This window comes from Gorilla gorilla, chromosome 16, assembly GCF_029281585.2.
Source record: "Gorilla gorilla gorilla isolate KB3781 chromosome 16, NHGRI_mGorGor1-v2.1_pri, whole genome shotgun sequence".
NCBI lineage: Eukaryota > Metazoa > Chordata > Mammalia > Primates > Hominidae > Gorilla > Gorilla gorilla.
Window position 1 is genome coordinate 58887293 of NC_073240.2, and position 144179 is coordinate 59031471.

Genomic DNA, 144179 nt, shown 5'->3' on the forward strand with positions numbered 1-144179 from the left:
ATAGACTTTACTACTAAGGAAGCGTGTGCTGATCAGCCAACAGGGTAATCATGGTTGTTCTGCACAACGTAAGTTAATAAATGGTCATCTTGTTTGTTAGTCAGTATCTGGTGAATATTGTATCACGATTCAGTTCTCCAGGACTCAGTCACATTTGGGCAATACAATAAAATTAAGCTTCCAGATCTGGGAAGCTGAAAACATCCTGGGTCTCAGTTGATTCCACTCAAAGGACAATCATATCTCCTTTTATAAGAGAGTTAATCAGTCTTACCTTAACATCTTTTTAGGGGCAAGAAGTTCCATAAATTCTATGTACTAAGAGTTCATTTAATTCAATTGCTTGCAAATTAAATGACAATATTATATTTTACAAGCAGTAGCGGCACCAAGAGGTGGCTTGTAGGGCTTTAGAAATCTCCCAATTTCCATCACCTGCTTCAAGCCTCCCCAAATGTAATTATAATGGACCAATTTTGGAGGTGTGTAACTCACATTTTTCAAATCTTATTTAAAGTATCTTCACAAAACAGTTCTATGGGTCCTCATCATGCACTCAACACAACTCCAAGAAGTCCCCAAGCTCTTCTTCCAACCAGACTTTTGACCCTGAGGCCCCACTGTTCATGAGTGAAATCAATAGCAGAACAAGGAGGGACAGCACATTCTAGAAGAAAGAAGACAGGACTAGAAATTAGGGGCCGGGTGTGGTGACTCAGGCCTGTAATCCCAGCACTTTGGAAGGCCAAGGCGGGTGGATCACGAAGTCAGGAGTTCGCAACCAGCCTGGCCAACGTGGTGAAACCCTGTCTATACTAAAAATACAAAAATTAGGTGGGCAATGGTGGCATACACTTGTAATCTTAGCTACTCAGGAGGCTGAGGCAGGAGAATTGCTTGAACTCGGGAGGTGGAGGCTGCAGTGAGCCGAGATTGTGCCACTGCACTCCAGCGTGGGCGACAGAGCAAGATTCTGTCTCAAAAACAAAAACAAAAGAATAAAAGAAATTAGGATACTTGATCCTAGCATTCTAGTCTTGGTCCCCCATGAGCTGACTCCAGGGAAGTCACTGAGCCTCTCCTGCCTTATTTATGATAAAAGAGTTGGGTTATGTGTATATTACCATTTTTTCCAAATCTAAAATTCTGATCTTGCGAATCTCTCTGCAAGAGAGTAGATAATGTTATATTAATTTCTTTGCAAATGCATTTGCTAAACAAAGGGATGAGTACTTATTAACCAGCGAGTCCTCATCTCTGTTCTAATTTCACCCTGGGCTATTTGATAAAATAGAAGTTCTACACATTTACCAAATTTACCAACACTGTAACTGTTTTCTTAATTGGATTGAATTCATCTTGAGAGCCAGGGCTGCTTTTCATTTATCTTCCTGTATTCAGGACCTAGCACAGTGCTAAGCATCCATACACTCAAAAAATGTTTGCTGAACTGACTGAGTCCATAAGAATTTTTAAAAATATAATATAGACAATATAGGAAGTCCATTCAGTCAACATGTTTTAAGATAGTGGATTAAACCACTTTCAAGGTGTCACTTTGTCTCTTTCATGTACCAAACATAATAAATATTTTAAAATTATAGATAAAATGCTCATTTGAAAGGTGTTGTTAACTTCCATTTAGCTTCAAATAGATTGCAATGCTTTTCTTCCTGTCCTTTAGTAGCATACCAAATTTCAAGAGTCTCTTTGATATCATGGATCAAACAAAAACAAAAGTGACCTTGCTTCATTTAGTTAACTCACTTTCCCTTAAATAAATTCTCCCTGAACAAATGTTTGGGTAAACAAATAGTCTTCATCTTTGTACCCAAAAGATCAATGAACTCAGATCATAGAGGACATAAAAGTCACAGAGTCAAGGAACCCCTTGGCAAGCACACATCCAGTCATGACTATGTTCAATTCAGATTGCTCAGTCAAAATGGAGCTGACTTAAATTTTTTTCCTACTGCTTATACAATTATTAATTGATTAGCTACTTTTATCATTTTAACTGTTAAAACCACTCAGGTTTGTGGGAATTTGATCAATTATTCTGAGATTCATCTACAAAAGATCTACCTGAATAAACATGGTCAAGTCTCCAAAGTCTTTGCATTAAGCCAGAGGTATTTCAAAGTGTTTTTGAGCGTGTATTTCCATCAAGAAATGTGGCATTTAAAAACACACCTTTCATTCACTACCAAGAACAAAGGTTTTCGTACCAATGGCATATTCTGCAGTGACTTCGTAGATAATGGTATATTTGAAATGACATAATTTTGTTTTTAATTTTCTACAGGTCATTGTAGTATATTTTCAACAGCTTGCAAATTAATTTTTAAATTATAATATAACCCTTGCTGGTTTTTGGGAGATGAGGGAAACTTTCCTTGCCTATGTGCTTCAGTGTCTCCTGGAAGTCTATGGAGAGCCACAGGATATTGGCACCAGAAAAGACATGGCATCTTTCCCGAGGATGAAGTAAAGTTCACCTAACTGAGACCAGTGATCATTGCTGTTTCTCTCCATTGTATTACAAATACGATGGCAGGAGAAGAGGGTTATATTGAAAGGAGCCATAACAATTGATTCTTGCATCCTCTTTGCTCAGTGGAACAGTTGGAATGGAAATTTGTTGAGTCGCCTCTGGAAGGAGAGATTTATGATCTGGCACCTTCATAGACATGAATGGCAATATAACCAATTGAAAGAGTGATAGTTGCTAGGACCAGAAGGAATCCCCAGATTCTCAGAACTATAAGGGGAGTACATGGGACTAATATTCAGCGAGCAGTAGGCTTTGAGGCTTTCCACTGGCAAAGCTCGAAAAGCAAGCAATGGACTCCCGTCCCGAATGCTAAGAAATTTAGGGTAACTTCAATGCCTTTCTCAGGATATTGTGTTCAGCACCCCTGCTAGTGGGGGAATGGAAGTGGAAAAGTGCAGGGACTTACACAGAATGGAAGTCCTAGATGTTTTAGTCCACTGTTAATGTGTGGGAAATGTGATTCCTCAACCCAATTCCCAGGTAACCTGGTAAATAATTTAGGCTCCTGAAATACTAACATTGCAGTTGTAACACTAGGCACCTTATGCACAGTTGTTGCCAATTTCCTATCACCAAGGCACAGGCTTTTGTGTTTTTGCAGTTCTGAAGATGAGTTTTGACTGGATCACTCCCAACCTGTGTGATCAGCTGTGTGATTGGGAGACGCATATGGCCAGGCCTGTGGAGTCCACTCAGGCCAAGTGACAAAGACCAAGCTCTTGGCCTCAGCTTTACCCTCACAGAGAGCTGCAATTCTACCTAAGTTACCTTTCCCCAGTTTTAGTGTATTCATTCTATGTAATAGCACAATCATAAAGAAATTAGAAAAAGTTGAACAACATTTTTTAAAAAATCATAACAAACAAAAAGTTATGTTCAAAATGTCCTTGCAGTTTTGGCAATGGGATTTCCCCATTGTGCTTAACCAATGGCAGAAGGAGTGATAGAACAGGATTCCAGAGGTGCAGGTTTGAATCCTCCCTCTCCACTAACTGCATCATGATTTTCGACAGGTCAGTCTTCTTTCTTGAGCTTCAGTTTCCTCAACTGCATAGTGAGGGTTTGCTTCACAACTTCTCATGTGTTTATTAAAGATTACACACCAGGCCAGGTGTGGTGGCTCATGCCGGTAATCCCAGCACTTTGGGAGGCCGAGGTGGGGGGATCACTTGAGGACAGTTTGAGACCAGCCTGGCCAACATGGAGAAACCCCATTTGTACTAAAAATACAAAAATTAGCTGGGCGTGATGGCACACACCTGTAATCTCAGCTATTCAGGAGGCTGAAGCATGAGAATCTTCTGAACCTGGGAGACGGAGGTTGCAGTGAGCCTAGATCATACCACTGCACTCCATCCTGGGCAACAGAGTGAGACTCTGTCTAAAAAAAAAAAAAAAAAAAAAAAAAAAAATTAGGCACTAAGTATCTAACAGTCTAACAGTCAACATTTGTTTTTAGGCACTCACACTGTAGTAGCAAAGACAGGCAAGAAACAAGAAATTCATATATATATATATAATATGCACTATATCTGTTCTTTTTACTTTATAGGATTGTTTTGAGACACAAATAAAATAGTTGATGCAAATGTTTGATAAACCGTGAAGAGCTATTTTTTTTCAATGAAAGGCCCAGCATTCTGTCCATACTTGACTCTCCATAAATATTTATTAAATTGTGCTTCTGTGATTATCATTTTTTTTGTGAAAATGTTTTGTGTGTTTGGTAAAAGCAATCTTCCAGGTTTTCTTAGTTCATGAAAATGGAGTACATTGAAATGAGGTGATATTTCTAAAGCAGAAGATTTGACATGACCACCTGGATGTGGCTCTGTATTCTCTTATCCTTTCCCAAAGCCTTATCCATCTCTCATCAGCCTCTAAGACACACAATTCCTTTCCTTGCTCCTGCAACCCCTGACCAGAGTATCATAGATTCGGGGGTCTCGGGACACAGAAGGAAGGAAAATATATCATGTCTGTTATGCAAGTTACTGGTAAATTTTGTTTCTTTGCATTACATGTTACCTGTACTAACCCCTTTAGACCATACCAAAAAGTATAAAACATAGTTCTTTTTTTTCTTTTTTTTATTATTATTATACTTTAAGTTTTAGGGTACATGTGCACAATGTGCAGGTTAGTTACATATGTATACATGTGCCATGCTGGTGTGCTGCACCCATTAACTCGTCATTTAGCATTAGGTATATCTCCTAAAGCTATCCCTCCCCCCTCCCCCGGCAAAACATAGTTCTTACTTGGGAAGAGTTTATAATCTATTTGAAGAGAGAAAACATATGCATGCATACACATGTACAAATACACAAGAAGAGAGAAGAAACTGATGTGATTAAGAGCTGTGTGAGTAATTCATACAGTGAGTGGTATATGTATTTGATCGTGGGAGATTTCCCTGTTCAATGGAATTGTGAGGGAAGGGCTCATAAGTGAATTACTAAGTCCAATTCTTCAAAATGTGAGGTGAGTACAATTTGGATGGAAAGAGAGGCGGAAGAAGAGTCTTCCAGATGAGAGGATACAGCACAAGCAAAGGCTTGTAGGCAGAAATGAATAAGGAGTGTTGTAGAAGAATCTATAAGTACCCTTCGGATAAAATGAAGGGTTTCATGCTGGGAATATTGAGATACATATTTGGGCAACTATGAAAGAGCAGATTTATGGCAGAACTTAAATATCAGTCTAGAAAGTTCAGGCATTACCTATTACATAGAGGGGAATCACTGAGTTTTTAAAAAGGGAATATTGGCCGGGCACAGCGACTCATGCTGTAATCCCAGCACTTTGGGAGGCTGAGGCAGGCGAATCACTTGAGGTCAGGAGTTCGAGACCAGCCTGACCAACATGGTAAAACCTCGTCCCTACTAAAAATACAATAATTAGCCAGGTGTGCTGGCGCACACCTGTAATCCCAGCTACTTGGGAGACTGATGCAGGAGAATAGCTTGAATCCAGGAGGCAGAGGTTGCAGTGAGCCAACATTGTGCCATTGCACTCCAGCCTGGGCAACAAGAGCAAAACTCCATCTCTAAATAAATAAATAAAAATAAAAAAGAGAATATTCCAAGTAAATTATGTTTTTAAAAGATTTCTCCCCCAAACAAGGTGACGCAAGGTGGATCATGAGCAGGAAGTTTATTTATTCTGCTGCCTTTTCAATGTTGTTTTTTTTTCTCTTTATTAATAAAAGAAATATAAGACATAATAATTTATGGTACAGTTAACACCTGGGAACCTTTCAGTTTATGGCAACCAGCAGGACCATTTCCTTACAGTCCCCTAAATGTTTCCTCAAATCCCTTCTCCCACTCTCCTCAAGGGTCACTAATATCTTGAGCTTCTTGTTTATTGTTCCTTTGCATTTCTTCATAGATTTGCCATCTATGCTTGGACTCTAAAAATATGTTCAACAATTTTGCATATTTCTTCTTTATGTAAAAGGAGTTCTTCACACATTCTTCTGCAACATGCTTTTTTTTGTTCAATGTTACATTTGTAGGATTCACTTATGTTGTCATGTGTAATTGTAAGCCATTAACTGCTTTATGGCATTTCATTATAAAAATGTACTGTTTATCCATTGAACCATTGATTCACATGTTTTTTTCTAGTTATTTTGTTATTAGAAATAGTGTGGTCGTGAATCATTTTATATATTTCTCTAGGTATACGTATGCAATAATTTTTCTAGGGTGTATTCCTAGGTGTAAAATTGCTGGATCATTATGTACACACACCTGAAAATTTATTAGATAATACCAAATTGGCAAATTGGGTTTGGTTTCATTCAAAAGATATTTTACCAATTTACATTGTCACCAGAAATGTGTTGGTGTTGTGGTAGTTCTACATATTTGCTGACCCTTGATACTGCAATTTCTTTTTTTTTTTTATTTTTTTTTGCTTTTGCCAATCCAGTTGGTATAAAATGTAATCTCATTGGGGATTTAATTTCCATTTGTTTAATTACTAGCGAAGCAGAGAATATTTTTCATGTTTATTGGCTATTTGGGGTTTCTCTTTGTGAAGTGCCTCTTCAGGTTTTTTGCCCATCTTCCCATTGGGTTGCCTACTTTTCCTTTATGTATATATTAGATATAGGCCTTTGTCTGCTATATATGATGCAAATGTCTTCTTTTTTCTCCTTTTTGTTGTCTTTTGATAAATAGGCATTGCTTCATTTTAATGCAGTCAAATATATCAACATTTTCTTCTGTGTTTGTGCATTTTGTGTCTTATTTCAGAAATCCATCTTATGCTAACAACAGATGCTAGGCCTACAGTATTTTGACTTTTTTCTACAGTTTATGAAGGGAGGAGAAATGAGTAATGACATGTATTAAGATGATGGTTGACAACAGTCTAAGAGAAGGAGAGTCTGACGATAGGGAGCCCAGTCACTGTTAATTTTAACCATTCAAACACAAAACACTAAAAAAGTTTCTAGAAATAAATTAGGACAATTTCCAAATATATTTAATTTAGCTTTGATTAAAATTGAGACCAAATTTCCCAAACTTCAGTAGCAGAAATTTGCCATAAGTAATTTTGAGAATATCAAATGCTGGAGTAGCAGGTCACCTTTGTTCATCTACCTAACAGGGAAGACTACTGATAGTTACAAAAATTTAAATTTTTTCTATTCTTATTCTAAATCTTGTCATCAGAAGGTTGGCTTTCTTTTTTTACTAAAAAGGACAAAAACTTTCCTGCAATACTGAGAGGTTTCTTTTAAGTTTCAAGGATGTTGATTTGTAACATTTAGAATATGAATGGTTGTTAAATGAAAAGCATGTATGAAAATGTTTGTTGAAAATTGTATTTACACACAAACTCTGTTAATTATAATGGCAATACAAAGTTATTATTTATTAACCATATGCTGATTAACCTGCTTATCATGACTTCACTCATCTAGTTGCATTTAAACAAAACGAAAATTAGCTGAGCATGGTGGCAGGCACCCCAGCTACTTGGGAGGCTGAGGCAGGAGAATCACTAGAATCCGGGAGGTGGAGGTTGCATTGAGCCGAGATCGTGCCTGGGCGACAGAGTGAGACTCCATCTCAAAAATAAATAAATAAATAAAAATAAAATAGATCATAGAGATTCACTCAGAGTCAGGAAAATAGCTAAAGACATAGCAGCCTCTTGTAAAATGATATTTTGCTAGTAAGCTAAATAGCTGATTCTAAAAGATTGACTGTAAAATATAATCAGATCTAATTTTTATTCTACAGATTTAAAATTGAGGGGTGCACAAAGACACAGCAAACAAATACAAAAGTAGGAGTGACAATATAACAGCACACAAAGTATAGTATACAACAAAAAAGCATTTAGTAGCTCAAAAAGAACAATTTACTTTGATAAAAGATGTAGCTCACAAGGAAGTTGTGAAAATGCCTGCATAAAAAGCTTAGCATTCAATTACGGAAGCAGGATCTCACATATATGTCTTATATATATGGATACAAATACACATATATGTGTGTATATATGTATAAAGGAGTCTGTTACAGTGATTGACCTTACACACTTGTGAGAGCTGGTTTAGCAGTCTCTTATAAGACTATTGTCTTTATGTCTGATGCTGATCTTGATGTCCACAGGGCGGTCAGTCAAGAGAAGATGGATGTAATCTGAAGGGGAACAAGAAGAACCTGGAACCTACCAACACAATCTAGAGTTCATGAGGACAGACTTGTTGTAGGACTTTCTCCTTAGCTCAGCTAAAAACGGGGTCCTTGTCATATGGCCAGGAGAGATTAGGCTCACAGACACTTTGAAGGGTGAGAAAAAAACGGAATTTATTGGGCGAAAAGGAAAAAACTCAGCAAAGGGAAAGAGGTTCCTGTTAACAAGCCCCCATATCACAGATTGAATCCCCAGGTTACCACCCTGGAACAGGAAAGGCCAGGATCCTCCTCCCTGCAAACAGCACAAACTTCCTGAGGCTCCACCTCAGTGTACACTCCTCCCAGTGTGCAGGCCAGTCAGAGGTTCTCCAGGGACCTCTTTATACTTGGCTGTCTTAGACTGACACCTGTCAAAACCTGTATCAGTTCCTGTTGCCTCTGACTTTTATGGTATGCATGTCCTACAGAAACTGGAACACTTGATGTTGATGTTGAACATGTACACACCTAGTGTAGAAGCCAGAGAAACTGAAGGAGGACCCAGGGGAAGGCCTGGGTGTGCCTGCTGTGTGCCTTCTGCCTTACACCATAAAGGTGAGCAAGCAGGTAGGTGATGGCACGTGTGAGCTACAACAGGGCTGCTGTTCAAACCTGTCCTTCATGTCTTGCACAAGAATCTCTCTTGTGGTCCACCCTAACCAGAAATACACAGAAAAGGGAATTCAGGGAATATCACATATTAATTGATTTTAAATAAAACAAAACTATTTTTGACAAATAAAATCAAGACACAGCTCTTCAAAAATAACAATAAAAATTATATGCTTCTGGCAATTGAGACCAAGGAGAAAAAAGAGAAAAACACAAATAGATTATGTTTGAAATGAAAAAGGATGCTTTAAATTATACACTACATCTGTTTTATTAATTCTGAGATTCTAGATTGAGTAGAACAAATTGTGGAAAACCATAAATGACTAAAATGTACCTAAGACCTATAGATGACAGTAACAATAGTAGATATTAAAATATTCTCAAAGATTTACTAGCCAAAGAGGACATTGGCTCATATTTGCACGTACATAGAACCCATTGACTTTTAAGGAACAGATAATTCTTGGGCTATTTAAACTGTTCCATAGGGCAGAGAAATATGGAAATCTACCCAGTTCATTTGTTCATGGCTAGTGTTAATCTGATATCAAAGTCTGATAAGTAAAACACAAACTACCCTTTTATAGTTTTACTTGTGAATATCCAAGCAAAAAAATCAAAAGTAAGTATTGGAAAACTAAATCTAGCAATATATGTATATCACAACCAAGCAGGAGACTTTTCAGGAATGCAAGGCTGGGTCAACAGTAGATCATTTAAAATGTAATATAACTAACTAATGACATAAAGAAAAATGGAAGCTTTTTAAATGAAAACTTCTCATTAAATATTCAAGACATTTGATAAAAATTCAATATTCATTACTGTTTTAAAAAATCTCAGTAATTAACCAAAAAAAAGCATGATAATAGGAAATATGAAACTTACTGAATGACACACAGAGGTATTGCCTTTAAATAAATACATCACATTTGTCCTGAACCTGTCATGGTTTCAAGGGTGGGAAAATTATTCTGGTAGGCTTAGACTAATCAGTGTTTACCCTTACATCTGAGAATGGTCAGTCTTCCACCAAAAGCCTACATTTGCATAAAAATAAAGGCAGATTTTTTTTTTTTGAGATGGAGTCTAGCTTTGTCACCCAGGCTGGAGTGTGCAGTGGTGTGATCTCTGCTCACTGCAAGCTCCACCTCCTGGGTTCACACCATTCTCCTGTCCCAGCCTCCCGAGTAGCTGGGACTACAGGTGTCTGCCACCATGCCTGGCTAATTTTTTTATATTTTTAGTAGAGATGGGGTTTCACCCTATTAGTCAGGATGGTCTTGATCTCCTGATCTCATGATCTGCCCACCTCGGCTTCCCAAAGTGCTGGGATTACAGATGTGAGCCACTGCGCCTGGCCAGAAAGTCAGATATTTAAACGAAAACTTGGTCTATTAGAAAGAAGTTTTAATAGATGCCAAGTAGAAAACTAACAATGTTCACTACAATATCAACTAGAAACCCATTTTAAACTATAAAGAAAGTTCATTATAGTGGGCAGATAGAAGATATACACACAGAAATAGAGTTTTGCTTGTGATGATCAGTTAGAAAATAGAATAAAAAAAGAGATCTCAACCTAACTTCAAAAATAAATACAAATAAATATCAAATGCCCAGAAATAAGCTTAATAAGAATTTGGAAGACACAACAGAGAAAATAATGTATCTTAACTTAAAGGACATAAAGAAGATTTGACTAAATGGACAGATGGACTATATTTCTGGTTACGAAAACTCAATATTATAACTTTATCCATATAGTTGGGATGAGATAGAACTTAAAAAAATGATTCTTAACTTCATCTAGCTAATATATGTTTGAAAATAATGAGGGGAGATCTACCAGAAAGTCATTAAAATATATAGCAAGACGAGGTATTAAAATAACAATTTTACTTCTGGGAAGTTTTTATATATAAGAGATCAAAATATTGCAAAAATATTAGAGCCCCACTTTATACATCAAAATATATTCTAGAAAAATTAATGATTTAAATATAAAAATGAAACTGTAAAAATACTAGAATAAAATACAGGACAAATTTGAATATTCTTGTCATTTTGGGATAGTGCTGGTCTTTCTTAGCACACATAACAAAGTTAGAAACCACACAGAAAAAGGTTTCAGAACTGAGTACATAAAATTTTCTAAATCTCTATATCGCAATCAAATAGCATCATCATAAGTCAAAGGATAAATAACTAACTGGAAAATGACATGCCACATCTGAAAAATAAAAGATTTATATTCATATCTTATAAAGAGCCAAAACAACATAATAAAAACTAAGCATTACATATGAAAAGTAGGCAGAGGACATAAAAATAAAACTTAAAAAATAGCTAATGCATTAAAGATGCTCAACTTCACTGTTAGCCAAAGGAATACATACTAAAACAATATTTTTTAACAGTTAGATTGGGAAAAACATTTAATAGATTTCAATTACCCGATATTAAAGAAAATGAGAAAACAGATATTTTAACACACTTTAAATATGCATACTCTAATTATTCAACTCTAGGAAGTTATGCTAAGAGATATAGATTCTCAAGGATGTTCATTGCAGAGTTTTAATGAACAATAATTGGAAACAACCAATTGCCTATCAAAAGGAGTTTGTTTAATTTATGGCACATTTGTACAAGGGAATATTACATAGTCATTAGAAAGATGAAGTTTACATTGGTATAGAAGGCTAAACAGCAACTTTTAAGTGGGAACAAAATCTAGTAAATGTAGTATAACCCTATTTTTACAGTGAAGAAAAGAATAGATACTTATATATTATTAGATCTACTGAAACAAACTCTTCTTTTGTCTTTCTTTTTTTTCTTTTTGAGACAGTCTCGCTGTGACACCCAGGCTGGAGTGCAACGGTGCGATCGCAATCTTGGCTCACTGCAACCTCTGCCTCCTGGGTTCAAGTGATTCTCCTGCCTCAGCCTCCCGAGTATCTGGGATTACAGGCATGCGCCATCATGCCCGGCTAATTTTTGTATTTTCTGTAGAGACAGGGTTTCACCATGTTGGCCAGGCTGGTCTCGAATGCCTGACCTTGGGTGATCCACCCGCCTTGGTCTCCCAAAGTGCTGGGATTACAGGCGTAAGTCACCATGCCCAGCCTACTGAAACAAATTCTGCAGATATTCCAACCTTTTAATAATGGTTATCTCTGACGACAGGGATTATAAGAAATTTTAACATTTTAATTTAAATACTTCTAATTTTTTTCAGTGTAGTATGATTTTACACTCATGGGAAAAAGGTTATTTCTTCCTCAAGTGGAAAAGAAAAAAGTGAAGGAGATAGTAACAGATAAAATGGTAATTTGGAGTGAAACAACTTTGAGGAATGTTTTTCAGTATTAGAGAGACCTGTGTTTGTTTTGGTCCTGGGGTGGTGGGAGAAAGCCAATGTTGGAAAGAGACTGAGAGTGAAGGGAATGTTGATTAGCCAAGGTTCCAGACGGGCTGCAACAGAACATTAACATGGGGCAAACGGTAGGAATAAGGAAAGGAAAAGAGGATAACATAAATAAAACTAAGGCAATTTTTTTAGGAGTAAGGGCATAAAAGGACTTACAGTCAATGAAACCTATGCTTTCCCAGTGGATTTGGAGAAAAAAGTAATCATCTGAGTGGGAGGGTTGGGACTATGAGCTGGAGGCATAAAAGAGTATGTGGTTGCTGCTGGGCAAAGAATCGGCTCTGAATTATCAAGTATGCTTGTGAGATTCCTGGGCTCCATCCCAGATCTACAGAATCAGTCTCTGAGGGAAGCTGATTTTAGTGCATTCTAAAATCTGGAAACTTGGAAATAAAAGGTTAACTAAGAACATGGGGCCACTGCTGATGCTATATCACAATTATCTGCAATAGCGTTAATCAATACATTTATGATTTTCTTCAGCAACATTTAGCAGCCAGGGAAGAGAAAGTCTGAGAAAAAAAAAAATGGATGGTTAGGCATACCCAGAGTTGGGCTTCGGCAACATGGGTGTAGAAGAAAATCACTGGGTCAATGGAACCTGAGATGCTGGGAAGTGCATCATTAACGTGGGTAATCATGAGGTAATAATTAGGTGGAAAGGAAGGCTTTGAGGGACTGGAATTTAGAATTAGGAGGTGTAGGGGAAGTGAGGTCAGGGTGTGAGAGGTGGTTATACTTATAAACACCAGGCTTCTATCTTGGGATTGCGTGAGTGTAGGCAAAGATGGTTACACAAGGCAAAAGTAGATAAACACAGAATAGAATGTTGGGGAGAAGAGAAGATAGGAAGGGGCAGAGCCAAGGGAACTATTAGCCAGCCCTGGAGAATCAGTATGGCAGTGCATCCAGGAAAGCTCATCAGCTTTAGAACCATTGACAGCAGTCACCATGCTCATTCTTTCCTCTGCATGTTGACAAATGCAGAGTTAGCTCTCAGATGTCCCTATGGTGACAGCAGAAATTTTGGTTCAGTATCTTGCTTACAACTCTATTCTACTGTATGGTGTATTCATTCAGACATCTTAGTCACTTAGACTATTAATTCCTTAATAATAGAGATCTGGTTTTGTTTTTTCATTTTTAAATTCCCACTGCTTAATGCTGTGCCTGACACATGGTACATATTCAATGAAAACTTTTTCTGAATGAATGAAATTTAAAAGTTTCCTCATGCTTCCAGTTAGAACTTTGGAGTCAGGGTATTTTGACAAAGGCTCCCTCCCAGATGGAATAAAGGAGGGATACTATTCATTGCTTACCTTCTTAAGATGCTTTTGAACATTTTGTTAGGTGGCTGGAACATTTTGTTCAGTGAATATTTTGTATGAGTAAGCTATGTTTTATGATGAGCTGTTCGTGGTGATGGAGGTGAGAAGTGTGACTGTCAATTGAAGGTAGTAAAACAGAAATAATAAAGATTCCATCCTCCTCTACCTAAGCATGAAATGTTCCATATCAAACTCTCAGTTCTCTTCAAACTCTCTCCCTAGGGAGCCTCTTTACTCCAGGCTCCAGTTATCACCACTATGAGCACACAGACATTCCTTCCTCATCTGGACCCATATCACTTCCTAACTTACATCGCTCAGAAGCCTCTGAGGCTCAGTTTTGCACAAGCAGAATTAATGATCTTCCACTGCACTTCTGGTCCTCTTCCAGGATTTCCTCTCCCAGGGCTCAGCAGCACCTTCCCCAGCAAGTTAGGAACTCAGGAACCAACTTTTCTCAGTCTCTTTTCCTCATCTCCCACATCTAATCCATGAAATTCTTCCAATTTTAAGATATAAAGAACTCCTGGATCCCTCCATTTCTCCACTGTCAAACTACCACCCAATTCTGGAATTCTGTAATACCCCCAAATGTATCTGCCTATGACCATTCCAAGCCCCCTCCAATCCCCTCTCCACCTCACAGCTCAGAGGATCTTTTCAAAACTCTAATCTGATCATGTTGTATTTCTGCTTAAACCACCTTAATGACTTACGCTTTTAGCCCTAACTACCACTTACAAGGCCTAGTAAGGTCTGACCCTTGCCCACACCTCAGGGCTCATTTTGCATGCTGAACTCCTTCACTCTCTCTGGGGCCAACCACAGTAAATTTCTCTCATTCTTTGAGAGGCATCATGCTGTCCCCTACCCCCTACCCCCAAAGCCCCCAAGGCCTTTGTACATGCACTTTCTTCCCCACTTCATGTAGTTAACCCCATGCTTCTTTCTGATCTCAGTCCACACATGACTTCCTTGGAGAAGCCATCAGAGATCTCTCCAACAAAGTCAAATCCTTTTGTTATATTTGCTTATGGAAATATGGCCCCCATCTTTGCAGCATACATCTCAGTTGTGATTTTGTATTTATGTGTGTGGGATTATTTCACTTACATCTGTCTGCTTCACTAGACTCTAGGCTCTGTGAAGGACAAGAACCCTATGTGCTCTTGCTAAGTGCAGTGCTTGGCATGTAATGAGTGTGCAGTAAATGGTTGTTAGATGAGTGAATGGGAAGACCAGAGAACACTCTTACATGTTATTAGCTGTAGTCACAGTAAGAAAGTCCTGTTTCTCTGGTCCATCCACTGGGACTTGGTAATGGTGTGGTCATAGGTAACTCTTCTAGACAATGGTATTTATGATAACTTCATTAGGAATTAAAGCCAAAATGCTAAGGTTTTGTCCTGGTTCTGCAGTAGTGTGGCCTCAGGCAGGTTATAACTTTTTAAAGTCTAAATTCTAAATGTCACCTACAGATCAGAAGTCTCCTTCTGCCTTTGGCCTCTCACCAGCTGCTTTCTCCATGTCCTCTCCTCCCTCCCTTTTGGCAAAGCTAGGGGAGGGCCTGATGCAGAGCTGGCTTCCCTGTGGGAGGACTGGAAGGAACCACACAGCATGGATACTAATTCCATGAGTCCACGTTGGTAATCAGAAACTAGGCCTGCCTTGGTATTTAGAAACTAATGCTATATTCTATTTCTTCAGATAAGCCAGTTTTGAAAAACAAGGCTTGAATATTTGGCAGGACAAGGAGCTAGTCCCAAACACAGTTTCTTGCCAGCAAGGATGTCAATTTATCAAATTGAAAGGGTATAACCTAGGAGCTTCGGTTAGGTGTACTGGCTCCCTTTCTTGTTTGATTAGAATGACATACACGCTAATTCATCTCTTTCCGGCTCAGTCATCACCATGCAGTAAAGAATTTCAAGCTGCTATTGTTTATTTCCTATGTATTATGTCTAAATATTTCATGGTGAATGAAGAAGAGTGACTATTTTCAAACTGGAATGCTTCTTCAGAAGAAACCCAAACTGGAATGTTTCTTCAGAAGAAACTTCAGAAGTCACCAAAAAGGTGACTCCTCCATCTTTCTGATTCTTGGATCCTAAAGTATCTTCAGCAAGTGAAGCCCAGTTTCATAACCGAAGAGGTGACTCCATCTGTCCTACAGACTTGCAGTGTGAAGCTTGCAATGGTCTCTCTGTATGTTAATTTCTCCATCTCTAGGATGGCCTATCTGATTCTTACTAACCTCAGCGTGGTATCATGAAGCCACTGAAATGATACCAGAAGAAAACAAGAGTGATTAATCTTCTAGGATGATAAATCTATATTTTCTTCAAATTCTTCATTTTGCATAAAAACCTTTTTCAGAAAAGAATGTTAACATTGGATATATCTACACCTGATTTGACAGTTCCAAACTACACCCCAACCACCCACTTCTGAATGAGAAGAAAAAAAAATCAGAAGCCTGCAATTGTGTAACATGCAAATCTTTTCTGGACCAGGGCCCATCACTGTGATTTGGCAACACAACTGGCACATCTTTTTTCTCATCTCTTGAAAAAAACCAACAGAGAAAAAAGTACCTTGAGAGTAAAGGTAATGATTAATCTGTCAGGCACAAAAGGGATTGTTTTGGGGATTTCGGGTTCTAAGTCGCAGATTCAAACAAATAGCAGCGAACAGGGAATGACAGTTCCACCAGAAGACGATTAAGCCACAGCCTCTAATCGGAACGGCATTTGTACACTCAGAGACTCTTACCAGACATCTCCAGGAATCTGTGAGCCATTGTCAAAACGTCCATTTTCATGTGGCTGTGAAAGTAAGGACCACAACAGGTAGGTATTGGTGGAAACAGGAGTCCTCAGAGAAGCCCCAAGATGCAGCCTGAGGGAGCAGAAAAGCGGAAAAGCTTCAAGCAGAGACTGGTCTTGAAGAGCAGCTTAGCGAAAGAAACCCTCTCTGAGTTCTTGGGCACGTTCATCTTGATTGTAAGTATTTCCTGATTTCCTACATTCAGACCCAATAATGCCTCCCTAGCTGCCAGGCTGGTAGTGGAGAGTTTTGTTTGGTTTGTTTTCTTTAAGTTAATTGGGATCAGATTCATCTTTTCCAGGAAGAAACAAGTTACTAGAGGCTGTTTGACTATTTAGTGGTTGTGATATTAAGTTTTCAATGACCTATTGCATTTATCCACAAAAGTTGATGGGAATGGAAGAGAAGGAGTGAGTGAAGTGCCTTCTTTATTTCAGGTATTTACTTATACTCTAAAATGGCTTTGTGATTTAAAAGTCAGTCGTTAGTGCTTTCATTGATCAATTGATTTGTACCCTGCTTGCTTCCTCCAAGCATTGGGGTGACTCAGCCACCTGGAATAAGCATCAATAGTCAATAAATATGGTTGGCAAAAATATACATATGGATGGCAAGAAACATCTCAGTATGACAAGTGCTTGACAAGTATTGTGCTGTCAGATCACTTGATTTTTAAGAAATTAAAAATTGCACTAGGTAGAAATAGAGTACCAGGCAATAGCCCAGCTTTAGTTTTGTATCATTTTTGGTCTCTATTTAAAGCAAAGTAATCTCTAAATATCTTTGGAGATTTACAAGACAATTACAAGAACCTTCTAGATATAAACGAGGGACGACTTCTAAGAACCTCTTGAGGATTGCCCAGAGATTTACTCAGCTATTAACAAGAGACCGGAAAGTTTACTTAAGTGGCCTGGGCTTTCATTTTGCTGCACGTTCTAGCATTCTCTGTATCCTGAAGTTTTACCTGGAGCCAGGCCATTTGTGAATAGAAATGTATTATCATGTGGCAACTATTGATTTCAACTGTTTTTTTTTTAATCCTGCTTAAGGATTTCCTACTCCAGGTATAAATAATTTCATTTTCCTTAAAGTTATAGAGAATAGCCCATAAACTCTGTGCATTAAAAGTTCTTTGCTTTGGGCAAATACATAATAATTTAGAAGAATAAGCTTGGAATGCATCAGCTAAGCCAAGAATGAGAAACAAATGTGAACTCAAAAAATTGAACTAGTGGAATGTGAAGAGAGTCATAAGTTTTCTGGCCTCTGAGAAACACATTAGACCAGATTCGTTAAAGCATTTTCAGGGAGTTACGGACAATTTCTTGCACTCCTCATCTTCCGTTGGCATTCATTCCTGGCTGCTCTGACCACACTCACTGTCATAATGTAGTAAGACATTATGTAGTAAGACATAATGTAGTAAGACATTATGTAAGTAGTTATTTCTAACTAAAATAAAAGAAATAAAAGAGAGAAGATGAAAGTCAGTGATTCTTATGATTCCCAGTCACTGCTTACTGGAAAATCTTTCTTAGTGAGACTGAGACCCCTCTGTCATGTTACTTGACAATCTGGCCCCAAAGAGGAAAGCAGTTGTCAATACAGAATGATTACAGCCTCACAGTGACGAGTGAGTCAGAAAAGTGAAGCAAATTCAGTTACAATTCTTAGTGCTCTGCAGAAAACAGAGGAGGAAATGAACTACACATCTTTTTTTTTTTTTTTGCAACCAAAAAGTTTAAAACCCTCTGTATTTCTTAAGAAGAACCTGTTTCATAATCCCGTGCTTTCTGTGTTGAAAGTGAAATTTGCTTTCAGCAGTTCACTGTTCAACTGGCCTTGTGTCTTCCCCACTATGCAAGGTAGGGGCTAAATAAAGAACATCTTGATATTGTCTGTTGAAAAATTAAACCTTCTATGTTCTGGATAAAGCCAGTCATTTCCTGAAATATTTAATTTCCATTTATACTATACATTTATTTTCTAAATTGAACCCTAATAAAATCTGCAACCTTGATTATCATCTTCAGTTTTGTTGGAGCTTGTGGGGATGTATAAACAAAAAGTTCCTGCACAAACACAATTTTTTTAAACCAAGAAATCTACATGGTTTTGCTGAAAGTTTATCCAAAGTAATTTTCTGCTTTACTAGAGAATGTGCATTTTGCCTTGTATTTTCTAGTAAAAAGCTTTGTTCATTGATAAGGCAAAGGGAAGGGGAACATCGAAAAGATGGCAGAGGATATAAAGGACTCAGTCTTTCAAATATGTGAGATTGTTTTTTTTCCACCAACCTTGGGAGTCTGGTTCTATTTTTTTTTCCCTCCTTTCAAAAACTGCTCTTATGGGGAGCATCTCAAACTAATCCACACCATGGTATAAATTACGGGTCCCCAACACATAGGCCACGGGCTGGTACAGGTGGTCCCTGGTGCTAAAAGTTTGGGAACAGTTGGTGTAAAGGACTGATAAGGCCTACTGGTAGCATTAAGAGAAAAGAAGGTCCATGAAAAATTCTTTGTAAACTACAACTAAAACCAACAACAATTAAGTCATAAGCCAAAAAGCTAGCTCTAATTTGGCCTTTTAGTCATTGGGATAGGTAGGCCTTTCACCTTTACTAGTGTGGGGGGAAAGTTTGCAATGCAAAAGGCTGCTCTCTTCCTTGGGCTGAACTTCACAGAATCTCTAGTCATGTCTAGTCATTTCTCACAGGGACTACGCTCACTCCTACTACTCTATATATTCTCCTCTCTCTTCAAACTTTTCAGGATTCTTTGATACAGAGCTCATCTTATTGAAGATGCTGAAGTGAACAACCCAGCAAGCCCCTGTATTTCCTCCTGAGGTGGAAGGACAGCTTTCCAGGGCTGGACTTTTAAGTAGATAACATACTGTGTAGTCGGACAGATGCTGAATTCTTTTCTCACCCTGTCAAGCTTCCACATTAGAGGTCTAACTTTTGGCATCTCTTAGAATGGAAAAAAATGCAAGTACTTCTGCTAAAAGGAGTACCCTTGATCTTTACCTTCAGTGCCCTGAAGGAAATAGAAAGAAACTATCCTGGAACACTGACTATGGAGGAAATAGGGGAGTGGGCAGTACAGGAAGGAGGAAGGAAGGACAGGGATGGTTGATTGTATGTGAGAAATTTCAGACGCTGCAGTGTTCCCTTCTTCCTGCTCCTACCTTCCACCAGGACTGGGTGAGAAATCATCCCTCCTTGCTGGGGTCACAGAGTTTGTCACTCCATTTTGAGAGGATTCTCAATCAGACATGCAGGTTATAGACACTCTAGGGCTTTAAAATTATTATTACAAAGTTTGTTCAGATCTTGAAGTAGGTCTGTTCTATCTTAGGGAGCTTTTGAGACAAAAGAATCTATGGTCAGGATTTAGAGTGAAATCAGAAAGTTTATAAGCCAAATTAAAGGAAACATCCACTTTGCAGGGCAGAATCCAGGACAATTTTGGTCTAGTACATTATTTGGAATGCCCAGGTACTGGCAGGAGAGCTCTGAGATAAGGGTGGGCAGATATCACTGGCCCTTTTTATTGGTGGAGAAGCTGAGCTCAGGCTGATGTAATCATGCATCCTGAGAATCAGCCCAGAGCCCAGTTGCCCTGCCCTGGGCACACACTCGCCCTTGGACTTCCACTGTGCTCTTCCCTTGAGCAGCACAGTGTTCGCTTGTCCAAATTCTCGTTTCTGTTTGTATGTTTCCTGAAGAGAGAGAAAGGAGAGCGATCAACTGCATTTTTCCAGATGGAGAGACAAGTGTAACACAATTAAGAGACTTATCAGCCCTTGAATGAAAGAGCTGGGCTTGGTATCTTGACTCCAGTCATTCCCTAATACCATCATTTGATGAGAATTAACTCCTTTCATGTGAAAGCCCAAGAGAACTTCACAAAGTTTACGGTTTAAAATACATTAGCAGTGTCAAAAGATGATTTTACAGAACAGATGTGATCGTGGTGGGGATATTTTATAGGAGATCTGCTAGCAGAGTCTTGGGATCTCTTCACCACCTACAAACACATTCAAACCTCAGGTAACACCAGGGTTCTGAGGTGGCTCAGTGATGTCTTCAGCTCTGATAAACACACTGACCAAGCATTGCACTGTGTTTTTCCTCTAGTATTTCTGTTTTCTAGCTTTTCCTCAAGACCACTCTTTTGGTTCAGAGCAAAGGACCTATAGGAAAGTGGGCCTCAAGAGACCCCATAACTTCTCTGTCTTGCTTTCTGGCTCAACAGCCACCTATTCTTTCTCTGTTTCCTCCATGTTTGGTTCTTCTAGCTTGCTATTTTACAAAACCATCCATCTCTCCAAGTCTAGGGTGCCCAGGACTGAGGGTCACACAGAGCTAGAGCTGTCAGTTGGCCAACAGATGCTAGATCAGAAGCCCCTACTGTCAGCAGTGCCCTGGATTCTGTCTGTGGGTGGTTTGTCTGTCCAAGTCGTGCACCGTCCTCAGGCCCTCACTCAGAAACTTTGGAATAAGATGGTCTCTGTTGCCTGACTCTTGCATCATTCAATTGAGAGAACAGACACCCACAGTCTTGCAGCGTTTTATCAAAAGCTCTTTCCACCACAGCAGAACATCAGAGGATGTCTACCGTCAGTTTTACCTGCCTCTTGTTGTTATGTTTTATGTTCAATGCTCAGTCCTTCAAGGATTGGTACTTCTGTACTTGGGAGTTCTGTCCCTTTAAGAACGTCTGAGGTTCTAAATCTGAACATGCAGAAGTGCTAAACACTGGGGATTCTCCTTAGATCCTTGCCTTGAAGCAAGAGTTTAAAGACTCGAGGCTGTCTCCTGTCAAATATGATGACGAGGACAAGAGAGGGCAAAGGAGGTTAACACTAAGCATACTCTATACCCCAGACACTTTGATCCTTAAACTAAATCTAAACTAAATCTAATGAGGTAAAGATACTGCTCTCATTTTATAGATGAGGAAATTAGGACTTAGTATGTTTAAGTCACTTGACCACAAGCAAGTGTGTGGTGGAGCTGAGATTAGAATCAAATCTCTCCAGTTTCTCTTAACCACGCTACAGTTAACATTCTAATATATGCTTTTGAAGTTTTACTACAGTTGCCTGTAAGAATATATATTATAGTTTTATATGTTTAAAAATTTACATATATAGCTTCATAGCTTATACATCTTCTCCAATTTGAGACTTTTTCCCAGAGACACTTTCTGAAATTTATTAATTTGGGAACATGTATGACTGGTTTATGTACCCATCGCCCTCTCACTATTGATTACAATTACCAAGACTGCTACATTGAACATCTTGGTACATGTCTCCTTGTACACATGTTCAAGAGTTTCTCTGGAGTATATACCTAGAAGAGGACCTGGTGGTCCTAGGGTATGTGCATCCTCAACTTTATGTGTATTATAAAATTGCTCTCCAAAGTGATTTCAAAGTTGTACTTCCAGTAGCGACATGAGTTCCCATTTATCACGTACTCAACCATCCTTGATATCATCCAACTTTTATATTTTGCTAATTTGAGAGAGAGAAAAATGGAATTTCACTAGTAATTGTACTCAATTCCAGTGCAGTGATTATCTTTTCATGTATTTACTAAACGTTTAGGTGCCTCTTTTGTAAATTGCCTGATTACAGCCTCTGCACATTTCTCTTTGGGATACTTTACTTTTTCTTAATCGTTATAGGATATTTATATTTATTTTAAATCCATACATTAAGGTATTTTGTGTTTTCTTATTGAGGTTTAATATTTTGCTTTTCATATTTGTGTCTTTAAATAATTAGAATTTATTTGGTGTATGATGTGGGATTGGGGTCTATTATCTATGTCTGGAAGGATAGACAATTGTCCCAAGGCCAGTTTTGACTGTCTATCTTTTCTCCACTGATTGTGATGACATTCCTATCATACACCTGTTCACGCGCATATGTGGTTCTATGCCTAGACTATTCAGTGCCATTGATCTGTTTGTCCAAACTTGCACTACCTCATATACCATTTTTTTGTTGTTGAGAACATTGTTTGTTGTTGTTGTTGTCTTTCTACTTTTATTACCAAGGTTATATTAGACTCATGAAATGAATCAAAATTTTCCCTTTTTTTCTATTTTCTGGAGCACTTTGTAAAATGGGAGTTATCTATTTCTTGAAGATTACTCAGCATGTGCACGAAAAAAGAGAGGGATGGACAGATGACAAGAAAAATTTCTTTAAAAGTTACAGGTCTGGCCAGGCGTGGTGGCTCATGCCTGTAATCTCAGCATTTTGGGAGGCCGAGGCGGGTGGATCAAGAGGTCAGGAGTTCCAGACCAGCCTGGTCAATATGGTGAAAACCCATCTTTACTAAAAATTCAAAAATTAGCTGGGCATGATGGCATGCACCTGTAGTCCCAGCTACTCAGGAGGCTGAGGCAGGAGACTCGCTTCAACCCAGAAGGCGGAGGTTGCAGTGAGCTGAGATTGCGCCACTGCACTCTGGCCTGGGCAATGAAGTGAGACTCCATCTCAAAAAAAAAAAAAAAAAAAAAAAAGATAAAAGAAAAAAACTCTACTATACCTAAGTGACATCCTCTTTTCAGTTTTTAAAAAGAAGTTTGTTTTCCATTTCAGTAATTTCTGCTTTGATCTTCCTTATGTCCTCCTATTGAGTTGACCAGCTTTCTTTATTCTTGCCTTTTCTCCTCTGTGTGCCCTTTCTATTAACGTATTTACCCTTAGGCTGGGCACAATGGCTGATGCCTGTAATCCCTGCACTTTGGGAGGCCGAGGCAGGTGGATCACCTAAGGTCAGGAGTTCAAGACCAGCCTGGCCAACATGGTGAAACCTGGTCTCTACTAAAAACATAAAAATTGGCCAGGCATGGTGGTGTGCACCTGTAATCCCAGCTACTCAGGAGGCTGAGGCAGGAGAATTGTTTGAACCTGGGAGGCGGAGATTGTGCCAAAGCACTCCAGCCTGGGCAACAAAATGAGACTTTGTGTCCAAAAAAAAAAAAAAATTACCCATATATATATATATTTTTTAACTTAAAGTAAATCAATTTTTCTTCTGAACAACACAAAAACTTTAAAAAATTCTAACTCCAATCAACCACTCTATCTTACATGTCATTGTTGTCTAATATTTAAATTTTTCCCTCATTATTATTGTTGTCACTGGTGTTTTAAAATAAATATTTTTGTTTGCTTATTTAAAAATGCATTCCTATCATTTACTGGTTTATTTGCTAATCATTACTGCATACACCCACTACTTTCTCTTGGGTTCTGTCTCCTTCTTCTTGCAGTTCTTCCTTTAGAAAATTTTTCAGGAAGGGTGTGTGACAGATGAACTTTCTCTGTCTTTGTCTGAATGTGTCTATTTCATGCTCAAGATTGAATGATAAATTAGCTGATACATTTTAGGTTGATAATTATTTTTGCTTGGCATTTTTCAGGTGTCTCTGTCATTTTTCCAATGCCTCTGTTATTGCTGTTGACAAGCCTCTTGGTCTCATTTTTGTCCTTAATAATCTGAATTTATCTGGTAACTAATAAGAGTTTCACTTTGCTTTTTTATTTTGAAATTTCACTATAATGTGCCTAGAGGTGAATTTATTTCTAGTTCTTAACTCATTTTTCATCTTCAATTTAAAGGGTTATAATATTTACCAATTCTGGAAAATTTTCCTCTTTATGACCTTGCCTTTCCCCCAGTCTGTTTTCTCCTTTTAGAACTCCTACTATATTGGTATGCATGTTGACTCTGTCATTTTTTTATGCCTCAACCATTTTTTTCATATTTCTTCTCTTATTCTCTTAATCCATGCTGAATTTTGTATAGTTGCTGTTTCAAATCTATCTTTCAGTTCACCAATTCCCTATTCGGTTCTATCTAATCTTCTGTTTAACACGTTCATTGAGTCTTTAGTTTCACTATCTTTTCATTTCTATATGTTTTATTTGGTTCTTTTTTTCTTTTAGTTTCTTTTCTTGTGTGCTTATTTCTTTCATTTCCTTAACTCACCAAAGCCTAATATATTCATAATATTTTAAACCTGTTCTGTCGTCTCGAGTTGCGGGGGAGTGAATCATTCTGCCTATTTTATCTACTGACTCTTATTCATAAAGGATCTTTTCCTTTAGTGTTTTATACATCTGTATTATAAATTCTTCAGGGAGATTTATTTTTCCCTGTGGGAATTCCACGTGGCCTAAGGTGTGGATTTGTTCTTCCAGAGCAGGTTTGCATTTGCTTCTGCTGGGTTCCCCAGGTATACCGCCAGCCAGAAATGATTGCTGTGAAGTGGCAAACTGAAAAGAGAAGCCTGGGGGATGCAGGTGCCTGTTGAAGAGCACTCTCCCAAAAGAACGGCACTCTGTGCCCTTTCTCCCAAACTGGGACGTGTGACCGTAAATGACTAAGAGACCTCGTACTTCCTACAAATGAGGCCAGCTCTTTTGACATCCTTAGACTTTGAGTCAGTAGCAGCTGAGGGAGAATTTTCCTACAGACTTCCCCCTATCAGCAATGAATGTGGAGGACCAGGCTCACCTGGGAAATCTTACAGTTTCAAGGCGCTTGGGAGAAAAGTCCGTTCTGGATCACTGATCTAAGGGCTGCAGACTCCTGGAGCCAAACTTGATTCTGCCAAACAGGATTCTGCTTCTGATTGTGAATTTTAATTTTACCCAGAAAACTCACTGTTTTCATTGACTTTCAAAGGGGAAGTATTTTTTTTTCTACTTTCCAGAAGTGGGTTTCGTCAGTTTTTCTTTAGTGACGAAGCCCATTGCAACATGTTCTCATTACTTGACGAGAAAGGAAAACACACTAATGAGAGCAGAAGTTGGCCCTTCTTTACTCATCAGCCCTGTGAAAGTGACCTAACAACCCACAGATGGTTCAAATGGCTGAGGCAGTTCAGCCGTGAAGAAATTGGGTTCCCATTATACCTCCAGCAGGCACCTAATTTCATGTCTGGGGCAGGATTGCTGAGTTCACTGAAACTTCTAAGCAAAGCAAGTGATTTAAGAGAAACTATGCCAGCAAAGTGTGCCTGCCCTGCCCCTTGCCCTTTTCTCCATCTCGGTAGCTTGGCTGGTCATGCTAAGATGTGAGCCTAGAACAGTCAGTCAAGACCATAAACCACTTGAGGGCTTAGTCCCTCTCAGCGCACATGCCTTAGAGTCTTTCTGGAAATTCAAGCTTTCTTATGAGAGTACCTCCCGAAAACCCTATGCTTCTATCAACAGGTGATTGGTTAAAAAAATGGGGGTGCATCTATGCAAGACTCCTATTTACCCATTAAACAGAAGGTTTACATGCTAATACAAAAATACTCTAAGCTATTCAAGTAGAAAAAGCAGGCAGAAATGGTATGTGTTAAATACCCTCACCTGTATAAACACATGCACACACACACACACACACAAACACACATATACATGCACACACACACAGGCACATGCACACTTTTTGACAACATACCAGAAAGTATTGATATTAGTTACCTGTGGAGAATAATATTTAAAATCTGGGGTTGGAAGGAAACACATTTCTTATATTTTACAGTATACCCTTTTGAAATTTAAAAAATTGTACATAGTCATATGTATTTTCTTCACCCCCTTCCTCCCCATGAGAGAGCTCACCCAGTAGAGTATGTCTTTTCAAAGCATTTTTGTAGGGAGTTGCTCAAAATCTGTTCTGAAAAACACTAGTTCCAAAAGATGCAAACAAGAATTAAGTGAAAAAAAAAAATATGTGGTCCTTCCCAAATATGTCTGGGAAACACTGGGTTAAACCAAAATAAGCAGTTTTCTCAACTGCAGGAATTATCAGAGCCTTTAATGTTCTCTAAATCTCTAAGAGGGGAACAGAATGTAAAGCTGTCTTCAGCTCTACTTAACCACAAACCCCTTTTTTGACGAGCATCTAATGGAACTAATGATCTGTGAAACATACTTTAAGATTTGCAGACGCTGGAAACACATCAGTCCTCAGAACTCCTCCATATGCAGAGATCTCCCACGTTGAGAGTGACAAGAGGCGGCCTTGGCACTGTTGGGCCCTGTGGGTAGAGAGAGAACTGTCCTCAGCAACCCCCACTCACACACAGCCCACTCAGAATCACAGTTATCCTGATGCAAACACAACTTAATTAATAAATGCTTCATTCATTTCTTATTCTGGTCCTTGGGATGGTGATCAAGTTCCCATCCAGGTCAGCATTTGGGATGAGTTGAGGGATGTGAATGCCTGGTGAGGTCAGAAAAGGAGAGCATTGTTCTTTTCAGCCCAGTAGAGATAGTAGAGTTCAATCACCTCTCCTTTCTGAGCTCTGAGTTGGTTCTTGGTGCTTTTTCTACTTGGAGAGCACTGAGGCTGGCCATGTTCCCATTCACCTGGCTCTCAAATTGCAGATTCCTCTCTTTTTATGAGCCTGTCCTAATATCGCCTCTTTTCAAGTACAGCTGGTTCTTGGGTGATTGACCTCTTCCTGATATTCTGTCAGGCTGCATGCCACCACATATTTTATTTTTAGCCAGAAGATCCAGGTTTCAGTCTTGGTTCTTTGTGACTATTTTTGTTATGACTGAGAAAGTTTTTTTTGCAATTGGAAAACTAACTGACAGGAAAGCTGTGCATAAACCTGCACTCTGTGCTAATAAAGGAAACAGGTTGACCCACAGAGGCAGCAGCAGTTGTCACAGGAGGAACAGTGGGATGGGAATGAAAGAATCTGGCTCCAGATTCAGAAACTGTCACCTATTAGCAATAGGTCTTGTATCAAGTCACTCAGACTTTCAGTTCTTAACTGGGGATGAAGTATTGGGAGGACTCACAGAAGTAAAGCGCGTGAGAGTGCCTCACCATGGCGCAAATGCCATGTGAATGTTGCCTCCTTCACCTATTGCTGGTCAAAATCATGTACAGTCAAACCTTGGCCCCAGCACGTACCACTTATGGGAATGTGAGAGCAATTCTTTTAACTTCTCTAAGCTTTGGTTTCCTAGTTTGTAAAATGGAGACAGAAAGAGAGCCTGACTCATAGGTCATTGTGAGGACTGATGGGCTAATGCATGGAAAGTGCTTAACTCACAAAATTCACTCAATATAGATTAATTGTTATTGGTATTATTGTTATCTTCATATGTTCAAAAGGCTATAGTCACATAAGCTGAATAGGAGGGAATAAACAGGTGGAGTAGGATGGATGGGGGACTTCTCTAACACACACTTATAGCACAGGCTGGAGGGCCAAGGTTTGCAGAGAGTGCTGTGCTGACAGATTGCCATGGATTCTCCTTCCTCTCCAGTTACAAACTTATAGGAGCAGGGAAGCCTCTGGTAAGCCCTAAATGACTCCCTTCTCAAGAATGGGGATTGTGTTTTTTTGGAAACACTACGGCCACCACCTTAGACAAAGTTTTGCCTATAGGCAGTCCTTCCTTTGATGGTAGCCACAGATTCTTTCTCCAGGAGCTAGGACTGCATCCCAGCCCAGGTGTGTTATCACCATGGTATCTGCAAGGCCAGGAAATCACTGGCACCAAAAGCTTAATGGTTTCCTCTTCCCAGACCTTAAGACAGGAGTCAACAGCTCCAAAGGTAAGTGAGACCGAACAGGCAACACATATGAGTGATGTGGGCATGGTGGGGTTGCAGGGAAATGGATAACATATGCCCTGTCTCAGAGGGGCATTTGCCATTCAGACCCACTCCACTGTGGCCTTACCCCATTCTTGCATCAGGAGTTTCAATTACTTGAGCTCACCACAGCCTGATGGAAGGTAGTCGCCATCGCAATTACCTTAGGCATATACTTCACCCTCCTACAAGTTTCAGAATATTCCAAGGCCCCTTTTACTATCTCCGATGGAATTTATGGCTCCACATTCTTTATAGCCACAGGCTTTCATGGACTTCACATCATTATTCGGTCAACATTTCTCACTATCTGCCTCCTCTGCCAATTAAAATTTCACTTTACATCTAACCACCACTTTGGCTTTGAAGCCGCTGCCTGATATTGACACTTCATAGATACAGTAAGACTATTTTTATATGTCTCTATCTACTGATGAGGATCCTACTCTTTTAGTATAAGCAATACCATTGACTTCCAATCAATAAGCTTTGATAATATTTGAAGAAGAATAATTAGCTTTACACTAGCCCTAGTGACCGACACCTTACTAGCAATTACATTTTGACTCCCATAACTTAATATTTATATAGAAAAATCCAGCCCTTATGAATGCGGATTTGACTCATTAACCTCTGGCCACCTTCCTTTCTCTAGAAAATTCTTCCTAGTGGTCACATTTCTCCTGTTCAACTTAGAAATTGCTCTACTACTGCCCCTGCCATGAGCCCTTCAAACAAACAACCTGACACTAATAATCAGCACAGCCCTTATACTAATTATCATTTTAATCCTAGGCTTGACTTACGAATGAACCCAAAAAGGATTAGACTGAATTGAATTGGTAGATAGTTTAAGTTAAAATAAATGATTTCGACTCATTAGATTATGATAGACTATATTTACCAAATGCCCTTTATTTATATCAATATTATATTAACATACACCATAGCATTGCTGGGAATATTAGTCTATCAATCCCACTTAACATCATCCCTATTATGCCTAGAAGGTATAGTATTATCAATACTCATTATAATTATTCTTATAACTTTAAATATACATTTCACTCTAGCATCCCTAATCCCATTATCCTCCTATTATTTGCGGCCTGCGAAGCCGCAGTATGCCTTGCCTTACTAGTTTCAATCTCCAACACATACAGCCTAGATTATGTACAAAATCTAAATTTACTTCAACGCTAAAAGTTATTATTCCAACAATTATACTGTTACCACCAACATGACTCTGTAATAACTCTATAATCTGAATTAACATAACTATCCACAACCTATTCATCAGCCTCATTACTATATCTTACCCAATTAAATGATAATTCATCTAACTTCTCACTAACTTTCTCCTCTGACCCACTAACATCACCCCTTCTAATCTTAACAACCTGACTATTACCTCTTGTAATTCTAGCAAGCCAACATCACCTTTCCAATGAGTCACCCCCACAGAAAAAACTCTGTAATAGTTCTCTTCCCCTACTTATCACACTTACCCATACTCAAAATACCTTGGGTTCACTAAACATAATAATAATAATAATATTTACCACCCAAGAACTATTAACTTCCTGATCTAATAATCTTATATGACTAGCATGTATTATGATTCTCATAGTAAAAATACCTCTATATGGACTTCACCTATGACTCCCCAAAGCCCACGTGGAAGCCCCTATTGCTGGCTCAATAGTACTTGCAGAGGTACTCCTAAAGCTAGGTGGCTATGGTATTATACAGCTTACCCTTATCCTCAACCCCCTAACAGAATATATAGCCTACCCCTTCCTCATATCCTTATGGGAAATAGTTATGACAAGCTCTATTTGTCTATGACAAATGGACTTAAAATCACTTATCACATATTCCTCCGTAAGCCATATAGCACTTGTTATTATGGCTATTCTCATTTGAACCCCTTGAAGCTTTACAGGTGCAGTCACCCTTATAATTGCCCATGGAGTCACTTCATCTTTACTATTCTGCATAGCAAATTTGAACTACGAGCGACTCCATAGCTGAATTATATTACTTATCTGAGGCCTTCAAACACTGCTTCCACTAATAGCCTCTTGATGACTTTTAGCAAGTCTTACTAACCTTGCCTTTCCCCCTACTATTAATGTAATAGGAGAACTCTTCATCACTATGGCTTTATTCTCTTGATCAAACATCACCATTATGCTTATAAGACTTAATATACTAATTACAGATCTTTACTCCCTACATATACTAATCACAACACAATGAGGGACACTTGTGTATTACATTAACAGTATTAAATGCTCATTTACACAAGAAAATACATTAATACTTATATACCTTGCACCTATCTTTCTATTATCCTTAAACCCTAAGATTATTATGGGGTTTGCATGCTGTAAATATAGTTTAACCAAAACATTACATTGTGGATCTAATAATAGAAGCCTGCAACTTCTTATCTACTGAGAAAGTATGCAAGAACTGCTAACTCATGCTCCCATCCCTAATAACATGGCTTTCTCAACTTTTAAAGGATAAGAGCTATCCATTGGTCTTAGCAACCAAAAATATTGGTGCAACTCCAAGTAAAAGTAATAAACATGTATTATACCACTATTATAAAAACACTAATTCCCTTAATCTTATCAATTATTACTACCTTGGCCAACCCCTGCAAAAAAGATTGATACCCATACTACGTGAAAATATCTATTGCATGTGTCTTTATTACTAGCCTCATCCGTGTAACAATATACATATTCATAGATCAAGAAATAATTATCTCAAACTGACAGTAACAATTCAAACTCTTCAACTCCCACTAAGCTTCAAACTAGACTACTTTTCCACAATATTTATCCCAGTAGCACTATTTGTTACCTGATTTATTGTAGAGTTCTCAATATGATATATAAACTCAGACCCTAATACTAGTCAATTTTTCAAATATTTACTCATTTTCCTCACCATAATATTAATTCTAGTTACCACCAATAATCTCTTCCAACTTTTTATTGGATGAGAAGGTGTGGGAATTGTGTCTTTTTTACTAATTGGCTGATGATATGGCCAAGCAGATGCTAATACAGCAGCCCTCCAAATGGTCCTGTATAAACGATTGGCGATATTGGCTTTATTTTAGCTATAGCATGATTCCTCCTATTTTCCAACACATGAGAGCGTCAACAAATATTTATTCTAAATCTTACCCCCAATTCCTTTCCACTAATTAGTGTTCTCCTGGCAGCAGCAGGAAAGTCAGCTCAATTTGGCCTTCATCCCTGACTTCCTTCCACTGTAGAAGGCCCAACCCCAGTTTCTGCCCTACTCCACTCCAGCACTATAGTTGTACAGTTTTTCTACTTATCTGCTTCTACCCTTTAATAGAAAATAATCTATGAATCCAAACCTTTACATTATGTGTAGGGGCATCACCACATTATTAACAGCAATTTGTGCTCTAACACAAAATGACATCAAAAAAAAATCGTAGCATTCTCCACCTCAAGCCAACTAGGCCTTATAATAGTCACAATTGGTATTAATCACACCTAGCATTTCTTTATATCTGCACCCATGCCTTTTTAAAAGCTATATATGTTCAGGATCCATCATCCATAATCTCAGTGATGAACAAGACGTCTGAAAAATAGGAGGACTATTCAAGACTCTACTCCTCACTTCCTCCTCCCTTATCATTGGCAGCCTCTCACTTACAGGTATGCCTTTCCTCACAGGCTTTTATTCTAAAGACCTCATTATTGAAACTGCAAACACATCATATACCAACGCCTGAGCCCTTTCTATTACTCTCATCACAACCTCCCTAACAGCTGTCTATAGTACCCAAATTATTTTCTTCGCTCTGATAGGACAACCTCGCTTCACAACTGATTATTATTAACAAAAATAACCCTTTCCTAATTAACCCAATTAAGCACCTAATAATCGGCAGTATCTTCGCTGGATTCCTCATTACCAATAATATTGTTCCCACTTCATCCCCCTAAACAACTATGCCACTTCACCTAAAACTCACAGCCCTAGGTGTGACCACCTTAGGCCTCTTACTAGCAATAGAACTAAATTTTATAACTAATAACCTTAAGCTGAAGTATCAATTACAGACTTTTAACTTCTCCAATATACTAGGTTTTTACTCAGCCACCATCCACCGTACAGCTCCCCCAACTCAAGCCTATTTACAAGCCAAAATCTGGCCTCACTTCTACTAGACATAATTTGATTAGGAAAGTCCATACCAAAAACCATTTCACAAACTCAAATATCAGCCTCCATTACCATATCTGCCCCAAAAGGCCTAATGAAACTCTATTTCCTCTCCTTTTTTATTTTGCCTCTTCTAACTCTAAACTTAATTACCTAATCATCACCCTGAGTAACTTCAAGTGCAACGTAAATGCTGACAAATAACGTTCAACCAGCAACTACCACCAATACCCGTAACTGTATAAAGAAGCTGCACCGACAGAATCCTCACGAAACCACCTCGCCCCCTCACCCTCAAAAATTATGCAACTCCGTATGCTATTAAAATTAATTATAATGACCATCCCATCATACTCAGTCACTCACCAAATTAATACCAACTCTATTAATAATCCTAATAATAAAGCCCCTCAAATGTCAATACTTGACCCTCAGGTTTCAGGATATTCCTCAATAGCCATTGCCACAGTATAAGCAAAAACAACCATTATACCACCCAAATAAATTAAAGACTATTAACCCCACCAAAGTCCCACCAAAATTCAACAGAATACCACAACCCACAGCACCACTAATAATTAACCCTATCCCCTCCCCATAAATAGGAGACAGTTTCGAAGAAAAACCTGCAAACCCTATAACTAAAAGAATACTTAATAAAAACAAAGCATAAGCCATTATTCCTACATGGACTATAACCATGACTAATGGTATGAAAAACCATCATTGTATTTCAACTATAAGAACACTAATGACCAAAATATGCACAACGCACCTGCTAATAAAAATTATTAGTCATTCATTCATTGATCTTCCCACACCATCCAACATTTCCACATGATGAAACTTTGGCTCACTTATTTGTGCCTGCTTAATTCTCCAAATCACTACCAGATTATTTCTGGCCATACACTACACATCAGATCCCTTAACTGCCTTCTCTTCAATCACCAGTATCAGCCGAGATGTAAACTACGGCTGAATAATTCGCTATCTTCATGCTAACGGCGCTTCAATATTTTTCACCTGCCTCTTCCTACACATTGGCCAAGGCTTATACTATGGTTCATTTATATTTCTAGAAACCTGAAATATTGGTATTATCCTGCTACTCACAACCATAGCAATAGCATTTATAGGTTACGTACTCCCATGAGGCCAAATATTCTGAGTTTTTACAAACCTATTCTACAAACCTACTATCAGCCATTCCGTATATTCGAACTGACCTTGTGCAATGAATCTGAGGTGGATTTTCAGTAGACAAAGCCACCCTTACATGATTTTTTGCCTTCCATTTTATCTTACCTTTCATCACTGCAGCTTTAGCGACTTTTCACCTTTTGTTCTTACATGAAACAGGATCTAATAACCCTTCAGGGATCTCATCAGACCCTGACAAAATCACTTTCCACCCTTACTACACAATCAAAGATATTCTAGGCCTAATTCTCCTCCTCCTCTTCCTAATAATTCTAGTACTATTTTCACCTGATCTCCTGAGCTACCCAGATAATTACACTTTAGCCAACCCCCTCAATACCTCGCCCCACATTAAAACAGTGATACTTTTTATTTGCATATGCAATCTTATGATCCATCCCTAATAAACTAGGAGGTGTACTGGCCCTTATATCTTCCATTCTTATTCTAGCAGTTATTCCTGTACCTCACATGTCTAAACAGCAAAGCATAGCATTCCGTCCACTAGTCTCACACTTACATGAATCGGAGGGCAGCCAGTCAGCTACCCTTTTATTATCATCAGACAAACAGCATCCATTATGCACTTCTCAACTATCTTCACCTTACACCAATTACCACCCTAATTGAAAACAAATTACTCAAATGAAACTGCCCTTGTAGTATAACTCAATACTCTGGTCTTGTAAAACAGAAATGGGGAATTCCCTCTCCAGGACAACTCAGGAAAAAAGCACTTCTGCTTCACTGTCAACATCCAAGCTGAAATTCTAATTAAACTACTCCTTGTACTTTTTTTCAGCACACACTTTAACTACTATGTCAGTAATAACGAACTAATACTAATACATTAGTGCTTTTATATACTTCATGCATTACTGTTAATCTCATGAATAATATATTGCACTATAATTGTTTAATCATATATAGTACATTAATACATTAAGGTACATCAAGAATATAATCTGCATACATATAACCACGTATTAACAATCCCCCCATCAACTATAAAACAGTCACCATATCAACTGTACAACTCAAACTAGCCAACACGAATATCAACCCATACTAAAAATCCTTAACATTACATAGTACATTAAATCATTCATCGAACATAGCGCATTTCAGTCAAGAAACTCCTTGTCAACATGGACGTAACCTCGCAGCCCAGTAACCACAGACTGGGCAGGAAAACTGCAATCCCCTGTAAGTAGCATGCAGTTTATATAGCATTTTCACTTAACATCCTCCTCTTAATGACTTTCACCTGGCAACCTTCATTTAACTCAAAACTCAGGGCCTCATTCCCCTGTACAGCCCATGTTGCTTGGAACTGGCCACGGTTCAGATGTTTATCATAGATAGGGAACAAATCTCTAGGTTGGCCACTTCCAGATTCCCTAGCTCAGAACATTCAGGTGCATCTGCCATACAGGATCTGGCTAAGGGTAGGCTTAGGTTATTGCTATCAGGTGCGCTTACCCTACGTATATCCTCAGGAAAATTACTTAATTTCTTTGTCCAAAGGTTTCCTTAGATGGAAACAGGAGCACTTTCCTCCTCCTAAAGGGGATTAAATGAGAATATACATATCACATATATACATGTGTACAAACACACATATGTGTGCATATATACACACAAATCTGTTGATTTAAAATGTGTTGCCACAGATATGCTCTTTTAATGCTTACTTCTGTTTTTATAAATATTTGGATCATTTAATGACAAAATATCTACTTGAGGGTATTTTTGTTTAATAATTTAAATATGTTCCTTTCCTATATCCAAGAAGACCTGCAGCAGGGTACAAGGTAAAGCAGTCACACAGAACTCATGTTCTTGGGTCATGTTGCTGCTGTCCACATAGCACGGAGCAAATGTGCTCTGAACTGGCACCACTGGATTTGCTTCCCAGAAAAGTCTTTGAAAGAACAATAATGAATACATACCATCTGGGTGAGACTTGGAGGTATTGGGGCATTTTAGAATGTCCACCTGGCTTACTTGTTTGACTTTAGCTAAATAAAATGTAATAAAAGGGGCAGGTGGGAGTTGTCGGAACTGTTCAACTCCCTGGTTAGTGCCCCCAAATGCTGACCAGTGCCACAGAAACCCGTGTGGCTGTTGGGTGTGGCTCATCCGTGTGGAAAAGGCCCCTTCTAGGCCCATACTCACTTCCAGTGTTAGGCACGTTTAATCAGCGTTAGCGGGGAGTGTGCGTTGATACCCACAAAATTGGAAGACACTATGAGGAGAGGAGTGTGTGAGAGAGAACAAGAGAGGAAAGGGTTTAACTCTACCTTTCACTCTAGTTTTCTACTGGTGGGTGCTTGATCATCTTTCGGAAGTTGTCTGTGCAAGGGGAGCTAGAAATCAAGTGAGCAGAAAATCGATTTTGCATAAATTGAAAAAGCTGGAGATAATCACCAAAATATCTCAGTCATCTCTGAGAAAGGAAGGGAAATTGGAGCTGAAAAGCATTTTCTTTTCTAGGTCCCTGAGAAGATTTGATGACAAGGCGCAAGTGTTGTATATTTTCTGAACTAGGGTGACCATACTTATTGTTACCAGAAAAGCACTTGTCCTGGTAAAGACCAGGAACCATAAGGAGACAAATAGCTTCAGCCTCAGCCCTTTCTCTTTGGACTGACACATCTGGTTTACAAATGAGGCCATTTATACTGGATAGATTGGGAACAGATGGCTGCTACCTGGGGTCTTCAAGTCCTCACCTTCCCAGACAGCCCTTTGCTTTTCAACATGCAGATAGAAAAACCGATGCCCCTATTCCACATCCTATGGAAAACCTAGTATCCTCCCTGAAGATTTCCATGGATTCTTGGGGGCATCGGTTGCATCTGATGACCTCTTGTTCCATCCAGTGTGTGACGGCTAAAAGTTCGGGCCTCTGACTAAAACAGACCTGTGATCAAATCCTGGTTCTCTCTCCTGACAGTGATGTAAAATTAGGCAATTTGCTTTGATCTTTCTCAGCCTCAATTTGCTCATCCATGAGATGGAGATAATACTACTTACCTCCCAGAATGTTATAACTGTTAAGTTAATAATGGGATAGTGATAAGGGAATACAAGTAAAGCACTTAGCATGCAACCTGGCACAAAGAATGAACTAAATAGAGGGTAGCTAGTATTCCTTTATTCACACCACCCTAAACAGATGAGTCAAGATGGTAAATTTTTTGTACAGTATTTATTCCAAAGCCCATGACAATCTTTCCCAAGGAGATCCTTTTAACTTTAAAAATTTTCAAGAACTCTATACACCACAGCATTCTTTTAGTATTCATTAATTCTGAAAATACAAGATCACAAAAGGTAGATAGAAGACATGTTATTTTTTCCATTTTTGGACAATGTTTGATGCACACAAGGAATCACAGACCTCTTGCGGTAATTCTAAGGTTCCCTGGTGGTCCCTGGCCCCAGGTTGCCTGCATTCACAAACACTTCACTACGGAATTCCTAAACTTCATTAACTACTGCTTTTCTGAAAGGGCTCAGTTCTTACATACTCACTGAACAAATATTTATTGAGTGTCTGTTATGCACCACATATTCTGCTATAGGACTATCTTGTTTTACACTTTAAAGGACATAATAAATATAAAAGAGATTTGAGCAGGGTTACGTGCAATAAAACCTGTGGGCTGATTATTCCCTCTCTCCGTTCCCAGCATTTCAGCTTGTGATAATCACTTCACCATGTCAGGTTTTACATTGTGTCCAATAAACAGCTTGTCACAGGGGTCATGGCTCAGTTGAGAACTGCCCAGCAGTCCCACTTGGTATTTCTTAGAAATTATACCTCCCACTTTTCACATTTCATATCCTACCCCCAAATTAAGTTGGGTTTCTTTTTTGGTAAGATTCCCGTTTATTTATCATTTCCACATTGTTTAAAGGAGGATTATTCAGGGTAGTTTTGTTTCCTGCGCTTCTTTTTTTATTCATACATAACAGATGTACATATTTTGGGGGTACATGGGACATTTTAACACATTCATATAATGTATAAAAATCAAATCAGTGTGATTGGGTGATCCATTGCCTTAAATATTTGTCTTTTCATTCTGCTAGGAATATTCAAATTATTTTCTTCTGGTGACTTTGAAATATACAATAGATTATTGTTAACTATAGTCATGTTACTGATCTTTCAAGCACTAGGTCTTATTTCTTCTATCAAACTGTATATTTTTACCTATTAATCAACCTTTCTTCTTTCCTCTGCCCTTTCTTGACCTCTAGTAACTACCCATCTACTCTCTGCCTTCATGAGATCCACTTTTTTAGCTCTCACATAAAAATGAGAACATTTGATGTCTGTCTTTCTATGCCTGGCTTATTTCACTTAACATAATGACCTCCAGTTCCATTCACATTGCTACAAATGACAGGATTTCATTCTTCTTTATGGTTGAATAATGTTTCATTGCGTATATATGTCACGTTTTCTTTATCCATTAATCTGGTTTGTGGGCATTTAGGTTGATTCCATATTTTGGCTATTGTGAATAGTGCTGCAGTAAACATGAGAGTGCAGACAGCTCTTCAACGTATTGATTTTATTTCTTTTGGATACATGCCCAGTAATGAAACTGCTGAATCGTGTGGCAGTCCTGTTCTTAGTTTTCTGAGGAACCTCCACACTATTTTCCATAGTGGCTATATTAGTTTACATTCCTACCAACAGCGTATAAATGTTCCTCTTTCTCCACATCCATTATTCCCTTTTTGATAAAAGCTGTTTTAACTGGGGTGAGACGCTATCTGATTGTGGTTTTGATTCGCATTTCTCTGATAGTTAATGATGCTTGAGCATTTTTTTTCATATGCCTGTTGGCCACTGTCTGTCTTCTGAGAAATGACTACTCAGATCTTTTGCCCATTTTAAAATCAGATTATTAGGATTTTGTTTGTTTGTTTGCTATTGAGTTGATTGAGCTCCTTATATATTATGGTTATTAATCCCTTATCAGATGGATAGGCCAAACTAAATTTTTTATCTTTTCCTGCTTTTTCTTGAAGGCAGAGAAATGGGGGTTTTTTTGTGCCCTTGCTTAAGTTTAGATATTTTAATATCTTTCATCAAATATTATTATTTAAGCATGGAATATAAAGAATTAGGGTAATCACTCTGTGGTTCTCCCCATGTATACATGTTAAATAAATTTGTATGGTTCTCCTCCAATTAACCTGAAAAAAAATGTACTTCCCTGGTGGACATTATAGTTTTTTTTTGGGGGGGGGGGGTTGGTGCCACAAGACAAGGTGGCAGCTATATAATAAAATGACAAAGTGCAGACGTGATAGAGTAGGCACAGGAAGTCAATGAGGGCTTTTGTTGTCAGAGACAGACCTATAGAGAAAGCAGGATTTCAGCTCATCATTAAGAATAGATTGGGTTTAGTTAGGGAAGGTGCAAGGAAAGGGTGTTTCTTCTGAAAGATGCAGCATAGCAGATGTGCAGGGATGAAAATAAGTGTCATCAGCTCAAAGGGCTCCAAGTAACTACGATGTCAGCCTGGCTGATGCAGAAGATCTGTGCTAAAGAATACTGGAAAGGAAGGTGGCTGGGAATCATGAGGTAAGGCAATGGAAAGCTCTGAGGACCAGCTTGAGGACTCTGGGCTGACATTTCCTGAGCAGTGGGGAGGCGGTGTGTGGTGCTTCATCTGGCATGGTCTCTGGATGGGGAGAGATTGGAAGTGGGGACACTGATTGGAGGCTGCAGATGAAGGCTCTGCAAGATATGGGAATGACGGACTATGGGTGGCCAAGGGAGAGAAGGGGAAGGAATAACAGGTATTAATAATTCCAGAATTTTTGCTCTGGGTAATCGGGAATGACTGGAGAAATTCCCACCAATTAATGTTTTGTAGGAATTCTGCCTTTCAAATGTCTTTCTTCCTTTTCCAGTGAAAGTCTTTTCCTTCTTCCATGTATGGAACCTGATAGTAAAAAAAGCATTTATCTTTCTATTTTCTAGCATTGCTTTCCTACAAAAAGCACTAAAATCCTGCCAATTATGAAATGGCCCATCTTCAGAGAGTAATCACAAATAGTCAAAACAACCTGAAGATCTTATCAGCTTCCCGCTTTCCCTCCCTCACCAAAATTAAATCCCATGACTAGCAATGAAACAGCAAGTATTTCAACTAGATGTATTTGTTATAGATGTCTTTTCTCCTCTGCTTTTATTGCCAGGCAGCAAGTTAGCAGTTAAGTTCATGGGTCTGTTTTCTTAACCTATTCACCCTGAACTGGAATTTTTGAGTTTATACTAAAAACAGTAATATCCTACCCTTATTATTTCTCTTTGTTGTTTAAATATTGCCTTCATTAATGTTATCTCATTTGATTCTTTATCAAAAAGCCATATGATTCAAATCTGGCACATATCATTATTCCCCTTTAATATATGAGCAAGCTGAGAATGAGAAATAACATGTTCATTTACATTGCCAACAAGTGTCATCCCTAGAAATAATGTCTAGGATCTGTTATTCAATTACATCCAATATACTAGAAGCTGTTACAGAGACAAAAAAAGTTCAACATATTATCTTGAAAATCTTCTTATAAAATTGAGAAAATCAGGCATAAATATGTAAACAGTTAAATAACATTCCATGGCTAAGTGTCCCACCAGATGGCAATAGAAGCCATGAGTCAGAAGGTACAGGGTTAATTACCGTGTCATAATGTGATACACAAATATGGGAAGACTGTGTCCATTTCTGGGATCTGTGTTTTAAGATGGACACTGACAATGTAGAGCTTACCCAGGTGAGACTCATTGGGAGTCCGAGGAGACGCAGAGATCAAAGATGAAGGGAGAAGTGTCCAAACGAAGAGAGAACCCAGGGAGGGCATTATGCCCCTCCACTTATCGCAATGCCTGGTATGTGAAAGGCTTATTCTCCTTGGTCCCAACAGTATGCCTGTGACTAATGAACAGAAGTTACAGGAAGGAAGCCTCCAACTTCATGTAAGGAAGGATGCTCCAACCACAGGAACAATAAAAAGTATACAGAACAAGCTGCCTAATGTGGTAATGAGCTCCCTATTCTTAAAGGTGATTCAATATGGGTTAGGTGAACACCTATTTAGGATGTTGTAGGGAGAATGCCTGTATCACATGCCTTCTGTGTGCTATCAAGTTCAGAACCAGCAAAATGGTATAACTGAGAGATGGCATGGTGCAGGGTTTAAGAGCACAATCTCTGGATCCTATATGATGCTCAGTCTTGGAACTCAGCAACCATATTGTAAAGAAGCCAGGCCCCACGGAGAAGCCATTTGTAAGCGCCAGCTAAGGTATCAGCGGACAGTCAACATCAACCATGAGATGCATGAATATGCAAGCTTTCAGATAATTCCAGTGTTCCACTTTTCGAGCCACTCCATTTGATACCAAGTAGAGCAGGGATGACATGCCACCCCAAACCCTGCCCAAATTGCTGATTCATAAGCAAAATAAATGCTATCATTTGAAGCCACTAAGTTTGGGGGTGGTGAATTCTTCAGTGCTGGATAACTGAAATACAAAGTTTGTGTGATATTCAGAGTTACCATTGGTCTTCACATCCATTAATAGGTGATGAGTCAACTAGAAGGTGGTGTTATGTGCAGAAAGGCAGTTGGGTGGGTTGTGCCGATGAGAGAAGAGAAGGCTTGGTGAAGCTATTGAGAGAACATGAATAAAAGATTAATGAGGAACTTTGAAGACACAGTGAAGCACACAGTGAAGGCTAGATCTTCATTGTGTCCATGGTTTTGTCATTCCCTCCATCTCCTATATGGTTTTGTGACTTTTCTAATTCTTCTTGAGGAGGCAGCTAGATTGAGCAAGTGCTAGGTCCTGTCAAGAAGGTAGAAGAAATCTTAAAAGTCTGTAGGCCTGCAGAGGAGGAGTGGGTGGTGGACTTCAGAAGCAGAACACCCAAGGGGACAGAATAAAATCAAAGAGACTCACATATTACAGACCAGGATACATTAGAACTTCCACAATGTTAATATGGAAAGGAACCCAAGAGATTGTTTTCTAGATAATGAAATCAAGATTATGCACTTGGAAGGTAAATAAGTACTTATTGTAGAGTACAAACACTACAGTTGAACTTCAGGGGAGAAATGTTAGGTTTGTTGAGAAGAATCTGAATGGACGACAGACCTAAAAATGCTTTCTAGATGGGGAGACCGGGAAAATCAAGATAGGGTGGATATGATAGTGGGCTCTTTTTGAGTCTAACAAGGGAAAGGTACGGCAGTTCTTGAAGGTGAGATCAGGGAATCACGATGGAACTTTTTATCATCAATACCATAAAAAACAGTTCTCTCATTTTTGGAGGAAAAAAAATACACTGAACACACAGAAGGAGAGAACCAGAGTGGGTGGCCAGATCTCCAGCAAGCAGCCCATGATATATTAGAATGCCAATGGTCTGCTGTCCTGGTGCTGTGAATACAGGCAAGAGGAGGCAGGCAAGGGAACAAACCAGGAGGCAGTTACCTGGCTTCCTCGTTGCTTTTCAGGCTACAATAAAACATTTCTAAATTAAGATGTAATGCTGGAAATCTGGGCTCCAATCTTCTGAGCGGGGATTCTGATGAGGGTAACTGAAGTCCCCACATTGCTCATCACTCCTATTTCCTGCAGCACACAGCATTGATTATCCTCCTAAGAAAAGCCATTTCAGCATCTAGATTGGAAGAGGGGAGTATTAATCATAGCGAAATTTGACAAGGCAGAAGCCTCCACGGACCCACTTGAGCCATTTAAAGCTTTTATGTCCCCTCTAGACTGGAACAAGTGCATGTACATCAGGACCATAAAAGAGGGGAGACGCTTATTTAGAAAGCATTAATAGCTCAGGACTGGCCTCTCTCTTTTGCGTCTCTTCTTAGCCCTGGTTGTCTAAATCAAGTCATTTCAGCTGTCAGTATTGTTTTATTCCTCATTTTAGGAGATACTACTAAAATGTCAGTTCACCTGGAAGTTGTGCCCAGAGCATTTAATTGGATCTACATTAAAATGAAAGAAATATGCCAATGTGGTTTTAATTCCGACAGTTATTATAATAGATAAGGATTCTAGAAAAAATAACGTCAAGTCTAGGTGAAATTGTTAGGCTATAAAATGGACTCGGGATTTTTTTGAAAAGAGAAATGGGACATGTTCCTGCTGTAACTGTATTTAACATTCAGTGTAGGGTACAAAGCTCTCCACCTTTTCTCTGCTTGCTAAGACAAGTGGATGTATCTGAGAACTGGGGACTAGAAGGGACATGAAAGCATCATCTATGTAATTTCTCTGCTGTCAGAGAAATCATTCTATGTGTATTAAATATCTCTTGTTTGTAACTTATTCTCCTCTAAAGGACCTCACAAATGAGCCCTGAGGGAGCTGTTTAGAATTAATTCATCACAATAAAAAAATTGTCTTTGTGCAACCTTTCATATTTTAGTTTTAGACTCTTCCATTTTCAGCTCTATATGAAAAGACACAATAGTAGGTTATTATCTTCCTGATAAAAAGCCTTCACATTCTTAATCTCTTTTTCCAAAAATATATTTGTTTCTGAAATATTTCCTCATATGCTCTATTTTCCTGCCCCTAAATAATATGTATTGCTCAATGCCAAGCCCTCCCTCAAGTTAATTGCTCTTTTTTAGTTATAAAACCCCAACTGGATTCCATCTAATCATCTAATAATTCCTATACTTATGCCTCCAGGGCCACACTAGCTTTTTAAACTACAGCATGGTGAAAGCTGGTGGTCATTTGCTGTCTCATTTTCCTACCAAACTTGTATGAAATTGTTCTGTCTTTCCCAAGAACTGTCCTTCACCAAGTATTTCTTTAATGGACTGTGATTAAATGGTTTTAACTGATTATTCAATGAATGTATGGGGCCCATTTTTTTAAAAAAATTAGAAAACAGATGGGTTTTAAAAAAGAGAGGATATACAATGAAAAGTTCTCTTCCAATCTCTGTCCCAGTCATGCGCTCCCCCAACCCATTAGGGTCTAACCCCATTTCTGCTGCTTGTGTATTCATGGAGAGAGATCACATACATAAAAAGAAATGCATGTAATGTATTTAATACAATTGGCAGCATGTTTTAGCACTGCTCTGCATCTTTTTTTATTTTAATAATATACCTTGGGGGTCTTTCCACTTTGGTATACATGGATCTCCTTTATTCTATTTTTTGCTTGTTTGTTTCTATTTTTTTCAGTAGACTAGCAGTCTACTGACTGGATGTACCATCATATATTTATTGCAAACCTTTCTCAATATGGATTTTATTCTCCAAAATATCCTCTACCAGCTGAAGACTGTGGAAGACTCACTATCATACTTCACTGTGCAACTGTTTGCAGAATGCTTACTATCAGCACAGCACTGGGCTTGGTGCCATAGGGAATACAAGAAGCAGTGAGTTTGGCAGCCTCTGCTCCTAGGAAACTACAGCCCCATCAGGGAGAAAATACATGAGAATAAGGGTGTCCTGATTGCCAAACCTATCCCCCTAAGGTTTTCCTTTGTTTTCTTGCACATCAGACATTTTTTCTAATGCATGGTACAAATGGCCTTTCCCCTTTATTGGATGTGTGTATGGTGGTTTGTGTGCCTGGTTCTGCTTTTATACTGGGAGCCACAAGAACAGAACTGTCAAACTCAAATACCTACAGAGGCCAGGAGGGTGACCTAAATGAGTGAAGGGTAGAGAAGTGAGCCAGTTGGGAAGGCATAAGCTCTGTTTAAAGGGATCCCCAACTTCTACTGTGCTCGATTATTTCCTGGTGAATAACCAGATCTTCTGGTTGATTAAAAGGAACCAGTGGGTAACAGGTACATGGGACTTTTCTGTATTATTTCTTACAATACATGTGGGTCTATAATTATCTCAAAATAAAAAATTTAATTTTAAAGAAAATCAGATACCTAGATCATTGTGTGAAATGTCCTGATTTATAAATGTAGGCAAAATCTGAGCATTGTGCAGGTGCAGCAAAACTCATCTATCTGTAAGCCAAATGCAGCCTTGGGTCCACCATTTTGCTATCTGTGTATAGCTGAATCATTATAATTTGATTTGTATAAAACCCAAGGCAACCCAATTCATGAGTTTGCTTTAAAAATACTTGCTACTGTGAGTTTCCATCACTTTTGACAGTAGCCATTCCCACTTACCTGTTGAGTTTTCCTCTCATTCCAGGTCCTTGGATGTGGCTGTGTTGCCCAAGCTATTCTCAGTCGAGGACGTTTTGGAGGGATCATCACTATCAATGTTGGATTTTCAATGGCAGTTGCAATGGCCATTTATGTGGCTGGCGGTGTCTCTGGTAAGTAGTAGAAATAATGAATGCTGCTCTTAATTCAGCCACTCCAATGTGCCCGCACAGTGCTGGCTGCTTCACATACCTTAATTTACTTATATCTCAAAAATCCTGCAAGAGTGTGTATTGGATCCCATTTTTATAGATAAAATTAAAATCACCAACCAATGGTAAGTAACTTATTATGCAAAGGCAACATTTAACAAGAGACAGAAATGGGGGTTAGAGCTCATAAATTATTCATTCCTAAGTCTGGCCGCTGCATCTTATTCTCCACCAGTCAACGGGATTTTTTACTTGCTCTAGTCCACATTTGGAATCCAACTCCCAGATGCCCTGTAAATAGCCCAGTGAAGGTCACTCCAACAGAGGCAAATCCTGGACCTTTATCTATAGCAAACAGGAAGAGTCTGGGTTTCTTGCAAAATGGATGGTGCTTTCATGGACGTGCAGATCTGATCTACAAGGTCTTAGTCTAATCCTGCCCTGAAAAGTAAACTGATTAGAAGCCATTCACATGGTTCTCAAAAGCAAAATGAAATGATAATTTAATGCAGTCTGGGCACTTAGGAAGTGACTGTGGAAATGATCTGGTTACCAAAGACACTCAGAATCTTTCAGCAGCCTGGTGTGGGTCCTCAGAGCATTGAGTCAAGACTTGGTGAGAAGAGAAGAAAGGGAACTGAGAAACCATGCATGCTGAGCACTGTGCTATATGCCAGACTGCCTTTATCTCCCTCTCCTTTACAACAGCACTCTGAGGCAGGTATTACTGTCTCCATTCTACAAAGAAATCCCTCGTGAGAGGGAGTCAGTAAATAACTGGAAGCCCTGCAGCTGGTAAAGAAGAAGAGCCAAGATTTGATCCAGGCTCGCATGATCTGCATGACAGTGAAGCTCACATCCTCATTTTTTGTTTGTTTGTTTTTTGTTTGGTTTTGTTTTGTTTTAGGAGTCTTGCTTTTCTCCCTCAGGCTGGAGCACAATGGCACGATCTCGGCTCACTGCAACCTCCACCTCCTGGGTTCAAGCGATTCTCCCACCTCAGCCTCCTGAGTAGCTGGGATTACAGGCACACACTGCCACACCTGGCTAATTATTTTGTATTTTTAGTAGAGACGGGGTTTCACCATGTTGGCCAGGCTGGTCTCGAGCTCCTGACTTCAGGTGATCCACCTGCCTTGGCCTCCCAAAGTGCTGGGATTACAAGTGTAAGCCACCGCACCCTGCCTGTTTTTTGTTTTTTAAGACAGAGTCTCACTCTGTTGCCCAGGCTGGAGTGTGGTGGCAGGATCACAGCTCACTGCAGCCTTGACTTCCCAGGCTCAAACAATTCTACCTTCTGCCACCTCAGCCTTCCAAGTAGCTAGGACTGCAGGCACGAGCCACCACACCCAGCTAATTTTTGTATTTTTTTTGTAGAGACAGGGTCTTGCCATGTTGCCCACGCTGGGCTTGAACTCCTGGACTCAAGTGATCCACTTGCCTCAGCCTCCCAAAGTGCTAGGATTACAGGCATGAGCCACCACACCCAGCCAACACATCCCCATTCTTACACAGCATTTACAATGCTCTATTATGAGAAGGGCATTACAAGCAGGTTAGTTGGGAAGAGGATCCTGCAGTTAAGCTGGCTGGCCTCCTAGCAAACACTGCCTTTGTAGCACTGAAGAACGATTGCTTAGACTCCTTGGGAGCTCCTTGGGCTGTGCATCCGGAATGGCCATTGACCAGCTGGCACCCTTTCCATATTACAGCCAGACTCAGATCTAACAGAGTCCCACTCTGTTGCCCAGGCTGGACTGTGGTGGTGGGATCACAGATCTTTGCAACCTTGACCTCCCAGATTCCTATATATGTGATTTGTTAGCATGCACAGTGTCTCCATTCAAACTTTTGTCCAGCTTTTGCTGTAATCCCAGCACTCTACTGCTTAACTCAAGGCAAACTCCAAGAAGGGCACAAAAAAAACCAGGGGACTGCCCTAAATATCCCGAGGCTTAACTGCTCCCCTATAAGCTCCCACTGAGTTCACCAGGTAATGTAGGTGTAGCCATATTTTCAGCCTTTTTTTAGGTAGAGACATGGTTTTGGAGTATTTTGCCTGCATAACACCCTGAACTGAACATCATCCAGTAGTTACTTAGAATTAATTGGCCCCAGACCCTACCACTGCTGTTAACAACCTTCACCACTGCAATCCATATCTGTTTCTGTCCATTGATATACCTGGGGATTTCTGCAGTCACTGTAGGAGGAAAAAAGGGAAAGAACCAGAAGGAAGAAGGAGTGAAGAAAAGATGTGAAGTCTTCTGTGGCCTCTAAACTGGGGTTGAATCCCTATAGTTACAAGAGTAAGGGCCAAAACTGATGGGACTTCTTTCAGTAGAAGCTGTTTCTGGGTGAGAGTCAGGACCTGACCAAAATGTTTACAAGCAACTATGAGACCCTAAAATACAAACAGAGTGGTGTCTGAGACTGGCTGGAAAATAGTAGCACCGGCTTGGAAAGGCAGTCCTTATCTTTCTATCTCTATTTGGAATCTAGCACAGTTCAGGCTCCCTAAGGACTGGTGGCTTTGGGAACATTTTGGGAACATGCAGCACAACACACTGGCCCATCATGACATCTGTGTGGACAACAGCATCAGTATCAGCTTTGGCAGGTGCAGGAATAGGAGAGGATTGTGTGTGGGAGGTGACTTTCTCATCGTGGCTGCAGCTAACATACTGGTTTGTGGGCACATACTGGCTTGTAAGGTCTGCTTGAAGATTCCAAAAGTAACCAATTTATACTGGGCATAAATATGAATGGGATCCTATTTTGTGGTCACCGACTAGTGAGGTCAGCAGATATTTGTCTTTTAAATATAAAACACCACCTTATTGTAAAGAAGTTACAGCATCCTGCTCCTCTGGGAATGTTCCAGTCAAATCCAGTCAGTCAGAGGTCATAATACCCTAATTATGTAGCATCCTGCGCAAAGCATTTAGGCTGTCTAATGGCAATTGCTATTGATGTAGTATTTTATGACTAAAATAAACTTATTGAAAAAGCAAATAGACTTGCTTTCATTACAAAATATAGGGTTATCTTGATCACAGGATTGTGTATGGGTGGCGAGGAGGAGAGGATTTGCATAGAACAGAACACTGAAGGGGTTCCCTCTGCTCACCTAAGACTTTCATCTTGTGCCCTGTGGGCTCCAGCTGTGCCCGCGGGCCCTTTATGTGAATAATCTGATTGTCCCAGCAACCTTGGCAAAGCCAAGAGTTGAGTGCAGGACTCTCTGACTCTAGTTCTCATGTTCTTTCCAATACACTGCTCTGCCTTGTCCTTGTGATAAGCCAGGGTGACCACTCATCTCTGCGGGGAGAAATTTCTAGCAGCCACTTGGCCTCTAACCAGAGGCATCAGGGTGCCACTTGTCCACGTCTCTTTCTGAACCTTTCTGCCTCCTCTCCAGCCCTTTTCCTCATTGCTTTGCAAAGCACCCTTCCAGACATACCCTCTCTAACCCCCAAACAACTATTTTTCTCTGTAGATCTCTGTAGTCTGAGCTATCTAAATAAGGCCTCAGATTATTTCTTCAACTTTCTTTTTTTTTTTTTTTTTTTTTAATGGAGTCTTGCTCTGTCACCAGGCTGGAGTGCAGTGGCACAATCTCAGATCATTGCAACCTCCGCCTCCCAGGTTCAAGCGATTCTCCTGCCTCAGCCTCCCAAGTAGCTGGGACTACAGGCGTATGCCACTATGCCCAGCAAATTTTTGTATTTTTAGTAGAGACAGGGCTTCACCATGTTGGCCAGGATTATCTTGATTTCTTGACCTCATGATGCACTCGCCTTGGCCTCCCAAAGTGCTGAGATTACAAGCGTGAGCCACCATGCCCGGCCTATTTCTTCAGCTTTTATATTGAATACCTACTAAGTGCCTTGCATCATGTGAGACCCGAGGTAAATAATAGTTCCAGCCTCAGGATGCTTAGGAGGAGCTAACAAACAGAAACCTACTTATGGGAAATTTTATTTTGGAAGACGAAATTGTTAAAGAAATCTCCCATTGGTAGACTAAACTCAAGGGAGTTGGATTGGAGGTGATCACTTACGGCCCCCTTGGTTTTTTGTTTGTTTGTTTTTTGTTTTTGTCGCCCAGGCTGGAGTGCAGTGGCGCAATCTCTGCTCACTGCAACTTCCGCCTCCTGGGTTCAAGCAATTCTCCTGCCTCAGTCTCCTGAGTAGCCAGGATCACAGGTGCGAGCCACCACGCCCAACTAATTTTTTTTTTTTTTTTGAGACGGAGTTTCGCTCTTGTTGCCCAGGCTGGAGTACAGTGGCACCATCTCGGCTCACTGCAACCTCCGCCTCCTGGGTTCAAGCAATTAGCCCGCCTCAGCCTCCCGAGTAGCTGGGAATGCAGGTGCCTGCCACCACGCCCAGCTAATTTTTTCTATTTTTAGTAGAGACGGCGTTTCACCATGTTGGGCAGGCTGGTCTCAAACTCCTGACCTTGTGATCCACCCAACTCAGCCTCCCAAAGTGCTGGGATTACAGGCATGAGCCACTGCACCTGGCCCCCCACCCCTTTTCCTTTCACAATGGCTACCTCCAGGCAGCTGGAGGCAGCTACTCTGCAGCAAGCCTCTGGGAGAAGAGAAACTTCCCACTGCCCTGTGTGCCCCCTCCTCCCTCCTAACCCCTGTTTCTAGCCTTCCCTGGTAAGGTGTACTGCTACTCTCCAGAACTGTGGCTTTCCTGGATTTGAAAGGAAAACACAACAGTTGAAGTGTTTATAAGGCTTTAGGAAATCATCTGTGCTTCAATACGCTGGCATTTTCTTGCTCATTGTAGCCACTGAGAGGCAGGGGCAGGTGAAGAAAGGACTCTTGTGGCTTAGCCAGCAGCCAGAATCCCCCACCCACTGCAAGTCCATTTTGCCCCGGAGACTTGGAAAAAGCATAGCTTTCTCCACAGGGAGTGGTAGAGGCTTCCGGAAACAAGTGCACCTATTGGTTCTGTGCAGGATCATCATCATCATCATCATCATCACCACCATCGTCCCTCCTTTGTTTACAACTAAGTCCACAGCCTGAAAGTCCACATCTCAATGTGGTGTCTCTGATTCCCCCTCCACAAAAAATGTATTCCTCAAATGAACATCTGTTTTCACTAGGAAGTGAGCCTATATGCTCAGACAATTTTTTTAAATTCTTTATTTATTTTTCTGCCCACAAAAGCAGAGAAGCCTTTATAAACACAGTGAAGATAGGCTGGAAGTGGTATAGCAGAGAACATAGGCTCTAGAATTCAGATAAAACTGAATCTGAATCCTGGTTCTTCCATTTACTGACAATGTAGCCTTAAGAAACTTACTTTCCGTCCATGCCTCAGTTTTCTCATCTGTTAACTGGAGTAGTACTCATCTCATTGGGTTCTTAAGAGGATCAAATCCACCTACTAACCCTACAATGGTGTCTGGCAAGTATTTGATAAATGCTGCTGTTGTTGTTACTAGCAAAGCCAGCTGGGGATGTTAGAGACCAACCACAGAGCAAACTCTCTATTTGATTTTATGGCTGGATGCAAGTCAAGGAAGCCGATTTCTCTAGCAGGAGCTTGGGCTGGGCTCAGGAAAGGGTTGCTACATTTCTGTATAGGAGAGAAATGCATTGTTTATGCAGAGGAACTGAGAACAAGCCACTCACACTGTGACCACCTCAAAATCAACTATGCCCCCACCCTCAGCAACCCACAGTCATTTTCCTTTAAAGATACATCTCTTTTGAGCTTGTTTTCATATCCTCTGGGCATGGCCGGAGGAACTGCTAGATATAGATTTAAATCTTATACATATATTGGATAAGCATATTGACTTTTAAAAGACATCGAAGTTAATAGCTACATCAGTCTGTTTGGGGTGATTGCTTTATAGATAGAGGGATTCAAGCCTATTAAAAAAACAGCCACTTGAGCACATCAAGTTTCTTTTTATACCTGACTCTCTTTTCATCAAGATAAACATTCTAAACTGTTATCCAAGGATGCCATGAAAATGATCATTCCTCCCTCTCTCCCTGCTCAGATACACACTCTCTCTTTCACGTGCATACACACCCCTCTTTCTCCTCATAGGCAGTAGTTCTCTACCTAGAAGACTGAATTCCACCTGAGGTCTCTAGATGGTTTTCTGTATATTCTTCTTCCTAACCTGCCCTCTCACTTCTCCAATCTTCCCTTGCAGGTGGTCACGTCAACCCAGCTCTGTCTTTAGCAATGTGTCTCTTTGGACGGATGAAATGGTTCAAATTGCCATTTTATGTGGGAGCCCAGTTCTTGGGAGCCTTTGTGGGGGCTGCAACCGTCTTTGGCATTTACTATGGTGAGTAAAGTCCCTGAGTCCTAAGGTTAGGAAGAGGTGGGAATAATTTGAAAGTCAGAATTACTTGGTAGGCACAGGTGAGAAAAAGCAAGGACGGGAAGCATTCTACAAGTGACAGCAAGTTCTAAATTTGAGAAAATGAGGCCATATTACCATTCCAGCAAATTCGTGAATCCTGTTAATGAAAATGGTCATATCTTAAATGGGGAGCAGAACTTAAAGGAAGCCTATCTTTGTGCCAAGCCAGCACTACAACATAAACATCCATACAACAAGCAATAGGCCAGTGGCTTCCCCACTGCTGTCTCTGATTTGGCTGGGAAAGGAGGTGTTTTCTGGTGACAAAGGTGTGACCAGTAAGTATTGAGAGAAGGACTCTGGGAAGATGTCTTTGAAGGAAGAGACACAGCAGAGATGTGGGCTAGGTGGGAGCCTCATTGCCCTTCTATCAAACAGCCAGGGCTTCCACTCTGCAACAGTCCTTGGGAAAAACACAGTATTGGTCATAGAAGAGCAGACTTTAGCTCTTGCTGTTCAGTAAATACCTGTGCAACTTAAATAAGTCATCTGATCTGACTAGCCTCAGTTTCCTCCTCTGGAAAATGAGGGAATTGAATCAGATGACTCTCGAGGCCTTTCAAACTAAAACACCTTGGTGTTCCCATGAAATCAACTGTTAAAGCAGCTCCTTCCTTCTAACCCAAGGTAAGCCTTAATACATTATGACTTACCCAAATTGAAGACCTTAGGAAGTAGAATTTATGAACCAGGCCTTACAGAAATGGGCCTGGTGGCTCATGCCTGTAATCCCAACACTTTGGGAGGCAGAAGTGGGAGGATCGTTTGAGCCCAGTAGTTCAAGACCAGCCTGGGCAACATAGGGATACCTCGTCTCTTCAGAAAAAAAATTAAAAATAAGCCAGGTGTGGTAACTCACATCTGTAGTCCCAGCTACTCAGGAGGCTGATAAGAGGATTGCTTCAGCCCAGATCAAGGCTGCAGTGAGCCAGGATCATGCCATTTCACTCCAGCCAGGGCAGCAGAGCAAGACCCTGTCTCCAAAGAAGAAAAAAAAAGAAAAAAAAAAAAGGAAAAGAAATAGGTTATGGAAAGGGACTTTTCCCCATAGAGTGTCTCTCTGAGAATTAGAGTCTAAAAGGGCTAAAATGGAATTCAAGAACACACAGGAAATTCAGAGCCCGCTGCTGTGGCAAGAATGGCCTGGGGTCAGTGCTAGCTGTGGCAGTGGCTGCAATACCCCTGGTTCTAAGGGCATCTTCAGTATACTGCAACACCCTCAAATTCTGGAGTGGTATTAGGGGTTACTGAGAGCCCTCTGGGAATTACAAATTATTCCTAGAGCAAGACCAAGCCCCACTTTGGCTTTCAGTTGACCTCGAAAACTCCAAGAATTCCCCCAAAAGAGAATTCATTCCCAGGACCCTATCGAAGAAGAATTTGTCCAAGTTTGCAGTGGGCCATTCAGAGAGGCCAAGGGCCTTCTTCCTTTGACCCTCCATCCTGGGGTTCACCTGGGCATCGCTAAAACTATCATTCCTCGGAAGTAGAGAGAGACAAATGACATGGCTATGCCAAGCTCAACCTGAGTGACTGGTTGTTTAGCACAAGGCTTGGCACAGGCCTCCTTCAACTCTTCCCAGGGAACACTAATGTGCCAGAGCTTTCTCTTTCATAGATGGACTTATGTCCTTTGCTGGTGGAAAACTGCTGATCGTGGGAGAAAATGCAACAGCACACATTTTTGCAACATACCCAGCTCCGTATCTATCTCTGGCGAACGCATTTGCAGATCAAGTAAGTGTAGATTCAACAAAGACTTAACTTTGGTGAAAAGATATGCTCTCATAAGGGGAATGCATCGGAGAATTAGAGACCAATCAGAAAGGAGAGATTGTATTTCCAAAGGCAGAAGTTGCTGGGCATAACCCAAGCTTTCTTGATAATCGTTTTACCTTTGCAAGGAGCTGATACAACCAGAAAAGTTTTCTCCTTCCTCTTTAATACATACACTTGTTTAACATTAGTTGAGATCCAGAAAAGAGTGAATGACTAAACATTTCAATCCCTGTAGACACAAATGGAGTTCACTTCACTATTGACTCTTTTGAACAAGTGGTCTAAGTGTGGAGGCCACAAGAGAAGATATTTCTATTTCAAATCAAAGACTGTGAAGGGTGGTAGTTGAGCCTAGGGGATCATCAATCCTCTCTGTATCACCATGTGCATAGGTTTATTTATTTAAACTCTCAAGGTGGCTAGAAGTATCTCTGCTTATTGACCTTTAAACAAGCCTCTAGCACCCAAGCATACTGTGGTGTAACCAATAGCACACCTATTTGGTCAGCTTATGGCAGGACTAACATTGTCAACTCAAAAGACTCTTCTTCCCTTACTGTGTCCCAAGAAGGTTGCTGGTTATCTTGGTCAGGGCAGTGGAAGGAAGGCTATATTTTTCAGTATCTCTAAGTTCTTCTTCTATGATCAGGACTTATACAGTGGAGCAGATCAGAATGGGCATGTGTATAAAATGGATCTTCCAGTTCATCAGCTATGCCCACCTCCATTCAATGTATGGATGAAAAACTATGCCCTCATGTCCTCAGCTTTTTTACTTTCCACTTTCATCAATAAATCAAACAGGCAACAAGTGTTCATTAAGAACTCACTATGTGCTTGGCCCTTTGTCTGGAGCTTGAAAGACTGACGAGTAAATGTGAGTTGTAAAGATCCAAGATGCAGAGTCTGAATGCTTGAATTAAAATAGCTGTTCTGCTTCCAACTTCCTGCGTGGCTTCAGCAAAGTACTGAACTTTTTGGGTCGCAAGTTATTCACTTGTAAAATGGGGATAATATGAGCCTTCATGAAGTTACTTATGAGGATAAAAAGAATAATATGAGAAAAACGCATTGTAAGCAGTATCTGCCCAGAAATTTTGAATCTAGTTGAAGAACATTGAACAAGGAAACAATGCAAAATAAGATATAATTAGACAGAGCTGGGCACGGTGGTTCACATCTTACTCCCTGCATTTTGGGAGGCCAAGGTGGACAGGTCACTTGAGCCCAGGAGTTCACTACCAGCCTGGGCAACATGGCAAAACCCTGCCTTTACCAAAAATACAAAAATTAGCCATGCGTGGTGGTGCTTGTGTGTAGTCCCAGCAACTTGGGAGGCTGAGGTGGGAGGATAGCTTGCACCCAGGAGTTGGAGGCTGCAGTGAGCTATGATCACACCACCACACCTCAGCCTGGGCAAAAAAGAAGAAAATTAGATAGGAAACTGGAGTATAGCGACCATATTATAATAGAAATCTGAAGCAGAGAGCATAGAAGAGCGAGGACAATTTTGGTTTTTTTGGTGTTTTTCTCTAAGCTTTTTTTTTTTTTTTTTTTTTAAGACTGAGCCTGTTGCCCCAGGCTGGAGTGCAGTGGCGTGATCTCAGCTCACTGCAACCTCCACCTCCCAGGTTCAAGCAATTCTCCTGCGTCAGCCTTTGGAGTAGCTAGGATTACCAGTGTGAGCCACCACTCCTGGCTAATTTTTGTATTTTTAGCGGAGACGGGGTTTCACCATGTTGGCCAGACTGGTCTCGAACTCCTGACCTCATAATCCGCCTGCCTCAGCCTCCCAAAGCTGTATCTTGATCAATGCTGACCTGCGTACCATATCCTGAGCTTCCTTCATTGTGTCCTTGTCTCAGAGTGAGTTGGCAATTTCTCTAAGGTCTGTGGTTTCTAAGCCCGTTATTGTGTATAAGTAGAAAAAGCGAATATTAGAAAACCCTGAGGCTGTAACCGTCAGCAAACCCTGAATGCTGTCTGTATTCTTAGGCTTTGGAGAGAGTTCCAAAAATTGCCAATTATCAGTCAGTCAACACCCAACAGAGCTCTTGGCCATCATGACCATATTTTGGGGTCACCTTATTTCAAGATTACTAAATTGTTTAAATACTGTTCAAGCATATTCCTTGGTTTAGTTAATAATCAATCATTTATTCACCCAATAACTATTTACTGGTCACCTACTTAGCCAAGTACAGCTCTATGCTCTTCCTTCTTCAAGGAGTTCAGAGTCTGAGGCTCAATCTAACAAGTAAACAGATACTCTTTTGCAGAGTGACAAGGACACTGATAGAAGTAAAGTCAGAATGTCATGGAAGCCCAGAGGAGGGAGCTTTTACTCTGCAAGAGAGAGTTGGAGAAGGCATTCCAGAGAAGAGTGCTCTTGGGGGAAGATGTGTCTTTTAATATTAACTAAAAATTATTTTAACATTATTATTTTGGAAAGCAGATGAAATGATAATGAACTTAAACTTTAAAATCAGTTGCCTGGTTCCCATCCTGATTCTTCTGCTTACAAGTTTGACATTGGACAAGTGTCTTAACCTTGTTCTACCCGAGTTTTCTTATCTATAAACTGAGAATAATAGCAGTATTTACCTCACAGCATTACTGTGAAGTTTTAATGAGATAAAGCATATGAAGTACCTGGCACATAATAAATGTTCAATAAATAATAGCTATCATTTAACTGTTAAAGTAAAGCAGTAGTTTGGAAAACTAATAACATAGAAACCAGCTATAATTGGCCAATTCAAATACCTATTATCATTTTTGTTTATTGTCTTAAAATTTTTCTTTTACGTATGTTTTTAAGTAGAGTCAACCCTACATATCCATGAATTCTGCATCCATGGATTCAACCAACCATGGATCAAAAATATTTTTAAATTGCATTTGTATTGAACATGTACAGACTTTTTTCTTGTCATTATTCCCTAAATAATACCGTATTCACATTATATCAGGTATTATAATAATCTAGAGATGATTTAAAGTATACAGGAGGAAGTGCATAGGTTATATGCAAATAATACACAATTTTATATTGGGGACTTGAACATCCAAGGATTTTTAGTATTTGCAGGAAGTCCTGGAACCAATCCCCCACAGACACCAAGGGACAGCTGCATAAAACACAAAACAAAACACAAACACAAACAAAAAAATACAATTTTTTTTCACTTAATGTTATAAATATCTTTAAATATTACTACATAGCTTTTATGTTTATAGTTTTCAATGGCTATACAGTAGACTAAAAAAAGAGTAAAAGCTTCCAGTTTTTCAGTACTATAAATTTTGCTAAAGTGGACATTTTAAAATGATTTTTCCACGTTTTAGATTATTTCCATTGTGTAATTCTCAAACATCCAGCAGCATCAAATTGTATAAATAAATTTATGTTTTTGAATGCATATTGCTAAATTATTGCTGAATTTCCTTTTAAAAGCATAGTACTTGTTTAGATCTATTAGAAAAGCCTGAAATAATGGGTATCCTTTTCCTAACATTTGATATTGTTTGGATTTATTTTATTACAAATGAGTTTTTACCACTGCTTTCCTAATTCTGTTTTCCTTTTTTGAATTTTCTGTTCACTTCCTTTGCACACTCATCTATTGATATCTCACATTGCTTTTCTCACCAATTTGAACAAGCCTTTCATTCATTTTTCCAGCCTGCGGCTTGCCGTTCTACTTAGCTGAGTAGTAGCTTAGCAGGATAGTGTGGTATTAAGATAACAGTCTCTGGAGCCAAACTCTCTGGATCCAAACCTGACTGCCACCTACTAAGTGGGCAGGGTAACCAATCTGTAAATGAGAATTATATTGGCTTCTCCTCTAGAATTGCTGTAGAAAGAAGAGAGACTGGCACAATTATTCACCCAGTACATGCCAGTTATTACTAGGCATATTGTAATATAAGTAAAATGGTAATATTGTACTATTGTAAGATAGTAAGAAGGGATGATTTTGAGACATGCAGGTGAGCAGAATGCAGGCTAAAGCCCTGGCTCAACTTCTCTCTCTCCAGGTGGTGGCCACCATGATACTCCTCATAATCGTCTTTGCCATTTTTGACTCCAGAAACTTGGGAGCCCCCAGAGGCCTAGAGCCCATTGCCATCGGCCTCCTGATTATTGTCATTGCTTCCTCCCTGGGACTGAACAGTGGCTGTGCCATGAACCCAGCTCGAGACCTGAGTCCCAGACTTTTCACTGCCTTGGCAGGCTGGGGGTTTGAAGTCTTCAGGTAAGTAACAGTGGTGGGGAGGAGAGAGACAGAGTCATGCTGCGCCTCACCAGTGGGGCGGGGCTTTGACATTGAGATCCAGGGAAGTTCAGATGACAGCGCCAACGTTAACTGCACACTCTGGTCATAAGCGTGGGACATTTCACTGGTATTTTGTGGCATGATGTGTGTGTGTGTGTGTGTGTGTGTGTGTGTGTGTGTGTGTGTGAAAGAGAGAGAGAGAGAGACAGAGAAAGAGAGGCGGCTCTAGGTAAATTCAATAGAGATAAAACTGTCCCACATAATAATAATCCCTCAATTGCTATATGATTTTACGTGAACATTTTAGCTGTATAACTTGTCTGCAGATTCACTTTGTGACAAAGTTGGGCTACAATTTGCATCCTCTGATGCCACTACAGGGCTCTTCCTCGTGAACCACGCAACCTATGCTGCACTTATTCCACAGATATTTGTTGGGCATTATCTGTGCTTTAGTCACTGTGCTAAGCAAGGAAATTTCAAATCAGCAAAAGCACTCACCTTGAGCGATATAATAAGTGCTCTGGCAACCCCTAAAAGTGCTGCAGGAACACAGATAACGAGTGAGTAACTGCCAGGGAAGCAGGGAAAGACATGACTGCAAATGTGAGAGCTGACTTGGTTCCGGAGATATGAGTAAGAACTTCCGGACAGGACAGACGTAAGATCGAGCCTCTGCCCCAGAAATGGCAAGACTCCACACTTTCTACTTCAGAATGTGCTGAGGAAATATGCCAACTGTTGGTACCTATCTTCTAGGACAAAATTTGCCCCTTCACTGCTTCCTGGTTTCCCTGCATGCAGTCACAGAGGCGCATCCTCATCCACCCATGGCAACTCTGGGGAAGGAGCTCACTTTGGTTCATCAGGAAACAGGGCTCTACCATGGAGAAAAGTAGGAAAAACATGTGTGAGCAAATTCTACTTTAATGTTTCCTGTGAGAACAAAGGACGTGAGTGTTCCCAAATGATGACCTAGACATAGAGTCATCAGGGTTTGGCCTGCCTTTCACCAGGGTGAAAAAGAAGTTAAAATAACTGGTACCATTGAGATCACCACCACAGATAGCACTCAGAGCGTCTAGAGTGTAAGTGCCATGAGTACCTTGACAGCCTTTTCCCCTGGTATATCCACAGTGCCTAGAACAGGGTGTAGCTCATAGAAAGGCTCAATAAGAAGGTATTGAATAAAAGAATGAATGAATTCTATGTGCCGGACACTTCCTAGGAGTTGAAGGATGCAAAGCAACTCAGTCAACATTCCCTGTCCTCAAGAAATTGACAATACAATAAATTTCCTAGAACAGCAGTTCTCAACCAGAGGTGGGCAACTGTTCCCCAGGGCATTTTTGGTTGTCGCGGCTGGACCTGAGGGAAGGGGCTGCTACTGGCATCTAATGGGTAGACGCCAGGAATGCTGTTAAGCATCCTACAATGCACACAGCACACCTCCCACAACAAAGAATTATTCAGTCCAAACTGTTAATAGGTTTGTGGTTGAGAAATTCTCTCCTAGAATGATCACAACTAGAACACGAAAATGTCCGCAACTAGGATGGATCTCTTGTATCTTTCCAATGGAGCATCAAAAACATATGTCCTAAGGATCTCCTTATTCCCAGAGCCCAGAATTCGCCCATGAGTTTCCCTTAATTCCACCTTCCAGAGTCTCAGTCTTGGAGACCATGCTCTTCTTCCACCCCCTTTGAGCCCTCCTTGGTGATTCATTCAAAAGTCAAAGAGACATGGTGGTTCCAAAACAGATGGAGATCTTGCCCAATGTCCCTTTGCTCTGTTAAGTATATGTTAGGAGAACCCATGTGAAGGAAAATGCTGGAATCACCTAATGTCCCATGTCCTTAGCTAGCATCAGGATCATTTCCCTTCCATGGAGTCATTTATTCATTCATGCAGCTACTTGATATCTTACTCAAGGCTCTCCACTAAAGATGATAAGACCTAGTTTCTGTCCTTCACTGTTGTGTTTATATTCTACTTAAGAGGTTATTCCAGAAGCTCTTACACAAGGTTGAAGCATTCAAGTGCCATTAAAGAGATTTGACTAATTAACTCCAGGAGTTTAGAGGTCTACAGCTCCAAATTTAAGAATTATGGGAGTGGAAGTGGGAGCATTTATAGTATTCGGATATGCTTAAACAGACAACAGAGGGGTTATCTCAGGCAGAGAGAACCGTTATTCAAAGACACAATGTTAAAATCACAAGTGATCTAGTCTAGCTGGAAGGGTGCAGAAAGAAAGTTGGAAAGGGCCGTTGTCAGATCATAGAGGACCTGGACTCCCAGAATGAGAATTTTGGTTTTTTTTCTGCTCCCTGTTTTGTAGGTTATAGGGAGTAGCAAAGTATTTGGGGCAGAAGTTTGGCAGGTTTAGAATGTCAATTTAGCAAAATTAATCTGGCGTCATCCTATAAGACTGATTGAAAAAGGAGAGAGTGGGGAAGTAGAAACCCATTAGGAAAGAGCAGGGTTGGCTGGTAATCCTCAACCAAAAATTTCTCCCCAAAACCTTTGAGGGACAACAGGCTTCCAAAGTGTTCTTAGAGTGTCTCATTTCCTCAGAGTTCTATATTCAAGGGAAATCCCTCAGTAGATATCCTAGCTTGGACCTACACCTAAGGTCTTAGAAAAAAAACAAGGCTTCCTTGTTCCCAGGTCCCCATGTACTCCTGAACGGCAAGCAGTGGAATGATGGCAGGGACAGCGAGATGCCAGAGGGTCTGATGAGGGCAAGAGTCAACAGACCCTGGCCAAAGACTCTTGGTTTTTCCTTTAAATGTTAAGATGTTTCCCATCAAATTTCTCTCCACTTATTCACATTAAGATGTTAATGACTTAATCAGTGAAAGCTCTCAGGAGTATTATTAAATTTTTCAAATAGTTGACCCAAAGTATTGAATCCCTAAAGATGGTCCTTTAGACAGTTAACATACACATGTTCCTGGCATCTCCCGAATCATAGTGTGCAAATGATCACTATTTGAGTGCATATAGGACTAGGCTAGGCAGGTAACCACATCTGAGCGCCTCCATTTGTGACTTGTGAACCTGATACAACAACTCCAATCTGATAAAAGAAAAAGCATCCAGCCAGTGAAGAGGACATGTACCCTGGCTGATATCTTGGACCTTCATCTGCTAAATGACAGGAAGAAATTTGCCATAAAAGGAAATGATGGACCCAACAGGTAGCTTATACTCCCTTCATGTTTTGACCTCTAGAGAAGACTTCAAGTCTTTACAGCCAAACGGGAGAAGCAGCCACCCTCCATGTGCCTCCCCTAGAAAAATCCATCTGGATTTGGGGCCTGGGGAAGGGCACTGTGAGAGCGGCCGAGCACAGCATCCTCGCTGCCGTGTGGTAAGAGTGACATCTGGTGGCTGCCATGCTCAGGCTCAGTGCTCTTCCATCAACCCTGCATGGGCAATGGAGGACTTCGGAGACCACTTAGGTGCCCCAGGTGGAAGGGACCATGCAGATGAAGGAAATGGAGCTCACAATGGGGAACGGGGGTTTGATTGCTCAAAGACCTTCTAGATAATCTTGAGATTAGACTTAGTCTCCTGGATTCTAGGACAGGGTTCTCGTTTCCTGCTTATTTCCTTTATCGTTCTTTCTAATCAAAGTTTGAGATATACAAAAGGCCACATGGAACATATGTGTAGTTATTCAGCATAATGATGAAAAGAACAGCTATGGGTCCTTCTAGAATCCAACTAGAACACTGAAATTCTCACATGCCTCTGGGTACTCCTCTTGTCTCCCATCCCCTCTGCATTTATCCTGAAGTTTTGTGTTTACCATTCCCCCGCTTTTTAAAAATACTTTTATCTTAAATGTATATATCCTTAAACAATATACTGTATACTTTTGTTTGCTTTCCTGATCCTTTCTAAGAAATTATTTACTTGGATTTTCTCTCTCCAAAGAAGATGGTGACAACTCACAAAGATACCTGCTTTTCCCCAGAACTATAGCTTTGCTGTAATGTACTAACATTGAGGATTTCTGGAAGAGAGAGAGCCATGGCATGACAGCCTTATCAGAGGGTAGCCTCAAGCTAAGACCTTAAAAAATAAGTACTGATTTAAATTATATTTAGAAGGCAATTCACACGTCCACCTTAGATTTTTTAAAAATTCATTCATTCATTGAAAAACATTTCCTGATTGATTAGTTTGATTGTCCTCATACATTAATGATGCCCAGGAATCTCTCCACATTCTGCTTGTAATCCACAGGAATCATTATTTCAGGATGAGGGAAAGGCAATTCTGAATAATTGACCTGAACTTTCTTAGGGGCCCTCAATCTTAACGATGGGCTCAGGCACTATATTTTATAAAAAGAAAATAAATAAGACATAATATCTCACAAATATTAGTAGGGCAATGAAATAGATCATATGAAATCAGGTGTAGTGGAAAGTCAAGGATGGCAGTTGCCACGCTGCACTGAGCCCCCCTTATACTTAGCTCTTGCTGAGTTAAGAGGGAACCATGAGTGTGAGAAAGACTAACAAGTGAGTGAAAAACTAGACAGTAATACCAGGAGGAAGGCCAAGAAATGTATCACTAATTTCTTGTTTGATTTCAGAGCTGGAAACAACTTCTGGTGGATTCCTGTAGTGGGCCCTTTGGTTGGTGCTGTCATTGGAGGCCTCATCTATGTTCTTGTCATTGAAATCCACCATCCAGAGCCTGACTCAGTCTTTAAGGCAGAACAATCTGAGGACAAACCAGAGAAATATGAACTCAGTGTCATCATGTAGTGGCATGCTCAGCTCTGGATTTGCAATCAGTTTGGGATTCTCTTCAGAAAGATGGCATCTAAGTGTCTGTGTTCTTGTAAGCCTGAGGTGGAATCCACCCAGTTTTGTCTGCTAGCCATATGGGACATCTAATTGGAAAAGCATCTGAGTAAAAGTTTGGAAACAATGACCACTTCTCTACCATTGTCCCCCACCCCCACCCCCCAGAATAACGCTGACTGTCCCCTGAAACAGCCTTCTCTCCTGCCCTGTTTATTTCATCCTCGATGGGAATTCTTGCTAGGTAAGCACTAATAACTTGGCATCTTGACAATAGTCTCATTTGGGTGGTTTCAGCTGCACTATCTGTATGAAATGGTGTCACCAAAACCCTTTTCTTCAGTATTGACAAAGATTACATTCTGAGTACCAACCAAACCCTAAATTGAAAGACAAAACCACGGTTTCAGTCAACATATTCATGAATTAGGGAGCTAATAGGTTAAGCTTCCAGTTCCCGTTGTGCTACTTGGATTTGTATAAATACTGATATTCTCCAAACCTAGTGGTGTAGGGAGCAAGAGAATGCAGCTGGAAGGCACAAGGGGAGGACATTGTGGCATTCAGAAACTGCAGGAGACAAGATGAATTTGAGAAGCCAAATGGAATTTTTAATGGAAACCATTTATCAGATTAATCTCTTGCTCTCCTGCATTTTAGAGGACACCAATTAATTTCCTGGTCTTTAGTATATAATAACCTAAAATACAATTGTAACCTCAGTCACGAAAAATACATCACTCTGTCTTTTTAGCTCAAATGTATTTTCCTAATTGCCCACTTGAGAACAGACATTTGACAAGTTATATCAACGACTGTGCTTGTCCATTATTTTACACATGACCTAGAAGCCAAAACTGAAAGCCACTGGATCCTGGTCTAGCTGAATCTTCAGAGTGGGAGGTCTCCAAAAAGATATTACCTTATTGGGCTTAACAATTCACAGGCACTTTCACACACATTATCTAATTTAATCCTCATAATGACTATCTGAGGCAAATGCCACATTGCCCATTTTTCAGATAAAGAAACAAAATCTTAGGGAAGATAAGTTGAGTTGCCCAAGAGCACACTGAAAGTTGAACGTTGTCTAATGCATTCCTCTACCTTTCAGAAGATCAGTAGCTGGCTGAGAATCTTTGCCAAATCTTCCTTGCTAGCCAGAAGTGGAATTGGCAGCTTCTAGAATATGTACACCTCTGGACAAAATGTTCCTCAATCTTAAGATACAAAGACCCTCATTGTCTGGGTCTATTCCCACACTTACTGAGTACAGATAAAGGAAAGTGGTAGCAATTTAATCATAACTTTCATTTGCTGAAAAACATTATGAGAAGGCCTCCCTTCCTAAGCCACCTCTGGTCTTGCTAAGTCTTGATCTTGCTTCCTGCCAGCACCAAACATTAGATTCAGGGGATTTCCTCTGGCTCAGTCTTTTCCCCTTGAAGTTCTCTAATAGATGTTACTTTTGACAAAAGATCGCCTATGAGTTACAAGCACCAGGGGATGCTCTACATCAAGGGATGCGCCTTCAGTCAAACTGTCAAAAAGCCCAGAATTCCCAAAGGCATTCAGTTTCCCAACTGCTTTGTGCTGATAACAGAACAGCAGAAATTAAATGTGAAATGTTTCTGATGACTTATATTCTATAATCTATGGATGTATGGGATTTTTTTTCTTGCTTTGAAGCTACCTGGATATTTCCTATTTGAAATAAAATTGTTCGGTCATTGTTGGTTGGTTGGTTGGTTTTTATAAGTATTAAAATTACTAAGTACGTCTAGTTCAGACGTTGTCTATTGTGTCTACAAATTTGAATTTCCTGGGGGAACTTTTGAAAAAATACTAGTGCCCAGTTGGTCCTTTGTTAACATCTCAGGTGATTCTAAAATGCAGCAAGGGTTGAGAACATTGAATTGGGTAAATTACACGGGTCTAAAGTTTCTTTGACCATGTCCAGTAGCAGCCAGGTAATTCCTGGCAGGATTCCAGAGTCTTGAGATCCTCATGGATTAGAGCAATGGTTTTCCTCCCTCCCTACTTCTAAAGGGAACATGTGGCAATATTTGGAGACTTTTATGGTTATCACAACTGGGAAGGGGATGCTAATGGCCTCTAGTGGCTAGAGGCCAGGGATGCTGCCAAACATCCTACAATGCAAAGGCAACCCTCAGAACAGGTAATTATTTGGCCCAAAATGTCAATAATGCTGAGGTTCGGAGATCTTGGTGTCAAGAAAAGGTAGGGAGGGGAGTAAGAGAAGACACTGAAATCCTGCACCTTGATTCAAGTTCAGCCAGAAGCAAAGGTGCCAGACAAACCAGGAACAAACCCTGGGGGTGGACTATAATTCTTAAAGCAAGAGGCAACTCAAAATTCGAGTTTTGAGGACGAACTGTGGAATCTATGATCTACACAGGTGCTCATTAAACACAATTTGATGATTGATGACTAGGATTTATAAACAGGAAATGTACCATTATGGAAATCAACCCCAGGAAGATTTTTTTCAATGGAAAAAAGTGCTTTTGTTCCAGGCGCTCACACTCAAATTCTCTCCCCACCCCTACCCCCATTTACAAATAAGTGGATTTACCTTTGTGGAGTTATTTTCCAAGAGAATGTTTATATGGTTGAATTATCTGTATCCGAAGTCAACTAGATAGAGCCAACTCATCCATTTTTTAAATAGTTGCTTTAAGAGTTAGAATTGTAACATTCCTCCTTCCCTCCCCCTCATGAATCGAAAAACTTGATAGAAGCATTTATCTTAATGCCAAAAATATAATTTCTCTGATTCTTTAACCAGCTGATATCTCAGAGCATGTCAGAGGTTGCAGGGCTTTTCTAACCAGTAACAACCAGTCAATATTCAGCTGTTAAACAGGATACTCCACGTAAAAATGTCATACGCAAAACGTTATCCTTATGATTATTATTTCCTTTAAATTGCTTACACACACACAAACACACACACACACACGTCTTACTGTAAGGTATATTGATGTTCAATAATATCGTCATGGGAAAAAAATACATCTTCCAGTTAGAGAGAATGGTTTATAAGTTTTATTTAGCCACAGAACCTGTCGTTCAAATAAAACCTTATATGACACCCACAAGTGAACCGGAATTGCTATAAATAAAAAAAGGCAGGGGGATCAGGAGCTTCATTCTGCTTGTGATATCATCTTAAAAACACACCCCCAATGCAGCCCCTAAGGGGTCTCTGAAGAGAAATTGTGTGTGTGTGTGTGTGTGTGTGTGTGTGTGTGTGTGTGTGTCAGGGCTGGGGGTGGGGTTTCAGAACACAGTGTCACAGTTTGAAAATCATTGATAAAGACTTGGGATAAGTTGTTGGTGCATACTTTTATGAAAGTTTCAAGGATATAACCTACAAAAGACCACATTAACTTAATCTCAGGTCACTTTCCAAAGACTTTTTAATACATGAATTAGACAGGGTGAACAGAATTACTCAATCCAGCAAACATCACCCACAAACAGAAGTGGTACATCAGTTCTCAAACTGGGAGTTTAAGTTCTCTGTGACAACATGTTTACTAATCACAGCCCATACACAGAAGCAATGGTACTCCTGGTCACACTTACTGTGTTGACTGTCTACGTCTGTATAAAGATAGATAGATAGATGATAGACAGACAGATAGGTAAGCAACCAACCATGCTCCAATCTCTTTCTTATTGCTGGAAATGGAGTAGCTCTTATTCAAGAGATGCTGTCTCTGGATTAGTGAAAAGCCGGCACCAGGCAAACTGAACATGAATCCACAGAACTCTGTGTGGATGGAGATGCTGCCCAAGCCAGTTGGACTCTGTCTCCCTCCAGGGCTACCTTATGTTTCTAGTAGCTTTCGACACTTTTGCCTTTGTGGACCTCTCCCCACCCCTGAAAGTATCAATTAAAATAAATCGTTTTGTAATTGTTCTGGTGACAAGCTCGATTATATTCCTTTTTTCTGGATGTGATTTCAGGAGATATTTAAGCCTTTCCATGGTCTCTTAGTAGCATGGGTTCCAGGCATAGCGCCCAGTGAGGAAGTCCTACTATCTGCCACTGCCTCCCTAGTCTAGCGCGCCCCCCTGTGTTCCAGAGCCCCTCACACGCAGCCCCTTCCTCCACGGGGCCCTCAACTCCCTCACTGTGGGGTCTTAGGAAACACTGCGGGAGCCTTGGGAGTCCTGAAGGTTGTGAGGGACGCTCCAGAGGCCAGACCACTGTTCATGGGAATCGGCCACGTCGTGGCCCTCCGCCCTCCACCTCAGGCTCCCAGCAGGAGAGAGGCTTCCTGACTTCTTTCCTGCAGAGGAAGCAGGGCGGTCCAGGACCCGAGTACCCCCGATGCAAAGGTCCTGCGTAACGTGTTATTAAAGAACAATTCTTGTGCTTTAATTCTTAGTGTCTCACAGTTCACAAAGCATGTTCATATCCAGGACCTCTAAGACTCTCAGAACAGCTCAGCAAGTAGATTATTATCTCCACTTAGAGATGGGGAAACTGAGAGTCGAGGCCTTAAACAATTTGTACCAAGTTCCGGAGTGAAGAGTGAAAGAGGTGGGATGCGAACCGCGTGTCTGAGTGGGGTGACCAACCATCCCAGGTTGCTTGGAACTCAAGCGTTTCCTGGGATGCGGGATTCAGTGCCAATACCGGGACCAGTCGGTCACCCTCCGTCCTGAGCCAAGACTCCTGCACTTCCCACCACCGAGCCTCCTTGCAGACAAATGGTCTCCTTTGGGCTCATTGTCTTGCAGCAGATAAAATGTTCTTTGATTAATTTAACAGAAACAGAGAATGTCTTCATTTTTAATTTCAATTATAAATGTGAATAAATATTTTAAGAGTGGCACAGTGGTTTAGAGAATAGGCTATTAATGAAAATTCTGTCAGTTCTACCTTCCATATATATTCCAAATCTGACCTCTTCTCACACACAGCCCTAGTCTAAGCCACGGCCTCTGTCTCTTAGGTCTTAGAAAAGCCTCCTAATAGGTATCCCTACCTTTCTGCTTAAACTCCTGCTGCCTGTAATCAACACAGCAGCCTGCATGATCTTTAGATAAAAGCCCAACTGTACTTAGAAGTGTCACATGCTCTGACCTTCCTGGCCTGGTCTTTACGCCCTCCCCTTTGTCTGTCGCCTCAGCTGCAGCGATACAGGCTTCCATCCTGATCCTTGAACCCACCAAGCAAGCCCCAGCCACAGGGCCTTTGCACCTGATGTCTTTCTTACTTGAAATTCCCTACCCCACCTCCTTCGGGTGCCTATTCGATGTTACTGTTAGTAAGGCCTTTCTGATCACCCATCACTCTCTACCCACTTTCCTGATTTATTTTTCTCCCCATCACTTACCACCCTCCCTAAAATACACACATTTTGTATTAAACTTGTTGGATTTTGTCTGTTTCCTCCTGTTGGAATAGAAGGTCCATGCTGGCAAGACGTTTTGCTCTTTAATTCTCCACCTCTGCCCCAGGGCCTAGAACATGGTAGTTGCTCTATGAAAATTAGTTGAATTAATGCAGTACAGAGTCATCCTCTCTGGATTCAAATCCTAGTTCCTCTACTTGCTAGTACAGTAGCCAAGTTAGTTAGCCTCAATTTTCTCATGGATGAAGTAGAAATAATAACAGTGAGATAATCAAGGTAAAGTTCTTAGAAAAGTCCCAACCTTATAGTATATATTATATAAACATGAACTGTTGCTGCCACAGCATCTGCTGTTGTTATTATTACTGATGTCATTATAATATGTGGGAGTTTGAAAACATGGAATAATGTCATTAAAATTTGGTTACAAGCTCTTCCCTTGCTTTTTATAATTCAATCCTTCTCAGTTGCACATTTCTTTCAGGAACTATCTTTCAAGTACCTAAGGTTTCAGTTTTATTTTTCAATCTTTAAAACAAGTCAGTAGGATTATCTTATTTTATTATGAAAGATTTAAAAAATACACAATAGAGAGAAAATGGTATAATGATACCCCATGTACCCTTCACTCAGCTTCAACAGTTGCCAAAATATAGCCGATAATGTTTTACTTATTCACCCTCTCTGCTTTTCACTTCTCCCCCTGGGATTTTTTTGAAGCAAATCCTAGACATGATATCATTTTACCCATGAATATTTAAGATGTATTTCTAAAAGATAAGAATTCTTTTTAAAAACAAAACCACAATACCATTATCACACATAAACTAAGTATCAATAATTTCTCAATTTCTTAATGTCATCAAATACGCAGTCATTGTGGACATTTCCAGTGAGACTGCCCTTTGTTGTTGCTGCTGTTTGGTGGAGAGTATCTCGTTATGTTGCCCAGTCTGGATTCAAAATCCTGGGTTCAAGGAGTCTCCGGAGTAGCTGGTACTAAGGTACACACCACCACACCTAGCTGAGACTGCCTTTTAACTCTGGCATGTAACAATGTAGGTTCTGTAAAGGTTGAAAACCAGTGAGTCACTCTGACGTCTAATGGCTCAGGCAAAATCAGGGTTTTGCAGCAACAGTTTGGGACTCAAGGGTTTTCTGGGATGCAGCATTCCATGCCAATACCAGGACCAGTTGGTCACCCTCCATCCTGAGCCAAGATTCCTGCACTTCCCACCACCAACCCTCCTTGCAGACGGATGCTCTCCTTTGGGCTCATTGTCTTGCACCCTCAGATTGGTACCTTCCTGTCCAATTCTATAAGATTTTTGCAAAACATTTTCATTTTGATGCAAAAAGGAAAATGCATTTGTCTGCTACTACTAAAAAGTAGCCATCTACCAGGAGTAAAGTTATGTTTAAGCAAGGAGGAAGTCCTGCATTTATTTGAAATTATGGAAAATATAATTAACAATTATTGTTACACTAAGAAATCCACACTATACAAAATGCTTATACTTCAAATGGTAAAATATATTGTGAAAAGAGCTCCAAATATTTAACATCTGTGCAGCCCTGTGAGTGACATTGTGAGTGATTAAGGCAAGCGAACACCTAGAAAATCCTACTATAACCTATGGTAGTAGTACTTATTTGATATTTATATATTTATTCTTACCCAAAGACTTCAGTCCTTTGGAAATGGAAACGCATACAACAGTGGCACAATACTTCTATGTTCCAACATTTTCATGAAGGAAATCACCTTTATCTAGATAGGATTTTGATGGCCCTTGGCTGGCTGATCTGTGGTGATATTCTGATAATAAGATTTTGATCTAATGGAGGATATAGTTCTAGTCAAAAATCACCTATAGATAATGAAGAAGCGAGGACCATGCATTGCCCATCCCAGAGCCTGTTCTCAGCCTAGAACCATAAAAAGACCAAATAAAAAAACCAGCAGAGAATTGATGTTTCGTTGCTGATGTGATTATCTTTGGAATAAGACCATGGGGGCATTCAACTGCTAACACATTGGAGACTGTGTAGCTAGTGTTCAAAATGTCAGGCTCTAGAGACTGTCAGATTGGATTCCAGTCCACCATTGAATAGCTGTGTGACCCTAAACCTCAGCTTCCTCATGCATTAAACGGGAATGATACTAGTACTTGTGTCCTATAAGTTATTGAAAATATTAAGAAAATGCCTGTGAAACATGTAGCACAATGCCTGGAATTTACTTCCCTCTTAATACTTCTTAGCTAATTCTGCTATTATTATTTCACATTTACAAATTCAGCTGTATATTTGTGTAAGAATGTGAAGCCCAAGAAAATTTTCCAGGAATATGAATTTGCTAACACCTAAATAATCTAATTCATATGGCTGGCTTAGCTTTGACAGTTTTCTTAATATACTCAGGTGCAAAGAACCTACATAAGGCTGTGCTTAGCTTATGAATTACAGAGTTTAGTTTTGATAAATTAATTAAACAAATTATTTAGTTGCCTAATGGAGCTGCCAAATTAATCTGAAAAATCTATCAAAAATAAATGATGATTTACAGAGTTAATGAAAGTCCCAATAAAAATCAGCAGGCTCATTTTTGGAGAAATTAACAAGCTGACTCTAAAATTTGTATGGAAATACAAACTAGAAAAAAAAACAAACTAGGAAAAGAGGGAAAACATAGGAAAAGTTAGGCTATTTAATTTCAAGACTTTCTATAAAGCCATGCTAATCAGGACAGTATACTATTAGTATAGGAAGGAGTAAATAGATTAATGAAACATAATAGAGCATCCATAATTTGACCCATGCTTATACAGTAAATTGATTTTGAATAAAAGTAGCTAATGCAGTCCTGTGGAGAAAGGAAAGTGTTTTCAACAAATGGTACTGAACAACTAGAAAAAAAGGTAAATCTTGACTTCTACTTCACAAAAACATAACAGAAAATTTAACTGAATAGGGATCTAGACTTAAAAATAAAACTTAAAACTATAAAGCTTCTTGAGAGAAATATGGGAGAATATTTGCAACCTTGGGATGGGCAAAGGTTTCTTGTACAAGAATACAAAACTATAAAAAATAGATCAAATGTATGTCAATAAAACTTAAAACTTCTACCCATTAAAAGAGATCATTAAGGAAATGAACGGGCAAGTCACAGACTGGAAAAAAATGTCTGTAATAGCTGTATCTAACAAAGGTAATGCACTCAAAATATATGAACTCACCCAACTCAATAAAAAAGACAAACCAATTTTTAAAATAGACTATGTATGTAAACAAACAGGCACTTCATTAAAGAATACATATGAATGACCAATAAGCACATTAAGGAAGTTCAAATTAAAATCACAATGATACACCATGTTGCAGGCATTAGAATAGTTATCTTTAAAATATACTGGAGACACCAAACAGCAGAATGTGAAGCCCTCATATACTGCTAGTAAAAGTGTAAAATGGTACAACTATTTCATAAAAATATTTATTATAAAGGTAAACTTACACCTACTCCACGATCTTCAATTCTACTCCCAAGTACTTAACCATAAAAAGACAAAATTTAAAAAACCAACAACGAAAACTGTTACGCAAGAATGTTTATAGCATCTGCATTCATAATAGTTCCAATCTGGAAAATGGAAACTGCTTTTGAAATTTCCAGATTTCGAATATTTGGAATCCAAATGTGCAGCAACATGAAAATGAATAAACAATTTGTGGTATATTCTTACAATAAAAATATTTCTCGAAATTAAAAAGAAAATGTGGAGGTTCTAAGATGGCCAAATAGGAATAGCTCCAGTCTACAGCTCCCAGCGTGAGTAACGCAGAAGACGGGTGATTTCTGCATTTCCAACTGAGGTACCGGGTTGACCTCACTGGGGCTTGCTGGACAGTGGGTGCAGGACAGTGGTTGCAGCCCATTTACCATGAGCTGAAGCAGGGCGAGGCATGGCCTCACCCAGGAAGTGCAAGGGGTCGGGGAATTCCCATCCCTAGCCAAGGGAAGCTGTGACACACAGCACCTGGAAAATCGGGTCACTCCCACCCTAATACTGCACTTTTCCAACAGTCTTAGCGAATGGCACACCAGGAAATTATATCCCACACCTGGCTCAGAGGATCCCACACCCACGGAGCTTTGCTCACTTCTAGCACAGCAGTCTAAGATCGAACTGCAAGGCTGCAGGGAGGCTGGGGGAGGGGCATCCGCCATTGCTGAGGCTTGAGTAGGTAAACAAAGCAGCCCCGAAGCTCGAACTGGAAGCTCGAACTGGAAGCTCGAACTGGGTGGAGCGCACCGCAGCTCAAGGATGCCTGCCTGCCTCTGTAGACTCCACCTCTGGGGGCAGGGCATACCTGAACAAAAGGCAGCATAAACTTCTGTAGACTTAAACTTCCCTGTCTGACAGCTTTGAAGAGAGTAGTGGTTCTGCCAGCACAGAGTTCGAGATCTGAGAATGGACAGACTGCCTCCTCAAGTGGGTCAGAGGACCTCCCAGCAGGGAGCGACTGACACCTCACACGGCCAGGTGCCCCCTCTGAGACGAAGCTTCCAGAAGAAGGATCAGGCAGCAACATTTGCCGTTATGCAATATTTGCAGTTCTGCAGCCTCTGCTGGTGATACCCAGGCAAACAGGGTCTGGAGTGGACCTCCAGCAAACTCCAACAGACCTGCAGCTGAGGGTCCTGACTGTTAGAAGGAAAACTAACAAATAGAAAGGACATCCACAACAAAACCCCATCTGTATGTCACCATCATCAAAGACCGAAGGTAGACAAAACCACAAAGATGGGGAAAAACAAGAGCACAAAAGCTGAAAATTCTAAAAAGAAGAGTGCCTCTTCTCCTCCAAAGGAATGCAGCTCCTCGCCAGCAACAGACCAAAGCTGGATGGAGAATGACTTTGACGAGTTGAGGGAAGAAGGCTTCAGAAGATCGGTAATAACAAACTTCTGGGAGCTAAAGGAGAATGTTCGAACCAATTGCAAAGAAGCTAAAAACCTTGAAATAAGATTGGACAAATGGCTAACTAGAATAAACAGTGTAGAGAAGAACTTAAATGACCTGACTGAGCTGAAAACCATGGCACAAGAACTACGTGATGCATGCACAAGCTTCAGTAGCCGATTCGATCAACTGGAAGAAAGGGTATCAGTGACTGAAGATCAAATGAATGAAATGAAGCAAGAAGAGAAGTTTAGAGAAAAAAGAGTAAAAAGAAATGAACGAAGCTTCCAAGAAATATGGGACTACGTGAAAAGACCAAATCTACGTCTGATTGGTGTACCTCAAAGTGACAGGGAGAATGGAATCAAGTTGGAAAACACTCTTCAGGATATTATCCAGGAGAACTCCCCCAACCTAGCAAGGCAAGCTAACATTCAAATTCAGGAAATACAGAGAATGCCACAAAGATACTCCTCGAGAAGAGCAACCCCAAGACACATAATTGTCAGATTCACCAAAGTTGAAATGAAGGAAAAAATGTTAAGGGCAGCCAGAGAGAAAGGTCATGTTACCCACAAAGGGAAGCCCATCAGACTAACAGCTGATCTCTCGGCAGAAACTCTATGAGCCAAAAGAGAGTGGGGGCCGATATTCAACATTCTGAAAGAAAAGAGTTTTCAATCCAGAATTTCATATCCAGCCAAACCAAGCTTCATAAGTGAAGGAGAAATAAAATCCTTTACAGACAAGCAAATGCTGAGACATTTTGTCACCACCAGGCCTGCCCTACAAGAGCTCCTGAAGGAAGCTCTAAACATGGAAAGGAACAACCAGTACCTGCACTGCAAAAAACATACCAAATTGTAAAGACCATGGAGGCTAGGAAGAAACTGCATCAACTAATGAGCAAAATAACCAGCTAACATCATAATGACAGGATGAAATTCACACATAACAATATTAACCTTAAATGTAAACAGGTTAAGTGCTCCAATTAAAAGACACAGACTGGCAAATTGGATAAAGAGTCAAGACCCATCAGTGTGCTGTATTCAGGAGACCCATCTCATGTGCAGAGACACACATAGGCTCAAAATAAACGGATGGAGGAAGATCTACCAAGCAAATGGAAAACCAAAAAAAGCAGGGATTGCAATCATAGTCTCTGATTAAACAGACTTTAAATCAACAAAGATCAAAAGAGACAAGGCCATTACAGAATGGCAAAGGGATCAATTTAACAAAAAGAACTAACTGTCCTAAATATGTATGCACCCAACACAGGAGCACCCAGATTCATAAAGCAAGTCCTTAGAGACCGACAAAGAGACTTAGACTTCCACACAATAATAATGGGAGACTTTAACACCCCACTGTCAACATTAGACAGATCAATGAGACAGAAAGTCAACAAGGATATCCAGGAATTGAATTCAGCTCTGCACCAAGCGGACCTAATAGACATCTACAGAACTCTCCACCCCAAATCAACAGAATACACCTTCTTCTCAGCACCACATCGCACTTATTCCAAAATTGACTACATAGTTGGAAGTAAAGCACTCCTCAGCAAACGTAAAAGAACAGAAATTATAACAAACTATCTCTCAGACCACAGTGCAATCAAACTAGAACTCAGGATTAAGAAACTCACTCAAAACTGCTCAACTACATGTAAGCTGAACAACCTGCCCCTGAGTGACTACTGGGTACATAATGAAATGAAGGCAGAAATAAAGATGTTCTTTGAAACCAATGAGAACAAAGACACAACATACCAGAATCTCTGGGACACATTAAAAGCAGTGTGTAGAGGGAAATTTATAGCACTAAATGCCCACAAGAGAAAGCAGGAAAGATCGAATATTGACACCCTAACATCACAATTAAAAGAACTAGAGAAGCAAGAGCAAACACATTCAAAAGCTAGCAGAAGGCAAGAAATAACTAAGATCAGAGCAGAACTGAAGGAGATAGAGATACAAAAAACCCTTCAAAAAATCAGTGAATCCAGGAGCTGGTTATTTGAAAAGATCAACAAAATTGATAGACCACTAGCAAGACTAATAAAGAAGAAAAGAGAGAAGAACCAAATAGACGCAATAAAAAATGATAAAGGGGATATCACCACTGATCCCACAGAAACACAAACTACCATCAGAGAATACTATAAACACTTCTGCACAAATAAACTAGAAAATCTAGAAGAAATGAATAAATTCTTGGACACATACACCCTCCCAAGAATTAACCAGGAAGAAGTTGAATCCCTGAATAGACCAATAACAGGCTCTGAAATTGAGGCAATAATTAAGACCCTACCAACCAAAAAAAATTCCAGGGCCAGACGGATTCACAGCCGAATTCTACCAGAGGTACAAGGAGGAGCTGGTACCATTCCTTCTGAAACTATTCCAATCAATAGAAAAAGAGGGAATCCCCTGTAACTCATTTTATGAGGCCAGCATCATCCTGATACCAAAGCCTGGCAGAGACACAACAAAAAAAGAGAATTTTAGACCAATATCCCTGATGAACATTGACGTGAAAATCCTCAATAAAATACTGGCAAACCAAATCCAGCAGCACATCAAAAAGTTTACCCACCATGATCAAGTGGGCTTCATCCCTGGGATGCAAGGCTGGTTCAACATATAAAAATCAATAAACGTAATCCAGCATATAAACAGAACCAAAGATAAAAACCACATGATTATCTCGATAGATGCAGAAAAGGCCTTTCACAAAAATTCAACAGCGCTTCATGCTAAAAACTCTCAATAAATTAGGTATTGATGGGATCTATCTCAAAATAATAAGAGCTATTTATGACAATCCCACAGCCAATATCATACTGAATGGGCAAAAACTGGAAGCATTTCCTTTGAAAACCGGCACAAGACAGGGATGCCCTCTCTCACCACTCCTATTCAGCATAATGTTGGAAGTTCTGGCCAGGGCAATCAGGCAGGAGAAGGAAATAAAGGGTATTTAATTAGGAAAAGAGGAAGTCAAATTGTCCCTGTTTGCAGACGACATGATTATATACTTAGAAAACCCCATCGTCTCAGCCCAAAATCTCCTTAAGCTGATAAGCAACTGCAGCAAAGTCTCAGGATACAAAATCAATGTGCAAAAATCACAAGCATTCCTGTACACCAATAAAAGACAAACAGAGAGCCAAATCATGAGTGAACTCCCATTCACAACTGCTTCAAAGAAAACAAAATACCTAGGTATCCAACTTACAAGGGATGTGAAGGACCTCTTCAAGGTGAATTACAAACCACTGCTCAACAAAATAAAAGAGGACACAAACAAATGGAAGAACATTCCATGCACATGGATAGGAAGAATTAATATCGTGAAAATGGCCATACTGCCCAAAGTAATTTACAGATTCAATGCCATCCCCATCAAGCTTCCAATGACTTTCTTCACAGAATTGGAAAAGACGACTTTAAAGTTCATATGGAAGCAAAAAAGAGCCTGCATTGCCAAGACAATCCTAACCACAAAGAACAAAGCTGGAGGCATCATGCTACCTGACTTCAAACTATACCACAAGGCTACCGTAACAATATGGTACTGGTACCAAAACAGAGATATAGACCAATGGAACAGAATAGAGCCCTCAGAAATAATGCCACACATCTACAACCACCTGATCTTTCACAAACCTGACAAAAACAAGAAATGGGGAAAGGATTCCCTATTTAATAAATGGTGCTGGGAAAACTGGCTAGCCATATGTAGAAAGCTGAAACTGGATCCCTTCCTTACACCTTATACAAAAATTAATTCAAGATGGATGAAAGACTTAAATGTCAGACCTAAAACCATAAAAACCCTAGAAGAAAACCTAGGCATTACCATTCAGGACATAGGCATGGGCAAGGACTTCATGTCTAAAACACCAAAAGAAACAGCAACAAAAACCAAATTGAGAAATGGGATCTAATTAAACTAAAGAGCTTCTGCACAGCAAAAGAAACTATCATCAGAGTGAACAGGCAACCTACAGAATGGGAGAAAATTTTTGCAATCTACCCATCTGACAAAAGGCTAATATCCAGAATCTACAAAGAACTTAAACAAATTTACAAGAAAAAAAGCAAACAACCCCATCAAAAAGTGGGCAAAGGATATGAACAGACACTTCTCAAAAGAAGACATTTATGCAGCCAACAGACACATGAAAAAATGCTCATCATCACTGGCCGTAAGAGAAATGCAAATCAAAACCACAATGAGGTACCATCTCACACCAGTTAGAATGGCGATCATTAAAAAGTCAGGAAACAACAGATGCTGGAGAGGATGTGGAGAAATAGGAACACTTTTACACTGTTGGTGGGACTGTAAACTAGTTCAACCATGGTGGAAGACAGTGTGGCGATTCCTCAAGGATCTAGAACTAGAAATACCATTTGACCCAGCCATCCCATTACTGGTTATATACCCAAAGGATTATAAAACATGCTGCTATAAAGACACATGCACATGTATGTTTATTGAGGCACTATTCACAATAGCAAAGACTTGGAACCAACCCAAATGTTCATCAATGATAGACTGGATTAAGAAAATGTGGCACATATACACTGTGGAATACTATGCAGCCATATAAAAGGATGAGTTCATGTCCTTTGTAGGGACCTGGATGAAGCTGGAAACCATCATTCTGAGCAAATTATCACAAGGACAGAAAACCAAACACCGCATGTTCTCACTCATACGTGAACTGAACAATGAAAACACTTGGACACAGGGTGGGGAACACCATACACCGGGGCCTGTCATGGGGTGGGGGGAGTAGGGAGGGATAGCATTAGGAGATATACCTAATATAAATGACGAGTTAATGGGTGCAGCACACCAACATGGCACATGTATACATATGTAACAAACCTGCACGTTGTGCACATGTATCCTACAACTTAAAGCATAATAATAAAAAAAAGAAAATGCTATCAATATATGCCTTAATATGGATAAATCTTAAAAACATGCTGAGCAAAAGAAGTCAGATATAAAAGAGTGCATAATGTGTAATTTCACTTTTATAGAGCTCAAGAATAGAAAAAAAAAAGTACTCTATAGTTATAGAAACCAGAGCAATGGTTGCTTTAGAAATAGAAGAGGGCACTGTTTATAAAGGGGCTTGAGGAAACTTTTGAAGGAAATGGAAATTTTATAAAACATGCTTTGGCTAAAGGTTACATGGACATACACACATGTCAAAACTCATCAAACCCTACACTTTAAAATCTGTGCAGTTAACTGTGTATAAATTATGCAAAAGTATTTAAAGTTGATTTCTCATCAGAAACCATGAAGGCCAGAAGGCAGTGGCATAGTGTATTTAGAGTAATAAAAGAAAAAGACTGTCAACTAAGAACTATATCACCAGCAAAACATCCTTCAAAAATGAAGATGAAATTAAGATATTCCCAGACAAACAAAAACTGAGAGAGTTGTTACAACTATATCTTCCCTACAAGACATTCTAAAGGAAATCCTTCATGGTAAAATTAAAGGACACTACACAGTAACTCTAATGCATATGAAGAAACAAACAGGCTGGTAAAGGTAACCACATAGGTAAAAACAAAAGGCAATATGCATGTATTTTTGTTTGTAACTCTTTTTTTCCCATCGTCTGGTTGTAAAGATAACTGCATAAAGCAATAATTACAAAGCTCTGTTGATGGAGGCTATAAAATCAAAAAATAAAAATCAATTTTATTTCCATACACTAGTAACAATCTGAAAATAAAATTTTAAAAATAATCCCAGTTACAACAGCATGAAAAATAATAAAATTTACAAACAAATTTAACAAAAAAAGTAAGAAGTACAACACTTGTACACTGAAAACTGTGAACTATCATTAAAGGCAATTAAAGAATATCTAAAAAAATAAAAAGATATTCCATGTTCATGGTTTAGAAAGTTTAACACTGTTAAGATGGTATGGCTATTTCCATGTCCAGCACTGTGAGAGGAACCGCCACCATGTCTGTGCTTCTGCAGTGGATGGTGGTGCAGAACTGCTCCAGTTCCCTGATCAAGAGGAATAAGCAGACCTACGGCACCAAGCCCAGTAACCTGAAGCCCCACATTCCCTCTGCTACCATGCCAACTCACCACCAGACTGTGGATGTGAAGCCAACAGCTGATGGAACAGTGTGGTGGTGGTCATGAAACAGAGATCAGGCCAGCAAAAGCCAGCCACCTCCTACATGCACGCAGACCACCATCAACAAGAACAACTGGGCCACTTTCAGCAGCATCAGGCACATGATCCTCAAGAACAAAGACTGCCCTGACCTGCACGTGGCTGCCATCCACAGGGCCAATGCCATCCTGCATAGCCAGAGCCTGTGATGGTGAAGAGGAAGTGAACCCACCCCAACAAGAGTGCCTGAGCCCCCTGTCCCCCAAAAGCAATGGTCAGATGACCTTTTCCCCGCCAAAAAAAAAAAAAAAGAAGAACAGTAATAAAGATGGTGTGGTAAGCAGAATAACGACTCACCAAAAGATAGCCACATTCGAACTCCTGGAACCTGTTAAAATGTTAACTTATGTGGCAAAAGAGAATTTGTAGATGTGATTACATTAAGGACCTTGACTGGGGGGGCTGGTACTGGATTGTCTGATTGAGTCCAATCTGATCACATGTGTCTTTAAAAGTAGGGAACCTTTTCCAGCTGTGGGAAGGAAGTGTGACTTCAGAAGTGAGAACCAGGGAAACAGCAGCCTGTGAAGGACTTGGCTTGCCATTGTTGTCTTGGAAGAAGGAGAAGGGTGTGGTAAGCCAAGGAGTGAGGGTACCCTCTCGAGTGGCCAGGGAGGATGCTGTTAAGACCCATGTGGGACTTCTGACCTACAATATTATAAGATAAAATTTGTTGTTTTAAGCCACTTCATTGGTACTAATTTGTTACAAAAGTCATAGAAAGCTAATACAGATGGCAATACATCCAAATTCATATACAGATTCAATGCAATCCCTGTTAAAAATCCCAGCTTTGTTTTTGAAAGAAATTGGCAAGCTGATCATAACATTCATATGGAAATGCAAAGGATGAAGAACAGCCAAAACTTTGTCTTTAAAAAGGACAAAGGCAGATGACTCAGACCTCCTAATTTTACAACTTAGTACATAGCTGCAATAATCAAGACAGTGTGGATACAGACAGACATTTAGAACAATGAAATAGAATTAGGAGTCTAGAAATAAATCCATAAGTCTGTGACCAGTTGGTTTTCAACAGAGTTGCCTAGGCAATTCAGTGGGGGAAAGAATGGGCTTTTCAACAAATGGTGCTGGGAAAACTGGATTTCCACATGCAAAAGAATGAATTTGGACCCATACCTCACAATATATGTAAAAATTAACTCAAAAAGAATCAAAGACCATGCATATAAAAGTTAAAACTATAAAATGCTTAGAAGAAACATAGGCATAAATCTTTTGTCCTTAGTTTAGGTAATGGCTTCTTAGATATGACACTAAAGCATCGTCAACAAAAGAAAAAAAATAGATAAGTTGGACTTCAACAAAATTAAAACTTTTAGGTTTCAAAGGACATCATCAAGAAAGTGAAAAGATGGGCAGGCATGGTGGCTCACGCCTGTAATCCCAGCACTTTGGGAGGCCAAGGCAAGTGGATCACTTGAGGCCAGGAGTTCGAGACTAGCCTGGCCAACATGGAGAAACCCTGCCTCTACTAAAACACAAAAAAAATAGCCAGGTGTGCTGGCACACGCCTATAATCCTAGCTACTCAGGAGGCTGAGGCATGAGAATTTCTTGAATCTGGAAGGTGGAGGTTGCAGTGAGCCAAGATAGCACCACTGCACTCAAGCCTGGGCGACAGAGCAAGACTGTCTCAAAAAAAAAAAAAAAAGTGAAAAGATGACCCATAGAACGGGTGATAATATAAGCAAATCATATCTCTGATAAGGAGCTCATATTTATAATATATTAAAAAACTCTTACAACTCAACAATAAAAGGACAAATAATCCAATTTTAAAATGGGCAAAGGATTTGAACAGACATTTCTCCAAAGAAGATACACAAATGGCCAATAAACACTTAGAAAGATGCTAAAGTAATCATCAGAGAGATGCAAATCAAAACCACAATGAGATGCCATTTCACACCTACTTGGATGGTTATAATTTTTTAAAATGAACAATAATGAGTGTTAGTAAAAATATGGAGAAATTGGGTCCTTCATATATTACTGCTGAAAATGTAAAATAGCGCAGCTGTTTTAGAAAACAGTTTCTCAGTAATTAAGTATAGACTTACCATATTAACTAACAGTTCCACTCCTAGGTTTATATCCAAGAGAATTAAAAACAAGTGTCCACATAAAAATGTATGCATAAATGTTCAGCATTATAGCATAATAGCCAAAATATAGCAGTATTATTCATAATCGTGAAGAAAGTGGAATCCTTCCAAATGTCCCTCAACTGATGAATGGATAAATAAAATGTAATATCTCTATACAAGGGAATATCATTCAGCCGTAAAATGAATGGAGCACTGACACATGCTATAACAATGATAAACTTTGAAAACTTTATGCTAAGTGAAAAAAGCCAGACACAAAAGGCCACATACGTGTGATTCCACATACCTGAAATGTCCAAAACAGGCAAGTCTACGAAGACAGAAAATAGATTAGTGGTTGTCAATGGTCAGGGAGAAGGGAAAATGGGGAGTGCCTGCTAATGGTTACAGAGTTTCTTTTAACATTTTCTAAACTAAAAAATGTTAGAAACATAAAAAAAAGAGATGGAGCAATAAAGCCCACTACAATGCCACCTCTTGGAGACAATGAAAATCCTGAAGTGATGAAAATGTTCTGGTTGGACCATGATGCTGATTTCACACATTCATGAATAATCCAAGAACCCCTGAAATGTACACTTTAAAAAGATAAATTTTATGGCATATGAATCCTTTCTCAGTTAAAAAAAAGAAAAAAAAGAATGTTGCAGCCATTTGAGAAACAATCTGGAAGTACGTAGTGTTGCTAAATATGTGTATTCCTGTGACTCAGCAATCTCACCGCCTGTACACTTCTGATAATCAGATCCACACGGACATATGCGTGGGGATATTTATTGTGTTGTTTTTGGCAGCGGGACACTAGAGGCAACCAGAGTCCATTACTAGGGGAATAGATATGTGAAATGAGGAGAATGCACACTCTGCGACAGCATGTAACAGCTAGCCTCAGTGAGCCAGATGGACATTCTGTATTGTAAATAGATTACAGAAAGAGTGATGTTGATGCAGATGCTGATAATGTGCCATGAACGAGGAGTATAAATAACCCAACTCTCTGCCTTTGAAATCCAAAGGTAGAAAGATAAGGAGGATAAAAAGAAGGAAAGGCAAGAGGGAATGAGGGAAGAAAGACGCTAGCTCAGATACACTCCAAAATTTTAACAGAGATGGTCTCCAGGAGGTGAGATTGTAGTGGGGTTTATTTCTCCACCTTTTTTTAAAAAAAAAAGTTTTTAACATTTTTTAGTTTTAAAAAGTTAAGAAATGCCAAAAGTTTTAGATGGCTTTTGAGTGGCATTTCAGGACAGCCAGAGAATTATAACCAGTACCATTCCCTTAGGTCATTAAAACAGATTAAAAATGACTGCCCTGTGAAATGTAACCCATCACTATCTCTCTCCATTCTTATCAGATACATTCTTGCCTTAAACTGGCATTCTGAATACTCAGAGAGTCACTAGTGACCTGGATTCCACTCTGTGTGGCTGAATATTGTCACCCTGCTGAAAGAAGGGCATCTGATGGGTTTCTGACCAATAAGGCCATCTCTCAAAAGACTTGAAATCAGTAAGAGATAGGTTCTCCAGGATTTAATTCAGGACTAGCCAAAGAACTGAATGGGATGAGCAAGTGTCAGGAATCTCAGACGTTCTTTTGGAGAACATCTTAGTACCTTGCTTGGCTCCCTGCTGGGGCAGCGCAGTAACCTCCACTGCTGGGGCCACCTAATGCTACCTGTAGATTCAACTTAGACCCAAGATCTGGTACTACCTACTTTAGAAGGGGGATATTAGGAACGCTGAGTCTAGCACTTTCTGGTTTCTCATTGGGTCTGTCTTGCAGTTGGTTCCATGACTTGGTACCAAGTCCTTGCTGGTATGATTGTATTTCATTTTCCTTCCTGGTGCCCAGGTTCTCCCATGACTGGGGTGCTCTTCTGCTAGTCCAAGTCCTGCTGTCTAAACCTAGATCCCATGACTTCTTCGGGTTGCCTGGTTTTCTACTTTATTCTGGCAGAGCTAAGTGACCTCTAGGCTTGGCCCAACACAGTCCTGGAGATGACAGACCTATAAAAAGTATGGTGCGTGAGGCCTATAAGCCAGGAGAAATGTGAAAAGTGAGTTTGTCTGACACCAGTTGGAGCCCCAAATGGGTTAAGCTGTGTAAAATATGGGAGGGCCACAAAGGGTGTGAGTTGGGCATGGATGGGGGCTAGGGGGACATATTTTAATTAATGTTTTGAGAAAGAAGAGCAAAAGAAAAGGGATAGGGCTACAGCTCTGGGCAGATGGTTATTGTGAACAGATGGCAGCCAGAAAGAGCACTATTTTTATTTTTGCTATATTCCTCAACATAGTGCCGTAAGATTAGGGATAGGCATGTACTCTTCAAATTTTCAGAGACGTGAAAAGAAAGAGGTCCATTTCACAGACTACAAATTGAGTAACGACTTACTATTACAATAATAGAGCAGTAACAATAATGAGCTTTAACAGTTAGCGAGTGTTTATTACCTGCTGGGCATCCTGCTAGGTGCATTCCACATGTTGTCTTGTAATCATCACATGAAACCCATGAAAAAAGTATTAACTTCCTCATTTTACAGATGAGGAAACTGAGGCGCAGAGAAGTTGAGTATCTTTCCTTAGTTCCTGATGAAAATAGCCAGGATTTCAACCCAGGTGTGTTTGACTTCCAAACTGGTGTTCTTCAAACTCTAAAATAAATTATTCATGATTGTGTAGGAAATAAAGTGGTGTGCATTAGGCGCCCACATGAGTGGGTTAACAGCCAGTCACGTCACACTAAATTTAAAACACTTTATTAGACATTTTTACTCTGAAAGTACAGGGAAAGGCTAGAGAGCAAATATGCTTTGACTTCAGCAAGGCGAATTCTCCACAATGCCTTCACGTACCAAAGGAAGAAAAGCAGTTTGGTGGACAGCAGATTAGACAGACTTGAGGTGGAATGACCATTTCCTAAAAGTGTTGTTTAATCAATGGATAAAAACCTCCTACTCAGCAGGAGATCTTCAATGTTCTGCTGAAGGACTTTGAATTTGCCAGGTCCTGCTCAATGTGTAGGCATATTTGTCAAATTACAGAAAACACAGGAACAATTATTATATTAGACGATATACTAAAATATTTTTTTCAAATCTCATCAAGCTGGAATGATGAGTCACAACAGACAAGATAAAAATTTCAAGAAGGCCGGGCACGGTGGCTCACGCCTATAATCCCAGCACTTCGGGAGGCCGAGGCGGGTGGATCGCAAGGTCAGGAGATCGAGACCATCCTGGCTAATACGGTGAAACCCCGTCTCCACTAAAAAAAAAAAAAAAAATACAAAAAATTAGCCGGGCGTGGTGGCGGGTGCCAGTAGTCCCAGCTACTTGGGAGGCTGAGGCAGGAGAATGGCACGAAACCGGGAGGCAGAGCTTGCAGTGAGCCGAGATTGCACCACTGCACTCCAGCCTGAGCGACAGAGTGAGACTCCGTCTCAAAAAAAAAAAAAAAAAAATTATCAAGAAAAATAATATAAAATATGTTATTTAGGTCCGTAGCTACATTTAGAAAAAAACTGGGAAGAAAGAACCAAACAGCAGTCCTGTGACAAGTGCTGGGGATTTATAGTTGGCTACACAGTCAATTGGGTGATATGATTGCTAAATGTAAACTAAACTAAATGGGTTAGCCCAGTTTACCCATTGTTAACTGGGTTAACAATGTCAGGATAAACAGAGGCACTATTCCTTCCACCCTCAACACTACACAGACTCATTTTGATCCTGGGAATATTTTTTAGAGGGTTGTTTCAGTTACATATTCGATATGGTTTTGGCTCCACCCAAATCTCATCTTGAATGGTACTCTTATAATTCCCATGTTATGGAAGGGACCCGGTAAGAGATGATTTGAAACATGGGGGCGCTTTCCCCTATACGGTTCTTGCGGTAGTGAATAAGTCTCATGAAAACTGATGGTTTTATCAGGGGTTTTCACTTTTGCATCTTCCTCATTTTCTCTTGCCACTGCCATGTAAGATGTGCCTCCCACCATGATTCTGAGGCCTCGCCAGTCATGTAGAACTGAAAGTCCAATTAAACCTCTTTTTCTTCCCAGTCTGGGGTATGTCTTTATCAGCAGCATGAAAACAGACTAATACAGATTTTGGTACCAGGAGTGGTTCTAGAGGAACAGAATATTAAGGATGGAGTTCTTTTGCTGGTTTTGGGGTTTCTGGAGTTGGCTGCTTTATATGATTAGACCCAAAAATACTAAGGACTCTACTTCTAATTGTATGGAGAACACTGCTGGTCCTTGGCATAGACTGTTTAGAGAATTCCTAGAAGTGAAACTGATAGGAAGCCTACTGCATTCCTACTCAATTTATATAAAGAGAAAACTTCTAGGCCAAATGGACAAAAGATGAATTTGAATTATAAAACAGAGGATCATGACCCCTCAATCAATTTCCAGACTTGAGCCAGTTTACAGACACAGAATCCCCTGAATGAAAGGGAGACTGGGTCCCCTTGAGGATGGATCCCACTACATTACTGACAATTTATGCACTGAATTTGTCTCCCATCCTTCCCCAAGGAGACCTCTGGCCTTTTGCTAGGGTAACTGTGCATTGAGGAAAGGGAAATGATCAGACATTTCGGGGACTACTGGACACTGGCTCCGAGCTGACGTTGATTCCAGGAGACTCAAAACGTCATTGTGGTCCTCCAGTTAAAGTAGGGGCTTACGGAGGTCAGATAATTAATAGAGTTTTAGCTCAGGTCTGAATTACTGTGGGTCCAGTGGGTCCCTGGACCATCCTGTGGTCATTTCCCCAGTGCCAGAATGTATAATTGGCATAGACATACTTAGCAACTGGTGGAACCCCCAGTTGGCTCCCTGACTGGTAGGCTGAGGGTTATCATGGTAGGAAAGGCCAAATGGAAGCCATTAGAGCTGCCTCTACCTAGAAAAATAGTAAATCAAAAACAGTATTGCATCCCTGGAGAGACTGTGGAGATTAGTGCCACCATCAAGGACTTGAAAGACGCAGGGGTGATGATTCCCCCCACAACCCCATTCAGTTCTCCCATTTGCCCTGTGCAGAAGACAGATGGATCTTGGAGAATGACAGTGGATTATCGTAAGCTTAACCAAGTGGTGAGTCCAGTTGCAGCTGCTGTACCAGAAGTGGTTGTATTGCTTGAGCAAATTAACACATCTCCTTGTACTTGGTATGCAGTCATTGACTTGGCAAATGGCTTTTTCTCCATTCCTGGCCATAAGGCCCACCGGAAGCAATTTGCCTTCAGCTGGCAAAGCCAGCAATATACCTTTACTGTCCTACCTCATGGGTATATCAACTCTCTGGCTTGGTGTCATAATCTTATTCAGAGAGACCTTGATCGCTTTTCGCTTCCACAAGATATCACACTGGTTCATGACATTGATGACATTATGCTGATTGGATCCAGTGAGCAAGAAGTAACAAGCACACTGGACTTACTCATGAGATACTTGTGTGCCAGAGGATGGGAAATAAATCCAACTAAAATTCAGCGAACTTCTATGTCAGTAAAATTTCTACGGGTCTGGTGGTGTGGGGCCTGTCGAGATAGTCCTTCTAAGGTGAAGTATAAATTACTGCATTTGGCCCCTCCTACAACCAAGAAAGGCACAATGCCTAGTGGGTCTGTTTGGATTTTGGATGCAACACATTCCTCATTTGGGTGTGTTACTCCAGCCCATTTACTGAGTGACCCGAAAGGCTGCCAGTTTTGAGTGAGGTCCAGGACAGGAGAAGGCTCTGCAATAGGTTCAGGCTGCTGTGCAAGCTGCTCTGCCACTTGGGCCATATGACCCAGCAGATCCAACGGTGCTTGAGGTGTGTGGCTGATAGGGATGCTATTTGGAGCCCTTGGCAGGCCCCCAAAAGTGAATCACAGCGGAGGCCTCTAGGATTTTGGAGCAAGGCCCTGCCATCTTCTGCAGATAACTACTCTCCTTGGGAGAGACAGCTCTTGGCCTGTTATTGGGCTTTGGCATAAACTGAACATTTGACTATGAATCATCAAGTCACCATGTGACCAAAACTGCCTATTAAGAACAGAGTACTTTCTGACCCATCTAGCCATAAAGTGGGTCATGCACAGCAGCATTCCATCATCAAAGGAAGTGGTACATATGTGATCAGGCTCAAGCAGGTCCTGAAGGCACAAACAAGTTACTTGAGGAAGTAACTCAAATGCCCATGGTCTCCACTCCTGCCACCCTGCCTTCTCTCCCATAGCCTGCACCGACAGCCTCATGGGGAGTTCCCTATGATCAGCTGACAGAGGAAGAGAAGACAGTGGAATGGCCTTTTGAAGTCATAATTACAATGCCAACTAGGTGACAATACTTTGAGGGGCTGGGGTAAAGTTCTCCAGAAGGCTGTGTATGCTCTGAATCAGCATCCAATATATGGCACTGTTTCTCCCATAGCTAGGATTCATGGGTCCAGGAATTAAGGGGTGGAAGTGGAAGTGGCACCATTCACCATCACCCCTAGTGATCCACTAGCAAAATTTTTGCTTCCTGTCCCCAGGACATTACTCTCTACTGGCCTAGAGGTCTTCGTTTCAGAGGGAGGAACCCTGCCACAAGGAAACACAACAATGATTCCATTAAACTGGAAGTTAAGATTGCCACCTGGACACTTTGGGCTCCTCCTAGCTTTAAGGCAACAGGCTAAGAATGGAGTTACAGTGTTGGCTGGGGTGGACTATCAAGATGAAATCAGTCTACTATTACACAACAGAGGTAAGGAAAAGTATGCATGGAATACAGGAGATTCATTAGGGTGTCTCTTAGTATTACCATGCCCTGTGATTAAGGTCAATGGGAAACTACAACAGCCCAATTCAGGCAGGACTACAAATGACTCAGACCCTTCAGGAATGAAGGTTTGGGTCACTCCACCAGGAAAAAAACCACGACCTGCTGAGGTGCTTGCTGAAGGCTAAGGGAATACAGAACGGGTAGTAGAAGGTAGTCATCAATACCAGCTACAACCACATGACCAGCTGCAGAAACGAGGACTGTTTAACTGTCATGAGTATTTCCTCCTTTGTTAAAAACATGTTTGTGCATGTATATACTTGTACTAAGAAAATATCTTCATTTTATTTCCCTTCTCCTTTATCATGTGACATAAGATTTTATTGGTTTCACATCCGCATGTAAGTATTGTTAACTTTATGTAATAGTATTTGGGTTGGGGATTGGTGTGTTTCCGGTTGTATGAAGAATAGTTCCATTATGTTAGGCATAATTATGACCTTATTATTGTCTTTATTTGAAGATTATGTATGACCTCAGGAGATGTGTGTGGGTTCAAGTTGACAAGAGGTGGACTTGTGATGGTTAATACTGAGTGCCAACTTGATTGGACTGAAGGATGTAAAGTCTTGATACTGGGTGTGTCTGTGAGGGGGTTGCCAAAGGAGATTAACATTTGAGTCAGTGGGTTGGGGAAGGCAGATGACCCTTAATGTGGGTGGGCATAATCTAATCAGCTGCCAGCACAGCTAGAGTATAAGCAGGCGGAAAAATGTGAAGAGAGGCTGGTCTAGCCTCCCAGGCTACATCTTTCTCCCGTGCTGGATGCTTCCTGCCCTCAAACATCAGATTCCAAGTTCTTCAGTTTTGGGACTTGGACAGGCTCTCCTTGCTCCTCAGCTTGCAGACAGCCTGTTGTGGGACTCTGTCACACAATAAACCCATATATATATATATATTCCAAGGACTCTTTCATGTCTTATGTTATATACCCAGGCATTTCCTCTCAACTTTTTATTTTGAAAAATTTCAAGTGTATAGAAAAGATAAAGGAATTGAACTATATATATAAAATATATATAATATATATAAAATATATATATATAAAATATATATATAAAATATATATATAATTTATATAAAATATATATTATAAATATATATATAAATATATATTATATATAATATATATAAAACATATATATAAAATATATATATATATAAAATATATATGAGTTTATTAAGTATTAACTTACACCAGAGCACTCCAACACCAGCTGCCAAATGACTGCAAATGCAAGCGATATTCGAAGGGAGACAAATGGAAGAATCACCTAGCCGAATCCAGTCAACACACACTATCATGAGAGATAATAATGCAGTACATTATTTTTTAAGCAACTACATTTGGGTGATTTGTTATACAGCAATATTGTATAAGTCAGGGTTCTCTAGAGGGACAGAACTAGTAGGAGACATGTCTCCTACTAGTTCTGTCCCTCTAGAGAACCCTGAATAATATATATATGTCTATATATATTAGAAATATATATATGTAACCCTGACTATATATATACACACACACACATATATATATATGTCTTCTACTAGTTCTGTCCCTCTAGAGAACCCTGACACCAGTTGGCAGCTGGTGCTGGAGTACTCTGGAGACCCACGGGGCTGGAACATCCAGCATGGCTTCTCCACATTCTTCTCCATGTGGTATCGCATGCCCTGGTATCTCATCTCTCCAGCAGGCTAGCTGAACTTTTTTTTTTTTTTTTTTTTTGAGACAGAGTCTTACTCTGTCACCCAGGCTGGAGTGCAATGGCACGATCTCAGCTCACTGCAACATTTGCCTCCCAGGTTCAAGCAATTCTGCTGCCTCAGTATCCTGAGTAGCTAGGATTACAGGCGTGTGCCACCACGCCTGGCTCATTTTTGTATTTTTAGTAGAGACGGGGTTTCACCATGTTGGTCAGGCTGGTCTCAAACTCCTAACCTCATGATCTGCCTGCCTTGGCCTCCCAAAGTGCTGGGATTACAGGCGTGGGCCACCACAGCCAGCCCAGGCTAGCTGAACTTCTTACGTGGCACTAGCTTCTAAGGGCACAAAAATCAAACTTATCAGGCCTTCTCGAGGCTGAAGATCAGAACTAGCAAAGAGTCACTTCTGTCACATTCTATGTAGGTCAAAGAACCTACCTTCAGGATGGGAGGGGACTACACAAGGACAGGAATACCAGGATGTACCATTCATTGGAAGCTGTTTCTGTAATCCATCGAAGGGAGACAACCAGGTTTATAATGAATATTGCTCAAAATCATGTATAATGTGAAAGACTTAAAGAAGTTTGGAGTTTTTAGCTTGGATATGATGTTCTATAGGTTCACAAGAGCTATTTTGAAATTCTTGGAGGACTGTGCACAGCAGAAGATGTAGATATATCCTATACAGCTCCAAGGAACAAAATTAGGACTAGAGGTGGTTTCAAGTCAAATGCTAAGCACTCAATGGTCAGGGGTATGGAGAGATGTTTGTTTGTGTAGGAAGTCATAATAGATAGCCTCTAAGGCCCATTTCCACTCTTGAAATTTAAGCTTCTAATTACATGCCTCCTCCTGTTAATTATTTCTGGGTGTATTAGTCCTATCTCCTTAGCCAGGTTTTAAATTGGAGAAACTGAATGAAGAAATAAAACACAGTTCTAGAATAGCTTCCAGTCTTAGCTCCGCTAGCACTGAGCTGCTGCCTGACTTCGGGTAAGTCATTTAATGTCCCTGGGCCTCAATTTCTTCATCTGAAAAAGAAGGGGATTCTATTCTAACCTCCCACCCAGTGCAACATGAAGATAATAAATGGCAACTTTCATAGTTTTGCTTTAAGAGTCAAATGGAAATGAAAATAGATAAAATGGTTAAGATAATGCCTGGCCTATTGTTAGTGCTTTATAAATATGAGCTCTCGTTGTCTCTCTATTATGACGTTTCTGATTCTACAACTTCCATGTTTACAATAGAATCCTGAGATACTTCAGACCTTCACTTCTTTTGCTCAGCACAGTGATCAGAAAGTGACTCATAATCATCGCTAGTCTAGGTCTCCTCATCAGGTGACCAGGAGTCCACCATGACCTTGTACAGCGCAAGCCCTTGATAAATGATTCAATTAAATTCAAAAGGGCTTGGGCAGCAAAAAGTGTCCTCTTGCTCCATGCCCAGCAGAGGGAGCAGAAGGAACAAATCCTTTCTCAGCTGTGTACCAAACACAAAGGAAGACAGAAGGCTGAGGGCTTCTAGAGGTCTCCTTATCCACCCACCCCTCTCCCCTCATTTTGTACATTGTGAAACTGAGACCAAGAGAGGAAAGGGGATTTCTCAAGGTTACCAACCAATAAGCGGTAAGACCCTCAGAAAGACAAGCCATGTTTTCAGGCCCAGGTCTTGGGCCTTTGACCCATGGTTGTTCAATGCTATCATGTTGCTTTCTTTCTTTTCAAGGAAATCAGCCATGGGTAACCGCAACCTCACCATTCTCTTTTGCCCCAGTTCTCTGAGGGCTTTGGATTTGAATTCGGCTCTGCTGCTAACTTGGGCAAGTTCCATAGCCTCTCCAAGATTCAGAGACATATTTTTTAAGTAATTATAATAATTTTATTTATCTTAAAATTTGGAAGGAATAAATAAAATGATGTAATGTAAAACTCCTTGTAAGGCATCCTGAGTGCATGAGTTGCCATAATAGATGTAAATACCTATCCTTGTCAAAAAAGAAATCGTTTCATCAAAATGAATTGAAACTGTATGACACAGGTCTCAAACTCAGAGGCTGCTGGGAGCCAGCCATTTAAATAAAGCCGTCTGGATATACAACAGGGACTTCTAAGGATGGCAGCAAACTGCAGAGCTCACAGCCATGGGAGATAAGCAACCTTTAACAGGAGAAAATTCAAGCCCAGGGTTGCCAGATCTTCCCAGAGAAGTTGGAAATCAGGGATTTCATGTGCAAATTTCTTATTTTTAAAAATATTATACAGATGAAATCAAACCCAGGCCAGCAGCTTGTTATGCCTGCTTTTAAAAAGCTAATTTTAGAGTTCCATATGCAGAGACACACACCATACTACAAAGGAGAAACTCAGCCCCATAAATTCAGGAGAAGAGATGATGTCTGTCATTTGGAGGGAATGTGCCAATAATATCAACCCACAGACTTGTTTTTCTAAAAGGCCCTTACTCAGCAAATACATTGAACCTCTGGGGCTTATGTTGCAATCTCTGGAATATCCTCCAACTTTCCTTGATGACTTTTGATTTCCTGCCCATTCCGTGCCTAGTACCATTTAAGTTGCTGTAGTCTTCCAGCTTCACTGTAAATTATACATTCCACATTGATATGCTTTTTCTCTACAAGGTAGAAAATAACAATTTACAATTTTATATATAACATTCATTTTTATTTAACAGCTACCTTCATTAGATATTCACTGAAAAGAGGTCCATTATAAGCAACAGCTAGATGGGGGACAGGGCTGACTGTCTAGAATTTTTTATACCAAGCTTTCCAATACACATTAAGAATAAAAATCCTTTTGTTCCAGTCAAAGAAGGAAAATAAACTGTAGGTACATCAGAAAAGGAAAAAGAAAATGCAATGTTAAATGAAAACACAAAAAGGGGGTGGGGGAAGGACTGATTCGGAGAAAAAAAGCAGAAAAGTTAAATCCAACCTTGAGGATTTCTCGGTTATTTTTACTTCTCTACCCAGGAAGGCTTAAGCCCCTTAATTAATGCTTGATTTCCATTGAGCATCTCCACCACTAGTTCCCTTTCTTTGAGGGGAAAAGGACCCAATAGGAAACACGCTTACTTTTCATTGTTTAACTACCTTGCAAAATGTTCTTGTGCAAACTCAGCATGGTGGTTTAATTTATAGGTTGGTGTGTTTAAAGCTACCCTTTTGCAGAAGGCACTACCCCTTTGGAGATTGGAGAAGTTACTGCCCGGAGTATAACCTTTCATTTGAAACTAAGGTTTCCAATTAGCATAGCCAAGATATGATTGTGTTGAGTTACTGTTGTTGTGATTGTTTTCAATAATTCCAGGAAGCCTTTTACAAATCAGCCCGAGAATATTAAGGAACATGACTGATAGAGTGACACGGCCAGGTCAGTGAGGGTGGTGCTGTGTTAAAGAAACAGTGAGACAGTGTAGCCCAGGAAGTCGAGGTGGGAGATGGAGTGAGAGGGAGCGTGAGAGCGCAGGGCTTCCTGTGGTCCCCAAGCTCAGGCCTAATGAGAAGGAGCAACCATGATCCTGAGGAGAATATCAGGGATCAATCAACGTCAGGCCCCTGCCTCCCCCAGTCCTTCAGATACGGAAAAGCCAGTGTGGCATGAGAAGGAAATAAAAACTGAGGTTAATTTTCATGAGAGCAAAGAGTAGTGAATATAACACCAGAGGCTGCGCTCTGTTATGTGCTAACTCTGTGGCCTTGAGTAAGCTCTATAATCTCTTTGAATTTTAATTTTACAATTCATAAAATGAAAAATTTATAAGATAAAAACCCAAGGACTCTCCTGTGTCTTATGTTATATAGCCAGGCATTTTCCCTCAACTTTTTATTTTGAAAAATTTCAAGTCTATAGAAAAGATAAAGGAATTGAACTAACAATATGCCTTTCTCCTAGATTCACCAAGTTTTAACATTTTACCTTATTTGCTTCCTCCTTTGTCTCTGTTGCTGACTATCTATCAGTCTATCAATCTATCCATCTACCTATCTACCTACCTACCTATCTATCTACCTACAGAGGAAATACAGGAGGAATAAAATATATATATTATTATTTGTTAAATTACTTAGAGTACGTTGCAGACATTCATGGCATTTAGTCACTACTTCACCACGCATTGCCTAAGAATAAGGAGGTTCTTCTATGTAACCACAATATCATAATCACATCTAAGAAAATGACAATGATTCCACATGATCTAATATTCAGTTCATATTTATATTTCTAAAATTATGCCAAATTCTTGCACTTGTGTTTTTAGCCTTTTAAAGCTTTTATTGTTTTAAAATATTAAAAAAGATACTTTTTCTTTTTTAAAAATTTATTTACATTGACTTCTTAAAGGAGTCCAGTTATTTCATAGAATGTTCCACACATTCTAGATAAAGCTGATTGTTTCCTCTTGGTGTTTGTTTTGTAATCTGTTCCTCTATCCCTATATTTTCTGTGCCCTGAAAATTAGGTCTGGCAAGTTGATTAGATTCAAGTTAAACATCTCTGGCAAGAACACTGCATTGTCCATTTGGTTACTTAATGTTGAATCATACTAGGGTAGCCACTTAATGTCATAAGAGTGTCCGAGTATAAGTGATGCTAAGTTTGATCCCTTGGTTAAGGTGGTGATGGCCAGAGGTCTCCACAGAGTAAAAGTACATTTTCCCCTCCTTTATCATCAGTAGTCTGTGAGGTAGTACTTTGGTACCATATGAATTGACTTTTCTCCAAAATGTCACCCAACTGTTTTAGTAACAATTAAAGATCCTTACCTGAGTCCATCATTGTATTAGGGCTGTATCCTTCTTCCCATATTTATTAGCTAACATTCTTCTGTAAAGATGAGCTTTCCTTTTATTCTGTTTCTTCTCTACTTTCACTCTCTCTCTCTCTGTCTGTCTCTCTCTCTTTCTCCCTCTCTCTCTACATCATATTACCATGGTCTCATACATTTCTTTTTTATTTAATGTGTTAAAGTTGCTTACTTTATTTTTTTAATGTTCGAACTGTCCCAAATTTGGCTAAAGGGAGGCCCTCCAAAATGAATCCTGTATCCTTCTTATAAGACTGTATTAGGCCAGGCGCGGTGGCTCATGCCTATAATCCCAGCACTTTGGGAGGCCGAGGCGGGCGGATTACAAGGTCAGGAGATCGAGACCATCCTGGCTAACACGATGAAACCCCGTCTCTACTAAAAATACAAAAAATTAGCCGGGTGTGGTGGCGGGCGCCTGTAGTCTCATCTACTCAGGAGGCCGAGGTGGGAGAATGGCGTGAACCCAGGAGGCAGAGCTTGCAGTGAGCCGAGATCACGCCACTGCACTTGAGCCTCGGTGACAGAGTGAGACTCTGTCTCAAAAAAAAAAAAAAAAAAAAAAAAAAGAAGAACATATTAGTTTTTGAGTTTCTCCTTGATTTCTGGCACCATAAAACGTTTCTGATTCATTTTATATTTTTTTTCTCAGATCTGGATTAAGCCATTTGTATTAGTCTGTTCTTGAATTTCTATAAAGAAATACCTGAGACCTGGTAATTTATAAAAAGAGGTTTAATTGGCTCACGGTTCCACAGGTTTTACAGGAAGCATGGTACTGGCATCTGCCCAGCCTCAGGAAACTTATAAACATGGCAGAAGCAGAAGGGGGAGCAGGCACTTCGCACAGGTGGAGCAGGAGAGAGCAAGAGGGAGGAGGTGCCACACACTTTCAAACAACCAGATCTCACAAGAATTCACTATCACAAGAACAGCACCAAGGGGATGGTGCTAAAACATTCATGAGAAATCCACCCCATGATCCAATCACCTCTCACCATGTCCCACCTCCAAAGCAGGGGATTACAATTTGACATGAGATTTGGGTGGGGACACAGATCCAAACCACATCACCATTCTCCAAGGAGTCCTGTTCCTTTGCAATGGAGAGTAGTATTTACAACAAGATCTAGACAGTAAGTATGTTCATTGCAGCTAGGTGTCACTACTTGTTAGACCGTTCAAGTGGGCAAAGCAAGGAAATATATGTGCTCAAGACTCATATATTCAAATTTAACGTAAAACTTTTTTTATCTTTTTTTTTTTTTTTTGAGACAGAGTCTTGCTCTGTGCAATCTCAGCTCACTGCAGCTTCCGCCTCCTGGGTTCAAGCAATTATCCTGCCTCAGTCTCCCAAGTAGCTGGGACTACAGGTGCATGCCACCACAACCAGCTAATTTTTACATTTTTTAGTAGAGACCGGGTTTCATCATATTGGCCAGGCTGGTCTCAAACTCCTGACCTCATGATCCACCCGCCTCGGCCTCCCAGTAGGCGTGAGTCACCACACCAGGCCAACTTATTGTATTTTCAAATTTTATTTTCCATTACAGTAAAGTCTTGATTCCCAATAATGTTACTATGCCTACTATTCGCTTTATCATTATAATAGTCATATAACAGTTTAAAATTAAATACTACCGTTCCTAAAAACCAATAAATATACCACACAAAGCTTTAGCTGCCTTTGAAAGTCTTCTTCTTAGAATATATTCCACTGAGGGATAGTCAGCCAGAGTCCTGATATCAAAATGTATTTGAATCAATTATTTTTTCTGTGTGGTTATTTAATTTTTATTTATCATCATTATTATTATTTTCAGCTTTTATTTTAGATTCAGGGGATACATATGCAGGTTTGTTACCTGGGTATGTTGTGTGATCCTAAGGTTTGGGGTATGAATGATCCTGTCACCCAAGTACTGAGCATAATATCCAACAGTTCATTTTTCAACCCTTCCCCCCTCCCTGCCTCCTCTAGTACTCCCCAATTTATATTGTTGCCATCTTTATGTGCACAAGTATCCAGTGTTTAGCTCCCACTTATAAATGGGAAATATGCAGTATCTGGCTTTCTGCTCCTGTGTTAATTTGCTTAGGATAATACCCTCCAGCTGCATCTGTAATATTGCAAAAGACATGATTTCATTATTTTGTTATGGCTGCATAGTATTTCATGGCATATATGTACCACATTTTCTTTGTCTAGTCCACCACTGGGCACCTAGCTTGATTCCATTTCTTGGATACTGTGAATAGTGCTATGAGGAACACATGAGCACATGTGTCTTTTTGGTAGAATGATTTGTTTTCTTTTGGATATATAATCAGTAATTAGATTGTTGGGTTAAATAATAGTTCTAAGTTCTTTGAGAAATCTCCAAACCACTTTCCACGGTGGCTGAATTAATTTACATTCCCATCAACAGTGTATAAGTGTTCCCTTCTCCCCATAGCCTTCCCAACATTTGTTGTTTTTTGACTTTTAATAATAGCCATTCTGAATGGTATGACATAATATCTGTGATTTTGATTTGCATTTCTCTGATGATTTGTAATATGGAGTATTTTTTCATATGTTTGTTGGCCGCTTACATGTTTACTTTTGAGAAGTGTCTGTTTATGTCTTTTGCCTATTTTTAATGGGATTATTTGGTTTTTTTGCTTGTTTAATTGTGTAAATTCCTTGTAGATTCTAGATATTAGACTTTTGCCAGATGCATAGTTTGCAAATTTTTCTCTCATTCTGTAGGCTGTTTGTTTACTCTGTCGATAGTTTCTTTCTTTAATTATATCCCACTTGTCAATTTTTGTTTTTGTTGCAATTGCTTTTGAGGACTTAGTCATAAATTCTTTCCTAAGGCCCATGTCCAGAATGGTGTTTCCTAGGTTTTCTTCTAGGATTCTTATAGTTTGAGGTCTTACCTTTAAATCTTTAATCCATCTTAAGTTAATTTTTGTATATGATAAAAAAAAATAGGGATCCAGTTTCATTCTTCTGCATATGGCTAGCCAGGTATCCCAGCACCATTTATTGAATAGGAAGTCCTCTCCCCACTGCTTATTTTTGTCAATTTTGTTGAAGATCAGAGGGCTGTAGGTGTGCAGCTTTATTGCTGGGTTTTTTTATTCTGTTCCATTGGCTTATTGTCTGTTTTTGTACCAGTACCATGCTGTTTTGGTTATTGTAGCCCTATAGTATAGTTTGAAGGTGGATAATGTGATGCCTCCAGCTTTGTTCCTTTTGCGTAGGATTGCTTTGGCTATTCAGGCTCTTTGTCATTCCATATGAATTTTAGAAAAGTTTCCTAGTTCTGTGAAAAATGACATTGATAGCTTGTTGGGAATAGCACTGAATCTGCAGATAGCTTTGGGCAGTATGGCCATTTTAATGATATTGATTCTTCTGATACATGACCAAGGAATGTTTTTTCTATGTGTTTGTGTCATCTATGATTTGTTTTGTAGTTCTCCTTATAGAGATCTTTCGCCTCCTTGGTTAGATGTGTTCATAGGTATTTTGTTTTTCTGTGGCTATTACAAACGAGATTGCATTCTTGATTTGGCCCTCAACTTGAATGTTATTGATGTGTAGAAATGCTACTAATTTTTTTACATTGACTTTGCATCCTGAAACTTTACTGAAGCCATTTATCAGTTCCAGCAGCCTTTTGGCAGAGTCTTTGGGGTTTTCTAGATACAGAATCCTGTCATCTACAAAAAGACATAGTTTGACTTCTTTTCCTATTTGGATGTGTTTCCTTTCTTTCTTTCTCTTGCCTGATTGCTTTGGCTAGCACTTTCAGTACTATGTTGGATAGGAGTGGTGAGAGTGGGCATCCTTGTCTTGTTCCAGTTTTTGGCTGTTTAGTGTGATGTTGGCTGTGTGTTTCTCATAGATGGCTCTTATTATTTTGAGGTATGTTCCTTCATTATCTAGTTTCTTGAAGGTTTTTATCATAAAGTGATGTTGGATTTTATTAAAAGCTTTTTCTGTGTCTATTGAGATGATCATGTGATTTTTTGGTTTTTATTTCTATTTATGTGGTGAATTATGTTTATTGAGTTGCATATGTTGAGTCAATCTTGCATCCCAGGATTGAAGCCTATTTGATCATGGTGAATTAATTTTTTTTTTTTTTTTTGAGACAGAGTTTCACTCTCGTTGCCCAGGCTGAAGTGCAATGGCGTGATCTCGGCTCACTGCAATCTCCGGCTCCCAGGTTCAAGTGATTCTCCTGCCTCAGCCTCTCAAGTAGCTGGGATTACAGGCACCTGCCACCAAGCCCAGCTAATTGTGTGTGTGTGTGTGTATTTTTAGTAGAGACAGGATTTCGCCATGTTGGACAGGCTGGTCTCGAACTCCTGACCTCAGGTGATCCACCCGCCTCGGCCTCCCACAGTGCTGGGATTACAGGCGTGAGCCGCCGTGTCTGGCTGAATTAGCTTTTTGATGTGCTGTTGAATTCAGTTTGCTATTTTGTTGAGTGGTTATTTCATCAAAACAATATACAGCTTCATTTTGTGAACTGTATTCCAAATTTAGATTTTGCTTCTTCCTATCCTTTTTAATTTTAATATTTAATTTTCCAAGTATATAAGACATTCACACACTGCCACCCCTGTTCCCTCCAACCCAGTTCCAATCCTCCCCCTTAAAGGTTTTATAATCCTTTTTGTATTTCTTTCTTTCTGCAAACACACACACACACACAGACACACACACACACACAATTTTTCCTTCTTTTTGGAGAGAGGATATTCTAATATATGCTTTTTGTACCTTGCTTCTTTTATTTAACAATATATCCTAAAAATTACTCCAAATCCACTCATAGAGATTTTCCTCATTCTTTTTCACATTTCACCGGGTATTTTTAAATGCATATTTATTACAAAATAATACAAAATAAGACTTCAGGAAGACAGTAAGTGCCTGACATTATAATAGAAGATTTTAAAGTTGGAAATAGACTTAAGGATCAAATGGGCCAATATTTCTACTTTATAATTGTAGAATCAGAGGCGAGAAGGGGGAAATGACTTGGCCCATGCAATGGATGGTGGATTGTGTTGCCCAGATTGCTTTAGGACTAAAAGCCTAATCCCAGCTGCTAGAGATGCTGCTGGCATTTCCCGCTGTGGTATTGCCCTATGTTGGGAAGAGCTGCCTCAACAAAGATCCCACCCCTCCCAGCTGGCATCCAAAGACAGGCTACCATGGGTGCAGTCCAGTCACCTTGTTCCAACTCAGGACAGCTGTGCAGGGCCACCACAGCTCCAGAGCGACCCCATGGGGTTAGCTAAGCCCCGTGGTGACAGCATCGTAGCCCAACTTCTCCTCTGTCCAGTCCTGCTTTCTTCCTTCAGGGTATTAATCCTATTAATCCTCCTGAACCTTGATCTCCAATTCAGGGTCTGCCACCTGGGGCCCAACCTGAGACCCCCCAGAGTCATCCATTTTACTATTAGTAGAATAAAAACTGACACCGAATCTTCTGACAATAAATCTACTAGTTGCAGTGTATCATATTGCCTTTCAGATCCTTATCAATTTCCTTAAGTGTTAAGAACACTGAGGCCACTATTCAAATTTCCTTCAGGGGCAAAACGTCTCTATCTTTAAAGTTACTTGGCATCAAAGATACTATTCTAGTTTTATTTAAAATACAATGTATTTAAAACACAACACATTGTGTTTTAAATAAAACAAACTAGAATATCCACTGAAATCTCTTCAAGGTTTGAATCTGGATAAAATTGGTATGAAGTCCTAGTCCACGCTCTGTGGAAATTCAAAGCTTTCCGCAAGATTTCTGTAAATTTCCCCAAAAGCTTATATTCTTAAAACAGTTGTTACTCTGTCTCCTGCTTCCGAATGTACTGTCTAGCACATAGTAGGTGCTCAATAAATATTTATTGTTAGCCAAGTGCCTCTTTTCCTTTCTCCTGGGAATAGTGGCCTCTTTGGGGAAACAATTTCTTTTCTCAGCATCTCCATACTAAAACAAGGGCTCCAAAACAGAGTATTTCTCTTTTTTACATGCAAATATTTTAGCATCAGTGATTGGCCCAGGGTTGAACACATAACCCAATTCAAGCCAATCAGTGTCTCTTCCAGTGACTAAAGATTAGAACTAAGGGGAAAAGATCTTTTCGTGTCTGCCAGCAAAGCTCTGAGGTTAAGAGCCTGGAAGCTGCTGGTGGCCACATCCCTGTTGAGTAGAGAAAGTTCATCTGTCAAGGAAAAAATAAAGCCCACACATAATGATCAAGAGAGGAATCTGATGGTGTTTGAGTCCTACATAGCATAGTCTCTGAGCCAGCTCCACCTTCCCACAGTGTGAGCTGAAAAATGACATCACCGTCAGAGAAGCAGGCTAAATTACTTCCCCACAAGATGGAGCTGATGATAAGTGGCAATAATTGTAGTGGAAAAGGAATGTAGAATTAGAAAATAACACGAATCACAAAAACAAGTCAAAAGCTGTACACATAAAAAGGCAAAGAGAGAGTGACAGATTAAGAAGGTGAACAATGTTGCACAGTCCATTTGTGAACTGTTAAAAATGTAGCCTCTCCTTGGAAAACCCTTGCCCTTTGTCCATCAGCAACTCCTGTGATTCCAAAAAAGCCCATGTCTCTCCTCCAGAGGAAAACTTACTTGTGGCCCTTATGTAACCTCCCTCCCTACACATCTCTATAAGTCCAATGTAGAACATGGGTTTGAGGTAGACTTCATTTGCTAAATACTTATCAAGAAGGCTTCAAAAAACTGGTAGGGTTTTTAGTATCCATGTCACACAGAAGAATGGCATTTGGGCTGGAAGAATGGCCTTAAGTTGGCTGTCTACATTAGTCAGCATCATCAAACAATCACTGAATCTCCAGTGGCCTATCCCAAGACTTTGGGAAGTAGAGGTTTTGTCTTTTGCAAAAGATTGATCCTCCTTTCTCTTTCTTTTTCTAGAAAGAGGAGAAAGATTTATCCTAGCATTAAGTTCCAGAGGAAAACTATTTTTGCTTCAGTGGAACTGAATGATTTGTAAAATCATTCCTCCTTTCAGGTTCCAGGTAGAATCATGTGCTCAAAATGATGCAATAGATGGAATTTATGCGAGCCAACCGTCTAACATTGTCCCCCTCTCCCCCAATACACATACGCACTTAGTCTTATAGGGGTGCTGTTCAAAAAAGGCCTCACCAAAAGCCCCCTCATACTCAGGTCTGCCTATGCAGTTTATACAGAGGAAGGGTCTTTTGGGAACCCTGCCCAGGTTCTTCTGGACAAAAGGCATAAATAATTCCAACTGGGTAGGTGACTGCTGGGGTCTGTAACATGGGCATTTTCCCAGTGATGAGGCTTTGAAATCCTCCAGGGTTTGAGATAAAATGTTAACTCTGTTGACTACAGGAAAATGATAAAGAAACTGGAAACACCACTTTAACACCAAAAGCTAGATTGTAATATTAATTTTCAAAATTCTAATTCCCTGAGCTTCCACTCCTGCATCCACAAAATGAAGAACAACAAGACCTACCTCACGCAGTGTCTTGCTCAGGCAATGTTGAGTAAGTGAAACATTGAGCTAATTAATTTGCTAAATAAATGCGTCAGTGTTCTTGGTTGCAAACAATGGAAACTCAGTACAACTAACTTAAGCAGAAAAAGCATCTGTGGTCAAGGCCCCCGGGGGCTCACAGAATTGGCCAGGAAGCAGAAAAGCCAGTGCATGATTGTGGGATGGAACCCAAGCAGGAAACACAGCCAAGGTCTTGGCACAGGAGCAGCCAGTCAGGACACAGCTGTCATCCCCCAGTGTTCACACACTGCCCAGTTGGAGGCCTGTCCCTGACCACCCCCAGACATGTCCCTTGATGCTGGGCTGTCCACTCACCTAGTGCAGCTCCCCTGCCAAAGAAAATAGAAATGGGTCTCATTCTGTGTGCCTGAGTCTCCTGGCTTCACCACTTAATGTTTAAAAAAAATGTATGAATGTAACAGTGTGGAGAAATTACTGCAATTTTAAAATAGCCATTTCTTTCACAACCAGAGGAATTAATTTCAAGTTTAGTTTATACTTGCTTCTGCCAAGGAGTTGGGCCCTTTATACAGGTTAAAACTGAGTCCAGAAAAGAAAAAAATGCTAGATGGATGGATGGATGGAGGCTTGGATAGGTACATAGGTAGATAAATAATACAATAGAAAAAGCAAAAACAAAACCCCAAAAAACAGCTACAGGGAAATACGTCTCAAGCACTTGACTTGAGCAAATGAGCATATTTGGACAATGAATTTAACCTTAAGTTATCTGGCATCCAAGACTTGGAGACTTGGAGAGAAGTATGATGTACTATACAATTTTTTTCTTTCTTTTTTTGAGATGGAGTCTCGCACTGTCACCTGGGCTGGAGTGCAGTGGTGCTATCTCGGCTCACTGCAACCTCAGCCTCCCGGGTTCAAGCAATTCTCCTGCCTCAGCCTCCCAAGTAGCTGGGATTATAGGCACACGCCACCACGTCCAAATAATTTTTTGTATTTTTAGTAGAGATGAGGTTTCATTGTGTTGGCCAGGCTGGTCTCAAACTCCTGACCTCGTGATCTGCCCTCCTCAGCCTCCCAAAGTGCTGGAATTACAGGCAAAAGCCACCGCACCCGGTCTATAATTTTAATTTTATTTTTCACACCAAAATTTTATCTATAGGGACAAAATGTTTTCTGGCAATAATCTCATGCAAAAAAAAATTTCCATTTGAATTTCATATGAAAGGTGTTACATGAGATAGTAGACAGTACTACCAGTTATGTTTTCACTAACACAGAAAGGATAAATCTCGTGTGAAATATTTTCTGGAGGCAAACTCTGTCTCAGAAATGTTTCTACCAGGCACGCTGGAAATGGGGCCCAGGTGCTTTGGCTCCTGTGCTGTAGTTTCTACCCCAGATACGACCTGAAGAATCTGGATGTGCTTCTAGCAGATGCTGCCAATGGGCCTCCCCTTTCCAACATCAGATGTGTCAAAGTAAAGTTTTGGCACCGGCTAAGCCTCCATGAATGTTTGAACAAATCTAACACATCCCTGCAGCTCTGCAGGTCCTTGTCATCAGGTGCAGTGATGGGTTAGGCCTTAGATTCCAGACAGGAGGAGGTAGACTGGCATTTTGTTCTGGAAGGTTTCAAACCCTATGTGTGCTCTTGCCCAGACAGTAGCCTGGGCCTTGGCAACAGGAGGAGAACCTGCAAATGGAAATGCTTTTTAAATGTATTTATTTTTCTTTTTCTGGAAAAAATTCAGAAGCTGCTCAAACTCCAGTGCAGTCATGGAGCCTCCATTACCTGGGAGGGAGCCTCCAAGCAGCATGCAGCCTTGTCAGAAACTGCACTGCCAAGGGTGAGAACGGCATTAGAAGCAAAGAGGTAAATTCTAAGCTGTTACTTTATACAGAAGAGAGTTGGGGAGGCAATCAGAACCTAAAAACAGCGCTGAATTTGAATGCTTACAAAAACACCACCAAAGGGCTGAAAAACCTCCACTTCATTTCAAAAGAAGATTGGAGACAGGTTTTCCCCCCATTTTAGTAAGAAATTAAGATGAAGACAAAAATAATATTAGGTCGATCAGATGAAATGTGGCATCAAACTGGGTTTTCCAGAAATGCATGCCACATGAGCCTGGAGGAGGCAGAGTAGCTCTGCAAGAAAATTAACTGACTGTCTGCCTCTGTGCAGAAGATTGGAGAAGGGCCTGACCCAGCGGAAGAAGGAATGATCACGGCCTCAGGACCACACAGTGTCTGCCTCTCTTGGAAAGGCCCACATTTTGCCGCTCCATTCTCCACTGACTGATCTCTATACTTCCTCAGGACTCAGCTCTGAGAGCCCCCTGGGGATGCTCTGCCAGCTGCAGCTCCCCCTTCCCCACACTCAGCCACCCCTCCCCAAGGTCCCTCTGTGGAGGGAAAAAGGCTTTGCCTTTCCTAGAGGGAACATCAGCAAGGCAGATGGAATAGATCATAACAAGGTCCATGTGCAACCCCTCACCTTTGTGTGTGTCAACATAGGGCAGAGGTAGGAGGAGAGGGGAGGGATAAAGGAAGACAAGATTCTCCTTGCCCCAGAACCAGATATTTGCTAAATCTAGACCTGAAGGTAAAATTACTTTGCTCCTATCAGAGGACGTAGTTAGAGGGTGGGAAGAGGGGAGGGCCACCCTTCTTCTCCCCCCACACCCTTGCTTCTCCCATTTCCCTTAATTCTACCGGTTCCCTCTGTGACAACACTCCTGGGTGACAGGCTCTGGATCCATCCCCACCCCAGAGAATCCCACACCCAGTCTAGGCCAGGTGCCTGTTCTACTCTGGTGCAGGCTGCTTTAGCCACTGTTGGGGAAGGGAAAAGATGGGCGTGTGGAGAGTGAGGGTTGGGGGCTTGGAAGGGGTCCTGGCAAGTGAGAAGACCAGTGGGTTCAGAGGGAATTAGAATTCCGTGATATATTCCAAGGAAACTCAGGCCTAGGATCTAAATGGAGAACGGAATGCAGCCAGGGGCTGGGAAGTATGAACTGGAATCTTTGCCTTCAGTTTGCACATGATAACAATGCCCCTGAGACTAACATCTGGATAACAGAGCACTTGTACACACAGCATCTTGTTTGACTCTTATACCCACCTGGTAACATATAATTATGATCTCAATTTTACAGACCAGGAAAGCTAGCACTAGGGAAGTGAAATGACTTTCCCCAAAGAAGCAGCAATAAGTGGGCTTTGAGTCTTACGACCCCAGAATATGTTGATGATAAAATAACTCATGAACTTTAGCAATTATTTCAGAATTCTCACGCTGCGGAATTAACAAAATAAAAAGAAAATAAAGAATATATAAGAAAAAAAGATTTACCTATGTAAAAGCAACCCCACTTACATCCCCTAATGTGAACTCCTAATCCTTGGGCCTAAAAATTGTGGAACTCGGTATGATAATGGACATGATGAACTGTGTCTGATTAATAAATTTCTTACAAGTTTTATTTATTATAACCTAATAAAATCTATACACATGATATTTTCACACTTCATGTTCTTCATGGTATCTGCTTACAATAGTTGCATATTCTCTAAGGGACTACAGTATTGAATTATTTTATTAGGCTCATAATACTTCACAAGATAAAGCATAAAGCAAATGTAAAGAGATGGTTTTTGCTCCAAATTGATGCTGAATTCTAAATAAGGACGATAGTATGAGACAAATTAATATCTTTATAATTTGGCTTGTAAGATACAATTCCCAAAAGTGAGGCTCTTACCACACACAAAAATATGGAGAGGGGAGGGAGGAACCCGACTTAATTTAGGTACACTGCCACCAGGTGGAGGCAGAGTGCCACAGACTGTGAAGTCCAAAACAATAGGTGGAGGATTTGTTAAAATTACAGACTGTAGCTCTGGGTTCAAACCCTACAGACTTGTAATCACAAACATTTCCATTTTTTATGTATTAGAAACATTTACTGGAAAATAAAATTCAAGCTAGCGATATACAAACATTTAAAACAGCTCTTTAGAAGGATTTTACAAACTAAAACTATAGTTATACATCTTTCCCTTCAATCTCTTAAGGTTCTTTTTCTCACAAACACCTTCAAAGAAGGTGACTATTGATCCCTCCTAATGTTGTTTTAGTGTGAAACCCCTAAGATATCTGGAATGGGTTTGGTGAAAACTTCCAAAGCTCCATTTCAAGCTCTGACCTCTTAGTCTCTCCTTCTCTCGGCCAGTATAAGAAATAGCGGTGAAGGGAATTGGAAGGATAGCGGTGGTGAAGGCTATGGAGGGAGACCGACTGTCCCAGTTTACCCAACACTGCCCCAGTGTTAGCACTGAAAGTCCCACACCCAGGGGCACCCCTAGTCCCAAGCAGACCAAAAGAAAAATATAGGCTTTCATTTCAGACTTGCTGCTCTAAGACCTTCATCTCTTCCCAGTAGAAAAAGCCAAATACTCCCCTATCTGATGAACCCCTCAAATCTCATGTATAAAAACCCTCCTTCGGTGTGAGTCTTTGCTGTGAGGTTAAGATTGTGCTTTGTATTTTAGGTGGAGGCAGGTATGATGTGTAGTAGATACACAAATATATAGAGGCTGGTGAAGTTGCAGCGGGGAGCAGGTGGACCAGCTGTTTCAGGTAAACAGACAGGTCCTCAAGGAAGTCCCTAAGTTTATCATGCCAACCTCTTTGGACACCTTGAGGCCTCTGATGAGGCTGCCTGGTGGCAGGGAAGCAGGAGAGAATCTGCTCCAGCTGACACAGGATGTGACTCTGGAACAGAGGCTGGAGGCTCCTGGAAGGGATATATTTAGCCCAGCTCTGTTAATAGCTGACCCCTTGGATTGCCTCAGGAATGTAGCAGGCAGAGTTCTTCATGGTGAAATAACACGTACAGGCTTATAATTTGAAAAGAAAACTGTCTTCAAGGAATGACCTTACAAAGAATGACTCCACAGGGACCAGATGAAAATGTTAATGTTATTTTGTGCATTGCTTTCCTGAGCACTTTATATCCATTATATTCATTTCCTGTATTCTTTCATGTAATTGGTACAACCATAATTTAGCTTTTCTTCAGGGCAAGAGTTCTTTGTCAAGTTCATGTTCTCAGGCAGAGTCCTAACAAATCCTGCAGGTATACTACACCTGGTACCTGCCGACGCCTATTGAGGAGGAAAGCCACAGGATGTGGTAACATTCTCAAAAACAGAGATCTAGTTAGAATTACCCCCAAATCCTGCAAAGAATGAAACAGAGATGCTGACCATGGGAGCAATGTCCCACTGGGATGGCAGGGAGATCTCACGTGGTGCCTACCAGGGAGGGGGGTGGGGGGCGGAGTTGGGGGCGGGGGGGGGGGGGCACGGGAGTTCCGAGTGCTGAAGACTGCAATGGGAACAGACAAGGAACAAGGCGACACAATGGCACAAACACTGTTAGAACAAGACATTTATTTATTGAATCTGAAGCAGGAGAACTGAAGACAGCTGAGAAATATGATTGAGTTCCTAACTCGACAATGAATAAGCAGACTGTAATTTACAATTGCATGGGTGTTAGGCTGCCATGTGTTATGTAAATAGCTGTGGGTCCCTTTAAGAACAGAAATCCAGTGAGGACAAGGCCCTTTTGTGATACAGACTGGCTCTCCTGACTCAGACCTATCTTGTTTTGCAGGGAATAAAAGGAAGTCTACTTGGATAGAGCTGCCAGATAAACTAGAGGACACCCAGTTAAGTTTAAATGTCAGGTAAACAACAAACAAAATATATTTTTAATATAAATGGGTCCCAAATATTGCATAGGACCTACTTATACTAAACATGTTATGTGTTGTTTATCTGAAATTCAAATTTAACTGGGCATCCTATTTGCCAAATCTGTAACCCTACACCTGGGATCAAAAAGGAAAAGATAATGAGAGGGGAAGGGAAGCATTGCCATTAAGGCAAAGGAACAGGCACTTGGAGCAACATCAGAAATGCCCAAGAATAGAGGAGAAGCTCAAACAGTCAGACAGCGTAGGGGCATGGAGAAGAAATGCTGGCCTCAATAGCAAAAGCTCCCAAGAACCCCTCCAGATAGCTTCAAAGTTTTTCAGCTCACCTTGTTCCTGTTTGAGTGAATGGCCAGGTATTGAAAATTATTTTACTGGCCTTGTTGGGGCATATAACATTCTTTTTTAAAGAGTAGAAGGCTGGACTTTCAAACTTAACTGGGCATTCCTGGCAAAATTCTTCTGATTAAAGACCCACTCAAATGAAGTCAAAGGGGGCTGGCTGGTGGGCTGGGAGAGGGCAGAGAGGTGGAGTTATAAATCCAGAAGGATGAAGAGAACAGGAGGGGATGTAGAAAGCAGACCCTGATGGAATTCTGGAAGTGGGAGAGCAGATAGGTGGAAAGGAGATCACCACTCTCCAAGGAGAGCCTAGCGAGCTGGCAGGGACTTGAGCTCAGAGGGGCCAGGCACCCAGATGAAAGGAGAGTGGCATTTATCTTGAGGTCCTTGTGCTAAAGAGTAGAAACCAGCAGCACCCACTCCCTTCACCAGTGGCTGACTGGGAGTCCCTTAGTGACGAGACCAGAGAGTTGTTCTCTGCAGAAACTGGAAGGTAGAGAGCCTTCAGTCTTGGGAACTCCAGGTATAGCAGAGCACAAAAGCAAGTCAGGTGGGCTGAAAACATTAGGAGCGATGGGATTGAACACGGGCACCTTCCTCTGCCCTGAACACACACTGAAGGCTCCAGCCCAGCCCCAGGCAGGGGAGAGGAAGCTTCCTCCCCAGAGAAAGGGAATGGCTGCAGAGAAGGAGCTGGAACTCCAGTATAGCAGAGCACAGAAGCAAGTCGGATGAGCTGAAAGAGTAGGAGCGATGGGATGGAACACAGGCAACTTCCTCTGCCCTGAATACACACTGAAGGCTCCAGCTCTGCCCCAGGCAGGGGAGAGAAAGGTTCCTCCCCAGAGAAAGAAAATGCCCACAGAGAAGGGGCTCCCACATATCGCCCTCACCCCAATACACAAAAATAACTCACAGAGCTTCCAATCAGTTTATTTCTGCCACAATCTTAAATATAAACAAACAACCAAGGATCATCAGCCTTTGGAGGGAACTTCCCACCCTCCTCTAAAAGCCTAAAAGCCCCCCAACCAAAGGACCACAAGAAGAAAAAAAAGTAAATGAATAGATGAAAGTGTCAGATACAGAGGGTGGACTTTAAAACTTCTACTTAATAACCCCAAACATATGAGACTATATTCGATATTCTTTCTCCCCAAAAAAGAACAGAATATGATTAAAATGAAACAATTGGAGAACAAAGTAATCTTGGCAGCTTTAAGCATGATACCAAAATAAAAATTCAATAGAGGACTTAGAATATAAAGAAGATAGTATCTCTTGCAAAATGGAACAAAAACACGAAGATATGGAAAATCTAACAGAAAATATAAAAGACATAGAGAATTCAGGAAGACCAATTTTCACATAATAGATATTTCATAAAATGGAGTTGAGAAAACAGAGGGAATGAAAGTATCAAAAATTGATATTGAAAAAGTAACAGAACTGAATAATAATAGCTAACGTTTATTGAGTGTTCACCGTGTGTTCTAGAAGTATCAACTAACTTAATCTTCCTGATAATCCTGTGAGGTAACTCCTATTATTTGCGCAATTTACAGATAAGGAAACTGAAGTACAGACAGGTTGAGTAACTTGTCCAGTGCCTTCCAGCCAGCAGGGCCAGGCCCAGGATTCAAACCCAGAGTGCAGCTCAGGAGCTCAAGCTCTGGGACTCACTGTGTCTTAGTCTGGATTTCCTACAAACCAAACCCAAAGACTAAATTTTTCTTGCTAACTCTTCACTGGGGAATGCAATCCCCAAAAAGCAAGAATGATGGAAAGGAGGGAACAAGGCAGGGAAGGAGGGGAAACAAATATAAGAGAGGGTGCTCCCAAGCTGGCCATGGATTTGTAATGAGTAAAGATGTTTGCTTTTCAGTCTCTTAACGATCCAACTCAGAGCAAATAGGAAAATTTATCTGCTGGTTCCCATTTCCAATGGTCAGACTTGCCCCATAAGATTTTACCCTTCCTCCCCTATGCTTCTTGGCTGCTCCATCTGGCTCTTCCAGAAGCCATTAAGGAAGCCAGATCCCACTGCAGCAGCAGCAGCAATGGCAGCCAGCAAGTGTGCATGGGCCAGTGGCACACCCACAAGCTTGCACAGCTGCCTGCAGTGTCTCAGGCCCTGCTCAGAAAGCCATCAGGCAAGTGCAGGTGCTGGGTGCACCCACAGTCTCATGCCTTAGTGGGAATAGGGAAGTCCTAGGGAAGGAAGTGAATGACAGTTGCATGAGGTATGACACAGGTCCTGTTGAATCATGCCTTCATGTGAGTGGCACGAAGGATTGGAGCAGCTGCCATGGTGGGCCTGGCCAGCCAAGAAGGCAGTGCTCCACACTGGTGATGACAGAGTCAGAACTCAACAAAGGTCAAAAGTCCCCTCTGCAGCCTTTAAGAGTGTGGTTGGGGCCAAGTGGTTTTCCTGGGGGGCCATCAGTAAATGGCAGCCAGTCCAATCAGGGGGACACATGGTTGGGTATGGCACTCTGCTATGCTGATTCTGCAGAACTGAATGCTGACAATGACTATCTCAATACAGCATTTGCCACTATGTGCCAGGCACTATTCTAAATGCTGCATGTATATTATTTGTTTTAATCCTCATAGCAATGTCATGAGGTTCCTCGGGATTTCCCAGACAAAAAAACTAGCCCAGAGAGGGTTAGTAAGTTAATCAGTGCCATAGCTGGTATATGGTGGAGTCAGATTTTGAATCTGGGCCATCCAGCTCTGGTGTCAGTACATTTAACTATCAAAAGCCTACTGACCTGTTGTTGAATGGTCAACAAACAAATTAAAAAAGACCTCCCTAGAGGTGAAAATTTGAAACATCGGGAATAAAAAGATGATTCTAAAAGCTTCAAAGGGAACAAATCAATAGAATTAGAATCAGAATAGTGTTTGTGTTCTGAACTACAACATAAAAGCCAGGAAACAATGAAGCAATGCCTTCAAAATGTTAAAGAAGATAATTTTTCAGCCTAGAATTTTACAACAAGGCAAATTGAATCAAGTATGAAAACAGAATGGACATTTGCAGACTTGCTTAGACTCAGATAATTGACCTTCCTTTCTTAAAAGTGCCTGGAGGATACGCATATTGGTTACAAGGAAATAATCAAGGAAAAAGAAAACATGGCATCCCAGAAACCTAAATCCAACCTAGAAAAGCTATTGAGAGAAGATCCCAAGTTAATCCCAAGTGTAGCAGAACTAGAGAGCCACTAATCCTCACTGGTGCAGAAGAGATAGTGCTTCACGAAGGAGTGTCCAGGAAAAAGTAGACCCACAACAGAAAGGGTGATGCAATAGGTGATATGATGAAGCTTCTGGAAAGAAGATGCAATCAGGCAATTATTAACTCAAGGAATGACCAAAGACTATTCAAGAAAAAATATGGAATCCCAGTATTCTAATGGGTTCTGGAGTGAACAATACAATACTTACATTGTCATAATGGTTTAAAGACCTATGATTGATATAACTTAAAGTGTGGTAAAATTTGGGCGAGAGGCTGAAGAGAGGTGGAGATATTAAATCTTCATCTCTGATAACATTTGTAAGTTTAAATATTGCAATATACCCATGTATTTAAATGCACACGTAACTCAGAGAAACCAGCTAAAAATTCAAAGCATGTCCCTTAGCAAAGAACCAGCAGCCGGTGTGGGTTTGTTCAGGGAACTACTGCTCTGTATTATAAGCTTTTTAACACTGTTTGATTTCTTAATTATGGAAATAATTACCTCAATTTTTAAAAAACATAAAACTCCTCTGTTTTAAAAAGAGCAAGCCTGCAAGAGAAGTTAATGCAATTAAGAGCACAGCCTCATGAACCCCCTAAGTTTCCCTTGCAGTTCACCTCCTTGGCACAGACCAACTCTTCATGAACTACCCCCCTCCCTTGACTCACTCATGTCTTTGGTTTGTGCTCTGTCTTTGGCTTTGAGCAGCTGGTATCCTTTCATTTCCCATTCTGACATCCGCCTTCCATACAAGGTCCCAATTCACCTTTTGTCTTGAACCTTGATAGCTCAACTTTTTTCTTCCACCCTGCCTTTTTCCCCAACTTCTAAGACAAGTGACTCAGAAATGTGGCTTTAAGCAAACAATTATACCAAATATAATCTGTTGTAACTACTAATTTATCTCTGTGACTTTGGCCAAATCACCTCACTTCTCATAGTTTCCTTGTCTATGAAGTAAGAGATTAAATCTCGATGATCCTAAATCTTCCATCTCCACTGTTCTGTGATTTATATTTGGATCTGAAGGCTGAGTTAGCAAAGGTCTATAGGAATAATCATAAAGGAAGTGATGCCATCTATTCTATGATTAAGGAAAATAATTTACTGAAGATTCATATTGGGTTCTGTTCACTTTAAAAAGAAATGTAGGCTGGGCATGCTGGCTTATGCCTGTAATGCCAGCACTTTGGGAGGACAAGGCGGGTGGATCACCTGAGGTCAGGAATTCGAGACAAGCCTGCCCAGCTAGGTGAGACCCTGTCTCTACTAAAAATACAAAAATTAGCTGGGTGTTATGGCACATGCCTATAATCCCAGCTACTCGGGAGGGTAAAGCAGGAGAATTGCTTGAACCTGGGAAGTGGAGGTTGCAGTGAGCCAAGATTGTGCCACTGCACTCCAGAGACTCGGTCTCCATAAAAAAAGAAAGAAAGAAAGGAGGAAAAGAAATGTGAAACTCTCCATCTGAAACTTAAAGGATCAATGGTCCAGAGCTGAATCAAGCTAATAGGAAGCCTAAATGGAGAGCAGAAGCTTCCAAAGTCATTGAATTAGTCAGTCCTGATCAAGCTTCTTTTATGAACTTTTTTATGAGAGGGATATTCAAATCCAGATTAAAATAATGGCTCCAGTGACCTTGTAACACAAAGAAGGGAGTTTGGTTTTAAATTGCCTAAACTCTTAGGTGAGATAAAAGGTAACTGGAGATAGACAAAGGCAGAGGCTTCCATTAAGATGGGCCCAAACGACAAAAGAATAAAATAAGAGCCCAAAGATGCCCAGCCATCCCTAATTAAGGAAAAAGGATATTGCGCTGTTACAGGCAAAAGCATTCTTCCTTTCTTCCAAGGTACAGAACACCAAATTGTGTGAACTAATCCACTTGCCAAGTGGATCTTAGGACCAAAAGAGAAATGATGGTATGCATTTATAATTACTAACAGGTAAATTATAAATGGCAGGTTTAATATACCTTCTAGAGTTAGGGAGAAAAATCTTATTAGATATATGAGAGCCCAGGGTCATGTCACTAAGTAGATTAGACTCGATGGAACCTGCCAATTATGTCCCAGCAAGATACAGCGGGATCCAGGGAGGTCAGTTCTTTGAAGTATTAATAGCCTGTAAGTCTTTCACAAATATAAGAGATTAAGCAAATATGGTCAATCTCAAAGTAGCACCCAAATACACACACACACACACACACACACACACACACACACACACACACACACACATACACACACGTTCTGAGAAACAGAAGGTAAACAATCCCAGGAAAGGAGAAATCACTAGGGATTCCCAGTCCTTTGCTATAAGTGAATTGACTTTTTAAAATATAGATAACTCCATCCCCACTAACAAACTCATTATTGTCTTATGGCATTGCTTCCTTCACTGAGGGGCATGGAGACAAAATAATAAAGGTATTTCTGGTGATGAAATGTTTTCCACCATTTATGTATTCAGTACACATTGATTGAATAATAGAGAATATATACCAAACCCTCCCACTGTGCCTGGGACATCATTCAGGGCCTTCCATATATTGTCTCATCTTATCCATAAAACATCCCTCTCTGGGATTATACATTGATAATCTGAGGGGGGCCTGGAAATATTCATGAAAAAGGGGCAGGCATTTAAAGTTGTGTAATAGGGTGAGTAATTACAAATAAAGACTACTTCATATTAGTCATGATGTTCAAAATATTTAAACACTGATATAGTTTGGATCTGTGTCCCCACCAAATCTCATGTCAAATTATAATCTCCAGTGTTTGAAGTGGGACCTGGTGGGAGGTGACTGGATCACGGGGGTGGAGTTCTCATGAATGTTTTTGCACCATTACCCCAGTGCTGTCCAAGTGAGTGCGTGAGTTACCACGTGATCTGGTTGTTTAAAAGTGTGTAGCACCTCACTCCTCCTCTCTTCCTCCTGCTCCAGCCTTGTAAGACATGCCTGCTTCCCTTTTGTCTTCTGCCATGATTGTAAGTTTCCTGAGGCCTCCCCAGAAGCAGAAGCCACTATGCTTCTGGTACGGCCTGTAGAACCATGAGCCAGTGAAACCTCTTTTCTTTATAAGTTACCCAGTCTCAGGTATCTCTTTATAGCAGTGGATAACATGAGCACTGACCAATCCATAAACAGGTGCCAGCGTCAGTCCTAGCAGGTCATCCCAGCATATCTGTTCAACGCAGAATTAGCATCATTGCCCCTCTCCCATCCAGGAAAGAGAGCCCAGCACTGTGGAACAAAACAGATTTTATATTCTGGGCCCACTGAAGAGGACTCGCCTCTTCAACTTCAGTAGAGGTCTAGAAGTTTGATGGGCTACCTGGGCCCCTGGTGGGCTGCCTGTCAGAGAAACTCAAGGAAGACACCCTGTTCAAAAGACCTATTATAAACTTGCCAACAGATTTTTCAAGTTGAGTAGTAAGCAGAATTCAGAGGCTCCTTCATCTCCCTGGCCCTAGAGGCCTGTGTGCCCATCAAAGAAGTTGTGAATGTCTACCAGAAGCTGGTCTTGGTATGTGATGTTTCTGGTGTGTGTGTGTGTGTGTGTGTGTGTGTGTGTGTGTGTGTGTGTGTGTGTGTGTGTGAATGGGTAAGTGGGTGGAGGGTGGGGGAGTGGAAGAAGTTCTCCAGAAGCTCAAAAATATCTTTGAAGTCTCAAATTTCATCTTTAAGAGACAGGCTAACTTTCAATTCTTCCCCATAATATATCAGTCCTTATTTTAATACAAAAATTCCCTCCCAAAACATTGAGTAAATCTATGCTCCACAGTGAGGCTCCATGATTATCTAAAAGCTTAGGGAACCCCAACTCAGATGCACAGCTGGTACCCCAAGTGTACTTGTGCTGGGGATAGGCCCCCAAATCTGGCCATAAACTGGCCCCAAAACTGGCCATAAACAAAATCTCTGCAGCACTGTGACATGTTCGTGACGGCCATGACACCCACGCTGAAGGTTGTGGGTTTACCGGAATGAGGGCAAGGAACACCTGGCCCACCCAGGGCGGAAAACCGCTTAAAGGCGTGCCTAAGCCACAAACAATAGCATGAGCGATCTGTGCCTTAAGCACATGTTCCTGCTGCAGATAACTAGCCAGACCCATCCCTTTGTTCCGGGCCATCCCTTTGTTTCCTGTAAGAAATACTTTTAGTTAATCTAGGCTGGGTGTGGTGGCTCACGCCTGTAATCCCAGCACTTTGGGAGGCCGAGGTGGGTGGATCACAAGGTCAGGAGATGGAAACCATCCTGGCTAACATGGTGAAACCCCATATCTACTAAAAATACAAAAAATTAGCTGGGCGTGGTGGCGGGCACCTGTAGTCCCAGCTACTTGGGAGGCTGAAGCAGGAGAATGGTGTGAACCCGGCAGGCGGAACTTGCAGTGAGCCGAGATCGCGCCACTGCACTCCAGTCTGGGCAACAGAGCGAGACTCCGTCTCAAAAAAAAAAAAAAAAAAAAAAAAGAAATACTTTTAGTTAATCTATAATCTATAGAAACAATGTTTATCATTGGCTTGCTGTCAATAAATATGTGGGTAAATCTCTGTTCGGGGCTTTCAGCTCTGAAGGCTGTGAGTCCCCTATTTCCCACTCCACACGCTATATTTCTGTGTGTGTGTCCTTAATTCCTCTAGCGCCACTGGGTTAGGGTCTCCCCGACCGAGCTGCTCTCGGCAACTTGTCCCGCAAACGAGAAGCAGGACTGGTGGAAAGAGCACTGTGTGAGGAGTGAGGCTGTGCCCTGCGTGCTCACAGCACCTGGGGAGCCGAGGAGGCTCAGCACATGTCAGATGAGAAAATAAATGAATGAATGAATGAATGAATGAATGAATGAATGAATGAACGAGCAAAGAGCTGGTGACTTCTAGTGGAATACCAGTTTCTAGGAGTCCTACTTATGTCCGTCCTGGCCTGCAGCATGTGAGCCATTTTGCTGACACTCATGGCACAAGCCAAACACGTATACTCAGGACAGACTTTCAGGACAGACCCCGAAGATACAAAAGGACAAACCTAGCAGGAATAATTGATCACTTGGGAAAAAGGAACCTGAACCCAGGAGACAAAGCAACTGACAAGAGGGGAATTCTATATGTAAAACTATTAGACATGGGTGTTAAACATCCACACTGTCTGTGGCAGGAGAATAAATCATGTTGCCAGCAGCAATTTGCAGGCAAGGGAAGGTTAAGGAAAATAGAACAGGAGAGCCGGAAACACAGAGGAGCCTCTCAGGTAGGAAGGGGACCTCACACCACCTGGGCCAGACCCTTGCAATCTGGAGAGGGACACACACCAGGTATCCTGAAGGCCGTATGGTGACCTGGTTCAAAACAAAATGATGAGAAGGCTTAAGAGAGGGCAAGAGAGGTCTCTCCTCTCAGAGTGCTCGGTGTGCCTGGGAAGTGATAGGAGAGAATGTGTCCGCATTCAAATTCAAGTACGTGACAGCTACATAATGGCATGCCATTTTTTACCCTGATGTGCCATAATATTTGAATTTTTGTGTGCTTCAAACATGAAGAAGGTAGCATTTACGTATTTGTGTACTTTCAAAGTAACATAAGAAACAACCTATAACATGATGGGAAGGATTTGTAATCTACTCTGATTCCTGAGCAAGGGCATGTATATGTATGTGGATTTCAGAGACTAAAAAACTGGGTCAACTTACATAAAATGTCCAGAATAGGCAAGTCCATCCACAGAGACAAAAAGTAGATTGGTGTTTACCCAGGGCTGAGAGGGAGGGATTGGGGGAAATGGGGAGTGACCGCAAATAGGTATTGGATTTCTTTAATGGGTGATGAAAATTTTCTAAAATTCACTGTGATGATGGTTGCACAACCCTGAAAATACTAAAAACCACTGAATAATACACATTAGATGGGTGAGTTATATGGTATGTGAAATATATCTTAATAAAACTGTTAAACCCTGAATCAGTGTTCTACCTCTGTCACTGAATAGCTGTATGCCCCTGAGAAAGTTACTGACTCTTACCTCAGTTTCCTCACCTGTAAAATGGGGATGAGATGATGATACTACCCATCTTATGTAAGTGATGGGGCTTCTGAATAAGACCATATCTTTGAGAGGGCCTAGCTCAATGTCCTGTATGTGGCAGAAATGTGGTCAATATCAGCTCTCTGTCCATTTGTCCCAACATAACAAATGAATGAATACATTTGAATAGTAAAGTTTAGATTGAGTTCCCCATCAAGGACCCTCAGAGAGCCTAGAAAATAATCATAGGATTTCTCTGGCTATATTTCACCAAGAAGCCACCTAAAGTTACACAGTTGCTAGAGATCAGGCTGCTCCAAACTGGTAAAAATATCAAGTTTCTTTGCAGGAATCAGATTAACACAACATGAATATTTGCTGACTGCAAGTTCAGTTTGGACAATGTACAAGTCTTTGGTCAGTTAATCCATTATTACTTTGTAAATGCTGCTTATTTGAAAGACAAAAATCTTGCAAAACAAGGAGTCCATGGAGTACACTCATGAAAGGGTGTTTCGTGGTGACAGGGTAGAGAACCACCAAACCAGGTGCCTCTGAGCTCCTTCCAGCTCTATTGTTTTGGTTGAGTTTTGGAAGATGGGTGTTTGCCACAGACAGGGAAATAGCAGCACAAGTGACAGCTTGGAACATGAGAGGCCAGGCATGTTTGGGGAAGAGAAGAGAGTTCCATGGCTCCTTTCTGGCTCCTTCTCAACTGCTTAGACCTGACTCTGGCTCAGGATCCATGCATTTTAAAAGGTACTCAAAGGTAATCCTGCTCCTATTCCTGTCACTAAGATTGCCTTTTGTTTGGTGACACTGCTGGGGGGTCAAAGCCATGGTCCTAGTCATTGTTATTCCAACACAAACGGAGGCTCAATGTGACTTGTCCTAAATCAACTCTTACAAAGCACTCTGAGGCTCCTAGCATCTGCCAGCCTCCGCAGCTGAGCCAATTGCTGGGCAGAAGGAAGAGCCACCTGGGACGTTACTTCCAGGTGGATCCAATTCTGCTTAGGGCACTCATTGCACACACACAGCACAGTGGACACTAGCACCTTCCTGGACTTGGGAGCTGCTGCCTTTGTCTAATGTGCCAGCTGTCAGAGAAAGACTTCTGCCTACAGAAGTTTAAAGTAAGAAAAGGCCTTGCCCAGGAATGTTGGAGAAGGCCCAACAGCTGTCTTCCGAGAGGCTTCCCAGGGTGACAGCTCTTCATTTAACGACTTGACCATGATCCATGGTCTGACCTTTGGTCTGAGTGTAGACACAAAGAGAGCAGCCAACCAAGGTCAGGTGGCTGAGGCATAAAGCCATTCTCCTCCTGAAGACGGATCTGGGAGGAAAGCCGACTGGCTGTGGAATGTTAGTTTGTGGTCCTGGATCTGAACAGAGGGTGGTTATGTAGGTGAAATGTGGCAATTATTAAGATTGCCTGGGTCGGCCAGGCATGGTGGCTCACGCCAGTAATCCCAGCACTTTGGGAGGATGAGGCGGGCAGGCAGAACACCTGAGGTCAAGAGTTCGAACCAGCCTGACCAATATGGTGAAACCTCATCTCTACTAAAAATACAAAAAATTAGCCAGGCGTGGTGGCAGGCGCCTGTAGTTGCAGCTACGCTGGAGGCTGAGGCATGAGAATCGCTTGAACCCAGGAGGCGGAGGTGCAGTGAGCCGAGATCACACCACTGCACTCCAGCCTGGGTAACAGATCGAGACTTTGTCTCAAAAAAAAAAAAAAAAAGGATTGCTGGGTCAGCCGTCTCCATCCCTACAGCTGGGCCTGACAGTGGCAGGTTGGGAACCCGTAAGAGACGGTGGTTAACATTCTCCCATTCCACTAGCAGCCAAGACAAAGTTCAGGTGGACATTCTGATGGACATTGCCTATTTTTGTCTCAGGGCCTCTCCTTTTCCTTAGTTTTCATGATGACCATGTCTCTGTGATTGACAGCACCTATTATTAAATGTATTAAAATATTCAATGGAGTTAGTAAAATCCGTGCGGGGCCAAGCTGTCTGTCTTAGATTTTGCTTCTATCTGCTGGGATCTGGTCGGACCCTCAGAGGATGATCTTCTCTTCCCATTGTTTGAGGCTGTCTCATTGCAGTTTCTGAGTATGAAGTGTAGCTGACTAACCTTCACTGCCTACAGAAGGTCAAAATGTCCACAATGTGCCAGGTACTATGCTAAGTATTTGGCAAATACTAACTCATTTTATCCCCATAAAACCCCATGAAGAGTGATCTGTTATTATCCCCATTTACAAGTGAGGAAACTGAGGCACTGAAAGGGTCAGTAACTTGCCAAAGAGCATGAAGCTAGTAAGTGGACGAGGCAGTATCCAAACCCAGGTAGTCCAGTGCCAAGGCCAACACCTCCAACCAGTGTGTCTCAAGTCGTAATAACAATCACCGTTGCAAAGGTCTTCCCCAAGAAAAAGAAAATTACCTGGATTCCAGAGATAACAGATGACGTTTATTGGAGATTCGATAATCTAATTGGGTCAAGGGAAAATGTTGAGTTGATCTTTCTGATTAAGTAGCTGCTGACCTAGAAAGAAGAGGGAGGTGTAGCCGAGCCCGTTGTCCTCCAGTACCCTCCCCTCCCCTCCTGTCTGGTTTGATTCCCTGCTATTGCAGTCACTCCTTTGACTTGCTGTCTTATTTATTCAGTGCACTTGAACTGAGTACTTCCCACATAACAGACGCTAGGGACACCACAGGACATAGTTGCTGCCTCTGAGGAGCTCCCAAATTTGGTAAGAAGTCACCATTTGTTTTCACCTATATTGCCTAGTTAATCCTCAGAACCACCCCATGAAGTAAACAAGGTGAGAACAGATATACTCATTTTATGACAGGGCACACTGAGGCACCGAGGAGCTCATTGTTCTGCCCCGTGTCTCCAACAATCACACTCATTAGAATTCCAACTGAAGCACTGTTTTGAGTATTCTGTCTTCTTGCCTCCACACTTACGAAATATACCTACATGGCCAATCTGTTAAAAGTTTCCACTAGTCATCAATGAAATGAGAAAAAAAATGATGATGGGAAAGTTTTTTCATTAAACTAAATTTTTTCTAATTAAAGAACCATTTTTCTTTTTTTTTCTTTTTTTATTATACTTTAAGTTTTAGGGTACATGTGCACAACGTGCAGGTTAGTTACATATGTATACATGTGCCATGTTGGTGTGCTGCACCCATTAACTCATCATTTAACATTAGGTATATCTCCTAATGCTATCCCTCCCCGCTCCCCCCACCCCACAACAGGCCCTGGTGTGTGATGTTCCCTTTCCTGTGTCCATGTGTTCTCATCGTAAAGAATGACTTTTCTATTCTGAAATTATGTCCTTCCTTCTTTTTGGTATTAAAATGCTCCTTTTTTAAATGGTAGGTTTTTTTTTTCTTTTTACTGCACTTATACGGCAACACAAAATATTGGTGATTCTGTTGATTCCCAGACCTGTTTGCTGGTCTTTGAGTCACTGCCGTAAGATGCACATGATCCCTGAGAGGGACAGAAAGGCTATCCCATCATTCAGGGGCATAGGCGAGGCACTCTTACTATTTGCAGCACCCAAGGTGTCTGAGACCATGGCCTTGATGGGGAAGACAGGGACTCTTTGAGGAGCCTTGGATTGAGAAAAACAAGGAGCAGTGACATGCTGTGATCCCTTCACTCTGACTTATACGAGACCCAGGACTCTCCATAGCCATGGCAACTAGCCCAAAATGACAAGGCTGATTAATTCCACAAGTGCATTATTCACGTGTCACCAAATATTGACTCTTATCAACCTCCTTCCCCCAGCCATCTGTCCTCGTGTGTCAAATCAAAATAAATCAACAAACAAAAAGTGGCAGGCAGATGCCACCCCAGGGATGCTGCAATTGCACAGTCCCCAGGGCTAGTCTGAGTTCTAAGTGGCTCTTTCATTTCCCCATCTCCCTTCTTCCCCAGATGACTGGGAGTGTGCACACATGCGTGTGTCACGCACACACACACACACACACACACACACACAGGTTTTAGATGGCAATGCTATGGGTATGTGAGAGGGAAACAGTTGGGGTTGAGGGCTGCTGGGATGGAAATGATTTAAAACATCCTAGGAAGTGATAATGATAAGAGATCATTTATTGAGCTCTTACTATATACCAGGCATATAAATGTCAAGCTAATGTTTAACCCTTACCACAACTCTGAGATATAGAAACTATTATTATTTCCACTTTATGGATGAAAAACTAAAAATAATTTACATTAATTGACTTGCCCCAGGTGAAACATCTAGCAATTCATGGCCTGAACTCAAAGCCAATGCTTTGAATCCTTGCATGAGCCAACTCACCTGTCATTGTCACCTGGACGTGTCATTCAATCTCTCTGTGCCTCCATTTCTGGGTGCTCCATTACCATGATGCACCCAACTTACAGGGCTCTTGTGAGAGCTTAATGAGCTCATGCATGTCATGCATTGAGAATAATCCCCAGAACATAATAAGTGCTCAGTATGTGTTGGCTATTGTTACTGATAGCATTGTTACTTTTTATTACACAATGTTGTCTCCCTTTGCTGAATGAAGGGAATGTGGAGGACACAGACTTTACAAGCAAAGAGAATATATTTCAGTGTATGAACATTCTTGGGAATCAAGTGCCAGAAGAACTACATCTCTGTCACCAAGCAGAGAATAAGTTGTTTTCTCTACATCTGCCCACACCAGGTTGCACATTCTATACCCTGTAGATTGCTCAGCCTCTTGTTCTCCTCCCCACTTCCTCCTGTCTCTTCTGACAGCTCTCCAGAGAGGCCTCTCACCCCACCTTCCATAGCTTTGTCTCCACTGAGTCAAAAGCTGTTAGATCATCTGTTTGTCCCGAGTGGTCCTTAGAATGAACAGCCACATGGATGGCTTGGTGGTGGTGTGTGCCATGCCTGCAGGAAGCTCCCAAGGAAGCAATTTCCAGCACTTTCCCCTCTGCAGCTTCCCACCAAGCTATGTGAAAACATATCAATGATTTGACTGCAACGTCCCTGACAGCTGCTGCCCATCTCCACGTGGGGCCCTCCAATAACTGGAAACTTGGTCTTAAATTTTTTAACTTGGAAAATACAGACAATGACGACCATGAATGTGAGTTATTTCTGTGATTTCTCTTTTCATTAAAGTCCATCCAGTCACCAGTTTGAGCCTGTCACAAATCTGCTTCTCTCCCACACGACCTTCCCTGGCCACTGACTGCACTTTCAAAAGTAGCCCAAGGCCAGAGAACAGCTGTCTGCTGGTTCCCTCGAGAACAAATTGCAAATGGTGCATCATCGGCATGTGCTCTTGGCTTCTTTGAAGGATGCATTGAAATGTGCCAAATGGCAAATGAGAATCACAGAATCTAGGTGTCTCCTAGTCACTAAGATATAACTGACATGAAATAAAAAGTGTAAATTTAAAAAGTAAAAGGAGCATCAGTCTGTAACTCCTTGTGCTGGATTGTTCTAGAGTCAACCTGTTTCCACTGGGCACTACATTTCCCAGGGTGTTCCAGATTTGAGCTGACCCAATGTGAATTCGTGTAGGATTTGGGAGGGGAAGTGAAGCCTCTCCCCTCTGGGGGTTACTGTTGGTTTAGAGAGGTGAGATCCACGTGGAGGTGCCCATGAGTTCCAGCAGGTCACTTTTCTCCGCTGCACATGCAGCTCTCCTTTCCGGCTGCTGAGCCTGCTGACCGGCAGTGATGCCAAGCCCAGCACCGATGCTTTGCTGTGAATTCTGACCCGGCAGCCTTCCAGGGACTTCCCTGCCTGCCTCCTTTGCAGTCCTGCTCCAGTAGCTAGAGGAGCCCAGCTCCCCATCTTCCCTGAAAGCATGGACTCCAGCTTCAGGGCTGGTTCATGACCTTTCTATGACCCTCTAACTCCTCTTTTTAAACCCTTATTTTCCCAACACCTCCCACCATCATGTACAGTCTAATTCGTAGAATATCTTCCCTTTCTATGAAGCGCACAGAGGCTCTGACTTCCTGGCTGGACCCTGACTGATGCTTGTCCAGATCAAGAGGTCAGAGTGTGAAGCAAAGAGAGACTTGTCAAGAGATGTCCATGGGGGCAGATGCACTGAGCCACGTGTCCCCACCTTCTCCTTTACTTCCCATCTCATCATGGGCCACCACGGGATCTCCCAGGGAGCTTTGCTATGTGCTCCCTGCAGCTGAGATATCGGGGGCTGCCATCTAACTCATGCCTCAGAAAGCAGCAGCAGAACATCAAGGTGGCTGCACTGGGCTCCACTCACTCCCAGAGTTTGGGGACAGTGAGCAAGGGCTGCCTGAGAAGGCCAGCAAGGACAACTGAAAGGGGCAGAGCCACTCAGTAGCAAGAAGCCAGAGGTGAGCCCAGGCTTGGTACTACCTGATTCCAGATTTCTCCAGGATTCGTCAGCTCAAAAATAAATATAAGGACAAGAAGAATGAAATGCAGGACTAGAACTTACATCGGCAAGTGCAGGGTCAAAAAGGAAGGCCTTGGTGAAGACAGGCAGGCCCAGGTGCTAGGGAGCACATTCAACCTCTAGATTTCTTTTGACCTCAGTAGGGGGAAGCAGTGACCAGCAGTCACCTGGGATGGAGGTGCACCCACCAGGGCAAGGGATCTGCAGCAGAGTCCAAATAGGAGAACCTTGGAGGGGCTCAAGAAAGTAGCTCTTGGCAAAGCAGCATTCAATATCTCTCAACCCAGAGGGCAGGAGGCCAGCTCCTGACACTGCCAGCACCTTGTTTAGCACAGCCTTCTCCCTCCTCTCTGACCCTGGAATGAGAGGTGGCAGTAAAAAAGGTGGCAAAGATTTGCTATAAACTTAAGTTCTGGATTTTGGTTAATCTCTTAGAATGGACACGTTGAACTGAGGTTGTGTTTTGTGATAAAGTGACCACGCAGAGTGTGAACTGGCCAAGTGTGGGCCTGCTGGAGTTTTGTACCCAGGGGCGGGAAATGCACTCCCATTGAAAAGACTCTAAAGTGGGAAAGGAAGCCGTGGTTGCTCACGTGCGGAGGCCAGGCATTGGGCATGCCAGTCACAAAAATCATGGAAGGGACACTAGGCCTACAGGCCTCACCTTGCATTTGCAGACCCCCAGGTTCCTCTAGTGGAGCCTCAGGCTCAGGAAGGGACACAGAGAAGGCTGAGGATGTGGGACTTGGAGGGCTTTCTCCTCTTCAAACATAGCTTTCACTGCTTTTTATATTCGAGTTTCAAATAAGCTTCCATTTGAAGGGGATAGGATTCCATTGCTTTAAAAAGCTCTTGCAACCTGCTTTCTGTCTAATCCCGTTTAACCAATTGCAGAGGGAGGGTCCTAGAGGGAAACTGATCTGCAAATGTGGAGGCAGAATTAGAGGTGCAGCTCTGACTTACAACCCTGGGCCCTCCCCTGCCATCCCTGACCCCATGGTCCAAACTACTTTGATGTCTGCAACGTGATTTCAGATTTCTCCAGGATTTGTCAACTCAAAAATAAATGTAAGGACAACGATAATGAAACACAGGACTAGAACTTACACCAACAAGTGCAGAGTCAAAAAGGAAAACCTTGGTGAAGAAATGGAGGCCCAGGTGCTGGGAGCAAGTTCAGCCTCTAGGTCTCTTTTGACCTTAGTGGTCCTCTGTCACCTGTGATGCTTGTAGAAAAGCAGATTCCCAGTCCCCATGCCATCCTGGGGTACAACCCAGAATCTGGATTTCTAATGAGCAGCTCAATGATCTAATTGCTGGGTAAGTTTTGATCCATGGGGTGGTCGCACATATCAGGCCAAGGATGCTCCACACGTGGTGGGGACAGAGTGCTGCACACCGGGCTGGCTGCTCACCAGCACGAGACACACCCTGGAGGAGTGTAACAAGGTAGCCTGCAGGCTGGGCGGGGCTTTGGGCTCTGGAGGAGCTCAAAGGGCCGATTTCTAGGCCAAGGTGGGCACCATAAAGGAACAGCAGCTGAGAGATCCCAGGAGTAATCCATGTAAGGACCCGTTCTAGAAGATAGCCCAGCAGAGGCAGGGCATTAGGCTACACAGTGGGTAGCACCTGGAATGACTTCAGAAGAAAGAGCTGGTGAAGGAGGCCTTGGATGGGGGTCTACAGCCTGGGGGACAGAATGAAGTCAGGCTGCAGGTGAGAGGGATAATTCTGGTGAGGCCCTGTTTGGCCATCCCAGGGGGACTGAGACCTCAATGAATGAGGAAGAAGTTCTGCTAACTTGGGCATCTCAGACTAGCTCTGGCCATGGACCCTCAAGACAAGGTTGTATATTTTCATAAGGAGTCTGAGTCCCAGAGCATCTGGAAATTAACTTATTATTCTTGCTCATCTATGTCAGTGGTTCTCAACCAGGGGCAACTTTGACAACATTTGGAGATATTTTGGTCACCACTCCTGAGAGTCAGGGTGGAGAAGGTGCGAGTGCTACTGGCATCCAATGGACAGAGGCCAGAGAAGCTACTAAACATCCTACAGCACACAGGAAACCCCTACAACAAAGGACTACTCAGCCCAAAATAACAATAGTGCCGAGGTTGAGAAACCCTGGTCTATGATGAAATCATTAGAGGAGCCCACTGCCCTTTGGGAAAACTTATATTTGAGTTGCTATGATATGGAGCCCTGATTTAACTCTCTCCACAAAGCAGCACACGATGGAGTTCTCACACCCTGGAGGGCAGACAGGCCTGAGAACTGGGCCCCGGCATGCAAGTATGTGCCGGCCACTGTGTACCATAGTAAGTTTTATTAAAAGAAAAGATAAACAGCAATGCATTGTGTAATCAGCTAATAATAGGTAGTGAAGCCTGTTGGCTTCTCACCCTCGCACCCCCGCTGCCACGCCTCCTGCCATCTCTCACTGTCCCACAGCGATTGTTGTGCAATGTCACTGGGCATGTAAGAAGTCCCTTTGCATCCTTAGCCCTGGCCACTAAGGCTCCACTCACGTGGTTTCTAGCAGGCAAACCTGATGTCTCTTGCAAACCACTAAGTTCCTCAAGGCGGGGGCCGAGTGGGGGACTATGCTTCTTGTTTTGTAATCTTTTAATGTGATGGTCAGCCAGCTGTGGCCACAAGAGGAGACAGGAAAGACTCGAAAAAAACAACACTGTTATGCTCACAGGTCCTAGAGACAGGCGGCACGGCACCTAGGGCCACATGGGAAAAATAGCAGAGCGGGGGAGAAGGGACTGCCGACCACGCTTTTATTGGGGTTTCTGAGGGAAACGCAAGGCAAGGGATGGTGAACCCTTGGATTGGCTAGTTTGAATAATTTCAGCAGATTCTAAACTCTAAGAATGGTCCCTGGTTGCCTGGTGCCTGACCCCAGTGTGATTAAGGCAGAGGAATATTGCCTCTGGGTGTCTGGGCCAGACTCAGATGGGAGCTTCTGGACTGGTTAGTCTGCATATCAAAGGTATAGTCTGCACTGGTCCCTTCACAGTCTCCAAGAATTGGCTAGACCTGGGAAGGGTCGTCTCTCCCTACCTAGAAAGGCTTTTTACGATATCAAAACATCATAATATACAGAAAATAAAAAATACAGGCCAAGTGCAGTGGCTCACTCCTGTAATCCTAGCACTTTGGGAGGTCGGGGCAGGCAGATCATTTGAGGTCAGGAGTTCGAGACCAGCCTGGCCAACATAGTAAAACCCCACTGCTACTAAAAAATACAAAAATTATCTGGGCGTGGTGGTGGGTGCCTGTAGTCCCAGCTACTCAGGAGACTGAGGCAGGAGAATCACGTGAACCTGGGAGGCAGAGGTTGCAGTGAGCCGAGATCGTGCCACTGAACTCCAGCCTGGGCGACAGAGCGAGACACGGTCTCAAATAAATAAATAATACAAACAGTACATGTTTCTTCTCAGAAGAGCGAGTTCACTTTCTTTTGGGGCCATTCAGTTTGCAGATAGGGTGACTATAACCCACCCTAAACCCCGCATGTTTCTTGCCTCTGAACTGTAGGTGTTCATGAGAGATCACTCCCAACTTGTCCAGACAGCTGCACCCTACTTTCTCCCAATTTGCTCTCATGTGTGCAGGTCACTGAAGCACTAAACATCATTCCTTCTAAGATATCAGGGACATGGGTTCTCTGAATCTCTCAAAGGTGCAACCAAGTCCCTTAAAGGGCATGGTGGGTGCAGAAGGGTGAACGCACAGAAAACTTGCTCTCTCTAAGCAGGGCTCACCCAGATTCTTTCCACACTGGAAAAAAATCTATTCGTTATTTTGAGCTGTGACTGAGATGACACCGATGACGTATAGCAAAGCAGGAATTATCTTTAGGAGCAGAAAGACGAAGACGTACTGTGGGTCTGATAAGATAAAAGCGGCAGCAGATAAAAACATTTATAAAGAGAGAAAATGGCTATCTGCCAACCAGGAGAAAGAAAACTCACCCACTAAATACAAAGAAGAAATGAAAGGAAGTCAAGTCACATTCTGTGACAGGCTGCATATTAGCGTTCTTTTCTGTAAGAAGACTCAGTAACAGAAGAGAAAATGGAAAGGGATGGTGGGTGCTGTAGTTTGGGAGCCTTTGATGACCTTGGAGAAGGTGCTTTCCCCTTCAGCAGCAGTTTCCTGTATATAAAAGGAAAGAGTGTTGTGTTTGCCTCAGAGTCACGGTGCTGTTTAAACGCAGTCAACACAGGTTAAAACACTGTGTGAGCTGGGAAGCATTATATGTTTAAGAAACAGGTTCTCAAACTGTAGTATACAGAATTGTGGCTTAGAAGAGCTGTTAAAAGTACAGATTCTGACCCACCTTGGGTTGACTTTTGTATAAGGTGAGAGACGAGGATCCAGTGTTGTTTTTCTACGTGTGGCTTACCAATTATCACAGCACTGTTTGTTGAATAGGGTGCCCTTCTCCCACCTTATATTTTTGTTTCCTTTGCTACAGATCAGTTGGCTGTAACTATTTGGCTTTATTTCTGGGTTCTCTCTCCTCTTCCATCGGTCTACATGCCTGTTTTTATGCCAGTACCATGCTGTTTGGGTGACTATAGCCTTATAGTATAGTTTGAAGTTGGGTAACGTGATGCCTCCAGATTCGTTCTTTTTGTTTACTCTTGCTTTGGCTATGCAAACTCTTTTTTGGTTCCATAAGAATTTTAGAATTGTTTTTTCTAGTTCTGTGAAGAATGATGGTGGTATTTTAATGGAAATTGCATTGAATTTGTAGACTGCTTTTGGCAGTATGCTTATTTTCACAATATTGATTCTACCCATCCATGAGCATGGGATGTGTTTCCATTTGTTTGTGTTATCTATGATTTCTTTCAGGAGAGTTTTGTAGTTTTCCTCGTAGAGATCTTTCACCTCCAAATGGTGTTCACAGCAACCTGGATGGAATTGGAGGCCATTATTCTAAGTCAAGCAACTCAGGAATGGAAAATTGAAATATTGTACGTTCTCGCTTACAAGTGGGAGCTAAGCTATGAGGACGCAAAGCCATAAGAATGATATAATGGACCTGGAAACTTGGAGGAAGGTGGGGAGGGGGTGAGGGATAAAAGACTACACATTGGGCGCAGTGTACACTGCTTGGGTGACAGGTGCACCAAAATCTCAGAAATTAACACTAAAGAACTTATCCATATAACGAAACACCACCTGTTCCCCAAAAACCTATTTTTTTTTTTTAGTACAGATTCTGGATCCCAATCCAGAGATGCTGATTCAGTAAGTTTGAGCTGGGGCCAGGAATCTGAATTTTGGACAAGTACTTCAGATTATTTGGAAGCAGGAAGTGTCAACAGCCCTATGAGATAGAGGAAATGGAGGCAGAGTAAAGTCGGCTAGCTCACCCAAGGTCACCCAGTAAGTGAGCCAGTAAGTGGCAGAGGCACCTCCCAAGAGATCTCAGACTCAAAGAAAAGCAAGGCTGCTGAGATCTGGGCAGGGGCTCCTTCTCCTGCCCTCTCCTCTGAAGCAGAAAGCAGAGTTGCAGCCCAGGTCCACAAGCATCCAGCAAACTCAGAAGGGCTGTATCCCTGCATTCCTTGAGCTTCAAGCAAACGAACATGCCTGGGACCTGTATAAACACCTAGGCACATGAATGATAGAGACTGGGGAAGAGAGGGGAAAGGGGAGAGCCACATTAAACACTAGACATTCCATCCAGCTTGTGCCTCTGTGTATCACTGAGAAGATTCACTGGGATAAAAAAAAAATGCTCTAAAACGTGTCAATGCCAAGATGATTAAAATGCCATTCCGTACCTTCAGTGTATGGAAAGGAGAGATAACTGCAACTGGGACACCACGTATTCAGGAAATAATAGAAAATGAGTAAACAGGGTTACAAAACCGAGAGTCACAGAATGTTAGAACTGTATGTGCCTCTGGAGAACCCCTTTATATTACAGATGGGAACACCGAGTCCTGGTGTGGGAGGTGCCAGTTGGGCCAGCAGAGGCCTGCCCCAGACCTCAGAGCTCTGACCCCAGTCCGGCGAGTATCTCACACCACACTCTGCCCTCGCAAAGCTTTAAAGCAGAAGTGTTCAAGCTTTTGGCTTCCTTGGACCACAATGGAAGAAGAATTGTCTTGGGCCACACATAAAATACACTAATACAAACAATAGCTGATGAGCTAAAAAAAAAAAATCACAAAAATAATCTCAAAATGTTTTAAGAAAGTTTATGGATTTGTGTCGGGGCGCGTGCGGCCCATGTGCCTCACATTGGACAAGCTTGACTCCATGAAGCAGTATTCCTTCCAAACACCACCTTTACCTCACACACAGCCTCACTGGAGCTGTGGATGCAAGAAGAACAGAAGAGAGGTGAGGATTTCTAGTCAGCAGTTGCAGTAGGTGGGGAGAGAGTCCCAAACGTTAATTAAGGAGTCCATCAATCCCAATTCTCCAGCTCACTCACAGAATTTGAAATAAAGAGAACAAGTGACTAGGGGGGAAGAGACCCCCAAGAAAGGCACTACATGATGAGTTGGAAGGGGTGGGCACATTTGCCTGGTTACCCAGGGATGCTCTCCAAGAAAATCAGACCTTTAAGACACAGGCTGCAGTGGCTGGAAATAGAGCTGGGATTGCAGGGCAGGTGATTCACATCCAGCTCTACACCTTCCCAGACGCCTTGGCCAAGCATCCCAGGTCTGTCACCATCTGACTGCACCCTGCCCATCCAATTTTATCTTCTCCCAATGTCCTGCCGACAGCACAGGTCCTATCCCTTGTGGATTGGTCTAACCAGCCAATACCCTGGGAGGAGTACTGGTGTCAGCCCAGAAGCCCAGCCCAGGGGCAGTCCTTGATGAGGGAAGAGAAAGAATTTCCAGGGGACGGAGGAGTTGGGGTGAGGCTACAGAGACTGGAGGGAAGGAGCCACAGGCCTCTGGAGACTGGCCTGGGCAAGGGCACACCAGTACTCCTGTGCTTTATCCACCCTGCTCCATCAGCATTGTCTCCTCCACACATACTTGCACCCTAGTTGCGATGGTAACATCAACACAGAGGGGGAAGTGGCCTTGCCATCAGCTCTGAGCTCCCCGCCCTCCAGTGACCAAGTAAGTCAAGGCCACCTCTAGAGCAATCGGTCGGCCTGGGTTTTGACAAGAACAGCAGGTGATAAAAAAGGACAAGATGGAAGGATCCAAATGTGTTGTTTTCTCTTCACAAAGAGATTATAACAAAGATTACTGGCTTGGGCTGAGTAAGCCCTGAGAGTTATCACCAGAATGCGGGGTTCTAGGAGTGAAAAAAAATGATACTATCTCAATGGTGAGAGATAAAGAGACAAGAGCTTATTTTCTACCCAGACTGGTAACACAGCAGTGACCCTGGAATCTGGGTTATAGCCACCCATTGACTTCGGCTTTAACTTTGTTTAAAACCAGCCTGTTAAAAAAAAGTAGAACGAAAGATGCTCAAGATGTTATCCATGAAAACGACCCACCAGATAGCCCCCTAAACAGTGGGCTTATCAATTTGTCCTCATTTTTCTGAACAGAAGCAGGATGTGCTGGAGACACCAAGAAGAGTAATTGCCCTGGCAATCCCTGTAAGTCTCCTAAGAGGCTCTTGAAGTTCCTTTTTTTCTATTTATCTTGGTAATGAATTCTCTGAGCCTTTGGCCTGCCAGTTTAGTTATCTTTCCATACCCCTGACAAAAGCATAGCTGCGGGGAAAGATAATATTTTTGTAATCAAATGAGTATCAGTGAGATCCACGCAGCAGCTTCTGACATAGTTTTTAATGACTTGATTCTTCAGCAGCTTCTCCCAGGAGAAAGCCTTTGGGTATAATATGAATATGAAGAAATAGTCTGGATTTATTCAACTCATCATTTTTTAAATAATTGTCCACAGAAACCCTTGAACTTTCTAGCTTTTACTACATAGACAATGGAAAGGGGAAATTTGAAAAATTATTTAGATTTGATCAGTTTCGACTTGCAGTTGTGATCTTCAGGCATAAACACAGGGTTTTGAAAGAGCTTTGTTAGAATCTTTGCTCTGTTGTTTAACCTCTCTCTGTTGCAATTTCCAAGGCTATGAAAGAGAGATTACCACAGTACCTTCCTCATAAAGACGTTATGAGAATTACATAAAATAATGACCATAAACATTTAATACAGAGCCAGATCAGTAAATGTTAGGTTTTCTTTCCTGTAGAAACCAACGGATGATTTCAAATTTCCATTTTATTTCGCTTCTACAGACATGGCCTCTAGATATTCTAAATGTCACATGGGCAGCTGTAACAGTGAACAAACAGCCTCTCTGAGCAAAATGAAGTCAATAGGACCTGCGTATTTATCACATGGAGGAGAAGTTGGCTAAAAGATTGCCGCATTTGTTTCCTAGGGCTACTGCAGCAAATTACCACTGGGCAGCCAAAAAAAAAAAAAAAGCAGAAATTTATTCCCCCACAATTGTTGAAAGCTAGATGTTCGAAATGAGGGTGTTAGCAGGGGCAGTTCCTTCTGCAGGCTCTGAGGGAGAACATCTCCTGTGTCTTAGCTTCGGGTGGCTGCCGGTAATCTGTGACATTCCTTGGCTTGGGGCTGCATGAATTGTCTCTGCCTCAGTCTTCACATGGCCTTTCTCTCTGTTCTATGTGTCTTAAATCTCCTTCTCATTTCTTTTACAAGGACACCAGTCATTGGATTAAAGGCCCACCCTAAATCCAGGATGATCTCATTTGAGATCCTTAACTTAATCATAACTACAAAAACCCTATTTCCAAAAAAGGTCACATTCACAGGTATCAGGGGTCAGGAGCTGAACTTACTTTCTGGGGAATGACACTATTCCACCCACTGCAATTACTTTGAGTTCTTCAAACAAAATATGTCCCACTACTTAGGAATGAAATGACTTCAAAGCAAGTACTATTCATTTTCCATTTATCTTTAGAAGCCCAAATACACAATTTACAAAGTGTGGATTGTATCAAGGATTTAAGTTTCTTTGGAACCTAGAATCCTTTTAAGTCTCGATAGAAGATGGAGGCGAATAAACTCATCCTGGTAATTTTGATAACTGAATTTCAAATTTCTCAGTTCTAGTTCATGATGCTGTCTTAGGCAGAATAATGATCTGCCAAAGATGTCCATGTCCTAATCCCTGGACCCTGTGAGCATGTTTCCTAACATAGCAAAAGGGTATTAAGGTTGCAAAGAGGATTGCTAATCAGCTGACTTCCAGATAGGAAGCTTACCCTGGAATATTTAGGCAGACCCCATGTAATCACAGGCATCCTTAAAAGAGGCAGAAGAGGTCAGAGTGATGCCATGTGAGGAGGACTTGTCCCTGGCTCTGAAGATCCAGAAAGGGGACACAAGCCAAGGCATGCAGGCAGCTTCAAGAATTTGGGAAAGGGAAGGAAATAGTCTCATGCAGAAAGGAGCACAGCCCTGCCAACATCTTGGTTTTACCCCAGTGTGACCCATGTTGGACTTCTACTTCAGAACTGTAAAGTAGTAAATTTGTATTAAGGCACCAAATTTGTGGAAATTTGTTATGACAGCAACAGAAAACGAATACACATGCACTCTGAATGAATACAGCGGCCTTTCCTACTTAAACTCCACTGAAAAGATGCTCAAGGGTGGGCAGGAGGAGGCATGAACTCACAAGGACAAAGGACAGAGGAGAGGAGAAAAGAGCAGCAGGCGTGTTGACGTGAGAAGGCAAATGGTCAGGTGGTACCTCACCTAGCTGTCCTGAGACAAGCTAAATCCTAAGCCACCAGTGTGAAGACAAGTAGCAGCCCAATCTGTTATGCAAAACCCCCAAAAGTTTCAGAAATTAATGGCACCAGATAGATCTAGAGGTTGAGGCAAACAGGAGGCTACAAACGGCATTGTTTAAGTCTTTTCAAAGAGCAGTTACAGCCCCAGATTCTATATCCCTCATTGACCAGCCAGACGATTGCTGCTCTCCAGCAAAAGACCAGTGGTTTTTGCCGATAAAGGATGTAATCTACAATCTCTACAGGAAGAACACCAGGCATTGCTGAAGACGGGGGATAGAACTGAAACATAGGATTCAATGGACATTGACACTGTGAATGTCAGATTCCAGCTCTCTTCCTCTCCTCATCTCGCAGACCCAGAGTGGAAGTTTATTTTCTCCAGGCAGAGGATCAGAAACATCTAATCTGGAGACTTAAATCTGACGAGATTTTCAATGTCCCACTCTGAAAGTGGGACAAGAACCATCACACATTTGAGGAAACTCTCCCTCTGAGACAAGCCCCCCCAAAATTATTGAAAAACAACTTAGAGGAAAGAGACTATGCAGAGAGAAGAAAACTTGAACAACTAAAGTTGTCAGAGTAGCCTCAGGGAGATAACGTACTGCATTTGTGAAACAGGAGCAGGATGCTCTATCAAAGGAATATCAAAGAACAAAAAAAAAAAAATTTAAGTTAAAAATATGATACCAGAAATTATAAACCCAATAGAAGGACTGGAAAATAAAGCTGAAGAAATAATAAAGTAAAAAGACAAAGTGATAAAAAAAAAAAATAGGAGAAAAATATGAAATCTAAACAATTAGTCTACAAGTCCAAGAGAGAGAAACATAAAAAAAGAAGGAGAGAGAGCATCATTAAATAGGAATTTCTAGAGAATTTCCTAGAAGGGAAGGGCATGAATCGAGTGTACCCATCAAGTATCAGCAAAATGGGTGAAAAAAGGCATATCATCTGAAAGCTTAGGGCAAAAAGGATAGAGAGATTTTATACACTTCTGAGGGTGGGGGCAGAATGTTTATACAAAAGATTCAAAATCAGAATGTCATTGGGTTTCTCAAAAGAAACACTTATAGCTAGAACACAGAGTCATGCCTTCAAAATTCTAAGGGAAGATGGTTGCCAACCTAGAATTTTATATCCGGGTTCAATGAGATTTTGGAGGCAGAGAGATATCTGACACACATAGAGAAAGCAATGTGAAGACAGAGCAGAAAGAGATTTTAAGATGCTGTCCTTGAAGGCTGGAGTGATGTGTCCCACAAGACAAGGAATGCTGGCAGCCTCCAGAAGCTGGAAGAATCAAGGAATGGATTCTATCCTAGGACCTCCAGAGGGAGCTGGCCCTGCCAACACTTGACTGCTGCCCAGTGAAACAGATTTCAAACTTCTGGCCTTCAAAACAGTGAAAACATCAATGTGTCATTTGAAGCAATCCAGTTGGTAGTAATTTGGTTACAGCAGCCACAGAAAACTAACACAGAGCCCCCAGTCCAATTTCCTACCTTCCACAAGTCACCTGTTCTGTGGTTGATCTATGACCTGAGTACAAGTACATTCACTTGTAAAATACATAGTGCTGTTATGTAAAACACATTGTGTTTTTATTCCAATTATTCATATTAGGCTATAGATCTTACTTTGACTCTTTCTTTTTGTATTCAACTTTACGTTAAGGTTTTTCTGTGCTGGCAGGTGTATGCACACCTGCTCTGACATTTCATCAAGAGGCAGGTAATGGCTAAAGGGCTGATGCAATCTTTTCAGGACCTGGCAAAAAAGAACAGATATTACGGTTGGGCCAAAAGTACAATGAGAGGATAAAGCATCAACTCTGTGTGTGTATAAGTGAGTGACAAGTATGATTTTTTTGGGTTTTCCTGCCTATCCTTTTCTCACACATCCTCTCTGCCCTGGCCTGATCCCCAAGGGACTCCTGGGACACAAAAGGCCTAACGATTCCAGCTTGTCTTGCTTGACAAATTGGAATGGAAGTCAGCAACGGTTTTCCCTCCAACATCCTCTGGGAAATCCATCCAATGATATGTTCCCAGCCGTCCCCTGCTTTCAAAGATATAATTTGAAACACCAAGTGGCACCTGCCATGTACAGGACATTAGTGTCAGGAAGCAGTGCAAGCATTGAAAGGGGCAGAGACAGCCCCCAGGCGTAAAAGGAGCCAAAGCTATTTAGAAACGGGGATGATATGGGCTCAGCTGCTTCCAAGTGTATGAAGGCTAGTGCTGAGCAACTGCTTCCACTGAGTCAAGGAGCAGACACAGTGGACCTGCGCTGACAAGAAGCATCTGGCTTAAACATCAAAAATACAAAATTAGCCGGGCATGATAGTACACACCTGTAATCCTAGCTACTTGGGAATCTGAGGCACAAGAATCGCTTGAACCTGAGAGGCAGAGGTTGCAGTGAGTCAAAATCATGTCACTGCACTCCAGCCTGGAAGAAAGAGCAAGACTCCGTCTCAGAAACAAACAAACAAAAAAGAATCTTAAAATTTAATAATGAGTCAAGATTTGAATAAATATTTTACCAAAGATGTATGAATGGCTAATAAAAATGTGAAAAGATGTTCAACACCAGTAGACTCTAGGGAAGTGCAAATTAAAACCACAGTGAGATACCATCCACTAAATGTCTATAACCAAGAAGTCCGATGGTACCAAGTGTTTACAAGGATGTGGGAAAACTGGAATGTTCATACGCACTGTGGGAATGTGAAACAGTTGCAGTGTCTTTGGAAAAAGTTTGACACTTTCTTACAAAGTTAAATATACATCCACCATACAACCCACAATTCCATTCCTAGGTATGTACCCAAGAGAAATAAAAACATGTTTTTATTTGTACATGATTTGTACATGAATGTTCACAGCAGCATTAGGCATAATAGTTCGACTCTGGAAGTAATCCAAATGTCCATCAACTAGTGAAGAGATTTAAAAATGTGGTGTTTTAGTCCATTTGTGCTTCTATAACAAAACACCTGACACTGAGTAACGTATAAACAACAGAAATTTATTTCTCACAGTTCTGGAGTCTGGAAGTCCAAGACCAAGATGATAGTATTTGGTGTCTGATGAGGGCTCAATCTCTACTTCTAAGCTGGCACCTTGTCATCATGACTTTTGGATGGCAGTAATGCTGTGTCTTCACATGGCAGAAGGAACAAAAAAACAAAAGATCCCTACCTAGTTCCCTCTAGCCCTTTCATAAGGTACTAATCCCAACCATGAGGGCTCTGCCCTTATGGCTTAATCACCTCCTGAAGGCTCCATTTCTTAATACTGTTGCATGGGGGATCAAGTTTCAACATGAATTTCAAAGGAGACAACAAACATTCAAACCATAGCACGTGGTGTATCCACACAATGGAACTCAGCAACAACATAGTCGAAACTCAGAAACATTACGCTGTGTGAGGGAACCAAACATAAAAGGCTATATATGTGATTCCATTATAAGAAATTTCTACCAACAGCAAAATTATAGATACAGAAAGCAGAAATTGGCTGAAGTGGGGGTGGGGAGGGGTAGGAGAGGGGCAGGTAGGAAAGGGAGTGTCAGGCATCATGGGGAATTTTTGGAGCAATGCAGTGGTGATAGCTGTACAGCTGTATAAATTTACAAATATACAGCTGTATAAATTTATAAATTTGTAAATTTATAAATTTACAAATCACCCATTTACAACGGGTGAGTTCCATGATTTATAAATTCTACCTTGGTAAAAAGGAATGAAATAAGATTGTGACAAAATGGAGACTTCCCATGCCTCAGAAAATTTATACAAACATTGGTTTTTTGTTGAAAACACACCCACTTATTCACCAAGCTTGGCAGAAAATTCCTAAGAACAACGGTCCAGGAGGTGGTAGAGTTGGTAAATTTTACCCCAGTCAGGGTAAAGTCACCCTGGGTTGACAACCTTGTAATGTAAGCGGCTTTGTTTCTCTTCTGCTCTCTTTCCTCCCCTCCAGGTTAGCACTTCTGGCCCCCAGTCAGGTGTTTTCACCCTTCCTGTGCCCATTGTCCTCAAGTGGGTAACAGTTAGACACAATTGTTTAAAGGGTGAGTTATTTAGACCCAGAGAGATAGGCTCTTCCTCTGTAAAGTGGGTAGTATGTTTTGGCTGTGTCCCCATTCAAATCTTAACTTGATTTGGATCTCCCAGAATTCCCACATGTTGTGAGAGGGACCTAGGGGGAGGTAACTGAATTACGGGGGCCGGTCTTTCCCATGCTATTCTCGTCATAGTGAGTAAGTCTCACGAGATCTGATGCGTTTATCAGGGATTTCCGCTTTTGCTTCCTCTTCATTTTTCTCTTGCCACCACCATGAGAGACGCACCTTTTGCCTCCCGCCATGATTCTGAGGCCTCCCCAGCCATGTGGAACTGTAAGTCCAGTTAAACCTCTTTTTCTTCCCAGTCTCAGGTATGTCTTTATCAGCAGCATGAAAATGGACTAATACAGTGGTGATAATAAAACCAACCACCAACCTCATCGTGCCAGAGGGCATAAATGAGATTCAACGTTTATGAAGCACCAGCCCAGTGTCCGCATACAGGAGCTGCTCCATAAAGACCATCTGCTGGCCTCTCCTGTTGTTTACCAAACCGGCTTCCAGGAAAGAGGGTGCTGTTAGTCATGGACACCTTGTGGGAATGCATTGCATTAAATTCCTTCTCTGCAACTGAAAGCACCCTTTTCAGAGTAGATGAATGGCTTTTACCCTGCCAAGGGGAAAGATGGGCACAGGCCAGTCCCCCTCTTCCTAAAACTCCTGAAACTCACTCCCTCGTCTCCTTACTTGGTTGCCCACCAATGGCTTTGGAAAGCCAATTTTTGGCAGATCAAAAACTGCACTTTCCTGTCTTGAAGTGCTGTGCTGTGTCTGTCACAGGATCTCAATGAGGGTAGTGCTATTTTCAGATCAGATCAGCAGACACACCCAGAATGCCAAGGACACAGCCACAGTCACCTGAATGTTGTGTGCCTGTTTGTTATTGTCACTAACAACAATGGTGTGGACAGAGCTGGGACTGGGGTGATGCCAGCAGGATGCTTAGGGTACAGTATTTAAGGAGGCACCCTTTCAGTATCCTCCTCACCCTTGTGTGACCCTGAGGATGAGTGCCTGTTTAAGAATGAGTCTCCAGGGTGCAACATTTAGGGAGGCACCAACTCTCAGGTCACGCAAAAGCAGGGTAGGCACAGACAGCGTGTCTCTTTCAGTGTTGCACCCTAGACACCTCACTTGCCTTTGGGGCAGCCCAAGAGACAAGGGCCTGGACCCAAGCCCAGATGCTGTTGTTAGAGCACCAGCTTTGCCAGCAATTAGCTGCGTACCCTTGAGCAAGTTTATGTCTCCTATTTCCTGCCTGTCCTGGTTCTATGACTCAAGGGCTACTTCACTCCTCTCAGTAATAGAGCACAACAATGATGGAAATACCCATGACCTGGATGGATTAGGTCCCAATTTACATTTCATGTCTTCACAGAAGCATTTCCTGACCCTGTAGGCCACCCTCTGTCATGTGCTATTAGCAACCTGTTCATTTTATTCATAGCAGTTATCAGAACTTATTTTAATTTGTTGGTTTATATCAGGCAAGGTGGTGTACATTAAAGTGCAATCATAAACAACCCTCAGATCTCAGGAGCTTAAACAGTAAAAGTTTCTAGCTTTTTCACACCACACGTGCTTTGTGGGCTGGCTAGGAGGCTCAGCTCAGGGACCAGGCTGATGGGCAGCGACCATATGGAGCACTGCCCTGGTCATGGTGCCAGAGGGAAAAGAAAGCTTTAGAGAGCATTGCACAAACTGCTCAGCCCAGAAGGGCACCACACTTCCACTCACCACTCATTGGCCAGAACTGGTCAAGGGTCCATCCCGGAGCGCCTCAGTGATGCGTCCTCCTAACTCATGCCAGCAAAGATGGCATCAGTTAACTCAACCCAGGAAGCCCAAAGGTTTGGTGCGCAGTTCTAACGACTACCACATTATTTATTTGGTTTTGCCTGTCTCCCCTGACCAGAATGGCCCATCAGAGCAGGATGGTCTGTCTTCTTCATCATTTTAACCCCAATGCTAGCACCTCGTTGGTGCTTAATAACCATCTCTTGACTGACCAGATGGTTCTGATATTTTAGGATTGGTTATCAAGACTGTCTATTGGATGAATGTCATCTGTTCAGAGCCTGGAGGATTCAGAGCCCAGCTTACCAAGTTAACCGGACTCTCCTAAAAGGAGAAAAATAATGACTCTAACTACTGCTTTTCTTAATTTTCTCCTTGACTGCCTAACTGCAGAAGCAAATGAATAAGAACCTCTGAGAGCCTAGGAGAATAGTCCAAAGTGGCAACCTATAATCTGAAATCTCTTTGTAATTTTATTCTTCATCTTAAAAAGTTCATGTGAATTTCACATTCTGTTGCATCTTATATTCGTGGTCGTAAAAAAAACCGCCAAGTTTTAAAATATTTAGCTGAGTAAAATTCATGCTCCCTGAAAAAGTGTCATGCTTCTTGTAGGGTTCAAGGTCCCCTAAGATCCCACCTACCTCACCTCCAGGGTGGTTTGCTCCAAGCCAGGAGAGGCGCTAAGCCTCCTTAGATATCTCCTGGGCCTTAAGGCTTAAGCTTAACTTATTAAGAACATCTTCTGCATTTCTTTCCCACTCTGGATTCATTCAGGAATTATGGTGACTCTTTTTCTCTGATGGGGACAAAATTCCAATTATATATGGAACTTAACTTTGTCTAATGAAATCAGGAAACGATGGTGATAAGGCCTCATTTTCTTTACCACAGGTTGATAGACTAAGTTCTTCAGATCCAGTGTTTCTCTAATATTTTTTTGCCATGACCCACACTAAGAAGGAATACATTGTCTATCACATCCAGTAATGGACACCATTGGCAACCTCATTCAGGCTGGGGCACTCATCCCCAGGGGGTGAAGATCACAGAGGCCTCGTCCTCTGGAGAATTGTCCTTGCAGAATAGGAGCTGACTTTCCAGGTTATGCACCCCTCCTCTACAGATCAGCCCACAGCCCACAACTGATGGTGGACCTGGGAGTTCACAGTCTGGCCCCTTCCCTAAGGCAGCACCAGGTCTGTGGAACAACTCAAGCATCACAGCCCCAGAAATCAGGCTGGGAGCACACACTCTTGTTCAGCTCCTTCTCCTGCCCCAGCTGGTTCCCCTCACTTTTCCAGATCACACACACCCAGATCTGTTTTGTTGAGCTCAGCTTCTAGGGAAACTGACTTAAGACACACACACAGATACACGTACACACACACACCTGAAATAAAATTTTGAGTAAACAGTACTTACACTTACTTCACATCATGCACTCTTATTTTCTGTACTATTCTGTTTTGTTTTGTTTTGTTTTGTTTTGTTTTGTTTGAGACAGAGTCTCGCTCTGTCCCCTATTTTTTAATTGGTTGTTTGTAACCCTCTAATTTTATTTCATAATCCATGAATGGGTCATAGCTCTGCAATTTGAAAAATACTACACTTTATAAGCAATCTAGAGATAAAACAAACAAACAAAAACCTACACTTCCCTAACCTTTCCAAGTTAACCTTCTGGAGACTGGTGTTCTGCAATCCAAAAGGTTCAGGACAGGGTGGAGTGAAGGGAATCTGTCATGGTATGCACAGCATTGAGAGTTTTGAGACTCAGGAGATATATTCTCCTAGGGCCAAGTGTCTAAAGTAGCCCCAAGCATCTACTGCCTTCTGACTGCTGAGAAGGGCACCAGCCTCCCTCCGCTCTATCCTTTCCTCTGCAAATGCATTCACTTCTGTTCCAAGAGATAAAGCAGTTTTTGACCTTGCATAAATACCCAGAGATGTACATAAGAAAAGTTTATTTCAGCATCATCTATGATGCCAAAACCAAAACATCCCAAATGGCCCTCAGTAAATGCACCTCAGTACAACCAGACAAAGGAACACCATGTGTCCATTAAAAATAATGAAATAAGCTATGTAAGTACTGAAAACTTTCCATGATACACTAACTGCAGAAATCAATTGGCCCTACAGTTCTCCAATGTAATTTCATTTTTATTTTTGTAAAGTTAGTATGTGTATGGTAAACATATGGAAAAATAGGCTCAAAATTATTTGTGGTAATCATCCGCGGGGGGATGATTACAGAACACTTTCTTTCATTTTCTAAGTCATACATTTCCATAGCATTTGAACTTTTTACTGAAAGCATGAATTATTTCTAAAGTGAGAAAAAGCAATAACTTTTCATTTAAAAAAGGCAAAACACAAAAAGAAGGTATTTTATAAGGTGGCATCATAAGTTCCTTTGAAGGTACAATAGCAGTCCTTCAGCGAATAAAGTATGCTTTCAAAAGTGAGACAGGAAACATTTCTGTAAGTTCATGCCCTCGGATAACATCTTTGCTCCAACATATAGGCATATCAGATAAAGAACAAATGGAGAAGACTTATACACTGTAGTGAGACTCAGAAACCAGATAAACATCCCTGTGTGCTACAAATGACAAGAAAGCCCACCAGGAGCTGGACTGAGGCCAGGGCTTTGGTGCCTGGTTCTGAAAGCTCAGATGGTGGCTCCCACAGGGCTGTAAGGGCTAAAAGGGGTAAGGGATGGAGGGAGTGGAAAGTCAGGGTTTGGGGCTCCCAAACCTTCTGGAAAGCTAGAAAATGCTGCCTGGAACATTGTTTTGTTTTAATCAAGGGTTTGTTACCCTGGCTGCATCTTTAACTTGATAAGTTTTTAGAAAAATACCATTGCCCAGAAATTCTGACTTAATTTCTTTAATTCTTTCTCCCTCTCTCTCTCCTTTCCCTCCCCGTTTCCCAGTCCCTTCCCTCCTTCTCCCTCTTCTCCCTTTACTCCTCTCTCTTCCCCTCCTACTCTCTGTCCCTCTCCCTCTTTCCTGTTTAAAGGACTCCTTTGGAGATTGCAACATACATCCAGGATTGATGTTAATTAACACCTTGGGCTTAGGGGTCAACGGATCCAGACACAGGCTCCGCCCAGGTACTCAGCCAAGCAAGCAGCCAGCTGGAAGATGAGATTTGGGATTTGCCCCCATTGTGGGTATTTCTGAACAACAGCAAGGCCTGCTTTGGGACTGGAGGCCCTGGGGAAGGGAGTGGGGTTTAGGAGGGAGCCAAATACTGCTATTCAGAGTGAGGTAATGGGACAGAGAGACAGACAGGGAAAAAACATGTTCCTCCACAGGTAAATGGATGAATACATGATGTACTCATATAACAGAATGTTATAGAGTGATGAAGATTTGTAACCCAGCATTAACATGGCACCAAAGTGGATATCCCTCAAAAACATAATGGTGAGTTATAGAAACATTTTACAGCATGGTTTGTATGTTATGATGCCATTTATTTACATTTTAAACACTAGGAACCAAAAACCATATATTGTTTTGCAGCTAAAACTATTAAAATATTCATGAGATTCTAACACACTGACTTCAGGGCAGGGGTTCCCTTTGGCAAGGGAGGAAGAGGAGTGGGGTTGAAGAGAGGTGCACAGGGAAGAATAAATGGGAACAAACCGTGGGTACCCGCACTGCACAACTTGGGTGGAACTGAAGGCATCATGCTGTGTTTAAGAAACCGGTAGTAAAAGGTCACATAATGTATTACTCCATTTATGACATTTATGAAAAGACAAAATTATAGTGATGAAGAATAGATTAGTGGTTGTCAGGAGGAAGATGGGACTACAAAGGGATAGTGCACCAGGGTGGTGGGGTTCTTCTGTATCCCAGCTGTGGTGATGGTAACGCAAATCTACACGTGCATTAAAATTCACAGGACTGGCCATGCTCAAAGGCTCACGCCTGTAATCCCAGCACTTTGGGAGGCCGAGGCAGGCAGATCACGAGGTCAGGAGATCGAGACCATCCTGGCTAACATGATGAAACCCCGTCTCTGCTAAAAATACAAAAAATCAGCCGGGCGTGGTGGCGGGCGCCTGTAGTCCCAGCTACTTGGGAGGCTGAGGCAGGAGAATGGCGTGAATTCGGGAGGTGGAGCTTACAGTGAGCCGAGATAGCGCCACTGCACTCCAGCCTGGGTAACAGTGCAAGACTCCGTCTCAAAAAAAAAAAAAAATTCACAGGACTAAATTTCACAAAGAAAAGTAGAATGGATGGTTGCCAGGGACTGAGGGAAGGGACTCATTACGTAATGGATATGGAGTTTCAGTTTGGGAAGATGAAAAGATTCTAGAAACGGATAGTGGTAGTGGTTGTACAACAATGTGTATGCACTTAACAGCATGAATTGGACACTTAAAAATGGTTAACTTGGGAAACTTTCATGTACATTTTACCACAATAAAAAATGTTTTAATTCATAGGACTGTACACCAAAAAAAGCCAATTTTGATTGAATGGAAATTTTTTAAAAACTAAAAGAAAAATCAGAAGCAAATACTGCAAACTGTTACATTAAAGCTAAATAATAGATACATGTATGTCTATTACTCAATTTTCTAAACTTTTCTGCAAGTTTAAAATGCCCTAATAAGTTC

The 144179-nt window shown here is 41.2% G+C and overlaps 1 protein-coding gene and 1 pseudogene across 2 annotated transcripts; both read left to right on the forward strand.

The window, feature by feature from the left end:
* Positions 1 to 16235: 16235 nt before the first annotated feature.
* Positions 16236 to 64045, forward strand: AQP9 (aquaporin 9). 2 transcript variants are annotated; one of them, XM_004056262.4, is made up of 6 exons: positions 16236 to 16637; positions 44798 to 44924; positions 51159 to 51296; positions 52993 to 53111; positions 57195 to 57412; positions 62049 to 64045. In XM_004056262.4, exons 1-6 carry the CDS (start codon positions 16527 to 16529, stop codon positions 62221 to 62223), a joined length of 888 nt encoding a protein of 295 aa, XP_004056310.1. In that variant the 5' UTR covers positions 16236 to 16526; the 3' UTR covers positions 62224 to 64045. The 2 variants fall into 2 exon arrangements, with proteins under 2 accessions (XP_004056310.1, XP_018866592.1); XM_019011047.4 differs by lacking the exon at positions 57195 to 57412 and having other exon boundaries at positions 62049 to 62205.
* On the forward strand, positions 30712 to 32498 carry LOC134757341 (NADH-ubiquinone oxidoreductase chain 5-like; annotated as a pseudogene).
* Positions 64046 to 144179: the final 80134 nt, after the last annotated feature.

What these genes read in the sequence shown, in the direction of transcription:
- AQP9 (XM_004056262.4), top strand. Translation starts at nt 16,527, where the DNA reads ATGCAGCCTGAGGGAGCAGAAAAGCGGAAAAGCTTCAAGCAGAGACTG. An exon ending in TGGGCACGTTCATCTTGATT is followed by an intron (nt 16,638 to 44,797) that starts GTAAGTATTTCC and finishes CTCTCATTCCAG; the next exon opens with GTCCTTGGATGTGGCTGTGT. An exon ending in TGGGGGTTTGAAGTCTTCAG is followed by an intron (nt 57,413 to 62,048) that starts GTAAGTAACAGT and finishes GTTTGATTTCAG; the next exon opens with AGCTGGAAACAACTTCTGGT.